Source organism: Patella vulgata, chromosome 6, assembly GCF_932274485.2.
Source record: "Patella vulgata chromosome 6, xgPatVulg1.2, whole genome shotgun sequence".
Classification (NCBI taxonomy): Eukaryota; Metazoa; Mollusca; class Gastropoda; family Patellidae; genus Patella; species Patella vulgata.
The window spans coordinates 15829661-15973839 of NC_065884.2; the positions used below are offsets into that span (position 1 = coordinate 15829661).

The 144179-nt window shown below is 37.7% G+C and overlaps 4 protein-coding genes and 2 long non-coding RNA genes across 7 annotated transcripts; 3 read left to right on the plus strand and 3 right to left on the minus strand.

Moving 5' to 3' along the window:
• The first annotated feature begins 6555 nt into the window (after positions 1–6555).
• Positions 6556–10207, plus strand: LOC126824463 (uncharacterized). The gene is made up of 2 exons (XM_050553693.2): positions 6556–7868; positions 9541–10207. The coding sequence occupies exons 1-2, from the start codon at positions 7021–7023 to the stop codon at positions 10112–10114; spliced, it is 1422 nt and encodes a 473-aa protein (XP_050409650.1). The 5' UTR covers positions 6556–7020; the 3' UTR covers positions 10115–10207.
• LOC126824276 (NACHT domain- and WD repeat-containing protein 1) lies at positions 10069–34313 on the minus strand. The gene is made up of 28 exons (XM_050553474.1): positions 34237–34313; positions 33248–33363; positions 32474–32676; positions 31705–31820; positions 30718–30929; positions 30044–30172; positions 28745–28873; positions 28035–28246; positions 27215–27357; positions 26435–26540; positions 24612–24824; positions 23676–24012; positions 23135–23287; positions 22266–22415; positions 21270–21483; positions 20670–20826; positions 20111–20279; positions 19129–19467; positions 18599–18811; positions 17364–17643; positions 16782–16902; positions 16457–16619; positions 15901–16013; positions 15188–15425; positions 13594–13728; positions 12910–13067; positions 12125–12284; positions 10069–10290 (listed from the first exon to the last, which is right to left on the minus strand). The coding sequence occupies exons 1-28, from the start codon at positions 34311–34313 to the stop codon at positions 10220–10222; spliced, it is 4827 nt and encodes a 1608-aa protein (XP_050409431.1). The 3' UTR covers positions 10069–10219.
• A 3005-nt stretch (positions 34314–37318) lies between these two features.
• LOC126824504 (leukocyte receptor cluster member 1) lies at positions 37319–45601 on the minus strand. The gene is made up of 7 exons (XM_050553737.2): positions 45487–45601; positions 44823–44922; positions 43176–43343; positions 41353–41470; positions 40381–40477; positions 39532–39640; positions 37319–38325 (listed from the first exon to the last, which is right to left on the minus strand). The coding sequence occupies exons 1-7, from the start codon at positions 45507–45509 to the stop codon at positions 38032–38034; spliced, it is 909 nt and encodes a 302-aa protein (XP_050409694.1). The 5' UTR covers positions 45510–45601; the 3' UTR covers positions 37319–38031.
• A 16301-nt stretch (positions 45602–61902) lies between these two features.
• Positions 61903–64385, plus strand: LOC126823823 (uncharacterized). Its single transcript, XR_007681329.2, has 3 exons — positions 61903–62035; positions 62773–62937; positions 63699–64385. It is a non-coding gene; the product is annotated as an uncharacterized LOC126823823 (long non-coding RNA).
• Positions 64386–70551: 6166 nt separating this feature from the next.
• On the plus strand, positions 70552–80635 carry LOC126823824 (uncharacterized). The gene is made up of 8 exons (XR_007681330.2): positions 70552–70733; positions 71724–71826; positions 72355–72402; positions 72693–72740; positions 74864–75151; positions 75912–75968; positions 76731–76760; positions 80350–80635. It is a non-coding gene; the product is annotated as an uncharacterized LOC126823824 (long non-coding RNA).
• Positions 80636–81653: 1018 nt separating this feature from the next.
• Positions 81654–92163, minus strand: LOC126823825 (nucleoside hydrolase). Of its 2 annotated transcripts, none has more exons than XM_050552844.1 (6): positions 92103–92163; positions 91089–91328; positions 88401–88581; positions 86032–86148; positions 84462–84598; positions 81654–82395 (listed from the first exon to the last, which is right to left on the minus strand). In XM_050552844.1, the coding sequence occupies exons 2-6, from the start codon at positions 91266–91268 to the stop codon at positions 82063–82065; spliced, it is 948 nt and encodes a 315-aa protein (XP_050408801.1). In that variant the 5' UTR covers positions 91269–91328; positions 92103–92163; the 3' UTR covers positions 81654–82062. The 2 variants fall into 2 exon arrangements, with proteins under 2 accessions (XP_050408801.1, XP_050408800.1); XM_050552843.2 differs by lacking the exon at positions 92103–92163 and adding an exon at positions 91803–92090.
• Between the last annotated feature and the right edge of the window lie 52016 nt (positions 92164–144179).

Consider the following 144179-nt stretch of genomic DNA (forward strand, 5'->3'; position numbering starts at 1 on the left):
TAATGATGGCGATTCTATAGAAAAATTCTGCTGCGATAGCTATTCAGACAAAAAAATTAGTCTGGTGTAGTGGCTATTCTGCCGAATATTTCTACTGTGATTGATAATCTCACGAAATTCCTGATATAATGGATATTCTAAAGAAAAATGGTGCTGTTGGAACCAATCTATAGAAAATCCTACTGTGTGAACCAAGCTGAAAAGCCATTCTGTTGTAATTGCTATTGTGACGAAAAATTCTGATGCGCCGAACATTCATAGCCTACATAGGGCCTAAGATAAATTACTTTTCAAGGCCAATCCTGTTTTATTTGTCTCTTATCGCCGGGACTCTTTTAGTTTTTAACTGCCTGTTTTATGAAATAATCTTCCATTTACTATAAAATAGTGTACATCTTTATATTCTTTTAAAAAAACAACTTAACACGTTTATTTAAACAGGATTTAACTGACATAGTATGCGACTGATAATATGTCCATAATTTTGCTTGTTGGTTTGTTTTGTTTTGTTTTTTTTTTATATATGGTTACATTGCCAGTTTGTAAAGTGCCACTGGACACGGTATATGAAAGGGTCCACTATAAATATGCTGTAATAGTAATAAATATGCTGTAATAGTAATAAATATGCTGTAGAAGTAATAAATAATAGTAATAAATATGCTGTTATATTAATAAATATGCTGTAATAGTAATAAATATGCTGTGATAGTAATCTATAGAAAATATTACTGTTGGGACCAACCTATAGAACATCCTGCTGTGAAGGCCAATCTGAACTAATATAAATGAGTACAGAAAAATCCCGCTGGAGATTAATCTGAGCAAAATCCCTGCCGTGAGGGATAACCTAAAAAAAATCCTGTGGTTGGGACCAATGAAGAAATTCCTGCTGTGACACGAATCTAAATACAAAATCGTGTCTTGGGGCCAATCGAAATTTTAAAAAAATCCTGCTGCTGTGAGAGCCAATCTCCGATATAAATACGGTGTTTGTGGGTGGTGGGTGGGGGGTGTATAGAATATTTATTTCTTTCGTCACTTTTTTGTGTATATTGGGGGCGGGATTAATGGCGTTATGGGTGACAGATTGTCAAAGTTAGCGATATAAATAAGGCTATATTTGTTTATTTTTCTACTTTAAACTCCTGGCCTGGAATAGCAGGTAAACGGGTTTTAACATTTATGTAGTAGTCAATGTGGTCTGCCCCCAATTGTTCAAATTAGTTCCCTTGATATTTCGAAGGTGAAGGCTGGCAGCGGACAATCATTCTGGTCTAGTGGCTATGATGCCTGTCACTTTGTATTGGCTACGAAAGAGTGTTAACCAAAATAATCGCCATCATTACTAGACTCTATCACACAGACATTTTTGTTAACGGGAATTGCGCGTATTCAAATGTGACCTGGAAGGCAGAGACTACAACAACTTCCTAGGCGAAAAGTAGAAAAGTCGAAAGTCGAAAACTCGAAAAGTCCACAGTACGACAGATCATAGGTCGCTAATAGCGCAGTGTGTTAATTTCCTAATTTCTACTTTTCGAGTTGCATTTTGGCTTGTATAGCGTGTTGGCGCCTTCTTACTGACATCAATAAATACAAAAATATGACTAAGTCAAAAGTCGCAAGACGGTATACAAGCCAAAATGCAAGTCGAAAAGTAGAAATTAAGAAAAAACGAGGGGCGCTATTATCGCGGTGTGTTATTTCTTAATTTCCTATTTTCGAGTTGATTTTGGCTTGTATACCGTCTTGTCGCCTCACATTTTGTTGTAACTTCGACTTTTCGACTTTCGTGTTCTGAAGGGCGAAAAGTAGAAATTATGAATGGTAGTTATAGGCTTCCATAGTACTATATGCAGCCTGTGCATGCTTCAGCTTAGAATGTTTAATTTTAGTACTGCACGCTTAGGTGCCCATAGAACACCCCCTCATCCACCCTTCTCCAGGGTTGCGCCCTATGCGTTTGGATATATCTATTGAAATTTGTGCACCAAGCGTATATCAGCTCACTATGACAGTTCCCACTGGCGTACACTTTTGCTGGGATGATGGGATCCCACACAAAACATTATTAATTAGTTTAAAAGCTACTTAAAATACACTGAAGCTGCTTTCCCCAGAGATATTCAAAGTTTCAAGTCTCCCCAACATGCCTTATTCCAATTAAACATACATTATGCAAGAGCTACATCTGCCTATTGCAGGTCTTTCTTTGGGCCTGAAATGTTATATAAACTATTAATTAGACATTTTATTAACATGAAAAGACCTTAATCAACTCTCGATGCCATGTTATGTGTCGGATTTGAATCCGATTTGCTGCTCAACGCTCATTGATGATTTAATAAAAAAATTGATAATCGAGACTATGTTTTTTATCGTACCGATTTTAGTAATGATGATCGAGGCAAGGCCTAAAATACAATCGCTAATATCTCGGTTCAGAGTGGAGCAATATAACTGAAATTTTCAGCATATTCCATTTACATTATCTAGTTTTGAACTATTATAGTGAGAACTGCCAGCTCTTTTTCTAATCTTCCATAATGTCCCTTTAAATAATTCCTTTCTATGAGTATTCCTCAAGCTTAGCTATAAATGCAATCAATAAAAGGTTATTGTGCAATTGAGATTTGAAGTGTTTTCAACAATCTGCCAACTTAACCAATCAGGTGTTATATATACAATAATGCACGGTTTATTAAATTATTAATCTCTCGATGTCCTCTCACGTATATAATATGGTATATACTATCTATTATGTTATGTGTAAAATTTATTACATGTATATAGTGTTATAAATCTGTTGATTTCTCTCTTGCAGTCTTAGTACATATATCACACTTACATTCTCACTATACACCGATAAACGCAACTGTTTAATAAAACAAAATGAAATCGGGTTTAAGTTACTTTAACGTCCTACTCTTTGCACTAATTAGGCTAATGGAGGGAATGCTATGAGAGACATTTTGTCGAGGCAGTGGCGTGTCTATCTAAGATTGTTTTTAACTGGAGTAATTTAAAGGCAAAAAGAACCAAAAACTGGAATTTTATATTTAAGAATCATTTAAAGAAACTAGATATCAATATAGATATGAATAGTCATGTAAATACCCGAAAACTTGTTTGTGATGTTTTCGAAAGAAACTCCCATTTGTCTTTAGAAAAATGGTTCAATGATGTAACCCATGTTAGTGCTAAAGCCGGCCAAGGTCATAATAAGCTCCGGTCTTATCGTTTGTTTAAGTTTGTGTATGGACCTGAGAAATATGTAACGGACAATATTATTCCCTCCCATCGCAGTGCTCTGGCGAAATTTAGATGTGGAGTAGCTCCGCTCCGTCTAGAAACTGGGCGATATGAAGGAATCCCTGTTGAGAGCCGTCTTTGTTTTTATTGTACAGATAAAGTCGAAAATGAAGAACATTGTCTTTTAGAATGCGAATTATATAGCGATTTTAGGAATGTTTTATTCACTTTTATACAGGATGTGTGTCCACACTTTGCGTCTTTTAATAGCTCTGATAAAATGTCTTTTATTCTGTCCAGTGACGAAGTAGTTAAGTTGAGTGCCAAAACCTGCTGCGATATTTTAAAAAGACGGAGGCAAACTTTATACCCATGTTCGTGATTGGGTTCCTATTTTTAGCCTATAAGTGTAGATGTAAATTTTAAAATTCACATTGTATGTGTGTTTTTCTGTTATTTGTATTTTACTATGCTTATTTATTTGTCTATATAATGTACATCTCGTCTCTCATAATTCTTAATGAATGGCAGTTTCTTTTTATTCTTAGTATATTATAATTTTTGAATGTGATGTATTTATAACTGGTGAGACGTTAATAAACAACTTCTACTACTATCTACTCTTAATCAAATTGTTCTGTATCGCTACCCTGCTCTTCCTGCACCACTGACCATGGGTATATCCCGGGGAACTTTCTAGAGCCACCGCGACGCTGTATTTAATTATACAGTTTTAGTACCAGTGTTTTTATCGTCGTGCTTTTTAACTATACACTGATAAACTTAACTGTTCAATTACACGTCTTGATATGAGAGAGAGAGAGAGAGAGAGAGAGCGAGAGGGAAAGAGAGAGAGAGAGAAAGAGAGAGAGAGGGGGGCTTAACGTCCACTCAACACAAACTAGGTCATTTCGGGACTAAGAAAACGGTTCAATAAAATTCCAATAATGCGCTTGCGCGTAGGGGTCTTTAGCAGTGGGAGGAAACAGGAGGACCCGGAGAAAACCCACGAGGTTGGAAGGCGACCCTACACCTTGTCGCGTACAACCGGGGAATCGAAACCTTATGATACAATGCACACGCGCTCACCATTCGGCCATACCCCCCCCCCCACACACACACACACACACCGCGATATGTATGGAAACCACAGTGAAACACAACAGAACAGTACGGGGTTTATCGTCTCCTCAACAGATTTGGGGGGTCATTTTGAGACAATTGTGTTGTAATTTTCACTTCAATGTGCAATGCGATGGAGTTTGAGAATCTGTTTAATCTTTATGCAATGCCTAAAACTGTCAAAGGGGCACATATACGACCGGGCCTCGTTTTCTCGTCCCATCAAAACGCTATTTTTTGTGATCTGCAGCGTTGATATTCAGGTCGAGAGTCCAGTGCCCTACCGCTCGATCAACATGTTCTCCGGCGACTCTACTCGTGACAATTACCCCGAGTGTACCGTCAACCAAGCAGTGACGGATGCAATGTACGGGACATGGTTTATTCAGACCAACTATTTCTGGAACATCCGATAACACTTTTCATTCATCTAGTGGGTTTAATCTTTTATTCTGTTTCCATGAAACGTGTAAATTTGCGCTTATTGTTGTGATGTAGCTGATGAAATTGATATTATGTTCGTTGGGGTGATGTAGCTGATGAAATTGAATATTATGTTCACCGAGGTGATGTAGCTGATGAAATTGAATATCATGTTCGTTTGGGGTGATGTAGCTGAGGAAATATAATATTATGTTCGTTGGGGTGATTCAGCTGATGAAATTGAATATCATGTTCATTGTGGTGATTCAGCTGATGAAATAGAATATTATGTTCTTTGGGTGATGCAGCAGATGACATAAAATATTATGTTCTTTTGTGGTGATGCAGCTGATGAAATTGAACATTATGTTCGTTGGGGTAATGTAGCTGATAAAATTGAATATAATGTTCATTGGGGCGATGCAGCTGGTGAAATTGAATATTATGTTCGTTTGGGTTGGTGTAGCTAATGAAATTGAATATTATGTTCGTTTGGGTTGGTGTAGCTAATGAAATTAAATATTATGTTCGTTGTGATGCAGCTGATGAAATTGAACATTATGTACGTTGTTATGATGTAGCTGATAAAATTGAATATTATGTTCGTTGGGGCGATGCAGCTGGTGAAATTGAATGTTATGTTCGGGTACAAATATGCGTTCACAGCCCGATTTTGAAAATTTTCTCGGAGGCGACACCCCCACCCCCCTACCTTCTTACTGTTTCAATCACATTTATTTTAATTTTTACAGTGTATACGCTACCCACTTCAGATTATACTGTGATCAATAGCAGTAAATCTAACTATAATGTCTGTACCTATATACATATACACACGGTGTATATCAAACCAATATATAACAGTAGATTCTCTTTTCAATAAGATTATATATTATAATATACAGCTTATTATAAACATGAGAGTAGATATAACGGGGGGATATATAGCCATATATTCTCATAATATTTTATTCCTCCCTCGACGATATTCATAAGCTGGATTTTTTTTTAAACTGAAGTAGAGAGAACAGTTTCTCTATATTTTACGCATAAGTAATTATAAAATTCTTTGGCACAGTATATTGAAATCAAGTGACGCATAAATTGTGAATTCATAACTATTTATAAATATTTTGGCTCTTGTTGACGGGGATTAATCACACCCATGGAATAATTTGTCGGTGATAATCCATAGATAAAGCATGCGTTTATCTAAACACAACACCGATGTATAGAAAGCAAAAAAAGGTGTGTGTGATTTGTACTCGGTTTACTGGACATTATGGTCATTGGATATTCATTAATACATGTTCTACAGATTGGCTTCATTAACTGTCAATATGTTTCATTGATCATTTGATATTAATTGTTGAAAGACACTCGACTGGAAAATCTATAAGTGTATTCAAAAACACTGACAACATTTATTCGGAATTTCTCTCTCTCTCTCGAGTATCCAGTGCTGTTTTTGTTCTATATTTTTACTGGGAAATCGTAAATGTTGTATAATAAATATGGAAACAGGCATAATTCAGTTCTGCACGTATTTGATCGATTTTCGTTCAACTTGAACAATGACGCGATTGATGGAAGTCTACAATTAGGACATGTTTACGCAGTTATAGTCAGTAATAGCATTTACTGCCTGAGGGTATTTGTTTTCTTTAGATTAAGCAAAGAATACACAGTTATAAAATCATACAGAAAATACAGTATTTACGTAATAATTTTGAGTTTTTATAAACGGTTACTGCGCAATATTCCTTGGCGTCATATCTGCAAAGTGTTTAATTGGATTGGATTAAAGAAGAAACGTTTGGAGTAATAAAAAAAATCATTCAGAAAATACGGTATTTAAATAATAATTTTGAGTTTTTATAAGTGTTTAGTTTTAAATGATTGTTAGTGCACAATATTCCATGACGTCATATCTGAAAAGTGTTTAATTGGATTGGATTAAAGAAGAGACCTTTGGAGTTTATAAGAAACAAACACGGAATTTGTATGCGTGTAACTGTGACGTTTTAATGGATCTGTCCATTGACCTTTAACCCGAGGATTTCAAGGGTATGTTCTTTCAATATTATTTAACAGCTATATTATGACTCGTAATTACGAAGAACAGTTAGAAATGTGTTGTGAAGACCTTTAATACAAGTTCCGCGAATCAGCCCTGCTAAATCATTTGGGGTTTTCAAGCCAGTTCTCCCGACCAAATAAATGGCGCCAGAACGACGAACGTCACAGGAATCTGGAGATCAAAGAACTGAACAAACGCGATCATCCACCGAGAATGGTGAAAACATAACACAAAAACCTGTCTCGATAGACGGTCAAAAAGACAAGAAATGTTTTATAAAAATTGTTCTTCCCTCGCAAGACGACGAATTCCATTCGAATACAGAAGGAGGATCTACCAAGATAGGCAAAGTTAATACATCTATATCCAGAAATTCAGAAACATCAGAACATTCCCCACAAATTTTGGCTGATAAGAATACACAGTTTGGATATGAACACGATCGCATGACTTGTAATTCTTCTGACACGGGAGGCGATTCGGTTAGAGACGATGTTTTTGACGATAACAAAATAGACCACCATCATGACCTAGAAACAACAATTTTAAATCTATACGCTTCAAAAATTGGGAAACAACCGTTAGAGGAAAAAGAAGATAATTCATTATCGGTTGGGTCACTAAAAGATGCATGTCGAATAAATAATAAGCCAAAGTTAGTCAAACGCACCGAAAAACAGAAACATGGCACGGCGATTGATCGTGTTCGTGCCAGCAACCTGTCTGGAAGTTTTGTGGATATTGGCGGCTGGCAAAATGAGTTACAAAAATCCCCGAGATTTGACCCCCTTTTACAGAAGAGGACAAAAACATTTCCATCTTTAGGTAAAAAGTATAAGCCTGGTATTGGAGAACTGCCTTTCCGGTTTGAACATCACGAGGATTTAAATCGGTACATTAGAGATTATCGTTACACTCATACCTTGGGAGGGGTTGGCCGCAAACAGTACTTGGATGGAGCTTTACAAAATAACATTTACCCCAACAGGTATGTCAATAAATCAATTATTCCCTTAATCTTGTAATCCGATTATTTCATTAAGAGAATAACACGTTCTGTCTACCCTTTGACCAGAATGAAAGACGCATTGAGAGAGAGAGAGAGAGAGGGTTTAACGTCCAATCGACACAAACTAGGTCATTTCGGGACTAACATATGGTTTAATTTTATTTCAATTATTCGCTTGCGCATAGGGGCCTTTAGCAGTGGGAGGAAACCAGAGGACCCGGAGAAAATCCACGAGGTTGGACAGGCGACCCTACGCCTTGTCACGTACAACCGGGGATTCAAAACCACGCCAGTCGACTCAATGACAGACTTTATGATACAACTCGCTCACGCTAAACAGTCAGCCATCCCCCCCCCCCCCCGACGCATTAATAAGAAACAACTTGAACTTATGTCGAGTAATATACGTCATAATTCTATAAAATACAATTACTGCTTATTACTGAGCGATGGTTCGACTGTATCAAGCAACTTAGGTCGCTAGAACATTCACTTATCACTTATATTTCAATGGCATTTGGCTAAAATGTTGTAATAAGTCACAAACATTACAGGGCCTTCGCGCCGAAGAGAGGGATATTGAAAATTGCCCCGGCCGTCCTTCTGTTCCGTTTTTTTCCGGATAATATCTGACGAACCATTCAAGATATCTTTATGAAACTTTGTACAAACACGAACCCATTATAGTAGTTGTGCATTTTGTTAATTCGAAAATTATCGGATTTAAAAATTTGATTTAGTATCGTGTCATAATTAAGGGCGAAGGATGTTGAGGACTGAATTTTATTGTGTTTTTTGTGTATGGCATATAGAATATATTCAATTGTGGAAAATTAGAAATCCATGCTTTATGACGTACGCAACCTGTTACTCGCTTTATAACTGCCGAATTAAGAAGAGACGCAGACGGATTAGACAAACCATGGTTTGCAATAAGAAAGACGAATATCGGGTTTCGTCGACAATAAGTCATGGTTATCATATCTAGGAGCACTGCAAGGATCCGTACATAGGTCAGATCTTTTGCTTGTGTGCATATATCACCTCTGGGGACTGTGGTCTATATGTAAAAATTATGGACTTCGAGGCTCGCGTTTTGTGGAGTGTGAAATACCGTTTGTATCATCGAATACTTAATTCGCAGGTACTGGAAGGGATTAAATGTTTTTACATTACCTTGGGTCTAATGTATTACAGTAGGTACAAGTTATATCACACTCAGTGAAGACGTTTCGCCCTCGAACACTACTCACCCCATGTAAAGCTTGTTGTTGTTCTTAGTGTTTAACGTCCGCTTCCACCGAAGGTGATATCGCAGACAAGTCTTATTATTATTTCTTTTATTATCTTAGCGCACGCGCAGGGGTCTTTCCTGAGGGAGGAAAACAGAGTACCCGCAGTAAACCCACGAGGTTGAGAAGGCGCCCCTATCTCCAAGCCACATACGCTCACACCAGCGATCGAAACAGCCGCAAGCCAGAGGTGAGCGGCCAGCTAGAGGTCGAAACGCGGCACTCTAGACCACTAGGCCACACCAACCCCCAGTAAAAAGCTTCATATTAATCCCTTTAAATGTCGGTGACCCCATTGGATAATCCTTACTTACTACGTTCAGTTTATATTTATTAGCTTTTATTTATTCTGTTTGCAGTCTTACTGGAGGTCAATGGTCGTTGAGGAGCCCGAACTTTCGTATAAAAACTACCGACCCGACGTCAAGAACATTTCTACCACAAACTCAACGAAGTATCGGCAATCTCCATCCGGGATGCATCCTTTGTGAAAAAGAAAAGTTTAGATTAAGAAACAGTTTTCCAAAACGAGTGTACTTAAGTTGGAACCAATATATGGCTTTATGCAAGTCAAATACCGCCTTGATGTCCCAGGCTACTAATTACTCTATCGACACAACATCAAGCCAAGCCACGCCACGAGCAGTGACGTCATATTCCCCAACACGCCCGGAATTTCTGATGAACCAACGCGAGAAATCTTACGACATTGGATGTAAATATGGAAAAGAATCCAACGGTGCAAAGACTGGATCAAATGAACGAAAAAAGATTGACCCGAGTTCCCTAGCTATGGACAAAACGTTACTTGTTTATCGTCTGAGGGGGAAAATGAAGAATTCAGTTAATGGCGGGAAACACGACTCGAATGAAACATCCAACTTTGACACGAATAATTCACTGACCTTAAAAAACACCCCAAATCCACTTTAAATTTATCAAGACCTCTATGCAATATTTAAAAGAATGTTTTTAAAAGAAAACAAATACGACGATTTTGTAAATATAAATTTATTAAATGTCTATTAATTGGTGCTATTATGTTTCCTGTTTGAAATAATACTTAGTAGCATCTTGATCTTCTAATATTGTAATGTCTTTATCTTCATCTGCAGAAAAAAAATGATCAACGTAAATACACAATGGCAATCTCGTGCCGGATTAAGCTTGCATGGGACCCCTGGCTGAAAATGTCACTGAGGTCCTTACATCAACAGTAAAAAGCAAGGACATTCTGGCAATTGTACTTCACACTCACACAAATTGATGGTAGATATATAGATGTCTTTGGAACAAACATATACAACATAATAAATTATAAATGAAATGAAATGGGGTTTAACGTTCTACTGTTCTGCTTCTAAACTGGGCTAATGAAGACGAGCATACGCCATACAGTGTGCTATAAGGGAAATTTTGCCCGGGCAGCGGCGCTACGGCCTACTCTTATATCGAATTCCAACTGCCAAGGGATCTTTTACGTGCATGCTAATGTATACACGGGACCTCGGTTTTTTGTTCGATCCGAACGACTAGACAGCTGTCCTTGTCAGATCCTCCGTCATGCACAACTGACAAGGGGAAACCACGACGAAAAATCCTTATGAACTTTTTCGGCCAATGCAGGGATCGAACACCCGACCTCCAGGCTAGTGAGCCAGCGTCTTACCAACTTAGCCACGTGATCCCCCTAATAAATTTACTTTACATTATATAAAATAAAAACTTAGAACTAATTTAAGGCCTTTTTAATATTGCGGACCCTGACTGCAGTCTAGTCAGCACTCTCTCCACCCACGCCCCGTTAATCCGACCATGTGTTAATCTCGAACGTTATGAACTTATACAGAACTGCACACGCGTCATAATTTATAGGAGTGCACTTGGATGTTTGCTAGTTGTGTCACATTAAATGTTATCTAAGAATAGCTTGTTTATTTTCGATCATAAATATTTCAGACAACGTATTCGGTTCTAAGCAACACTTACAAGTATTATTTGCTCATTAACCCTTGCTAAACTTATTATGGATAAAACGGTGTTCTGATTAACAGATGTCGACTTTTTCGGTATTGATTACCGTAATTACTACCATCTTGACATAAACAGGAATTTGACAATTTGAAATTTGGTTTAACTTCTACTGTTCTACACCGACTGGGATAATGAATACGTGCATACGCCATGCATTGTGCTATGACGGAAATTTTGCCCGGACAGCGGTACTACAGTATTCTCTTATTTCGAATTCTAACTGTAAAGGATTCTTTTACATTCACTCCGTTGTGTACACAGGATCCCGAAAGACTTGACACGGGGAACTTTATTCTTGGCCCAAACCGAAAGCGAAACCGAGATCTCGTGGTTAGCGAGCCAGCGCCTTACTCACTGAGCCACCGTAACATGGTTACAAGAACTAACAGTCCATTAAATTTACTATGGTGTACTGCTAGTCATTTGTCTCATTAAATCAAGGGTGGGGGATGGGGGGCGAATGATTAGCGCATGCGCGTTGTATCACAAGGTCTGTCATTGAGTCAATTGGCGTGGTTTCGATTCCCCGGTTGTACGTGGGTTTTTTAATCAGGGTCCTCCTACGGGCAAGCGAATTATTAAATTGAACCATATGTTAGTCCCGAAATGACCTAGTATCTCTCTCTCTCTCTCTCTCTCTCTCTCTCTCTCTCATTAAGTCATATAAATGTCAGTTTAACAAGATGTGGAAAACAATATAGTTTTGAATAGCTCAACCTAAAATGGTTCTAGCGTAGTGATAATGCCAATCTCATTAAAACCCTGATTCTACTTGCAGGGGCCACCAGAAGCTTAAAAAACAAAGGAAACGAAATATACGGCTGTATATAAACGAGATTGCTAATACTGACTTCTATTCTCTATAATTTCTTTTAACGTTGTAAAATATATTTTAAATACAATACTAACCTGAATGGGAGTATAATTCTTTGTAATCTTGAAGTTGTTTATAGTTAAAATATTCCGGTATTTGTTTACCACCTTTAAGTTGAAAGATTATAGGATCACCTGTTTCTTGTGTTGTAAGTAGTATATGATGACCATCAGTTGTACACCGGGCAGTTCGTAACTACAATACATAATAATAGATAAATCATCTTTAGGCCATTAATCGGGAAATTGCCTTTGAATATGCCCCACTAACCAAGAACAGATTTCAATACTACTGGAATAGAAGATTCTCCAGTTAGAACTGCTATTAATACTTTTGGGGACCCTTGTCAGAATTGATGCCAATACTACTGGGGTAGTGGAGACCCTAGTCAGAATTGATGCCAATACTACTGGGGTGGTGGAGACCCTAGTCAGAATTGATGCCAATACTACTGGGGTGGTGGAGACCCTAGTCAGAATTGATGTCAATACTACTGGGGTGGTGGAAACCTTAGTCAGAATTTTTGTCAATCTACTGGGGTGGTGGAGACCTTAGTCAGAATTGATGTCAATACTACTAGGGTGATGGATACCTTAGTCAGAATTGATGTCAATACTACTGAGGTAGTGGAGACCCTAGTCAGAATTGATTTCAATCTACTGGAGTGGAGACCCTAGTCAGAATGGATGTTAATACTACAGTGTCGTTGCTAAGTGGATGCGACAGGTTTAGGGGTTTAAATCCGAACATTCGGTTGTAATGTTATCTAGTAACTAATATACGTGAACTTTAAAGTACTAGATTACATGTAGTTAGTTACCTCGGCGTCCATGTAGAAAGAAGCTAAACTAGTAAGCTTTTGCCGGTCCCAAACATTCACAGCGTTATCTCCCTTTAATCTACCATAGGTTAGAAAGTACGGACCATTATCTGGCACGGAAACCTGATTACAGTCATCTTTCTCCATTAGTAACGAATCTGTCATAAATAAAAACATAATTTATAAAGTGGATTAAACGTTGTACATAAAAGTATGCCATGCAATATGGAAATAAAATAAAACCAAGTACGAACAATCCAAACCATTAGACAAAATTCGAAGTCCTAAAAAAAAAACGGTATAGGCAAAATAGTGTAATAATGGTAAGCCAGACCTGGGGTTTAACGTCTTACTGTTTTACATCCCTGGTAAAAAGAAGTGGGACATGCGCCGTGCAGTTTACTGAAAGAGAAATTTTGCATGCACGGACAACTGCCCTATGTTCTATCCTATTTCGAATTTCTTGGCCAAGACCACAGTCCTACTCCTGCACCAAGGACAAGAGGGAACCAGGATGGAAATCCCTAAGGACCTTTCTCGGGCAAAAAAAGCGAACTTGTAGCTTCCTTATTTTTGAGCCAACGCTATGCTCACCAAGCCAACCATCGTGGCTCCTTCGAAATCCAGACTTGCATTTGAACAATATATTTCATCAGAATGACAAGGATGAAAGTTAAATTTTACCATTTATAAAGTCATAAACTTTCATGAAGCAATCTTGTTGGTGAATTAGTACAGTACTTGAAGTAAGAAGTTGATAGTTGACAGGGGTTCTGCCGGAAACAGCCGATCTTGCCAACAATCTTTGACTTAGTGTTCCTTTAATACAAAAAGATCATCACAGGCTACTTAAAGAGCACACTAAATGAGCAAACTAAATTTTATGTACTTATAGCCAGTGGTTACTATATACACTTTACGGCAAGTTCACACCAATCTGATTAAAATTAATTGAGCCATCTTCACCCAAAGTCGCAAATATAGACCTTCTGAAAAACGCTCTTAATTCTCTCAGACGGCAGTGACGTTACAGTGACCGAATGCATATTATTAGGAATGTTTATTTCTTAATTACCTGTACACACCAAGATATGTACTCATTAACACCTGACTAATTCCGCAATCCCCTAATTAAATAAAACAATCAACTACACAATAATTTGCTTTGCAATATATTTTCATTTTAGATTCTATTTAGGCAGTCGCTGTAGCCATATTCCCCGTGCCCATTTGATCAGAATAAATTGGAGTACGCCAACGGTAAACCTGTACAATAATGGGTTTCCGACGAAAACAAGATGGATGTTAGATTATTATCAACGGCGCTACGAACATCTATGAAGTCAATAATAATAAAAACACACGTTTATAGTTCTCCATGGGAGACATGGGCAGAAGTGTTACAAATAAATATCGGCATTTAATTCTTTCACCCCACAACAACCCACACGTATATAACCATGGACAGTTATAAACATACAGAAAGGGACCTGCATGGAACCATTAATCCACAAAATATGCGATCTAATTCAGTATTTCGACAGAGTGTTTCCTTATGACCCCGTCGAACCGGGGTGGTGTCCGTACTGCGCTGCTGTGACAGTACGGCGACTAGAAAATGCACATGGTCGCCGTCAAACGTGAAAATGTCCCAAAAAAATTACAAACTTGAAAAAAACCCCGCGTTCTCACAGCTTTACTGGTTAGATCGCAGGACCTTGGCGTTTGTTTTTAACATGCTGAAAGCAAACGCCATGACTCGGCGATCATTGGCGACCATGGAGACCACAGCACATCTGGCGTTTCCACCACGCTTTTACCACGCTTATGGCGATCTTGACGCGCTCTGAGACCCTTATATCCTTCGCCGTAGCAGTGCTGTAAGGACGCCACCCCATCTGACGGGGTATTACGAATCATAAACAGTGCGTGTAAAGTTCAAAATAAAATCTGTTAGGCGCAAGTGACGGCAATAAACGTCCACATTTAAAAATGGTAGAAATAAAAAAAACTATGACCAACAACAGGCCTCCCAGTCTTCGAATAGGTAAATAGTAGCAGAACAGAAGGAGACACATGTAATTCTGTGATTAATTCGAAAAATACTGAATTTCGACAGGGTTTTTCCGTTTGAAACAATGAACCATACCGGCAAGTTTGAAAACAAAAATGATCAAAAACTCTGTTCCCAATAATCCGTGGACAGTTACGGACAGCAGACATAAATAATCTAGTCTTCAAACGTCTATATATATAGAACCAGGAGAAATATACTTACCAGTAAACAAATCACAAACAATAATTTCAATCTTGTCTAATTCTCGATATTTAAACAATATTTTGGATCCTTCAGGAGTTATTATAAAGTCTTTGGCATCAATACCAACTGTGTTTAAACCTAATGTATCAGATGATATAGATTGTTTATAGGTGTAGGTTTGTATATCAAATATATAAAATATAACATCCTCTTCACATTCACCCTCGGTAACTAAAATATTCTCATCTTTATTTACCTGAAATATATCAAATATAGAACAACTGATAACACTTCTTAATATATAGTTATCTGGTAAGTTCCATAACTAACTTTGCCTGTCCCACCTCATGGGTTTTCTCCGGGTCCTCTGGTTTCCTCCAACTGCTAAAGACCCTACGCGAAAGCGAATTATTGAAATAAAATTGAAGCATGTGTTAGTCCCGAAATGACCTAGTTTGTGTCGAGTGGACGTTAAACCCCATTTCTCTCTCTCTCTCGCTCTAACAATTTTGATAGACTGGATAACCTGCTGTATTATGTTCGTCTCACTCCTATGTGACTCCTTTACTGTCTTGTATAATGGACCGTGTTAGTCTCAAAAATCCCTGATTGTGCTGAATGAACGCTAAACCTCATTTCTCCCGGCATTAGCACCATCACATGTTGTTGCCTTGTAATCGTCTTTGCAGTTTTATTTTATTACGATAATGCCCGTAGGTTGCTTCACTTACCGTGAATGATTCTAATTTGTGTTTTTGATTTGCTGATAAGATTTTACTACATTTACCAGTCTGAACATCATAAACTTTTATACTCATTTGTCCTTCACTCCAAGTTATAAATTCTGAAATAAAGAGAATTAATAAGAGAGTCTTATTATATGTTCTAAAGATTCAGAAACTATGTCTAAATAGTAAACTTATTGTCTATTTGATAAGAAATGAAATTTGTGAAAGATACAAGTGCCCTAACTGAATAAGCATAGAAAACAAAAATGAAAAGAAATGACATTTTTTACATTCTAATTTTGACTTTGTCTTTCATTAGAAGAAAATATACCTGACAGCTGTGTCTAAATGGACAAACTGGATGGGTTGATGCTTGGAAATTTCAACTTATCTGTGTCTCAAGGTTGTTTAATATTATGAGTAGCTCGTAAAGGCCCAAGGGATTGGGTGAAATTAATTTCCAATTTTAAGTTTTTGAATTACACAATAGTACAGTCACTACAGCGCACTATGTCATTAATTGATGGTGGTTTAAGATATAAACTTGAGTTTATATTACCTTTACCGTTCTTGATAACTCGTATTTCGTTACCCTGGGATGTGTAAATCTGACCTTCATAGGCCACTTTAAATTCCATGGTAGATAAATCTAGTAGTTTTATTTTAGTATTTCCACATATTAGCACATGTTGGTCATCGATAAATATCTCAAAATTAGGACCCTAAAATGACAAATGAAAGGTTAAATAACATTACAATAATCATAACAGTTCTATAAGACCCTCTCGGAGTGATAACTACAAGAGAATCATTCTAGAAATGTAATTAAAATTCTGTAATTGTCTCTCATGGATTATTTTAATGTGTTCAGTTATTAAACTTACAAATTTGGTCGACTTCTTGATAGGTTTTTGTAAGAAGAGATCATAGAGTTGCCAAGACCAATAAAAACCTCTCTTTATTTTAAAGATGGCGTAACGTGGATTGTTGAACAAAACCGTAGACCTGAAATAATTTCATAAAGGAACAACAGTTTATTAAGGGTTTCAAATTTGGTTGAAGTGTACTGATCTATCCAACAAGTTGTTGTCTAATACAATACCACATCTGACCTATAACAGGTAATTTGAGAATTTAACATATTACATGTAGAACATACAAAACGATGTCCATACTGATGACAACAGTACACATAATTTAAATGTGTGTATGTACCACTAACATTACAGCAATAAAAGTTACATTGGCTCGGCCATAATGCTTCCGGTGCAAAGTCGCGATCCTTGTACAACAGTAGCTAACGACAGAGAATCGTGGGGCAGATCATGAGCTTTATTCATGAAAACGTACACTAAACTATTTCATTGACTAAGAACTAGAATTTGTACTAAGATTCAAACTTCCAGCCAATGAAAAGGTTAAAACCTTCGTGAATTAGGTCCCAGGATGATAACATTCTTACTTACATGACTTTAGCACCTTTGTTTCCATTTCTATCCTGATCACCATCGTCATTATGTTTTCTATTTAAATCCCAGATTCTGACAGCTCTATCTTCAGCTGTGGTAACAACTATACGAGAATCTATTGTCACTATATCTGTTATTTGAGTTGGATGATCAATGAGAACAGACTGACTCTCCTCCACAACATCCCAAATATATACATCAGAATAATAATAAAAATAAACATAGCGACCATCTTGTGTTATCTTTAAAGGCCCCTGAGCAAATATATTTTCTTTTCCTGTAATGTAACAAAACATATAATTGAAAAAAATACGATAATTAAGAAATAGCAACTTTGTGCAAATAAAGGGCCACGGTTCGCATCTCGGTGGGGGCCAAAATGGTTCAGTGAGTATGACACTGACTGACCACTCGGCAAACCTCGGCATATTCCGGTACCCTACATCTAACCTCGGCTGTATGATAGTAATTGATATGTACCTACGCCCATACATTTGCGATGCGGCTACCGGTTTACTTTAACAGGAAAACGTGCCGCTTTTACAAAAAAAGTCCCCAAATGGCGTCTTTTGTCGAGTGTATATAACTAAACGAGCAGCGATATTGTCTCAAGGCTGCTGGTTTGATATAATTCCCTGGTAATTCCCCAAACCCAATGCCAAACTTGACGTTTGTTGATATAATACATCATCCGAGACCTTTAAAATAGTTCCAATATGGCGGAATTCGTCATACAGCCGAGATTAGATGCGTAGAATCTGTCGAGGTTTGCCGAATGACTGACTGACATCCAGGGGGTCCTGGGGTCGATCATCATGTTGGGCGATAAAGTTTGTGGAAATTAAGGGCCACGGTTCGCATCTCAGTGGGAGTCAAAAATGGCTCAGGGAGTATGACAATGTGACAATGGATGACATCCAGAGTGGGGGGTGGGGGCGGGGGGGGGGGGCTGGGTTCGATCTAGATGTTGGGGTTGGGCGATAGAGTTCCTCGGGATTTTCCAGAGTGGTTTCCCTTTGTCAGTGGTCCAGGATAGATGGCTTGAATCGGATTTGATGTTTGTTAAACGGAATTTACACACATACTCGTTGGACGTAAAAGAACCATTGACAAACACCACTGTCTGAGCAAAATTACGTATGGGAATAAAGCCTATTGTAGAAGTCCGTGGTGTCAGTTATCTGAGGCGAGTCTTAAATGTGCAAACAAACATTAGTTAATGAGTATCCCACCTTCAATTGATTTACAGGATGTAAGATCCTGCGTGTCATACACATATAATGCTGGTTTAAACTTGTGACTGGTGTACAATCTGGTAGAATCTGGTGAAAACACGAACACCTCACAAAAACCTTCTATAATACCAGTAAAACTTCTAGTTAAAACATCAAATATAACTAGATCTTTTTTCTGGTTACATGTTGATGCTACATATTTCTCACATCCTGAAACACATTATAAAATAATTATTATACTTTCAGTTAGTTTGGAATAATTTGATCTACGGATAGAGGATTTCTGGGGTCCTAATTAACCGAAAATAGGTTTGTGGACAGCTACTGTTTACATGCAGTTATTTTTGTTGCAGCTTCTGGTGTTTAACATTTGCTTTTTAGCACTATTCTACAGTCCGAAGATTGCAAACTCGACAGTCTCGACTGGTAATGCACGTCTCAACGATGGTAAATGATAAATGTTTAACGTTTTACTCAGGAAGATGGTACGAGACAATATAAATGAAGTTTCAAGAGTATATACTTACCAGTACTCTGCGACTTATTATCAAGCGTAGCTACAGAACACGTCACTTGTTTAACTAATTTTCCATTGTTCGAGTTATATAGAGATATACCGTTATTATCAACAATACATAGATATTCCTTATTATTACCACATAAACAAAACGTCACTCCATTTGTTATTCTATAAATCTCTATACCGGTATCAATATTATATCCTATAAAACCCACAGAACACTTAAACACCACCACGTGATCTGAACACAGTCTCAACATCTCCATCTTGTCGCCTACTTCATCGAACATCTTGAGTAATCTCCCTTGTTTAACGTCCCACGCGTTTATTGTTTTATCATGGGAACCTGGAAACGACATAATTACATGATAATTTTTTTTTCTTACGAATATAACAAACACCAATTTTGACAGTGGCTATTTATAACAAAAGGTGTTAGGCGTCAAATAGTAATTTCTTCCCGTCTTCATTAGCCCAGGTTAGGAGCAGAACAGTAGGACGTTAAACTTCATTTCATTTCAGTAATTTCTTCGTTTATTCAACATTGTTGGGGGGGGGGGGGCGAATGGTTAGCACGTGCGCGCAGTATCATAAGGCCTGTCATTGAGTCAACTGGCGTTGTTTCGAATCCCCGGTTGTACGCGACAAGGAATTATTGAAATAAAATTAAACCATGTGTTAGTCCCGAAATGGCCTGGTTTGTGTCGAGTGGACGTTAAAGTCTATCTCTCTCTCTCTCTCTCTCTCTCTCTCTCTCTCTCTCTCTCAATCATTGTTAAATTTAGATTCAAAATAGTAAGGGTCTATACAATTCAAAGTCTAAAGATGAAATGAAATTGGATTGGGTATCTTATATCATTAAGGATATAAACACTTCTGTTATTGTTCATTTGGTACCGCTTAAATCGTTAGAAGCCGAGATCTCTCGGTTTCTGTCCCGTTTCTGGTTACAATTAATATTATAGACGTCTTAAAAATAAGTCACCTACATGTAACAGCTATTTGTCCATCACTGGTCATATCAACACTGGTTGGTTTATCACTATGTTGAGCTAAACAATGTACTAGACTCCCTCCTGGTTTTATTAATACACTCTGATTAGGTTCCAGATAATACGATGAACTTTTCTTACAATCTTCTAATAACTGATTCAACGCCTGAAATAATTTAATATAGCGAAATTCCGAAGATAGGCAATACTAGACTATGAAATGGGGTTAGCAGTTTTATGTAAGTAATCTTTGGGATGCAGACCACCAAACTTTCTCTCATTGACTTTAATGTTATTTCTTGCCTCTACATTTTTATGTACATAATCTTAATTAAAAGCAATACCCCTATACACAAAATTCAGTCTCGGGACAGCCCTGGTTTAGCCACCAACCCTGAAAAAACGGACACACAACAGTCACAAATATTAGTATAGATAATAATAAACGACGACGTTAAGCAAGTAATTAGTGGTCTGCCTGCTAAATGGTTAAATGCCCCCAACAACGAAATACAATGTGATCGCAATAGTACCAAACGTACGTGAAAAGACATACCTTTGTTGGCTCAATTCGTCCTAATAACTGTGATGGTAGTTCATTATTATTGTACTGAAGAACATTCTGGGAAAGTTGTAAGGCGTCTTCAACACATTTTATGTCCTCGTCATCTGGATACTGATTCCTAGCTTGGATATAATCTTCCAGTAGCTGTCTATAAAATATTCAAAATACTGTAATATCGTCATTTAAAGATACAATCTCAAATCGTCATGGGGTTAAACATCACCGAGGAAGGCACAAAACGTGGGTCTAATCTTTGGCGTCCCAAATTGGTGTACAATTATTTGTACAGTTATAAAGAGGTAAGCATGACGAAACGGGTTGGGAACCACTGGTTTAGTCGTCCCGTAACCATAGAAATAAAAATAATAATATTAACTCTATTCCTTTTATTTTCACACTTTCGGGGAAAACTTATAGCTGTAATGAAGCAGAACGGAGAAACAAGAAACCCATAGAACCAATATTAGTATAATCTATCCAAACATTATCAGAATTCCAGTTCAAATAAGATATTCTGAAATTCCTCGACGTTTAGTATAACTTAACACAGTTAACATACGACAACAAATTAATGATAGTAAACTATATTACCTTAGTCCCTGAGATTTGAGTTTAGCCAAGATAAACTGAAAACAACACAAACATTCTGATTTGAGTAGTTCAAGTTGATCAGCTTGTAGTCTATGATAAGCTAGATTGTTGATCTTTCTGTAGTTGAACGTTTCGCCAAACATTAATGGTTGAGAAGCAACATGGCGGTCAGCAGATGACGTCTGGTTTGTATTGGTAAATGGTTTAGATCTGCCTGTAAAAGAATGAAAACTAGTAAAGCCATCTATATTGTCGTATGTTCGTTCATTGTAGTGGATTAATGACTAGCTGGAGAAAAAAAAAAGTCTCCACAGAGGTTCATCCAAGCGGGGATCGAGAAGAGCATTTGTATTTGTTCAGACCGGATCTTCACCTATCTGGTGTGACACCTGCGGGGCTAACAAGAAAGTATGTCTATATAGTCTTCAGGATGGGACGGAAAACCGGGGGCCACCAGTGTAAACATTGGCGTACACGTAAAAAAAACCCTTGCCAGTTAAAAATCCCCAAGAAAGTATAGGCGAAAACGCCGATGTCAGGTCATAATTATTTACACACATTGCACAAACAACCATAGAAATTAAAATTATGTGGGATGTTTGTTTCGAAATGAACAAAGAATTTTGTGTTGATGAGACATTATTTCATTCCAATCAACTTAAAATACACCGATCAGCGGCATCGTGTTCTGCATATGTTACAATAGTTTACTAACTTTTGTTGTCCTTCAATTAAAGAAGATATTTTACAAGTTTTACAATATTAATAATTATATATAAGCCAGTGTCGTAGCGTGGCTTGGTAGTACACAGGAAAAGGCGTGTATTACGCCCCTATGAATGCCCCCATCATGTTGAAAGGCTGTGATGCATGGAAGATTTTATGTGTCAGAGGGCGCTATTGTTCCAAATTATTATTACTATTTTATTTCCTTTTGAAATTGTGCGCTCAATGAGAATTGTGCGCCCATACAGCTACACCAGATTATTTCATTACCATGTGCCCAGACACCAGAGAAGTAATCAGCTAATCTCGAGTTCATAGTTTTAGTAATATTAAAATCCATCAGATATCTATCTTTAGCAGCTTCTACAAACTGACGATGATACCAATAAGTTACACGTGAACCATCTGCTCCTCGTACAACTGAAAATAAACAAAATGTTTAACTTCATTCAAATCAACTATTGCTGCTCTTTTTCAGGGTCTATAATATACATTGACCACCGTCAAGACCGGTCGAATTTAGTCTTACTTGTAAATCATTTTTTTTCCTCATTTTAAGTCAAGTCTGTATGTCTGTATTATTACAGGCCCGGGACGGCAAAGCGAATTGAGCGCTTAGGGCTAGCCCAAGGATCCATTTCTTGCAATTTCTATGTAGTCTGCCTCTTGTCCGCAGGTTTGTCTTACCGGTTTTGTTTTGCAATTTGTATCTTGGATCGAAACTAAATCATGTCATGTTTCAGATTATCACTGGATAAATATCCACTCATTGTGTCTAATATAATATTGGATAACAATTCCTTCTGTCCATTCGGGTTTAGAAAATCAATGCGTATTCTCATTATTATCAATATTATGTTTTAGAACGATATTGGATACCACATCCTGCTATTAATTCATGTTTACGAATATCATTGGATAACATATTTTTGTATCAATTCATTTTAACAATTTCATTGGATAGCAGGATATCCTCCTACCATTCACGTTTGACAATTTCATTGGACAATATATTATTTCATTAATGCATATTTTACAATCTCATTGGATAACATAACCATCTTTCAATAACAAATTCTTTTATCAATTATGTTTCAGAATCGCATTGGTTTACATAACTGTCGTTCAAAGAGACTTACCAAAATACTGTTCCAATTCATATCTCATTCTAACTAATATGAGTGGTGGTAGACGACGTATGGGTGGAGTCCAATACATGTATACGTCATTTAATACGTCATCATCACAAGACAAGATGTCTTCCAGTTCGGCTTCAGTGAGTCCACTTTTACCTGAAACGATTGAACTAGATTTAATATGAATACTGAAAACGTTATGGAATGATGCCAAGAGTCTCTTCCAAACGACATTGGGGGACGGTTTGTGCAACATTTCGACCACCAACGCTTCGGTCATAGAGGTTTAAACCACACAAGTTAAGGCCACAGATAGTTCGGTCACAGAGGTTAAAAGAGTGCTAAATGGTGCTAATAAATAAGAGCTAACTAGATAGGGTCAGGGTTAAAAACCTACTTGTCTAAAACATCGATGACCGACACGGGGTTGATATTTTGACATCCTTTTCAATACCGGATACCGATTGCGTCTGGTGTGGGAATATACAAAATCCTTGTTATATGGGAAATATATTGAAATTCACAACATAAAAAACCTACTTACTCAGTGTGAGATATCCTAGTGCACGTGATACGAGCATCTTTCCATGTAAAGCTTCGACTCGACTGAACAAATGATTGACAATACCACGAACAGTGGTCTCCAATTCAGTCGAGTCCCGATTACTATATGATGTCCACTGACAGGCCTCGTCAAACGATAGTTTTAGGAACAGTGGTAACGGACACTTTTTAAAGGCATCCAGTAAAACCGTCATTTGATGGGGTTGAAGTTTCCTTTTTCGTAATTCAAACCATTTACTCAAAATGCCCTTTGCATCTTTTTCTGGTAGGTTAGGAACTTCGATAAACTGTCTGTTGGATTTGGCAGGGAACATTGCCTGTAAATAAGATGATTATACATTGAGTATAAAAACTTGATACGAAATGGGGTTTAACGGGTTAATAAAGACTGGGTAAAAATATGAAAGGTCAATATATATATAAACACATGCTCTAATTTAAAATATAATTCTGTAATCTCGCATTTTTTAAAGCCGACTCCCACTCAGATGGCTGACATCTATGGCGTGTGTAAACAGAAGACCGCGGGGTTTGGGATCTCATCTAATAAACCAGGTAGGAGCAATCTGACACACGACATTTTTATTCCACCCAAATCCAGGCTACAAAAGGGCTCGGGCGAATCTCGCTTTAAGATAGCAACAGGTCACATGATCAACATATATCAGGCGATCGTGAGCACATATAAGGAGACATTCTCCACACGTTCAGATGGGACAAAGGAAAAATAAGTCCCGCCTTGCTGAAATTAAAAAACAAAGTCTTGACAATTGGAATTGAATGACGAGTAGCTAGTATACCGGTGTCCGGGCTAAATTCTCCTTTTAATTATTACACACATGATCACAAAACGGAAATAATAACGGAAGTATTGCGAGACGTTAAACCCCATGCTTCCTTCTGGAACACGACTAACCTGAAGTTTAGGAAAACATTCGTACTGAGGTTCCGGAAGTGTTGATAGAACCACTTTAACATTCTGGGGAAGTTTCCTTGGTAACCAGAACATTTGTTTGGCATTTCCTCCAGGATCCAACTGGTCCAATGAATCCAAGAAAATAATCAATTGGTTCTGTTTAGATGCTGAACCGAGTGATTTTAAAAAGTCGTCTGTTATATCTCGTAAATTCTGAAATTAAAATGTTATGAGGAAAATTCCTTCCGGTTCTAGTTTATAAATACAAACATTACCTGTGCTGTTAAAGAACAACCAGACGATTTTTATTAAGCAAAACATTCTGTCATGCGCTTTAAATAGTAGGGGGGTTGGATGGCCGAATGGTTGGCACATGCGCGCTATATCATAAGGTTTGTCATTGATTTAACTGGCGTGGTTTCGATTCCCCGTTTGTACGTGACAAGGAATAGGGTCCCCTGTTCAACCTTGTGGATTTTCTCCAGGTCCCCCGGTTTCCTCCCACTGCTAAAGACCCCTACGCGGAAGCGAATTATTGAAATAAAATTGAACCATGTGTTAGACCCGAAATGACCTAGTTTGTGTCGAGTGGACGTTAAACCCCATTTCTCTCTCTCTCTTTCTCTCTTTAGATATAGTAATGTCTGGTAATGAGAGCACCCTGCACGTTTCAAGTCAGTAGCTTGAAGCGTATATATGGTATTAGTGTCAGTGGCTTGTGGCACGAAGTAACAGTATATTGTCGCATACATAATATATTATGTCAACGCTTGGGCGACATAATATATTGTGTTGACGCTCCAAGCGTGTTAGCATATTAGACCTGTAGACTCAGTGGAATGTACGCGTCATCAGAGCGGATCCAGGGGTTGGACCATAGGGACCGGTCCATCCCCTTAACAATAGAAAGTGTCCCTGTAAATAAAAGAGGGCATCATTATCAGAAAAAGGGCACCTGTGATGTCAGAATTTCAAAAAAGGGCACTTTTCTTTCGGATTAGGGTTAGGGTTAGGGTTAGGGTTAGGACACAGAAAAGAGAGAAAAAACAGAAAAGAAAAAAACAATCGAAACTTACCGATTCCATGATGGAAAATACCGCCAAAATATGTCTCCGAAGCATTCATTGGTTATCAAAGCGCCAATTAAATCTATCGTTGCAAGTTCATGCCTAGTCACCTCCATCCTAGTTCCAAGCGTTGACATAATATATTATATCGCCCAAGCGTTGACATAATATATTATGTATGCGACAATATACTGTTACTTCGTGCCACAGGCCACTGACACTAATACCATATATACGCTTCAAGCTACTGACTTGAAACGTATCGCCTGATGAGAGTGGATTGGTCCTGATACGAAACATTATTTTATATGTTCTTAGAGTCAAATTGCCAATACCAATAAGTCGATATTCTAATGGAGACGGGAGTGGGGACCTCTCGGTGATGAAGGCGCTGACTCGCTAGCTTGGAGGTCCCGGGTTCGAACCCGGTGTTGGCCACCTAGGAATTTACCGGCGTAGTATTTCCTTGTCAGTGGTGCATGACGAATGATCTGGCAAGGAACAGAGTCTAGTCGTTCGGATGGGGCGAAAACCGAGGGTCCGTGTAGACGTCGGGGTGCACCTACAAAGAACGCAGCGCCTCTTGCCGGGGAAAATGTACCTCATAAACCACTGCATGGGTTGCAACCTTCATTAGCCCAGATGGAGCATATGAGTGGAATGTTAAACCCCATTTCAACTCATTTCTATTGCGATCGAGTAATATAGTGGGTTTCAACGTATGTTTCCGTTTTTAAACATTAAATTAATATATACCGTGTAAGATTTTGCACTAGTTCCGCCATAAATCATATTAATCTGATTGGTTAAACTCAGTAGTAAAGATCCAATTGCAGAACTTTTCGGCGTCGTTCCAATAAATCTGGAAATATAAATTATGATACGGGTTTTATATTAAGTTACAATTCAACAGATGAACTAGTACTAGCAGCAATAAGCTCTGAAAATGGAGTAGTCCATGCGGTGTCAAGCCGGAGAAATCTTTAACTAGAGCACTCCAAGCGGTGTCAAGCAAGGACAGTCGTCAACTAGTCCACGGGTTTTCAAGCGGCCCTATGTGTCATGGGTGCAGAATCTCTTTCTTTAATTTATACTTCTTATTCACAAAATTGAATAAACTGTAAGGGCTTTCGTTTCGTAGCAATTTTAATTTACTTATTGTCAAGGGGCAAACGCCAAACCCCACGAGAGGGTGCGCAGCCGGTGCGCCGCCCCAGGACCCATAAGAGTGTATGTGGCCTATGAATATCAAAGTTCAAAATTGAAATGGGTAATTATGCATGAGTTTTATATTGTGATTCATCTAGATATGACTAGTGTTGGAAAGGAAAGGGGGGGGGGGGCAAAAAGGTCTCGCCCCAGCACACATTTTTTCATCTCATGGCCCTAGGCAGTCTCCTTTGTCATGGACAACGTTTATTTAGTTACCCTTACGTCATTTAAAATATGCTCATTTTCTAGGCACACCTCGCCTTCGTTTTGTTATTTTTCAAAAAATATTTTTAAACAAATGTTTCAGTTATAATTTGCAGTTACCTTAAAAGAGTAATACATTTATTTCCAAGCCAAACTCGACAGTTGTTAGCTGCCATAGCAACTACAGATGTCTTTCCACAACCAGATGTACCATAAACAATACAAGGTTCTCGAGAATCACTCGTCAGGTAGTTTCGTATAGCCTACATTTAAAATAACAGCAAATAAATAGTTTGCAGTTTGCGCAAATGTTAACTTTTGGCGCTAAATGTAAGTCCAGTCGATAAATCAGTCGATACGTTAGGACCATTACCGACGTGTCATCATTATTTGGTAAATTATATCTATTGGCTCAGTGCTTGAGAAGCTCATTCATCACGAACCAGTAGGTCCGGGTTCGATCCCGGTATTGGCCTTAAAACACCTTTGTATTTTTCAACGGGGGTGATCATTAGGTAGTGACCGCTATAATATTTTACCACCTACTTGAATAAAGTGATTCATTGGCACTCCACACTCTCAAGAATGTGTATGCTAATTCTTGAGGACAACATTTTGCCAATATTTACAAAATAGTCAAAATACATCAAACAGAACAATGTCAGGTAGCTTTGAAAGACAATAATCAAAAAAACATTTGCTGTTTACTCGTGTGTAGATATGACCTTTAGAGCACTGCCAAGAATACCAAAGTCCAGATGCTGATATGTCAGAAACGGAAGTGACACTATGACAAGTTACAAAAGACAAATTGGAACGTGTGAGTGGGACTTGAGCACCCTGCACCCCTCGGCCTCTACCCCTGACAATGGAATACCATCCTTTGTGTCTAAATAATCCCTAATAAAGTTAAATACATACATTAAACAGAAGATCCTACCGATAGAGTATTTTGACGACCATGAAAGGCTTGACATTTTTCCTGGCAGAAGGCAGCATGTTGAACGACCTCCTGATATAGCTCACTACTGATCAAAGATTTCTGTTTATTTTCTATAGCTCTCTGTATCATCTCCTTCATATCACTCTCAAAATCTTCACATAGTTTATTTATATACTGTTGATGACTTGATACACCGTTAGGATCTATTCCTAAAACACATAGACAAGCAAACATTTAAAGATACAGTCCCTCGTGTATAATTAGGTTATTTATTCAACCCATTAATTCATATCTTTATGAAATATAATATTTCTAATGGACAAGAAAATAAAATTGTAGACTCAAACATCCAGTACATTAAATGACTAATTAAACTGTTGACCAATGTTTCTGCCATTGATATATGAGCACATGGGTGGCTCAATGTTGTTTGGGAATCGGTAGATATGTTGTGCTATAGGAACCAAGATGGCTGTAGGAGTATGGTACTGGGCCATTAACTAGGGTTTTCCCTTCTAAGTGGTGAGTGTATACCATTGGCACAGCATATTAATGAGGACCCCATCCCACCCACAACCCAACCCCAACAGTTAGAGCAAAAGTAGACTAGTGCCACAGTCCGAGCATAATTCCCTGTACGGTGTATTCCGTTCTCGATAGCCCGTTGGTTCAGAAACGTAGGATGATTTCACGATTATGTTACTTACCCTTTTCTGTCCATGGTATATTGTATGTTTTATAATGATCGTGAGGTAGAGCGGGTTTTAATCTCATCTCTCGTAACTTCTGTAACATTTCCTGAGCTTGAACAACATGATCTTTATTTCCAACACATTCTACAATCAAAGACATCCATAGTTTAACCAAGAGGTATCGGTGGCCATAAGTTAAACTTTACATCGTATAAATGTAATGGGGTTTAAAGTGTCTTCCACGTTACTGTTCGGTTATTTTGAAATTAACATGTAGTAAGTTTTGCTTCTATGGCTTCGTGGCAATGCGAAGGACAGGAGAATTATGCCAAGGCAGTAGCGTTTTCGTTACTCCAAAGCTTCTTTGTCCACACATGTGGACATCACTTTTTGGTCTCACCCGAACGATAAGACCCAGCCTATGACAGGTTAGAGCCAGGCTCGAAAAATCCCGAATATTCTTCTCAGACCATGCCGGGATTAGAACCTAGGATATTTTATCCGAGAGAACAGTGTCCGACTAGCTTTTCTTTTACAGCATGAGTGTTCTCGTCAGATAGGAAAAGTATATTTTGCGAAAAACTGCAATTAGCTCCACCCTTTTACCAATCTGGTTAAAACACAGATCCTGATTAGCTCCACCCCTATTACCTTTATATCTACTGATGAGCTCCACCACTATTACCTTTATATCTACGGATGGGCCCCCCCAATTTACCTTTATATCTACTTATTAGCTCCACCTCTATTACCTATATATCTACTGAATAGCCCCACCCTATTACCTTTATATCTACTGATTAGCTCCACACTATTACCTTTATATCTACTGATTAGCTTCATCCCTATTATCTTTATATCTACTGATTAGCTCCACCCCTATTATCTTTATATCTACTGATTAGCTTCACCCCTATTACCTTTATATCTACCGATGGGCTCTACCCTTTTACCTTTATATCTACTGATTAGCCCTAACCCGATTACTTTTATCTACTGATTGGCTCTACCCTTTAACCATTATATCTACTGAATAGCCCCCTACCCCTATTACATTTATATCTACTGAATAGCCCCACTCCTATTACATTTATATCTATGTATTACCTCCACCCCTATTACCTTTATACCTACTGAATAGCCCCACCCCTATTATATCTACGTATTACCTCCACCGCTATTACCTTTATAGCTACTGAATAGCTCCGCCCCTAGTACCTTTATATCTACTGAATAGCCCCACCCCTATTATATCTACGTATTACCTCCACCCCTATTACCTTTATAGCTACTGAATAGCCCCACCCCTATTACCTTTATATCTACTGAGTAAGTAACTGGAAGGTTGATCATCTATATCATCTATAACACGATGAAACCAGAAACTACGCTCGCCATCTTGTTTAGAATTTAGTATACCACGTCGTATTTCAACTTCAGTAACTGTAACAAATAAAAGAAACAGCTTTAGGCATTGTAATAAATAAAAGGTACAACTGCAGTAAATGTAAAATATAATAAAGGTACAACTTCAGTACAACTTCAGTACAGCAACATAGCGCGTCTTATTTCAACTTTAGTAACTGTAACAAATAAAGGTGCAGATAAAGCTTTTTATTTAAATGAGAAGTGTTACGATTTCGAACACATGATATAATTTATTTTCTGGCGGGGGGGTGGGGGTGGCTCAATAGCAGAATTACCCCCTTTCCCCCATAAGCACTAACTGGTCTAATTTTTTGCATACACCCAACAGGAGTCATTCCAAATATTCTTAAATCTAAAATGGAAGCCCGTCAATTGGAGAACAACCCGCCAAGTTTTGTATGGGTCGTATAGGAATCTGTTGGGGCGGGGGGGGGGGGGGGTATTTTTTTTCTTAAAAACCGCCACTCTGAATAAAAGAATAACAAGAAAAACACTGTGAATGGAACAAGTTCCTGTTTTCAAAATAAGAATGTTCGACTAGTTTATTTAGGACAAAATACCTGACATCAAATATCGTTCAACTTGGTTTTCATCCAGACAGATTTCAGCAGTTGAAATAATAGATTCTTGTAACTTCTCGCTTTCCTCATACCACTTGGTTCGAGCCTTTTTCTTATCGTCTGTATTATGTGAAAGGAATGACGGGATATGTGAACTGATTGGTTGTAATATGTAAATAGGTGGCACGGAATTTTCATCTTTCTTAAACCATCTGGAAATAAAACATTGTCAAGTAAAATTCGTGTAGATATTAAACAAAGAAATCGAGTAAAGTTTTACGACTCGGCAATACTTAAGATTATCATACGGTTTTCCCTACTATTGCGCGTGAAATTCTAGAGAGGAGAATAATAGCTTCAAAAGTGAAATTTACGTCCACTCTTAATCGAATTTCAACTGACACGGGTTCATATACCTGCACACCAAAAGGAAAACATGAGGACTAGACCGCACTGGACGTATCGGCCTCACGGGCGTTCAGTGTCGGATTTAGATGAAGAGAGGCTCCTAGGCTATTCCACGTATGAGGTTCCTCCGCACCCCCCATCTTAGAGGATGATAGAAGTGTTAAACCACAATTGAGCAATGCTTTGATGTGTGACGGATGTTTAAAACTACAGTTTGTGTAACAAAGACTAATGACCTTTTAAAATATCATACACCTAGACCGGATGCCCATAGATCTCGAGGTCCTAGGCTTCAGTATGTCAAGTCGATAGTTAAATCCGGCACTGCAGGCGCTATATAATACATGGAACCGGACCTCAAGTCCTGTGCATTCTAGTCTAAAATTCGGTGTCCCGACGACACACCTGCCACGATCTCCAGATGATAAACACTACGACAGATGATAAACACTATGACAGATGATAAACACTAGATAGATGTACGACAGATGATAAACACTATGACAGATGATAAACACTAGACATATGATAAACACCGCGACAGATGATAAATGTTATTTTTATGCTTACATTACTCACCTGTCCAAGAGTTGTTTCGATTCTTCTGATTTCATGTTATCTTTGATAATCTCAAGCTCACCAGCATCGATTTGCCTTGGAAAATATCGGTAGCCATATTTATGAGACAAGAACGTCTAAAAATTTATAAAAATATTTATGAGATTATTTTTCTTATACTAAATTGATGGGGTGGTAGTCGCGTTTATCAGATAGATTAGTCTCTCGTAAATAATAATATTAAATAATTACAGAATGGCCCCAAATGGATTTCGCCTACTATTCTTCAAATTCCAACTACCAAGGGTTCTTTTACATGCACGCGGAGCTTCAGTGTTTCGTTCCATCCGAATGACTAGACGGTGTTCTTTGCTACGTTCTGCACCACTGACAAATAGCCAACACATTTTGGTGTTTGATTAACAAATGGGGACGGGGGGTGGGGGTGGATGGCGGGCAATGGTCTGTCACCGAGTCAAGTTGTGTGGTTTCGATTCCCCGCTTGTACGTGACAACAAGGATTAGGATCGGCTGTCCAGTCTTGTGGGTTTTCTCCGAGTCCCTCAGTTTCCCCCAACTGCTGAGAACCCCTAACCGCAATTGTATTATTGAAATAAAATTGAACCATATGTTAGTCCCGAAATGACCTAGTTTGTTTCGAGTGGACGTTAAACCCCATAACACCTCTCTCTCTCTCTCTCTCTCTCTCTCTCTCTCTCTCTCAGAATACGATATTTGTCCTTTTAAGCAACGGCGAAAATTCATTTGTGTACCGAAATACAGTACTTACCACAAAAGATGGGCCCGTTGACAATTTCTTACATAAATCAACTTCTCTTAGACAAAGTTCAGAGGTCATATGATCATCTGTGGCCTCATCCCTGACACCCCATCTCATATCAACAACCTGGAACTCATAACCACGTGACTGACAAAATTCTTTTAATTTGGGATAAACTCTTTCTATCAGCGAATTTCTTTCATATAGAGTATCTGAATGAAATGTTAAAATATTTACACACATCAAGTCGCTAATCATTAGAGGGTTGTTATAAAACTCCCGTGAACGTTATCGTCGAACCCGAAGTCGTCTTTTAAACTCACGACACTATGGATGTTTTAGGCCATTGAATTTGGGCCCCGGGTGAATTTCTCCCCGGCCAATTTGGGCCTCTGGCGAACTGCGTCCCGAGCGAAGCCGGGTATTCTGCTAGTTAATACATATATGTAGACATGATCTGTATCTTTATAGGCCGGAAAGTAGATAGTCAAAGCTCCGAAACTTTCATATATATTCCTTTATCCGTGGACCACAGTTATAATTATATATGGATCTGTGCTTGGTATAATTATGGATTGTATGATTAAATCTAAATTCACAATTAATTGTAGAATGGATAAACATACATGAGTTGCGTCAGTTGAATGATTTGTTGGTTCCAAGAGTCTGATTTGAGATTCCTCCAAATTTAAACTTGAGAAATAATAAAGAGCCAGATTTGAGATTCGTGTATGAAACATATTCAAACTAGACTTGTATGAAACATGATAAAATTAGACTTACCAGTAAAGGTACTACTTGTAAATATTCTAACTATTTTAGCTGTAGATGGACATTCAGTTGATAAATCACCACGTAAAATATCTTCTACTTTACTTTTATCTTCCAGATTTCCATTGCTATTATACACATGTTTATAATGGTACACTCGTAATTAATATTAATAGTACATTAAGATGGGAAAAATGATTCAATGTACCTCAGAAAAGGTATAATCTTCTTTCTGATACACAATGCATAGTATACTATTAAGGGCAGGAAGACCACACCACACACAAAACACCCCGACAAGACAAACCTGCTGACAAGGCAAACTACATAGACATTGCAAGAAATAACCAACAAATATATCAAAACAAGTGAATGGTTCGGGGGTGGGGTAGGGCAGCCGTCTGCGCCCACTATGCTGTACAATCATGAAAAAGATATTATGACGTACCAGAAATAATGCAACTGTGTTCGTGTCTTGAACGTCACACAATTTTAATAATAAGAGTGATAATCTGGATAGAATCTCGGGAGAAAATAAAGTACATTCTGCACAGAGCCCGAAATATCCCAAGAGAGACCGGGGGACCAGGGGAATACCCTCGAAGTTGAAGGTTCGACCCTACTTTTTATTTGGCCGGTTACCCTACTGCCTGCCACGTGCAATCTTGGAATCAAAGTTACGTCACTTGACTCAATAACAAACCTTATGATATAAAGCAAACGCGTTAGACCATTCAGACATCTAAACCCCTAACAATAACATGGGCAAAAAAAAAAAAAAATCAAAATCACTGTTAGACAGACTAAAAGACACTGTCAGGCGGGTTCCAAGACATTGTAAAATAGATGGGCTAAAAGCATCCTCGGTATCCTCAGTGGTCTCATTCCGTTCTACTCCACTAGGGATGGGCTAAAAGACACTGTTATAGACTTTGCATTTTGAAACTGTGGCTGATAAAAAGATCAAGATGTTTTCCGATTTGTTAAATTTGTCAACTTACTTGTTATCAGGGTAAGATTGTTCCAGGGGTTGGTTTTCAAGTAGAGAGTAAACAGGTATAGATCCTCCACATCCCATCTTTATCTACCTAGTTTGAAAAGTAAATATAAATAAAGTGCTGTATTCGCCTGCAATACCCTGGGTTCTACAGAAAAAAACCCCATCTGTTCAAGGGTACCGCATGTGGGTCCAACTGAGGAATGTTCATCAGGTGTTACCAACATGCAGGTTGAAATATATAGAATGATACCACCGGCAAAAGAGTCCAAAACTGAGATATGAGAAGACATGTAGAAGTAATTGAGTGTGTACAGTTAAATCGTGTTTCGTTGTTCGGGAATAACATTTTGAATAACGAATAACGAGACAGAACGCGTTTTGTTATTCGGGATTGAAATAAAATTATTATTTTTTTCTTAAGAATTTAACGTCCTGAACCGACCATGAACCGACAATGCTAATGAACACGAGCATGTGCTAGGCAATGTGCTATATGAAGCAAAGCAATTTCTGAAGTTTCAAAACTATCCCTACTTTAAACTTTGTTGCTCCGTTGATGCTTCTGTAACCCGAGGTGGCTTTGTCCGCCCCCCGCTGCCTGTGTAATATTCTCTTCGACTATTGGAACTAATTTCGGATTGACTGTTTAAATCATTAAAGGCTACAGTTTTCATGTTTTCAGACGCAGAAAGGAAGTCCCGACCAACTCCTACAGCGTCGCCAACCGTTTCCAGACGTAATTTCCTGGGATCTCTTGAAAACCGAACTATTAAACCATGTAATAGCTTTGTTACGAGAGTCTATATAATAAATTTTAACACTATAGTTTTGGTTTTTAATTTTATACACCCCCCTCCAATTTTAATTTTGTAATTGTCGTACCTTTCGTCTACATTCGTTTTTGGCACAATGATGCTATCCTAATTAAAAGGAATACGCCATGATCGAGCCAGCGTCTCACAGTGCCACCATGGCGTCTAATTGACTTAGGGGAAGGAAGTCTCGGCAATTAATCATTTTGCTTATGCTAGGTTTCCATTATCACGATTCGCGCTACGATTGAAATCGTGGTTTTAATCGTGGAGTAATCGTGGTGATCCTATCAGGTCTTATAATATACTGTGGTCAGTCGTAGCAATTGTGGTGATCGTATCAAAACGTATTCGAACGTTTCTGCACGTACCAGATCGTGAACTCAGTAGGGACTATCCTATCGTAACGCATCGCACGAGAGATGAAACTAGCATTATCGAGCTCGAATAACGAGTCGGGCGTGTTTCGTTATTCGAGATTCAAATAAAATTATTTTTTCTTGGAAATCTTATATCATTATTGTCCGTTTGAAAGGGGTTATCAGAAATTCAATTGACATATTCGTCGCACAAATGTAAACATCATACACATTTTAAAAACGATCGGGTTATAATTGTAGCCTCCAGAGGGTTCACAAGTAGAACACCACAGATGTACGGACATGTGCGTCAACAAGATCTGAAATATGTTATGAGGGACATTTTGCCCGGATTGCGGCGCTGCTACGGCCTATTTTTATTTCGAATTCCATCTGTCAGTGTTCCTTTACGTGTACAAGGGATCTAGTTTTTTTTAAATACTATCCGAATGACTAGACATAGTCCTTGCAAGCCCCTCTGTCCTGCACTACTGACAGGAGGGGTGGGGGCAAAGGATCGTACATTTCAATGCACTGGGGTTATAAAAAGCCAACTCATATGTAATGAATGGAGTTTGTCATTAACTATAACAGTAGAAAAAATTTGAACACTTATATGGATGTACTACTTCAGAATTTTATTATCATGCTACGTTTCAACACTCATACAGGTATCGTTATCAAGCATATTATCTTGATAACGATACCTGTGTGAGTGTTGAAACGTAGCATGATAATAAAATTCAGAAGTAGTATATCCATATAAGTGTGTCAATTTTAGTGAAATCGATTTCGTTGTCTTATATAACAGTATACTAATTACAGTTAATTATTAATACCAGGTTAAGTAATTAATAATATTCATGAATGCACATACCTTGAGGTAATGGTTTACATCAACATCACGTGTTTATATCCGACATTATATCCCAAAATATATACATACACCTCTATTTACACTATGAATGAATAGTCTCGATCAGTTTATATCACAGCTGATAGATTTTATAAAGATACGATGGACTTGTAATATGAGACTACAGTATTAATACCAGTGACGGGTAAACAAATCGATTGATCCATAGTTACCAATACAATTCACTATACGAGTTTCATAAATACCATTGAATTTAGGTCATAAATTTAATTGTTCAGTTGGACAAAATATTTGTATCGTCCGTCAAGTGCAGGCTTACTGTTCTATTAAATTTTCGTATGAGCAGTGCTGAATTAACCATTAAGCCACATAATGTCGGTTTGGGTAAGCGTTATGGCAAGATCTTGGGATAGCCTACGGTTAACGCTAACCTTGTTTACAATTGAGTGCTTAGGGCCTCTGTGGGTCTTTATCCGGTCCGTATACATCTTGACGTTCACGTAAAAGAATCTCTGACAGCTGGATTTCAAGTGCTGACCAGGAGAATTTTCTCCCATAACACAATGCATATTGGCGCCTGCCCAGTTCTAATAGAATAGCAGGACATAAAACCCCATTTCCTTTATTCAATAAGGACGAAACTATTTAATATATATGTCGAAAAATCTAACCAGAATATCCCGGTTTCGATGCACAGATAATGGCCGAGAAAGTGCATTGAGATTTTCTAGCCTGGTTTCACACAGTAAAATACGGCCTCTGGTCAACTGAAATTGAAATAAAAATAGGATCCCTTTTCCTCTCTCTTAGAGAGCTGATTCTGGGACTTTAGGACTTCGTATATTTTCAACAACATTGGACATAAAGGGGATAATGATGTTCTTTAGAGTTTAATAATATGGATGAATTTAAAATCATAAATGCTATTACTGTAAAATGATAATTACTATACTATTTAATGTATTAACAGGCTACATAGATCTTTTTTCAACCACAATCCACAAAAACTTGTAATTATAAATCCCAAATATGAAGAAGTATTAAATTTTTTTATTTACAATTACATTCTATACTGTCAGTTTATTATGAACAAAAAGTTAATAAATATCAATTCCTCAAGTCAACTAGACCACATAATATACATTCCAATATTTAAAGGAGCTAAGTCGCTAATATTTGGGACCTAGAAATTGACACAAATGGGTCGCAACACATGCAATAATGTAATATGAATGTATATAAATTGATTTACATTCAATCGTTTCTGTTTTTACTGAAATTTCTAATCAGTTAGGTTCAGCGACATATGCCAGTATTCTCAATCGAATTTCAATCTCTAGCTTCTGGTTATTCCAGTCTACGCCAATAGTATTTATTGGGCATGCTCTCAAGATAAGAATATAGCGTCACCGTTTGACATGACTTGTGGAATATGCCTAGCCTCGTTTTCCGAGTCCCTTATTACACATAGCGCTGAAACGCATTATGGTACATGATTCGTGTACCAATTGTAAAATGTTTATTTTGTCTTAAATATTGGATATCAGAAGGGCACCTTTTCCCGGTAAGATCACAACATCAGTATTGATTTAAACTGACAAATATTCATGTTTTCAATGTTGAAGATTTTGGGTGATATTGAGTTAGAGACTTAGCTACTTTAAATTGGAAGCAATAAATCAATTCAATATCAGATCCATCAGATATTCTTAAAAAGTAAAACCTTAAAATTCATTAAAACAGTATTATCAGCTGAAATCATCATACGAACGCTTTTTATATTTTCTAGATAATTCTGGGTTATATTGGGAGTTATATTTGCGCGATCTTTCACGTGAAATGTCATCTTCGTCTTCAGAATCTGATTTTTTGGAGTTATCTCCCGTTAACTTTGAAAACAATTCACTGGTTCTGTATTTCTCTTTATTTTCACGTTTTAACCTTTCAGCTCTCAGCTGTTCTATAGTTTTACTTGTGCTGGGTCTAGGTAGATGTTTATCTTGTTTACTTTCTGTATGTTTTTGTTTACCGTGTTTATTTTTCTGTAAATAAAAAAAGAACTTGTTTAGACTAACATACAGTTTAATTTTATTAATTAGCAGTAACGGGTAATTAGCAGTGGGAGGAAACTGGAGGACCCAGAAAAAACCCCACAAGGTTGGACAGGCTCCCTGTCACATACAAGAGGGGAATCAAAGCCACACCACTTGACTCAATGGCAGACCTTATGATCCCCCCCCCACCACAAAAAAAAAAAATTGTTTGTTTTAATTTGGACTTATTTCGTTAGATGAAATGAGGTTTAATCCCATACAGTTCTGCACCATGATAATGTACTGGGCTATAAAGATGGTCATATGACCATGCTGGGTAATATGTGGGAAACAGACAGTGGATTTCCATGATTCCATCTACCCTTCATCTAATTCAAACTACAATAGTTTTATTACAAGGGCATAGGCTGTTGTTTTCTTCCCATCCGCACGACCAGATGATGTTCCTTGCCAGATTATCTCTCCTGCACTACTCACATGGGGAAACCAATCTGGAAAATTTGGATGAACTTTCTTGGCAAACACCAGGATTGAAATCAGGACCTCCAGGTTAGTGAGCCAGCACCTTACTCGCTCTGCCACTCCACTGAGCTATTTTGTAATCCTTTACTAAGATAATGTTGATATAAGCATAATGCAGGGGTTCGTAACCTCTATTGTTGGAAATATCAAAATACTGTTTTTAACATTATTATTTATTATCTCATTTGTTATCTTCTCAACTTGAGATTTCTTTTTGGAAACATTATCAAAAAAAAATATCAAAAAGTCCAGAATCAACTATTTCCCAGCCTTAAAGGGGCATTATGTAAGATTAGATAAAGAGTTGAAAGTTGTTGCTATAATAGTTAAAAAATAGATAATGAAAACAGAATATGCTGAAAATTTCAATCAAATTGATTCACTCTGAATCGAGATATTAGCGATACAATTTTAGGCTAGCCTTCATCGTAACAAAGTCTCGATTATCCATTTTTATGGTTATTTCAACAATTACAAACATATTCAAATCCACTAAAATATATCACAGGCTAAGATACCATCGAAGGTTGATTTTGGTCTTGATAAGTTAATTAATGTCTAATTAATAATTTATATAACATTTAAGGCCTAAAGAAAGACCTGTAATAGGCAGATTTAGCTTTAGCATAAGGCATGTTAAATAAGATTGTCAAAGTAAATTTAATTAAAAACCTTCTCTTTATGATCTTTGTGTTTTTTCTTCTTTTTCTTTTTATCAATATATTCTTTCATCTGATTCAATGGATCTAAATCAGCTTTCTTTCTGTCTTCTTTGTCAAATCTAAAACAAATGAAAGAAAGAATTACTATACTGCTACATCTGTTGCTATAAGGGAAAAAAAACCAACCCTAATAAGAACTCTAAGCTTACTAAAAAATGAACAGTGGTATCAGGTGTTCAAGAAAGAGTAAATGTGATACCACACAGCATTATTGCAATGTTCACACAATGTTGTATTCATGATTCATTGGCATATTTCGTTAACAATTTTAGAAAATTTCCTGGGGCAGACCTCTTTGCCTTATGTAAAATATTTGGATCAGGGAGTGTAGTTTCTTGAAACAATGACCCTACTCCCTGTCACGTAAAAGTGGGGAACCGAAACCATGCCACTTGACTAAATGACAGACCTTATGATCTAAAGCACACGCCTTAGAGCACTCGGCGTCCAAATACCCTAATCTTGTAAGAGGTGAAATATTGTTATATGCTACTGGTAATCGTTAACTGTGTAACTTTATATTATATGGTAATGTGTTTAACTTTATTATAAGAGGTGAAATATAGTTATATGCTATTTGTAACCAGTTACTGTTTTACTTTATTATATTTACTATGGTAACCACTTACTGTGTAACTTTATTATATTTACTATGGTAACCACTTACTGTGTAACTTTATTATATTTACTATGGTAACCACTTACTGTGTAACTTTATTATATTTACTATGGTAACCACTTACTGTGTAACTTTATTATATTTACTATGGTAACCACTTTTACTATGGTAACTACTTACTGTGTAACTTTATTATATTTACTTCTTTCTTCATCCTCATCATCTTCTTCATGTTTTCTCTTTCTACTTTTACCTGTTATATACCATGGTGTCTCATCTGAAAAAAACAAAACAATACTGATTAAATAGAAATCTATTTTTTTTAAAGCAATTTCTAAGACCGAATAAAAAAATACCTGTGTTTATGCTAATTGGTCACAAAAATTAGGGTTGGTTGGTCGGAAGATCTTTTTTTTTTTTTGGTATTGGTTTTTTTTTTTTGTTGTTGTGAGGTTTGGGGGTATTTCAGCTTTAAATCAGCTATATCGATACTTGCTTTCTACAGCCTTTGTGGCATTAGCAATATACCGTAAATTGTTTATTATTTATTCCCAGAATTTCTAGATGAATTGCCATAAAACAAAGCCGATTCCGATGGTTGTAAATGCCGAAATTCAAATTTCCGGAGAAGACGATGCCAAAAATGACGTATTATAGGTCCTGGACTCCTGGGAAATAAGGAAAATAAGCTTAGGGTTTATGATTTGGGCTAAAAAAAATATAAGTTCGGTCCTAATGTTCTGCTCCGACTAGGCTAATGAAGACGGACATACAGTGTGCTATGACGAAAATTTTGCCCGCACAGCTGCCTACTATTATATCAAATTCCAACTGCCAAGGAATATTTTATGTACACGCCAATGTGTACACGGAACCTCTGTCCTGCACCACTAACAAGGGGGAACCACGCCAGAAAATCGCAGGGACTGAGCACTGGACCTCCAGGTTAGTGGGCCAACGTCTTACTCACTTAGCCAACATGGCTCCAAAATGCTTTAAAGCACATGAGAGATATTGATTGCCTTGGAAACAACATTATTGTAAACATCAACTCTCTTAAACTCTAAGGGATCTCTTTAACTTTAAGGGATATCAACGTCCAACTCTCTTAAATTTACAAGGAATTGAAAGTAAATTTTAAAGACTACCTACTCTGTTCTTCGATGTTACTTTTTCCTAAGTAGGTCAATAAACCAATACTCTTCTCCCATTTTTCTTTTTCGGCTTTCTTTTCTTTAGCATGTTCTTCATTGATACCTTGTTTACGTAACTAAATATAGACAGAAAAAATCCACAAGTCAAGTAATATTGTCAGATTTTAAAGTTTTCTACTTACTGCTTTGTTAGGCTTTTCTGAGTTTTCTTTCATCACTAATGATACTACAGAAGCCAGGCTTGATATAAGCTGACAAACTTAAGTGTAGTATTGAATGATTGTGTCATTTGTCATACTAATAAGTAATTGATATCAATAGATATAAATAAATTTCTGCCTGCAATACAGTTAACCTCATTTATATATTATTAGCAGTTGACCAGATTGCATAGATTGAAAGTAGTATAACTCCGAAACCGGAAGTGGTAGGCCAACGCCACCAGGACTGTTTTAATCCTTGGTTGAGCTACCTTTCTACACCAAATTTCAGCCTAGGGACAGCCCTGAACGGACAAACAAACAAACGACAGTCACAAATATTAGTATATAAATACATGTACAGTTATAGCAGTAGACCAATGTTTCGACCACAGGCACTTCAACTACAGGGATTATATAGGTGCCAACTGGTGCTGATAGTAGTGATAGGAGCTACGGTAACTGTCTCGGGTAAAAAACCTCTCTGGTCAAATATCGGTGTTATCACCACAACTCGGGTATCGTGTAGTTGGGCTATTTTAATGGGAGTTTCTGTGTTTAGTTTCAAAACATTGTTTTTAAATTGTTAAAATTTGTTGAGAATTATTGAACATTATTAGATCCCTACTGTTGTGTAGTTTAAAATAGTACATCTAGATTAGATAATGAATGTTGGGTTTCTACTCAGGGGCGGATCCAGAGGGGGGGCTTGGGGGGTAGACCCCCCCACCCCTGCTCAGCCACATAAATTTTTTTGAAAATCAACACTTTTTATGAGAAAGGTTTCTCGGCCGTGTGCTTTATCCTTTATCGTCAGATTTGGGACAGGATGGGCACTCAAAGCACGAGAAAATGATATGGAGATTATGTGATATCACAATTAATGCTTTGCATCCATGAAATTGAATCACAATGTCATTGTATTCATTCATAATAAAAATTGACGTCAAACGAGGTGTTGAATTTCTCTGTTTAAAAAGCTCAATGTGTATGTATATACGCCAAAATGACGATAGAGACCATGCGGGAGGGGGGGGGGAAATACATTGTCTTAGGAACATGACCCCCCCCCCCTGCAAAAATTCCTGGATCCGCCCCTGCTACTGTTTACTTTCCCAAGTGGTGTTGAATAATTAAAGGAGCTAAATCTCTATTCTTTGGCACCTAGACATGAACACAAATGGGTCGCAACTTTGGATGATACTTAGCTAGAGACTTAGCTACTTTAATAAACTTATTCAGACAATAATCAACTCTTGATGCCATCGCTAGCCTGCGATATTTAGTGGATTGTAATCCATTTTGTGAAGGATAATCAAATGTAAAAATGGATAAACGAGACTTTGTTTTTTATCGTACTGACTTTAGAAATGATGAAGGAGGCTAGCCTAAAATTCAAAAGCTAATATATTGGCTCAGAGTGGAGCAATTTGACGAAACTTTCAGCATATTCTATTTACGTTATCTATTTATTTTTTTAACTATTACTAAAGTTAACTCTTTATCTAATCTTCCATAATGCCCCTTTAACAGACTGCTTGAAAATAAACATAAAATACAGAGAATCCCACTAAAACAGCACAACTACTTGATACCAGTGGTGCTGATTCATTTTACCTACCCCATCTTCTATTTCCTTGAAGAAATTTATATTGCCTGATTTTTCTATTTCACTAGGAACGATCTGTGAAGATGAACCACTTGTAATTTGATTTGTTTCACCATCAGTAGTAAATTGTATTTTATCTTTAGCTCGACTACGTAATATATCAGTTCTAGCCTCTTGTTCCTGTAATAACATAAAACACAGGTCAGTTGCACCACAAAATACACATAAAATGATGGATTTTTTGAGGGGGAATTGGAAATTATAATACAGGAGTGGGAAACACCTGACTAAACTTTCATGGTCGAGAAAGTTCATCAGGATTTTCAGGCATGGTTTCTCCTTGTCAGTGGTGCTGGAAGGGCCTGACAAGGACAGCTGTCTAGTTGTTCTGATGAGATGAAAAAGCGATGTCCCGTGTACACATTGGCATGTACATTAATGATCCCTTGGCAGATGGAATTCGATATGAGAGTAGGCCATAGCGCCGCTGTCCGGCAATATTTCCCTCATAGCACATATTGGCGTGCACGTAAAAGATCCCTTGGCAGTTGGAATTCGATATTAGAGTAGGCCGTAGCGCGGCTGCCCGGGCAAAATTTCCCTCATATCCTACTGTATGGCATATGCCCGTCTTCATTAGCCCAGTAGAAGCAGAACAGTAGGATGTTAAACTCTATTTCATTTCATTTCTAAACTTTCCTACCATGATAACACACTGAAAATATTAATCTAAAATTTAAACAATAATTGTTGGCAAAATTTCAGAATAAATTCAACTGATCCCCAAAACAAGTTTGACCTTTTTTTTTTTTAAAAAATGGACCAATTTACTCTATAGCATTGATCAACAGGGATATTTTGTGTCACTCAAACTACATCATTATGTTCGGTCTACCACCACAATAATACTTGTATTACAAGATTATATTCCCATGTATTATATGCAGTTTAATGGTCCAGTGCGGGACATTAAGTAATATATTGATATTATTGCACGAGGGCTATATCTATATATTACGCAATTAAACAACTTAAAATACAGCCACTATCCAGTACATGCATTTCAATAAAATATGTCACGGGGGTCCAATATTTCAAATAGTATAAATAATGCATGCTTGGCACATTGCCCGTACCATTCAGTGAAATAATGGTACACCAACATAAAAGGATGACATCACATCTGTATTTCAAACACAACAAATTTATCTTACATCAGAGTTGTCATTTAATATCAATAACCTACAGACATAGGCGTACGGGCTGGGATTTTGGGCACCAAATACTGGGAAAATTTGGGCACAAAATTGTACTTTGTAAAAGTTGTATATAAAAAATATTGTGTTCATAAATGTGTCCAATTTAACAGTGAATTTATTATTATTATGTAACATACTAAGAACCTAACTACATTTTTTGGGCACCAACCACCACCGCCCCCCCAGTGAAAAATTTCCCCGTACACCTATGCCTACAGATAGCTTCTATTCCTGGCGAGATGATCGAAAACATGGCTCAACTAACTGGCCTTTGTACATACCATAGGCCTTTATATTCTCTATTTCATATGATGTAGCTTGTTGGTTGATCGAGTTGTCGTTGAGTTGTCGTTGAAATGATTGCTGCAAGTCTGAGTAAAAACAAATATATGAAACTTACAGCTAGTGCTATTTTTCGTTCTTTTTCTTTTTCCGCTTCTGCAGCTTTTTCTTCATCTTTTCTCACTCTCTCTATATTCTTCTTAGTTCGGACATGCCAACTAAATTAAATATTTAACAATTGTTTAGTGTTAAGTTTATACTATTTGTCTCACTCCCCATTGTATTAGGGAGTCACAGTGGCTCAGTGAGCTGTCCATGAAAGTTCCCTGGGATTTTCCAGCTTTGTTTCTCCTGTATCAGTGGCACAGGACAAGGCCTGTCAAGGAAAGCAGCTAGTTCCTGTGTACATGGTGGCATGTATGTAAAAGAAACCTTGAAAGTTGGAATTCATTCATTCCAGGGTAGTAATAAGTAATAGGCCTAGTACTAGTAGTAGTATAGGTAAAACAAAGGGTCATACATGTGTATGTATATATATATAATCATTAATTTGCTTTCTTCCATATTTTCTGTATCTCATAAAATAATTCTATTTTATCTGGAACATAGCGACACCAGAATATAGAATCATAGAATGCAAAACAGAAACTTTGATTGTTGCTGACTGAATTATGTGAATATAAACAACAAACATTGAACATACAAAATTTCGTCTTGATGGCCACGTGCGGGGTCAGTAGTTTTATTAACTTGAGTTTATCTAACTAAAACTTTACACTGACCTTTTGTGGTGCAAAATATTCATCCTGATTATGCACCAGGCGATTAATTTGAACTGCTTTTTGTAAACGTTTTACTATCGAAATCTACTTTCACTTTGTTTCTCTATAAGGCTACTTCCGTTTTTGTTATATGGAGTTGTTTCCCTTTGACTTGCGGCTGGCAATCAGGATAAGCGCATTTAGCCAATGAGGAACACATCAAACAGACCGCATTTTTTTAAAATGGAATATCAATCACTGGTTTTATTGTAATACTAGCACGACGTTTCGGCAAGTATCCTAATATCGCTATCAAGCACAAATGATTGTTCATCACAATAAGTTAATCTTTCAGACCCGAAAAAACATCGGTACAGATTTCACTTAAAGCACAGTTAAAGGAGCTAAATCGCCAATATTTGGGACCTAGAAATTGACCCAAATGGGTCGAAACGCATATAATAATGTAATCTGATTGTATATAAACTGATTTACATTCAATGGTTTCCTTTTTTACTCTAATTTCAAATCAGTTATGTCCAGCGAAATACAGCATGTGTCTCAACCCTATAGCAACTTCTAGCGTCTGGTTATTCCAGTCTATTAAGCAGGCTTTCCAGTTGAATATGTCTAGCCTCGTTCTTTCTGGTCACTTGTTGCAAATGACGCTAAAACGCACTATGGTACACGATTCGTGTACCAATGGTAAAATGTTTTATTTTGTCTTAAATATTGGATATCAGAAGCCTGCCTTTTCCTGGTAAGATCACAACATCAATGTTGATTTGAATTGACAAATAATTCGTATTTTCAACGTGTAAGACTTTGGATGATATTGAGTTAGAGACTTAGCTACTGTAATATATCTAGTACAATCTGATTAAAACACAGATCCTATTTCGTTTCGTTTTTATAGTTAGCACGTGCGCGCTATATCACAAGGCCTGTCACTGAGTCAACTGGCGTGGTTTCGAATCCCCGGTTGTACCATCTTCAATAGAAGGCTTGATCTCGCATATACGTACATCTTATCCGTTAGATGTTGTAAAACTCGCGATCGTTGCTTCAGGAACATGCGGTTGTACGTGACAAGGAGTAGGGTCGCCTGTCCAACCTCGTGGGTTTTTTCCGAGTCCTCCGATTTCCTCCCACTGCTAAAGACCCCAACGCGAAAGCGAATTCGTTTTACTTTGTCTTTACTGCACTAGGATCTGGAAGACGTGTTCTGAATGATATGAGCTATTAGCCAATGAGACGGTATGTTACGACGAGCTTTAGGCGTGTTTTGCACGGAACTGTGGGTAATCCACTAGTAACACCAATAAATGCTGATTGGTTAATCAAATGTCTGACGTTATAGGATCAAAAGCCGCTCGTATGACCTCTGACGCGACCTATCGCTACAACCGGTCAGATCTTCATATAGTGTAGGCCATCGAAAGTATAAAAAAAAACGAAACGAAATATTGAACTGTATTTTAATCAGAATGTATCTAGACTTACGTGTAAATCATGCTACTCTTCGGGATCCTGTTGATGATTTGTTTTGTACGTGTTCAATTTCTATTATTTTTATTATTACTATGTTATCCCAAAACGTAGGATATATTGTATTTTCATCGTTCGTAATTTGTTTTAGTTGAGGCGTGGGTTCGTTAATTTATTCATATATGTCGTTTCATATAAGTACGCAACTCACTTTCTTGTAGCTGGATGTAATTATACAGGACTTCGTATACCGTAGAAATGACCTAGTCTATCCATACGTCATATCTCTTGACATAAATGACTATTTCATATTTTGGAAGATGTTTGTAAGTTTTGAAGGCATTCTCTTTTGGTTATATTTTTTATATGAGATTATAATTATTTGATACGTCTTTGTGCCCTGTTGATATTTTGAAGGGAATTAATGCGAATTATTATAGAAATGTGGCTAAGTGGGTAAGACGCAGGCTCGCTAGCCTGGAGGTCGGGTGTTCGATTCCTGCATTGGCCGAAAATGTTCACCCAGATTTACTGGCGTGGTCCCCCCTTGTCAGTGGTGCAGGACGGCGGGCCTGGCAAGGACAGTTGTCTAGTCATTCGGATGAGACGAAAAACCGAGGTGCCGCGTACACATTGCCAAACGGCGCGAGGGCCAGGGTACCAAAAGATAGGGGGGGGGGGGTCTGGGGGTCTTCCCCCGGCCACTAGAAAATTCTGAAATTTGTCAATTCCGAGAACGCTGTTTAGAGCGCCTCTAGCATTCCAAACTCCAACATAAAACCCTTTAAAATACATGACAATGAAAGAGACAAAAGCCTGATTATTCACAATTTTCGTATCATGAGCAATTCATCTTATAACAAATTCTTTTTAATTTGACATTCAATACACCAATCGTCATCAAGAAAATATAATAAGCTTTTTGAACGAGACAGTAGATTAAGAGACACGATTATTGCAAGAGCTCATATTCAGGATACAGACACGAGACACTATAATGAGACAATAATCGACCGAAATAATTGATGCGCTGATCAGATTTCAAAATGAATTCAGATAATATTTTCACAATGTCTATTTCGTCCATTCTTAACTTGTGAATTTTGGCAAATAGACGATTGTTCAGAGAATTCTGAGACATTGTGCACCTAGTCCAGGTTTTCAGATGTCGCATCTGGCCAAGGCATGCACTCATAGCTGATAATGAGAGTGCGAGAGCCGGTTCGCGACCGACCAGAGAGCCATTACATATCTATCATTTAGTAAAAAGGTTGAAAACTTTCATCATTAGGGCATGGGTATACATGTATACCCCAGAAAAAGGCAGGGTACCATTTGTATACCCTGGTACCCGGGTTCCGGCGCCCCTGGGATTAACATAGGATCAAAGGATGATTTGACTTCTTTATTTTCACAATGAAGGAACATACATTAAAAGTCATTACAACTATAATTCTAACAAACCAATACAGCACATAGAAATACAACATATCGCAACAGATAGTAGTCTTTACGGTTATCGTAATTAACGTCTGCCTCCATATCGAGCCCTTTTCCATGTCTTCTAAGCTACTACCGGAATTATTCTGCCATGGTCTAAAACATCCGACCCATTTGTACTAAAGTAACTTTCATAAAAATTAATTATAGTTGTACAATCATTAGTAGCACTAAATAAAGGAATATGTAAACGTGTGATAACTGACCAGCTGAACATATATTATATTACTAGCAGGATACCCGGCTTCGCTCGGGGGTCATAACTCCGAAACCGGAAGTGGTAGACTAACACCACCTGGCCTATGTTACTCCCCGGTCCGAGCTACCCCTATACCCCAAATTTCAGACTCGGGGCAGATGTAGCCGCCAACCCCGAACAGACTTCGCTCGGGGGTCATAACTCCGAAACCGGAAGTGGTAGACTAACTCCACCTGGCCTATGTTACTCCCCAGTCGGAGCTACACCTATACCCCAAATTTCAGACTTGGGGGCAGACCTAGTGTAGCCGCCAACCCCGAACAGACAGACTTCGCTCGGGGGTCATAACTCCGAAACAGGAAGTGGTAGACTAACGCCACCTGGCCTATGTTACTCCCCGGTCCGAGCTATTCCTATACCTCAAATTTTCAGAGTCGGGGCAGACCTTGTGTAGCCGCCAACCCCGAACAGACCGGCTTCGCTCGGGGGGTCATAACTCCGAAACTGGAAGTGGTAGACTAACGCCACCTGGCCTATGTTACTTCCCGGTCCGAGCTACCCCTATACCCCAAATTTCAGACTCGGGGCAGATGTAGCCGCCAACCCCGAACAGACAGACTTCGCTCGGGGGTCATAACTCCGAAACCGGAAGTGGTAGACTAACGCTACCTGATCTATGTTACTCTCCGGTCCGAGCTACCCCTATACCGCAAATTTCAGACTCGGGGAAGACCTAGTGTAGCCGCCAACCCCGAACAGACAGACAGACAGACAGAAAGACAGACAGACAAACAACAGTCACAAATATATATATAGATAGATTATCTGTTATTAAAACGAGCAATCATGTGGTGATTTACTAACTAAATTAATTAATACATGTGTGAACACCTGCCCATAACATTGATTAATATTTACTTCCCCACTAAATCTGTGAAACAGACAAAATAATTATAAATTAATCTAATCATCATTTCCTTACTTATTATTATCCATCATTAAAACGGGCAATCATGCGCAGTCTCTCACAATGGACAATGCCCAGAAGTCTGATTAAAATACAATCTGATTAAAATACAGATCTATATTTCGTTTCGTTTTTTTATACTTTCGATGTCCGACAGTGTAGTAAAGACAAGTAAAACGAAATTTTGAACTATAAAAACGAAACGAAATAAGATCCGTGTTTTAACCAGATTGCAGAAAATATTGTTTTGTGGACAATTTTAGTGCTAGAGATGCAGTCATCATAGAAGGCCTGTAATATAAGCATTCATATGGAGTCAAGTACATGATAAAAAGCGAGTAACCCATCTCAAGTTTTCTTCTATAAATTGGCTTTTCGATTATAATTAGTTTTCATTGTGGGCAAGACTAATAGGTGCCTCCGTGCTCCGCTGCAGGTAAGATCTCTCTCTGACTGATCCGCAAGTCACCAAAAAGTAGACTCGATCAGGAAAGTTCACCATAATTTGGTTGCTAGTGACTATTTTAAATGATTGAAATGAAATGGAGTTTAACATCCCACTTTTCTACACCGACTCGGTACATGGAGACGGGTGTACGCAATGCAGTATGTCATAAGGGAAATTTTGCCCGGGCAGCGACATTCTGGCCTAATCTTATTTCCAATTTCAAATGTCAAGGGTTTTTTTTACGTGCACATCTATGTGTACACGGGACCTCGGGTTTTCGTCCCATTCGAAGGACTAGGCACTGTTCCTTCACAGGCATCCCCGTTGAGAAGACGTCCATATCTCAAAGCCACATACGCTCACATCGGGGATCGAAACCACAACCGCAAGCCAGAGGTGACCAGTCAGTTAAGAGTTCAAAGCGCTACGTTCTAGACCACTAGGCCATCCCAACTCCCCGAAACGGGCATATAAATTGACAAATTAGTCCGAGTCGCCGACACCCATTCTGCTCTGAAAATTTCCTGTATAAACAACCAATTATGGCCTTATTCACAAGAACTTTCACTAAAATATTTTCAGAATATTAATGGTACATTGGCTGGGCACTAAAACCATTGCCCAAGTTTTAGCTCATGGCCAATTCTAAAAATATTTGGGTTTATGTTTTCTTGAATGAGGTACCAGTACAGAAACCGTCAATAAAGCAGTAGGAGGGCGCAATGTCGCGATTTTAGCGCACTGATGATATAAATATTGGGTTAAAGATACCCCCATCCCCACCTTTACATTGTGTTCCACAGGCTCTATGAGACTATGCGACATTGTGATATATTGGATTTAAATAACTACAACAAGATTTAGGCAAAATGATAACACTTTTATTTTTGGCTATATATAAATATATAAATACTTGTATTTAGGATTAAATATGCTGCTTTTATACTTTTTCATAACGCCTTGTTGACGTCACTTCACCTGACGTCATATCCTGAAAAATATAATATTCATAAAGAGTAAATTCCCAGTATACCAGAAGGCCAATTATATTTAATTATGTATTTTCTTATTAAATATAACCAAAATGGGGGTCAAAAAGTAATTAGATAGTAATTCAGAAATATTAAAATCAGGTTAGATGCAATGTTGAACGGCGTGTATGTATGTTAGGGGGGAGGGGGGTGTTCTGAAGTTTGCGCTTTAAATAGATCATAAGGTCTGTCATGAGTCAAGTGGCGTTATTTCTATTAAAAGCTTGTACATGACAATGAGTAGGATCGCCTATCAAGCGTCGTGAGCTTACTCCGGGGAGGTATTCGTCACTTAATCTGGAATAATGTTCCTTAATTGCCTTCATAAAGTGGAATTCCCTTCGAAATTGAATGGAATTGAATGACGCTACTTGGCCTCAGTGTCCAAACGTTTCACTACCGCGGTCCTTTCTATTAAATCCTTCAAGTACGCAGTGATATCATTATAAATTAAACTTATATGTATATGGGGTACCTAGTGGCGCTGCTGTGCTGTGCGGGCAGATTTCACAAGCCCAAAATACTAAACAGCCACAGCTTTGATTGAATTCTCACCACGGGACAAAATGTGTGTAACAATCCCCCTTCGTCCAGTATGTATAATCCAACGGAGTTCCGAATGTCGATGCTGTGCTGATGGATGGTGGGGTCTAAATATATAAGGCCACCTGCAGATTTCGTCCAGATTGCGCTAACCCTAGCCCTAATCCTAACCCTAACCCACAATCATCGGTAATAATCACGTGCCAGCTAGCCCTGTTTACATCGTGACCTTGAAGAAATCTGCAGGTGGCCTTAATATTATGACCTGATCCTGATGGATACCTACCATGATCATTGAATCACCTTCTAATCGTCTTACCACCACTGCATCAAAAGGTCCACTAATTGTTTCTATTATTTGATCGTCTTTTATAGAATATACAGCCTGAAATAACGAAAAGATGTTTTATCAAATCCCGGTTTTCACCAGGTATCCTACAACTACAGCACTTTTTAAAACGGATGTTGGACATACTCCTCGCAGTGTTTTGTTTAATTAAAGCTAATCCCGGGCCATTGCTTCGGGGATATGGGTGGGCGTTGGATGGGTAGAGATACCCCTATTGGTTATGTAGTATAAACAAATACAGTAGACATACATGTAGTTATATTTACTTGATAGACAAAAGGGAAATCCTCACCTATCTAATTCTGGCCCGTTCTGCACACATAGACGTAACTACTTCGAGAATAGATCTCTGCTCTGAATAACCACCATCTCTCAACATTAGTATACGATTTTGTAATGCGCTTCTAATCCGTTTCACATCTTTCATATATACAAAGACTAAATGAACCTTTTCTTTTTTATTAAATGGAAGCGAAAGACATGCTTCTCAAAATTTGCAAAGTATACTTAGTGTTTTCGACCAAATTCGTCCATTTAGTAATAAAAAATGTCGGTCAACTAGCTTAGTGTTTGTTCTCAAACGGAGCTAGTTGTAAGTTTAGTATGGCCCTGGCCATGGTAATCATTCCCAATAGTAGCCCAAAGAGCACGATCGGGTGTCCCCTCATCCCCGATAGAAATGACAACGCAATGACAATGGAGTTCTATAAAGTGAAAGCATATCATGTCTAATGTACGACACAGCTTGTAGTTACGACCCGATTGTATGAAGGCACAGTTAGTTTTAATAAGGTTGTAAATTTGAAAGCAGTTAAAGCTAACAAAGATTTCCAGTACCTTTGTTTCTCTACCATCTAAAGCTCTCGTTTCCATCTCTGTATCTAGAACTGCTTTAACCTCAGGGGAGGCAACTGGTGTGTTGGTTTTTATTCGTATATTTTCTCCATTGACCTCGATTTCTTGTGAGATATTATTCTCTGGTGTTAAAAGTTTCAATGCACGAGGAACATTCTGTGACGAAACTCCTGTTGGACATAATAATAACACAACATTTAAAAGTAGAAAAATGTCATTTTAATGGCATTCGCTTTCTTTAAATGCAACTTCTCTGCATTAAAAACACCCAATTCACCTTGCACTATCTAACTACTATACAATATATATTTGTGCGAATTATTCTACTACATACGAATCGGCGCAGCGAAGGGTGGGGGTTCGTTATTTAGTATGCTATGAGGGGAATTTTGACCGAACCCCGGTGCTACTCTTATTTCGATTTCAAACTGCCAGGGTGTATTCAGTCTACTCTCACTGACACACATACAAGACTTCGGGGTTTTGTCCGTATTGTAGATTAGACACGTTTCCTTGTCAGACTCCGCACTCTGACAAGGAAAACCAGGAACTTATCCCACAAACATCAGAATCGAACCTGTATCCTCCCAATTAGTGGACAAGTGTCATACTCACCGAGTCATAGTTGCGTCAACTTCCGAGATAAAACTGCACAAATACAAATATCTTATCATAAACCACTATACCACGTCAGCTCTAAAATAAAATATATTTTTAAATACTGAACCTAATCTTACCAATAATCTCCAGATAAGCTGCAAAATTATCAACACTGACCAATTTCCAAGTTCCGTTTAAACACGCCATTTTATTCAATCGTAATTTAATAATTTTTATAACGGTGAGGTACAAACTGTGTCGTAGTGGGAGATTCTATATCACAGAAACGGGGGGAAATATATTTCCGTAATGAACAAACCTTGCGAAATTATCAACAAAGTTTCCAGAACCTATAAGAAAACACCCCGCAAGGAAAATCAACGTGTGTTATGCCGATATGAATCTACAAGGCACAAATAATACTGTTCATCGTTTGATTATACAAATGAAATACTACCCTCTACTGAAATGGGCATGTCCTATCTGGAATTGTCATTTTATCGAAGTTTGAACTAATTGGTGATATCTCTGACCGTTATCGTTATATTGTTATAAATGTAGATATCGCAGATAACAATCTTTCTGTCTGATTATCCAGACCTCTTACAGCCAAACCTATCATATAAAAGTTATGCTGTCTGCGAAACTGATTGACCGATAAATCGACGATTTTAACCGAAATCGCTTTTAAATATTTCGAGAATTTTGAATGTATTTATTCTGCTTCCGGTTAAAAAAATTGAAACTGTTTATGTAGTTTTTTGTGTGAATGATATTCAGATATAGTTCTCTGTTTGCAGAATGACAAACAGATCAAACGAAATGAACTGAAATGGGGTTCAATGTCCTACTGTTTTGTAGCGACTGGGCTAATAATGACGAGTATATGCCATATAGTGTGCTATGCGGGACATTTTTGCCCAATCAGCGGCCCGACGGCCCACTCTTATATCGAATGCCAACTATCAAGGGTTCTTTACGTGTATGCCCTTCATCCTGGACCACCGCCACTGACTAGGACGAACATCGCCGGAAATTCCCAGTGAACTTTCTCGGTCAATACAGGGATCGAACTAACATTTCGGGGCTAACATATGGTTCAATTTTATTTCAATAATTCGCTTGCGCGTAGGGGTCTTTAGCAGTGGGAGGAAACCGGAGAAAACCCACGAGGCTGGACAGGCGACCCTACTGCTTGCTATGTAGAATCGGGGAATCGAAACCACGCCAGTTGACTCAATGACAGACCTCATGATACAGCGCACGCTAACCATTGTCGCCATCCCCTCCCCCCTCCCCTGCGGTAGTAAGAGGCAAGTATGTTGATTATTCCTATTTGAAAAAATTAATATATCATCTATTTTACTTTCCAAAGGAGGCCTGGTATATATCACATATCTTATTTAAAGGGGCGTTATGGGAGATTATATAAAGAGTTGATTATTCTCGCTATAATAGTTAAAAACTAGATAACGTAAATAGAATATGCTGAAAATTTCAGTCAAATTGCTGCATTTTGAACCGCGATATTAGCTTTTGAATTTTAGGCTAGCCTCGATCATCATTACTAAACTCGGTGCGATAACCCCACCCCCCACCCCCAAAGTCTTGATTATCCATATATCGATTTAATTATTTTTCAAAAATAGTATTCCAATCCGCTAAATATCGCAGTTGAATATGGTCTGGATAAGTTTTAAATTAATATCTAATTAATAATTTATATAACATTTCAGGCCTAAAGAAAGACCTGCAATAGGCAGATTTAGCTCCTGGATAATGTATGTTTAAGTTCGAGAGAAAAACTAATTGGGTATTGCTCATTTTGCTATGACGGGTTACCTTCGCATAATTATTAATAATGATTAATATGGTATTCGAGATAAGGAACTAATCACATTGGTCGATACAAGACAATTGTACTTCCTTATCACATATATTAGGTGTGTTTAATGTTTGACCTACCTCTTCTTTTGTCAGTGTCTGACATGTAATATTTAATAGACGAGTGTTTATGACGAATTTTATTGATGTTTTTTTTTATTATACGTCCACATTCATAATGTGAACGTATTATGCCGTCGCCCCTGTCTGTGTGTGTGTGTGTGTGTATGTATGTATGTGTGTGTGTGTGTGTGTGTGTGTGTGTGTGTGTGTGTGTCTGTGGTTCGCCTACAGGGCGCAATTCTTCATGGATTTTCTTCAAACTTGGTATACTTATTCCTTATACCCCAAGGAAGATCCCTATTGTTTTTGGTGCATGCCCGACCCCCCGGGGCAGAGCCACGCCCATTTCTAGTATTTGTTTGTTTGTCGTCTACAGGCCACATTTCTTAACTAATAATCTTGAAACTTTGCATACACATTCTTTGTACCCTAAGGAACATCCCTATCGTTTGGGGTGCATGCCCAACCCCCAGGGGCAGAGCCACGCCCATTTTCTTTTCGTGTGTCTTTGTGTCGCCTACAGGGCGCAATTCTTACTGGATTTTCTTCAAACTTGGTATACTTATTCCTTATACCCCAAGGAAGATCCCTATTGTTTTTGGTGCATGCCCGACCCCCAGGGGCAGAGCCACGCCCATTTCTAGTATTTGTTTGTTTGTCGTCTACAGGCCACATTTCTTAACTTATAATCTTGCATACACATTCTTTGTACCCTAAGGAACATCCCTATCGTTTGGGGTACATGCCCAACCCCCAGGGGCAGAGCCACGCCCATTTCCCATTTTCTTTTCGTGTGTCTTTGTGTCGCCTACAGGGCGCAATTCTTACTGGATTTTCTTCAAACTTGGTATACTTATTCCTTATACCCCAAGGAAGATCCCTATTGTTTTTGGTGCATGCCCGACCCCCAGGGGCAGAGCCACGCCCATTTCTAGTATTTGTTTGTTTGTCGTCTACAGGCCACATTTCTTAACTTATAATCTTGCATACACATTCTTTGTACCCTAAGGAACATCCCTATCGTTTGGGGTACATGCCCAACCCCCAGGGGCAGAGCCACACTTTATATACTTATTCTTTGTACCCTAAGGAACATTCCTATCATTTGGAACATCCTTATCATTTGGAGTAGGCCCTACATGCCCAACCCCCAGGGGCAGAGCCATGCCAATTTTCTTTTTGTGTGTCGCCTACAGGCCACAATTCTAAATCGATCATCTTGAAACTTAAAATACATATTCCTTATACCCTGAGGTTGGTCCCTTTTCTTTTGGGTGCATGCCCGATTTTGGGGAGATAACTCCATTTAACAATGTCAAACTCCATTTAACAATGTCAAACTGACGTGATATGCTTTAAATAGTTGTCACCCATGTAACATTCGGGTTTTTGTGAGTGGTTTCTGAGAGCCTTTGTTCAACTTATTTTTCAGAACGCTTTGTAAGTGTTAGAAGTATTTATACCGGTTATTTGTTGACGTTTCAAACCACCGTTTTCTCCCCCTTTCCTCCCACTGCTAAAGACCTTTTGGTACTGCAATGACAATGTCTCTCTCTCTCTCTCTCTCTCTCTCACACTAAATAAATTATAAATTCATGTAACTGCAAGTACATGTGCGTTTTCAGGATGTACATTTTTAAAAAGTCTTATGTTTGGGTGTCATTCGTTATTATAATTTAGTACCAAATTTATTATTAATAATTTGTCTTTTAAGAATATTAAGTACTTTTGTCAAAAGCCTAGCCTTCTTGACAAAGTACCTTGTCAATCAAAGCAGAATTGGAATGTGGACGTATATTGTAGCGTTAGCGTTATGTTTAGATAAACGATTAGAAATGACAGAGTAGTAATGATGATGTTCGATAAAAATTTCCTGGATAAGTTCAAATGGGCAATGGCTGTCCTAATAATAGATGTTGACCGATTTCTTGGGAGTTAAAAAGTTAATAAAACAATTACTTCACGATCTCTTCCGTCGACAATAAATCCTGTCGCCATTAAAGTACTCACTATCAATCAACATGTGGGTACTTTTATCATTGGATCATTCACTCGATCTGATGTTTGTTGTTTGCTGCTTGAAATGGCTGTGTAGTTTGTGTTTTGTCAGTCGGGTTATCTTACGAGTTTCGTTTGTGTGTAGTGTGGTCCTCCTACATTAACTATTACAATCAATGTCCGTTTGTGACATGCCCTATCCTTGGGTTTATACAGAATGAATTTTATGGATTCCGAAACAAGCTCTAAAGCTTTATATTTTCCAAATGATACTAAATTTTGTACTGAATTGCACCTGGCTTTAAAACTTGTAAGTCATCGCGTCATCATCATCATCGTATCATTATCACGACTATCGCCACCATCTTCTTCGGCATCATCATCATCATCATCATCATCAGCAGCAGCAGCAACAGCAATTCAAATCTTTGTTATCACCATCACCTTCGCCATCGTCACCACCCTATACTCACAGTTGTTCATAGGGAGCTATCGAAATTCAGAACTATATAAAAGTTCTACGGGTAATGTCATAGAAGTCTTGAAGAAACTTTACGGGGTGTTGGTAATTTTTTTAAAAAATGGTGTGATCGTTCAACTGGTAATATAGCAATCACCAAAGCAATTCTTAATTAAACGTCATAATTCTTATAAATTCATTCATTTATCACCTTCCCTCTTGGACATTATTATAACCCATCAGATCCTTCTATCCTGCACCACTGTCAAGCCCAGGATCGAACCAGGCCCGTAACTGGGGGGGGGGGGGCGCAAAAAATTGACGACCATAAAAACAATAGATATACATTGTCCGTCAATTTTACAGCACCCCCTGAGAACACTTCCCACTCCACACCCCTCGTTGCTCTGAGCTAGTTACGTCCCTGGATCGAACCCGTGAGTTCCTGTCTAGTCACCCACTCACTCGTCGATCCAGCGTGACTCCCCTGGAATGCCACATGTTGTGGTTTCTGATGGTCGCAGTATAAAGTATGGTATGTACATGAATCCATTATCCAAAACAAAATCTAAATACTAAAATCTCAGACCTTACTATCTTCGGCATTTAGGCCTGCTATTATTTAAATTCCCGCGGTCAATGGTTCTATTGTAGACAATGTGTGCACACATGATCATCCCGTTTACGTCATCTCAGTAGCAACACTTTTTATGCCGGCAATACAGATCCCTGAAACGTGATACCTATTCGTCTCTGATTCGACAAGCTGATTAAGGGCCCAGTACCTATCCGCTCGACTGTCTACGAGTACCCTAACTGTTTGTATTCACAGCGAAATAAAATGACGCTGCTTGATACAAAAGTTTTTACCGTATTCAATCTTCAAATTTAAGAAAAAAAAACAACTATAAAAATCCTTTTTTGATATTATTTAAGTAGTCATTTTTTTGTAAATTGTTTTTAAAATGCAAACTTGTAATCCAACTCCGCCCAATCTTTACTTTTTTATTTAGTTAATTGCAATCAACCAATTTATCAGAGAGAGCAAGAGAAAGAGAGATAAGAGAAAGAGGGGATTTAACGTCCACTCGACACAAACTAAGTCATTTCGAGACTAACATGGTTCAATTTTATAATATAAATAATTTGTTTCTGGTGCAGCAGTGGAATGAAATTGGAGGACCGGAGAAATCCAACGAGGCTTGATATGTGATACTACCCCTTATCACGTACACGTTAGGAATCAAAACCATGCCACTGGACTCAGTGATAGACCTTATGATCTAAAGCGCACGCGTTAGACCGTTCGGCAACCGAACCCCCTAATGAGATAAGGATAAGTATAAAATCGTGTCACCACCCTTCTACAGTAAATTAGACTAAATAACACCAGTCCTCACCCTAACCCTTAGTAAATAAAATCAACTAGTGATAAGAATCCTTAGCCCTAACCCCGGGATAGTGAAAAAAAAACCCCTCATTTTTAGAAAATCAAATCCTTAGTAGGAAACACACTAATATGGCTCTCACCAGAGGGCCTCAAATTTATTCTTCTTTCTTCAGAAACCAAAATACCAGAATACACCAAAGCGACATCAAAGGAAGACCAGCGCCACCAACACTAAAAACAGCGAAACACACTATGTATATAAATCTAATGTATTGCATTTATGTTTACTAACACTAGAAAATATCACGAAATGAAATGAAATGAAATGGGGTTTAACGTCCTACTGTTCTGCTCCTAAACTGGGCCATGAGGGAAATTTTGCCCGGGCAGCGGTGCTGCGGCCAACTCTTATATCGAATTCCGACTGCCAAGGGATCTTTTACGTGCAGGCCAATATGTACACGGGACCTCGGTTTTTCGTCCGATCCGAACGATTAGACAGCTGTCTTTGTCAGGCCCTCCGTCCTGCATCACTGACAAGGGGAAACCACGCCGGAAAATCTGGATGAACCTTCTCGGTCAATGCAGGGATCGAACACCCGACCTCCAGGCTAGCGAGTCAGCGTCTTACCCACTTAGCCACGTGATCCCCCGAAATATCACGAACCAAATATTCATATAATATTCATCATCCTAGGTTAGTGCTTTTGTGGAGACTTAACCTCTGCCCCCACCCCCCAATTCTTAAACCTAACCCAAATATTACCTTTAAAATGTTGTTTCAATGACATTTAACATTGAACGGGGAATATAAATGTGTTACACAGGTCACAATTCTAGGGAACACAATTACTCTTTATTATCATTGCCTTCTTAGGACATAAGAAGTCTGGGCGAAACGTCGCTCGGTAATAAAAGTAGTTGTATTCAAATTCAATCTGGTTAAAACAGATCCTATTTCGTTTCGTTATTTATAATTCAACATTTCGTTTTACTTGTCTTTACTACACTAGGATCTGGAAGAGTTGTTATATAACCCGCTTTCTGGATGATGTGAAAGATAAGTCAATGAAACGGCCTGTTGCGGCGAGTTCTTGGCGTAAGGTGCACAGAACTGTGGGTATTCCACTAGAAACATCAGCGCTGATTGATTAATCAAATGTCTGACGTCATAGGATCATAGGGTATGAACCCCGACGCGATATCCCATTACAACCGGTCAGATCCTTATGTAAAGGTGGCCATCGAATGTATAAAAAACGAAACGAAATATAGATCTATTTTAATCAGATTGATTCAAATTGTGTCCCGTGAATAGCCCCCGAAACATATCACTAAAGACATGTTAAAAATAATACAATTAATGCCCTGATAAATTAACGTCGCGAATCCAAATGTTGCATTTCACCACTTGATCGATGATAGAATTGATTATTGCACTCAAATTGATTACTGTACTAGTGGGTGGTTATGAGAGGCGAATGGTTTAAAGCGTGCGCGTTTGCCATTGAGTCAAGTGGCGTGAATTCGATTCCCCGCGATTGTGCGTGACAAGGAGTAGGTTCACTTGTCCAGATAAAGATCCCTACGGGCAAGCGGATTAATGAAATATTATATCCGAAATGACCAAATTTGTGTCGAGTGGACATTACTCCCAACCATCTCTCTATCTCTCTTCCTCTCTCTCTCTCTCTCTCTCTTATTGTACTTAAATTGATTATTTGACATTTAATCATAATATAATAATATAAAACAAACCAACCAGAATATCAAATGAAGATAAGAGGTCAGTCAAAAGATTTTACTAAACACGTACAGGTGGCGCAGGCTTGTTTATTTCATGTGTGGCTTTAAAAGTTGCATTTCGATTTGCAATGAAATCATACTTTTCCGTACCAACCTGTAATGCATTGTGTTATGAGGGAATTAATACAAAACACCAAACTAGTTAGTCCAATTCTATTGGGAAATCGCTACTTCTTGATTCAACCTTAGATATTACCGAGAAACACAGCAAAAGCTATTCCCACTAACTACCCTATTCTATGTAGTAACGCCCCCGCCAATACCGTAAACCTAGGAATTTTAAACAATGTGTTCTGTTGCTACTTACTTTCTGTTTTAATTAAATAACATAGTCAGGGCAAACCATATATTCGCTGAAGTCTAAAATGAAATGAAATGAAATGGGGTTTAACCTCCTACTGTTCTGCCCCGAACTGGGCTAAGGCTGAAGTCTAAATTCAAAAGATCGCACCTCGCCATTACTGCCGAACATAAAATTAAACCAAAACAAAAGAATAGTCTTAATACACAAATGGATATTGTTCAGGTTTGCTGCAAGGATAAGCGTTATGTCATTCATTATTAAACTTAACTTTAAATGATATTTTATACATCAACTATATTCTATTACATTTTTAATGTGATCAAAGAGATAATTTATGTTTGAACAACCCATTAAAACTTATCCTAAATAATTTAATAAAATAAGAAAAAGAGACAAAACAATTATATTGTTTTTAAGAAGTCACATTACCTGGTATAATCTAAATACTATTAATTTTAATATGTGTTTTATCATATACGAACATAAAAATATATATAAAACATTCACAATACAACTAAAGTATTATGCAGTTTTCTATTTGTATGCAATTGCCTTAGGATATATACAATCAATATGAGTGATTATGTGAAGGGAAAATGGGGTCTTTGATATTTTATGGCTCGATTTTATAATAACAGTTGGTTATTTTAGATATTTCGACAGTCGAACATTGTTCGATAGTGAGGTAAGTTTGTTTTATTTTTTTGCATTTTACAAACTCTATAAGGGTGTATATTATTGATGTCTATGTTATATACAAACTACTTTTCCATATCGATTTAAGTCTTCAACACGAAAACAAGAACAATTATATGAAACAGCAGTCGATGTTTTTATACACAGCCACGACGTGTCGATAAGTATCCTCTTATCATAAAAAAAAAATAAATTCAAAACAGATATTCATCAGTCACTGGTTTATTTTACGCTGACATGATGTCTCGTTGAGTATCCTCTTATTGTAATAAAAAAATGGTTTTAATTAAAAAAAAAAAAAAACAAACAAGAGAAAAATAGTCACTGGTTTACACAGGCACGACTTTTAGTTTTATAACGACACGAGGATACTTATTGAAACGCCGTGTTGGTGTATTATAAACCAGTGATTGTTTGAATACCATATGATTGTTCTCGTTTTATTATATTTCTAGTCTCTAAATGCCACTAAAGGATTATAAAATTAAAATGATATTAATTTTATGTGCACATATTTTTTATTTTATATAATGCAAAATTTAATTTTATGTGCACATATTTTTTATTTTTTATAATGCAAAATTAAAAAAAAAATATATTAAATTTATTGCCATAGACAAATTTAGAAATACGAGAGGAAAAAATATTTTTATAAATTGCAATCTTTCTTATCCGTTGAAATGTTATTATATGCATTATTGGTTATAATGAATTATATCATTGTAGTTGCTTGACGTAGAGGTAGCATAATGCGGGTGTGTGTGGTACTGTTGGTATTGTCGGTGCTGATCGCCGTAGTTTTATCTCAACACGGCCACGATCATGGTTCCCATGGATCACATGGATCACATGGCTCTAGTGGTTCCTTAATTAGGGGCGGAGGACGTCGTGGTAAGTTTTTCAAAAAATTTTAATTCCGAAAGTCCCGAAAGATTTCAGTCTACAAGTTTGTATTTGGTAAGAGAGGCACATACCGAACCGAAAAATAGATAGGAGGCATGTAAATTTCATTTCTCTCGGTCAACGGGAGAGCATTTACGTATTTTCCTGTAAACATCTGATACCTTATTGTACAAGGAGCCAGATAGTTCACATCTATGTCAAAAAGTCAGGCAATTCCCATATATGTAAAAACTTGTGTTTCAGTTAATGTAAAGACTGCTGTCATTATGCAATTTTAATTAGGCACATTCGAGTATAAAGAATATTGATATAAATTGTATTCTATTTTAAGACATTCGGCGTTCGTGAAAAAATATCCCGCAGCCGGGCAAAGTTAACCATTAGCTTGTTCGCACAGAAAACCATAATAATACAAAATTACCTTAAGTTGGCGTCAAAATGACCGAGAGATTAAACCATACTGCACACATTCTCTGTTATAGCGTGAATCTAAATGTATATTCTTTTCGGTATGTCTTACATTTTTAATAAAAAAATTTGTCCATTAATTCCCAAGCTTCATCGATTCTGCGAATTCAAAATGGCAGACAGCGTTTCCGGTTAAAGTAAATCAGGATCTGAAATTGCATTGCATTGTCTTGAGCCTGGAAAGAGAATTTCAATTCGGAATATTGGGAGGTACATTACTTTCAAATGGCAATTGAATTGAAATATATTTAAAATAATGTAATGTCCATATTGTTTTGCAGGTGGTCGTCGAGGTATTAGCGGGGGTTCTCGCAGACTTGGGGGATCCATTCGTCTTGGCGGACGCCGTGGTCGAAATGGAAGACTAAGAAATAGAGGCTTGTACGGTACTGGATCTGGTCTTTTATTAATTGGAGGTCATGATAATTACGGCTACGGTTATAGATCAGGTGTTGGACTTTTAGAGAGAAGAAGACTACGGGCGAGAGAGAGGAGGTTAAACAGGAGATTAAGGAGACTAATTAGAAATAATGCATATGATACTTATGATAACTACAACCACATACACTACTAAATAACATATTTGTACTGCAATGTCTATTAAACATACATTATGCAAGAGCTAAATCTGCCTATTGCAAGTCTTTATTTAGGCTTCAGATGTTACAGAAATTATTAATTAGATCTTTATTTACACAACGAGCTTAAAATCAACCCTGTAGACCCACGGATGGCTTGGGTATAGTTTGAATTAAAACAGCCTCGTCCATTTAAAATTAAATCAATAAATGGCGGACAAGCTAACGTTTACCGTTACTCGCTGATGTCACAACCGGAAACTGGCGATGAAAAGCCTGCCAAGCGAGGCTACTGACTGTACTGCAATGTCTTGTAACTTGATAAATATCAATAAAATCCATTCTGGCTGTATAACAGTATTTAGTAATGTAATAAATATATGAAAAGTTCATATTTGTTTGGTTATGCCGCTGTAACATCCAGGTTTGGCTGTGCTGCACTGTTTTCTGCAATGTTTAATTGATTGTATACTTTGGTTTCATCGACATTTGATTGGTTGTATTGCTGTATTATCCATATCTGATTGATTGTACTGCTGTAGCATCCATATTTGATTGACTGTACTGCTGTAGCATCCATATTTGATTGACCGTACTGCTGTATCATCCATATTTGATTGACTATACTGCTGTATCATCCATATTTGATTGACTGTACTGCTGTATCATCCATATTATTTGGTTAGCTGTACTGCTGTATCATCCATATTTGATTGACTGTACTGCTGTATCATCCATATTATTTGGTTGGCTGTACTGCTGTATCATCCATATTTGATTGAATGTAATGCTGTATCATCTATATTTGATTGGTTGTAATGCTGTATCAACCATAACTGATAACCTATAATACACTGTCTACTGCAATGTAACTTATAAAGCTGTAACAATCGCATTTGTACGAAAGCCCAGAAGGCTCATTCCAAATTCCAGATCCAGATTCCAGATTCCAGATTCCACATTCCTAATTCCAAATTCCAAATTTGCTGCTGTTGCAAAAAAAAGAAGAAAAAAATGTGGGTCCTAGGATACCGAGTAGCAGAGTAGTTCACTGCAGAGGAACTTTGCCCCAAACTGTTCACATCTGCCGAAGCAAACCCGAACTGGAATATTTTTATTATACTCTAACTGATTAGTCAAAAGCAAAAACCTGATCCGATTGGTCGGATCAGATTTGGAATTTGGAATCTGGAATTTGGAATCTGGAATCTGGAATTTGGAATCTGGAATTTGGAATTTAGAATCTAGTAATTTGGAACGGGTATTTATCCGGCCCAGATAGGTAAACTAGAAGTAATTAGTTGTGTAAAATTACAATCTATATAAATTCTAATTTGTTTAATTGAGGGGGGGGGGGGGGGGCTGCCAATTTGCTATTTTATCGGTAAGACATGAATTTGGAATTTGGAATTTCGTCTAGGGGTCGTTTTGCTGTGTTTTATACTACTGGGGGATACATGGCATCCATCATTCTAGGCATGGCTAGCTGCATATTGGAATCCCGAATATAAAGTTGAATAACGAATAACAAACAGCTCGTTATTCGCTGCTTGAATAACACTGTGGACTGTTTTTCGTTTAGGGGTCGTTTTGCTGTGTTTTATACTATTGTGGGATACTTGGCACCCATCATTCTAGGCATGGGCTAGATGCATATGGGAATCCCGAATATAAAGTTGAATAACGAATAACGAGGTAGCTTGTACCTAGTTATTCGCCAATAACGAGGCAAGTCGCCTCGTTATTCGTTATTCACCGCTTGAATAACAATATAGTTTATTTACCGACTATACGTCATTTAATGCGTTTTTTACTGCTAGGGGATACTTTGCAATCCATTATTATGTCTTGTCTAGTGATCTTTTAGAATTAAATCCTGAAATGTCCTCATTAAAGATACATGAACACCTTCAGATGTGAATCCAGAATAACCAGGTGAATAACGAATAATGAGGTAGCTTGTACCTCGTTATTCGCCAATAACGAGGTAAGTCATCTCGATATTCGTTATTGGTGAATAACGAATCACGAATAACCAAAAACGATTCAACTTCACACTGCCGTTATTATACTCTAACTGATTAGTCAAAAGCAAAAACCTGATCCGATTGGTCGGATCAGATTTGGAATTTGGAATTTGGAATTTCGCATTTGGAATTTGGAATTTGAAATCTGGAATTTGGAATCTGGAATTTGGAATTTGGAATCTGGAATTTGGAATTTGGAATCTAGTAATTAGGAACGGGTATTTATCCGGCCCAGATAGGTAAACTAGAAGTAATTAGTTGTGTAAAATTACAATTTATATAAATGCTGCCAATTTGCTATTTTATCGGTAAGACATGAATTTGGAATTTGAAATTTGAAATTTGGAATGAGCCTTCTGGGCTTTCGTACATTTGTAACTGAACTGCAATATACAGGACACATATTTATAGAATACACTTATTGTTTATTACGGAACAACACCGAATCTCTTTTAGTAAAAAGCATGACAATGGCAGTTCGGAATTGGACTAATATACATAATGTACTTGATAACGACAAGAGAATCATTGTTGAAACATTGCTGTTATTATATCCGATATTTGTCTTCCATATATAAAAACGAAATTACACCGTGGCGGGCGTGTATAGCCTATGCCTAAATATATGAAACAATTAGCCGGATGTTGACGTATTCCCGAAAGTTTATGTTCTGATGGCCCAGGGCACATGTCGGTTGTCCATTAACCAGGGTTAGATCTATTTGATAAGACCAACTTCACGTTTGGTCAAAGGTCACGAGATGTAAACAGGACTACCGCTAATCCCAACCCTAACCCTGGACCTAGCCCTAATGCTTACCCTAAGCCTAACGTACAATCTCGCCAACAATCATGTTCCCTAACTTTACTTTTTTTTACATCTCAGCGGCATTGACGAAAATTGAGCTGCCCTTAACAAATACATTTAGCCATTTTTTTTATCCCGGTGTTGGCCGAGAAAGTTCTCCAGACTCAGGATTTTTTTTATCCCAATTAGTCCCCTAGTAAGTGATGCAGGACTGGTGATCTGACAAGCCTTTGGTATTTAAGAGAAAGTTATCAGTAATGCTCGACCATCTACTCATATCTTTCAAAACATTTTCATTTTTGAATACCAATCCCATACTTTACCTCAGCCTACCGAGCCATTCTTATAGTTTCAATGACTTTGCACGACACCTGCAGGGGCGGATCCAGTAATTTTTTCAGGAGGGGGTTTGCCAGGTTCCTGAGACAATGTATCTCCCCCCCCCCGCATTGTCTCTATCGTCATTATGGCGTATATATACACACACATTGTGCTTTTTAAACAGAAAAATTCAACATCTCGTTTGACGTCAATTTTTATTATGAATTAATACAATGACATCGTGATTCATTTTCATGGATGAAAAGCATCAGTTGTGATATCACATAATGTTTATATCATTATCCCGCGCTTTGAGTGCCCATCCTGTCCCACATCTAACGATAAAGGATAAAACAAACGATAGAGAAACTTTTCTCATAAAAAGTTTTGATTTACAAAAAAAATAATTATGTAGCTGAGTAGGGGAGGGGGGGGACCCACCAAACTCCCCTCCCCCCTTGGATGCGCCCCTGACCTGACGTCAGGGTTTTCGACCGATATCTACTATAGATAATAAAATTTACTCTGGTTTCTATTTCCGTATTCTGTTATCTACCATAGCAATGACCAGTACCACACAGAGCTCTGTACTCATACTTATAAATGGAGCAACATCACCCACTGGCTGCCTGGACAACAGTCTCTAATTCAATCATTTCAGTGCGATAGGGATACTTTACGTGATAATTAAACGCTTTTAATTTCTTTTACTTTAATCTATCGAATTTGTACTTAATTGATTTCCATATGTTTTAGCCAGTTTTAGGCATCTATCATCTAAATTTCTATAAATTAACTAATAGATTAAAATCGGTGTAATATAGACTAGGTTCATTCTGCAAAATGTCCAGCATCATCATCATCATCATTATTTGTTTCACCAATATTTCGGAAATTGAAATCTCAGGATATAACAAGTTTCTATGAATTGACTAAAAAAATCAAACAGTCAGTATGTCTGTGTGAAATGATATTATTCGGGCATTATACTGGTAGAACTAGATACATGGGTGTATTTAATAATATAGAAAAATAAAGACACGTCTAGAATAGTACAAAGTTTACATATTTATATATCATGTTCAGGTTGCTTCATCGTATAATCACAACGAATTATCACTAAAATCTGATGCCAATCTATCCCATACCATTCTACTCTCGGTCACTCATTTGTTTCTGAATTTAGGCCATCTCAGTCTGCATCACCATTACACATGCTCTCGGTGTCTCTCACTTTTTCTGAATTTTTCTCGGATCCGTATTAAAAGGTGCCTTCGTCGGATGACCGTTTTGTGAGATGAGAGTAACATATCATCACGGTCATAACATAAGTGCTCAACTCATATTTTTAGGTTTTGATATAAGCGAAAAAAAACTTTCCTGTATGTGCTAGAGGACACCGAGGATACAGTTTTCGTGCTCAAATTAAATCATTCATAATATAAGTCTTATTTATTCCAACAGGGCCGGTTTACTGCAGGGTCAACACAAGCAGAGAAAAATTACTGTTTTCTAAATAGTTTGAGTGAGCACTGACTTAAGCAAGTAAACTTAGTCATTTCTGACTTGAGCAGCAGAATAATTACTCGTTTACTTCCGATTAATCTCTTATCACCTATGAAATATGGGAAGCAGTTAGCGTGGTTTTTTTTGGTTTTTTTTTGGGGGGGGGGGGGGTAGTCACTCGTAGACAAGACAGTGGTATTGATAATGATCTCAGACGTGGATTAGGGTGCAGAGGTGCGCCCCCCCACCCTTACTATTAGATTTTTGTTTTATTGAATATTCCTTTACTAAAGTGGAGACGTCTCTTGTAATGTAACACTGCTTATGATATTATTCTGTAATATCCATATTCTTCAGTTATTTTATCTTTTTTACGGTTCTCGGTTCTCGTAATACTATGACTTGCCCAAATTTTCTGGACAGTCGGAACAACAGTGTTTTTTTTTCTCTTCGGGTTTTAGAGTTTTTAAATACGGCTCAAAAAAGGCTCAAGGTATGGGCCGATCATATAGGGTATTAAAGTCTTACTATTATTTTAAGAAAATTGGTTTGCATCGCTCCGCTCGGCAGGTCGTTTATACATATAAACATACAAGCATGATATGCCCAGATTTTGCAAGAGATGAGCTGAGAACAAGCTAAAAAAAGCGATTTTTCGCACAATCAGGGGCCTTAATCCAGGGGTGTTAGGGTTCGACATTGGAAAAATCAAAAGGGGGGTCGGGATCCGTGGAATGTAATCAGGGGCAAGTATCAAAAGGAACCCAGATCTTAGGATGAAAAAAATACTTTTTAGGTTTCATCAAAATCAGATAAAAAAATTGTGACATCTACATGTAAAGAGTCTGCAAGCTAACAAATGTGATTTTTCGTACAATTAGGGACCATAATCCAGGAAGATACGGTCCGAGAAGCGTGAATATCGCAAAAAAGCAATCAGTGGCCATAATCCATGAAGTTCGGGTCCAATAAGCGTGAATATCGAACGGAACGGAGATCCTTGGCATATAAACATATATTTTAAGTTTCATCAGAATTGGAAACAAAATTATGACCTCTAGAGGATCTGATTTTCACGAAATTCGAACTCAACCATCATTATTGTGGTCGGTTCGGAACTTTATTTCTTCTCTTCTGGGAGTTGGATGGCCGAATGGTTCGCGTGTGTGCGTTGTATCATAAGGTCTGTCATTAAGTCAACTAGCGTAGTTTCGATTCTCCGGTTTTACGTGACAAGGAGTAGGGTCGCCTGTCCAACCTCGTGGGTTTTCTACGGGTCCTCCGATTTGATCCCACTGCTAAAGACCCCAACCCGCAAGCGAATTATTGAAAACAAATTGAACCATATGACCTGGACTGTGTCGAGTGGACGTTAAACCCCACCCCCTCTCTCAAATTTCAAAACCACATATATAAGGCTGTTGGAAAAGTTTCTAGTTGCTGTACGCACAGACAGCAATGGCAGGAAAACGCATTTTCAAATTTCCTGGGGGAGGACTTGATACCGCACGGCTTCGCCGGCCGCAACAAGCGTTTTTTCGGACAAATCATTTCTGCCCCCCTCTCTATCAAAAGCTTATGCTTATTGATGTTTTTGTAAGCAATATACACAGTGCACGTGTTTGACAAGACGGTGACCCAACCTCGCATAATGGTTGTCATGTCTTATATAACAACCCCCCAATGGTGTCAATGTTACGTTTAGGATCTCTCTGTTAAATGACGTATGTATGTTGATTTCTCATTGGTCAAAATATAATTGTTGTGGGATATCTATTACCGCCATTTTCATAATACAGCCTAAAGGCCATGACGCAAACGACCAATTGACATTATTCTTACCTTTTACTTACAAGTTATGATCATTGTATTCTTCGATGTTTTATGAGCTTGTCACAAATGATGCATTGTCGATCTACTACGTCTGACTCTGAATGACTAAATTAAGAAAATACGAGACAATCCATCAAAATTGGGATTATTTGCCACGGTCAACTTCGTTTGTTTATAAAACTAAGCACGCCAGCCGTGCACCTCAGTCGGGTAAATTACTCTCTTCAACTGCATACCCTAAAGGTAAGTTTCATATTTGCATGTCTTGAACCAATTATTTTCAATAACAATTGATAGGACAGAGGATAGTCTTTAAATTTTAAATTAAAATATTAAATAGCTCCTTTTTATTCATGACATGACATCCAGAAGGGTTTTAATTATTCAATTGTAGAGTTATATTGGTCTACGGCAAGTTTAATAACCGCTTCCGCGTTTGTTTAGTACATTAAATTACTTTATTCTTAGCGATGTTATGGCTATTTGAAGATGTAGTGTAGATTGTTTATTTTCCTAGTAAGTGTCGAGTATCCCTTTCATACTTAAATTTTTAAATCATGTTGTAATTTAATTGGAGCGAATTTTGGGCAGAAATGAAATGAATAAAATGGGGTACTATGCCAACCCGAAAAATATGATACGCTGTATCTGCTTAAAACGCAGATCCTATTCCGTTTCGTTTTTTATAGTTCAAAATTTCGTTTTACTTGTCTTTACTACACTAGGATCTCGAATAGTTGTTATATAACCCGCATTCCGGTTGATGTGAGGGAATAGCCAATGAAACGGTCTGTTGCAGCGAGGTTTTGGCGGGCGATGCACAGAACTGTGGGTATTCCACTAGAAACATCAACGCCGATTGGTTAATCAGATGACCCCTGACGCGACCTCCTACTACAACTGGTCAGATCTTCATGTAGTAGAGGCCATCGAAAGTATAAAAAAAACGAAACGAAATATAGATCAGTGTGCTATGAGTAAAATATTGGTCAATAATGCCTTCACGTAGACGCCGAAGTGTAGGCCTACATAAGAGCGTTGTTTTTTGTCCTATCCGTACAGCTAGACAGTTATTTGCCCGGCCCTCCATCTTGAAACCACGACTTTTCGAGCAGGATGAAGATGTTGCACATCTCCAGTAAAACAGAATTCGGTCCGGCCTATTTAGGAAGTTAGAAATACTTATCAATTTAATTTGAATGACGTAATCACTAGATATTGTATCCATTCCAGATGCTGTCTCTACTTGTGATCGGTTCCTTGGTCTGTTTGGCTAGTTCTCTTCATGTTGGTGGTGGCCATTCTCCAATACTAGGATCCGGACAACATGTTGCTGGTAGGTGACTCCATTTACTTGTCCAATACGTTTCACAATATTTCTTTTGACAACTTTACAGTCTATACACAAGCCATATTTAGAACTCTAATTTATTCCGATTCGATTGACAAGAGCTTCAAAAGACTGGACTTTGACTTACACTCAGCCATTTTCCATTATTTTATAAAATATTCTTATTTACGAAACTATTAATTATTAGCTTGATACCCGGCTTCGCTCGGGCCCACTATCTGCTTACTCTCTATATTTCCTACTTGCACGCTTTCCCGCTAGCTTACATCATCCGTTACCATTATTAAACTTAATTACCATAATAAACATTTATCGCTAATTAACCGTTAATTGCAGTAAAACAGTTCAGTGTCAGACACAATCCAACATTAAATGTTCTTGACCTTCATAAATCATGACCCAAAGTATGAACGGTGCCATGCTGTTTAATTTGACCTCACAAGCGTGATGGGCGAACATACATACACACATCTTGATTTTATTTATATAAATATTTTTCTAACTTTATTTCAGGTTTATCTCGACATGGCGATCATATAGATGCTCATGTCAAAACAAATGGTAAATATTTCAATATTTAATCTTATGCCAGTCGGAAACTCAAATAAGGATTCCTTTATGTTTGTTATTCAGGGGCCTGTTTCACGAAATTTTAACTAAGATAAAATCCAAATTTTAGCAATTTGATTGGATAATATTAGATTGATTTTAGTGCTTAGCCAATCAAAATTGAAGTATCTACTTAAATTGGATTTTATTTTTAGTTAAAATTTCGAGAAACAGGGCCCAGTATTTGTTCTAGGTAGATCTAAGCGACGTTGCCAATAACATTGTTGCCTTTTCCATTTCAGTTGTTGGTCCCGGTGGTAATGTGCACACAATTCATGAACATGTACCAAGTAAGTTTCATATTAAATCTTACTAATCAAAGCCAGTCGTCGCCATTTGCAGCTTTGAGATTATATTTGATTTCGCAGCTTAATCCGCTATAAAATCTACACCTATTGATTTTGCAACATTTGATTAAGGAAAGAAAACCAAAATTTTATCAGATAATCTCCCGGATGGAACCATATTGGATGTACCCACTGCTACAGGTTCCTACGCAAACGTGAATTAATGAAAAATATTTAAACATATGTTTGTCCCGAAATAACCTAGTTTGTGTCGAGTGGACATTAAACCCCATTTGTCTCCCTGTCCCACTTTGTAAATTAATGAACGGAATTTAAACCTTTTCTGGACCAAAAATTAAATTCAGCTTTCACAATACTATAGTTTGCAATTACAGTCAACAGACGGCTGTCCTTCGAGACAGTCTACATTTCCCATTTGCTTCATTGTATTCATTTTTGTTTTTGTGACGGATGGAACATGTACCATATATATATATATATGTATTGAATACTGAAATGTTTCTTGATTGAATTTAGAGTTTAGACTATTTTTTATACATTTCACCGATGTGGTTACTTGTATAGTTGAATTTTACTACATATGCTTGCATTCGCATTTCGTGTGGCATATAGCAGATCATTACTGATGCTGGCATTGCACAATGGGTTCTTTGAGTTGTATTCCTGATTGTTTTCAAATTTGAGTGAAGTCTGTGTCACTACAGACCCGGGACTGTACAGCGCAGTGGACGCTTACGGCTAGCCCCGATCCATTCACTTTTTTTTTGAATTGTCTGTATGTTTGTGTTTTCCTGAGTATGCTGTCCTGTCCGTGTATTTGTTTATGTGTAAATTTTGTGTGGTGCAGTCCCCCTGCACTGACTATAAAGAGTGAACAGTGACTTTAATAATCTTGCGGGTCTTACCCTTCCTACGACAAATCAATATTGATATCATTTGGAATTCAGGGAACAGACACGTAGGGTATTAAACCCCATTATGTTTTGTTGGTCAAACTGGTGACCTAATTATTCTTATGGGAACCAAATGAAATGAAATAGGGTTTAACGCCCTACTGTTCTGCTCCGAACTGGGCTAATGAAGACGGGCATACACCATACAGTGTGCTATAGGGAAATTTTGCCCGGACAGCGGCACTACGGCCTACTCTTATATCGATTCCAACTGTCAAGGGATCTTTTACGTGCACGCCAATGTATACACAGAACCTCGGTGTTTCGTCCCATCCGAACGACTAGACAGCTCTCCTTGTCAGGCCCTCCGTTCTGCATCACTGACAAGGGGGAACCACGCCGGAAAATCTGGATGAACTTTCTCGGCCAACGCAGGGATCGAACACCCGACCTCCATGCTAGCGATCCAGCGTCTTACCCACTTAGCCATCGTGATCCCCTCATGGTAACCAACCTATAAACATTTTCTACTATTACTGAATTAAATGGGGTATTTTTCTACAACAACTGGGTCAATGAAGGTGTGAAGTACTGTTCCAAAAAATTATCAAGTACCATTTTCAAGCTCTGTAATCTCAGAGTTCGTAGCATTCGACTGGATTATTGTGTCTTACTATCTGAGTTGATGTTTCGGAGTATATTCAACGTCCGCTTCCACAGATGATGATATCTCAGACACATACTCTTATTGGAAGGAATAAGAGAGAGGGGGAGAAATGGGGTTTAACGTCCACTCGACACAAACTAGGTCATTTCAGGACTAACATATGGTTTAATTTTATTTCAATAATTCGCTTGCGCGTACGGGTCTTTAGCGGTGGGAGGAAACCGGAGGACCCGGAGAAAACCCACGAGGTTGGACAGGCGCCCCTACCCCCTGTCACGTACAACCGGGGATTCGAAACACGCCAGTTGACTCAATGACAGACCTTATGTTACAGCACGCACGTGCTAACCATTCGACCATCCAACCCCCCTGGAAGGAATAAGATTTCCCTGGATATAAAAGGACCGCAAGATCTCGGAGCGTGATATTCCATACCCCCACCCCTCGAGTTACATCGACGTCAGGGGATTTTCTAAGTGGTGTGTTTATATAGTTATAATCTTCTTTGTGGAAACCATATTATACTATAGTCATTTCTATTTCAGTACCGTCAACTATTCAAAATCCAGTGTACGGCGGTGGACGCTTAGGTCGTTTTGGGGGAAGAAGATTTGGTTTGTTTAACAACGGTTTGAATAATTATAATAATTATAACAACGGTTTCCATAATTATAACAACGGTTTCCATAATTATAACAACGGTTTCCATAATTATAATAACGGTTTCAATAATTATAATAATTATAACAACGGTTTCAACAACTTCAGACAACCATATGTCACCACTAACTTCAATAATGGAATTGGATTCAACCACGCCGGCCACATTCACAGTAAGTTGATATTTACGGTCAACTAAATGTTCCTCACGGTGAAATGATAGCTGCTACGTCCTACTTTTGTGCACCTACTGAGCTAATGAAAAGTTATTTATTCTAGTGCACAGATATTTGGTGATGCTCCGAGAAAAACCTTTGATTGTATGCCCCCAAGACTATATCTTCAATAGAAGGCTCGATCTCGCTTTAACTCCGTACATCTTATCAAACCCTTTACTTAATACCTCACATATTTCGGCACTAATTTTGATTGGGTACTGACCCAGCATGAGAGCCAACCGGATTCCTCGATCACCACAAATATCAAGTTTCGTGCTTTCCAGCTAAAATATCTTCCTGTGATATTTCATTTTCAATTTCCAAAAGAGTTTTCATTCTTTATTAGATGCCCCACCCCCACACCGCCCGTCCCCGAAGAAGATGCACCCTCCTCCCCCTTTTCGTTTAATACCAGAATTATTGCAAGTTCACAGGGCTCTACAAAATGCGATGGCTGTGTGATATATGACATAAGTCTGTCTGTCTAAACAACTATTCTCGTGTATTAACAAATTACTCTCTTGAAGAATAAATCATTTCCTACCATGGACATCAAGGTCAGGATGGTATCTTACCTCGGCGTATTGCTCTAATCATTTAAATTACTATCCAAATAATACTTTTTTTTGTAGAAACATAAATAACAGAAACGTTTCTTTTTGTTTACTCGTGCTCTTTGGCGTTATTATTATTCCAACTCCTTTTCAAATTTCAGGGAAAAAAAGGGCCGCTCTTTTACCAGTTGCCAGATATCCAACGAATCATATCAATAGTAAGTAAAATTAGTTTGAGGGGTGATATTTAACTTGAAATAGTTTTAACACCAAGCCACACGTATTACCTGAGTTGAATAGAAATTAACATCCGTTCAACTGCACATCAAGTGTTTTTTGTTTTTTTTTTGTTTTTTTTTTTGGGGGGGGGGGGTGTGCTCTCGACAACCCAGTTCATTCTAAATATATAGCCATCAGGTACAATTTCAATCCAACAATATTTAATGGGAAATATAAAACCGAATATATGGATGACTAAGATTGGTTATGGATCAAGCTCCGTTCATAGAAGTACATTAAATATGGCGTTTAAAAGTCAAAGAAGCGAAGCTATAATTCAACAGGGATTATCATTACAATATTTTGTTTGTTAGGGTAATCATACCTAAATTTAATTTTTTTGTTAGTGTAAACATATGTCAACGTATCTAAATTTACTGTTTTGTTAGTGTTAACATATCTAAATTTACTGTTTCGTTAGTGTAAACATATCTAAATCTACTGTTTTGTTAGTGTTTACATATCTGAATTTACTGTTTTGTTAGTGTAGACATATCTAAATTTACTGTTTTGTTAGTGTAGACATATCTAAATTTACTTTTTAATTGGTGTAGACATATCTAAATTAACTTTTTTTTATTAGTGTTAACATATTTACATTTACTTTTTAAACTCGCTGTCTAGTCTATAATCGATTCATGTGATAAAATCTAAAGATATGTTTTGTTTGGGGGTTGTAAGATGTATGCTGTATATTTCAGATTAAGTGACGTTCATAACATGTATAACAGGTAATAATTATAATCACATACAGCGCACCTGCACCGTGTGTTGAACGGGAAACTAAAGTTAACAGATTACTTTGAGGCACTATTTCTATTAATGGAATTACACGTTCGTTAAAGTTCCACATACAGTTTTATGTGTAATATGTTACACACGTGATTGGTGTTAACAGATTACTTTGAAATGTTATCTATATTAAAATACATTATGCAAGAGGTAAATCTGCCTATTGCAGGCCTGAAATGTTATCTAATTTATTAATTAGACATTAATTAACTTATCCAGAAAATAATCAACTCTCGATGTCATCGCTAGCCTGCGATGTTTATTGGATTAGGTTCCCATTTGCTGTTCAACTTCCATTCATAATTTAATCATGAAGTGGATAATCGAGTAATCGAGACTATGTTTTTTTTTATCGTACCGACGTTAGTAATGATGATCGATGCTAGGTCGAAAATTCAATCGCTAAAATCTCGGTTCAGAGTGGATCAATTTGACTGAAATTTTCAGCAAATTCCCTTTACATTATCTAATTTTTAACTATTATAGTGAGAACTGCCAGCTCTTTATCTAATCTCCCATAATGTATCTTTAATAGAGTTATAAATTCATTAAAGTTCCACCTACAGTTTTAGGTGCAATATGTGACACACGTGATTGATTTGAACAGATTACTTTGAGATGTTATTTATATTAATGGACTTACAAATTCATTAAAGTCCCATATACAATTTTATATGTAATATGTGACACATGTGATTAATTTGAACACAGAGGTGTTGATAGAAATGGTACGGGTCGCATTCTTAATCTTATGTCATCCAGGTTGCGCATCGTATGGCTTTGTCACTATTTAATATATTACGAAATCAAGATTCGTCTCATGACGAACAATAACTAGCGTCACGCTGTCCTCGCATCTAAATCAAAATAAATATGTCTGATTTTTTTTCAATCGGTTTTTTATTTAAAACATAATAGTTTCATAAGATTATTATAACTGGAGAAGAACGTTGACCTTTAATGAATATCGGCCTCTTGCGTGGTCCACTGTATTTACTTTAGTTTCCCATACACCATGTTTGATTTGCTAAACGTTTTGGGACATGGACATATCATTTCTTTTACACCAGTTGCAGCCGACGACACCAATTCGGCCATTACATCAACAAGTAAGGACTCTACACTAACAGTGACTGGACACCCAGATTCTTTGAATAGCATTTATACTAAAGATGTAAATGAACTGTCAGAACCAAACAACAGCATTGCATCGACTGATCCCAAAATAAACAAGTTGAAGGTTGTCCGCACTGTCACTATCCAACCTGCCGAGTTCACTGTTGGTCAGCCGGCCGATTCTGTTACACCCTTAGCTTCACCCACAGATTTGTACTCAGCCTTTCGAACTGGGCAATCTGCCGATAACGCCTTTCTTAGTGCTGTAGATATGCAAATAAGCGGCGGCAATATACAAATGACAGGCGGCAATATGCGAATGACAGGTGGTAATATGCAAATGAGAGGTGACAATATGCAAATGGGAGGTGGAACTATGCAAATGAGAGGTGGTAATACGCAAATGAGAGGTGGGGAAATGCACGTGAACGGTGGAAGTATGCAAATGACAGGTGGAGATATGCAAATGAGAGATCGGAATATGAAAATGAGGGATCGGAATGTGCAAATGAGAGGACGAGATATGCAAATTACTGGAGGGACTAGGCCAATGAGGACAGGAAGCAGACGGATGGTCGACAGAAGCAGAAACGTCGATGGTGGTAACAGAAGATTTAATGTTGGACGTGGACGATTTGGGGATGTAAACATAATTAACGATGGAACCAGACGATTTAGAAACAGACCAATCTTTAATACAAGAAGGCAATACAACAGGAATACTGACTCCAGAACATCCAGTACACAACAGTTTAACCAGCGAAGACGCCCAGGCTTGGTAAACAATTATGATTCAACTATGAATGCCCGATCCAGGGAGTGTGGTTCCTGCATGAAAAAGAATTCCTTCGTGGGTTTGCCTAGCGAGCACGTCTGTCGCTGCGAACCATTTTAGCTATACTTTCAGAGAGCAACTAAACCCAACTGAAACATAGCACTTTGGAAAATTCAGTTTACATAAGTTAACCAGTTACCTATCCCTCATTTGGAAGGACAGAGTCGACAATAAAAAAAAGACACTAACTGCTGACTGATTACATATTATTGTAGACCGAATTGGATCACTCACAGACCGAATAACGGACACCTCCCTACTCATTTATCAAAGATAATTATATACATTACGTCTAGAACAATAGATCATTTATTGTACATGACAACGACAAGTGTTTTCAATCATCCTACATCATCACGATCCATCCCTGCCTTTCATTGTGCTCGCTAGGCTTGGTCTCAATAAAACTTTCAAGTAGTATAACTAATGGTCTATGCATACCTTCCTACGGTAAAGGTACAGATAAATCAATATTTTTACTATGTAGATTGTCGCTTGATCTTAGAAAAAAAAACTTCAATCTGATTTAAAAACACAGGTCCTATTTCGTTTCGCTTTTTATAGTTCAAAATATCGTTTACTTGTCGAAAGTATAAAAAAAACGAAACGAAATAAGATCTGTATTTTAATCAGATTAATGTTTGCAGCTCCAAGTATGTTGAACCGTTTTTTTACTAATCCGTTCTTTCTAATTAGACTATTTAAAACTAATATTAATCAATAGTTTACTGGCTTTTGATACAATTTTAGATGTCTTTCATTTTAGTTGCTTACTTACATTATAATATTTGTAACATTGTCTGTTTTAAGTTACATTGCTTTGCTTATTTTTGTATATATAGTTTCCTATTCTTTAATCAGTTATTTATATCTGGTTACATTGTAATCATATTTAAATTTAAATACAAGGGTGGCCAATGGATTCAAAACAATTAAATTTAAACATACATTATGCAAGAGCTAAATCTGCCTATTGCAAGTCTTTATTTAGGCTTCAGACGTTATAGAAATTATTAATTAGACCTTTATTTACACGACAAGCTCAATATCAATCCTGTGGAACCACGGATGGTTTGGATACAGTTTGGATTTAAACAGTCGTCCATTTAAAATTAAATCAATAAATGGCCGACCAAGCTAACGTTTACCGTTAGTCGCTGATGTCACTACCGGAAACTGGTGATAAAAAGTCTGCCAACCGAGGCTACCATAGCCATTGAGCATGTTACTTGATAATCGAGAATATGTGGGTGGAATTATCGTCTGTCAATCAAACGATCGTCAATTCTCATAGACGGTGCAGACACAATTGATGCCTATTTCTAGTCCAAACTTTCGGCAGAACAAAGTAATTTGACTGAAATTTTCAACATTTTCTTTTTTTATCATCTATTTTTGAATTATTATATCACGAATGGCCAACTCTTTATAAAACTCTTAACTAATGTATCTTTAAATTTCGAAATTTGAATATTTGGTCTATGCTTCGTCCGTACGCCAGAGATAAATGAGGAGTTTGTGACACGCCAGTATATGTTTTTTTTCAATTAATTGTTGTTTTTTTTTTGTCTTTTCAGATGCCATTGAATAGATGTGTAACAGCTTCCTGCTATCTTCAAAGACTTCGAAATCGTAACGTGCCTTCACTGTCACAATTTTTCTACCCACCGTACTATAATTACAATCGGATGTTCTTATTTTAAACCAAGACGGTCTCGTTTTGTATTGTCGTCTACATAGAGCTCACTCTCTCCCTACTGGGCCAGTCTATGTAGTATTTTGGTAGGGTAATGAACTATTTTCTACGTTAGATTATTTCACTAGGTTTTGTTATACGTCATTCATTCATGTTGTGTTAAATGTACCAAGACGGTGTTCTAAATATATAAAAAATATATATGAAACAATGTCATTTACAGGGGTTTTTTTTCAAATAGAAGAAGGTATTAAGCAAGCAAGGACCACGGTGGCTCAGTGAGTAAGACGTTTGCTCGCGCAGAGGCCCCGTGTTGACTGGGAAAGTTTATCGTGAGTTTCCAGAGTGGTTCCCCCTTGTCGGTGGTGCAGGATAGAGGGTCTGGGTGGGACGAAAAAGCGAGGCCTCGTGTACATATAAACATGCAGATAAAAGATCCCTTGGCAGTTGGAATTCGATATAAGGGTCATTCGCAGAGTCGCTGTCCGGGCAAAATTTCCCTCATAGCACACTGTCTGACGTAGACTCTATGCCCGTCTTCATTAATCCAATCGGAGCAGAACAGTAGGACGTTAAACCCCATTTCAATTAAGCAAGCAAAGGCAAACCGATGATGAGGCGGGGTTACCGTCAGGTTCCGGTCGCAAAAATTATACGAATTTGACTATCTGTCTAATTGCAGCTACTTGGTTGAGCAACTATATGTTTACAAGCCGTCAATCTTATAGTCTTCTCCATATAACCCGTGTTCTGGTTGATGCGAGGGATTAGCCAATGAAACGATCTGTTGCAGCGAGTTCTTGGCGTGCGATGCACGGAAGTGTGTGTATCCCAGTATAAACAGCAACGCTGATTGTAGCACTACGTAATTCAGTATCCAATTCAAATATGTAGTGATATCCCGTGCTATAAGTCGCTGGCTAGATGTGGAAAGTATAAAGCATCAAAACCTCTCTACATTCAACGTGCTACATATATTATTAGCCTTGTGATCGTCTAGTATCGTCTCTGGTTATATTTGTAATACTTCACTTAGGACTCCATTCAGAGGCGGATCCAGGAAATTTGCAGGAGGGGGTTTGCCAGGTTCCTGAAAAAATGTATCCCCCCCCCCCCGCCCTCCCGCATGGTCTCTATCGTCATTTTGCGTATATACATACACAGAGAAACAGAGAAATTCAACACCTCGTTTGACGTCAATTTTTATTATGAATCAAAACAATGACATTGTGATTCAATTTCATGGATGCAACGCATTAATTGTGATATCATATAATGTCTATATCATTATCTCGTGCTTTGAGCGCTCATCCTGTCCTACATCTGACGATAAAGGATAAAGCACACGGCCGAGAAACGTTTCTCATAAAAAGTGTTGATTTACAAAAAAAATTTTTGTAGCTGAGCAGGGGGGTGGGGCAACGTGTGATTTTATTGAAAAATGAGAATACATCGTGATAATGTAAAGGACTAATAGTTGACTGACCCTAGTATTAACGTCATTTAATTTATATAAGTCATGGAGGATGGGAATACAATGAATCCATGCATAGAACCAGTCAATAACAGATCATATTATTACAGGTCTTGACAACTATTTCAATAAATCAATTATATACTGTTTAATTTTATCAATGTCCAGTTTCATTGCAATTCTGACATTAGGCTTCTCCGACCACCTCCCAAGCCAATCAACGACCATTTGTCCACGAGTCCATCTTCCTTGTAGCTCAACACAAGCATTGACTTCCTTAAACTCCACGCACACCGATTCGTCGAACAAAACCAATATGGCGAACAGATCACAGGAACGAAATCCCCAGTTCATTTTCTTCTGCATCCTTTCCAAACCTCGCTCGGTGGTCATAATCTTCTTAAAGAATTCGGCTCTAGTTGACTTAAATGTCATAATCTCGTGAACAAATTCCTGTTTTGAAAATATACAAAAAGTATGAAATAATGTAATAATATGGATGATGAGATTTGTACAAAGCAACACATATTATGTGTAATACTAGTAACTCACATTTTTTTTATTTTGAGAAAACAAAGGAAAACGTAATGAATGAAAATTAAACGCCTGCTCATCCATTGATTTGACTATTGAGTTACTAGGTTTTGCTGTGTTATACTAGGCAAATGAAGGAAGTTGCTAGGTTGTGTCATGGGTGTAACTGCTTACAAAATCAAAAGATTGGAATATCTAGTACAACAACAGGAGGCACATACCCTAGTAACTACAAATTTGGTCCTAACTCAATTTTGATAAAAAAAAAGTGGGTTACTAGGTTTTGCCTTTTGACGGGAGTATTGTGGCCTTGACTACTTATTCTTTACAGATTCATAGACAAGCAAAACAGCACGTGAAACAACGGAAATCTGTGATATGATACATGAATTGGACTAAGGTTAATAAACACATTTGTCATATGCCATTTTCATGGTCAGGAATGGAGTGTGTTTGTTGACCAAATTTGGCCTGGGTGACATGGGTGACTAATCACATAATTGATTTTAGAAATCTTGAAATAGAAAACGCCAGATCTATGCGGCGACATTTCAGACATCATGTAGATTTCTAGAGAAGAGATGTAAATTCGTTGGGAGATTCCGTTGAAATTCAAGAGACACCATCTTGATTCAGAATGCCCGGTTAAGTCGTTATAGAGCCATATAAGGTAGTGAGTTCCGTCGGTAAACTCGTTCTACTAAATGGTGGGGTTGAGAGAGTAGAGAATGGCTTTATTTTAATCTATGCTTGTAACCTATGTATCCAGTGCTTGACATAAAATGTAGAAACGAACTGTTAGATTCTTATTTCTGTGTGGAACCATAATTTGAGTAAGTTGTAAATTTACAACTTTTAAAGTGGACTCCTAAGTGAAGAATTACAAATGATCACAAGGCCATTAAAATATGTAGCAGAGAAGAGAGTATGTGTCACACGTTGGATGTGGGGAGTTTTGGCATCTGTACTTTCCACATCTGACCAGCGACGCACAGCACTGCATAGTGCTACATTAATCATGATCATGGAATCTGGAAATTGAGGTTGTGTCGACTTTTAAAGTGAAACATAACCTAACTTCACAGGCCTGCTCAGTGTACACAATTTAGTGTCCAGCCTTATTGTACACTGTACAGAGCATGGCCCTTAAATACACATTTTATAGTCGGACCTTAAAGATACCTCCCCGCGTATAAACTGTGTGATTTTATGATACATTTGGACAAAAAACATATTCAAACTAATTAATCTATCAAAAATTTGCTTCAAATACCTCTCAACTTTGTATTCGCGAGGAGATAACTCAAGCTATAAAAACCTATTTTTTGAAGCCATGTCTGTCACCTAATTTTATTTGTCAATACTTACTATCTATTTACTATATTGAGTATATTCTAGAATTATTTTTCTGCCAACTTCTTTTTCCGCCGTTTAATTGTAGAGTCTGTTATACGTCTACACCCCTCTACACCCAAAACCGCCAAACCCATTCGATCAAAAAATGACAAACCGTCGCGTTGCCAGTTAGTGATACCCTGACATTTTTACCCTGACATTTTTGCCCAGTGCTTGCCCCATGGGTGTTTTTCGGGTAATCCAGTATTTTTCTAGTAAGATTGGGTGTCTATACTTTCCATATATACCATACTTTTATTGGCAATAACCACCCATACATAGAACAGAATCTGACATTCGTGTACACTGTTTGCTCTATAAAGTACACATTTTAAAGTTTGACCGTGAACCCTGTGCATAGGCCTTTTTATAGATAACCTATGGTCTGGCCTTTGTATACACCTAACTTTGTTTCTAAGATCAATTTGCTGTTTAGAGTCTGATCCTTGTGTACTCAGTTCAGTTTACTTATTTTTTTTTTTTTTGCTTTCTGTCGATTTTTTGTTGATGTTTCAGATTTTGTGCCCAAATAATCCTAAAACTAATTTAGATAATGAAACGTCTGTAATATTAAGATATACGATACATACCCACGGCAACGACGAGTGTATACACGTTTCCCAGCTTACTAAGGTAACCGGACATTTGACATTCTGTAATACCATTTCAGCAGCTTCCGGATCCACATGGAAATTGAATTCTGCAGATAAACTGACGTTTCCTTTTCCTATTAGAAAATTACATTGGCTAATTATACACTTATGGCTATTGACAAATACCGTACTCAAGTCATTAGAGATAATTTTTGATTTTTGATTATTGTGTTTGCCGATTAGGACCCATTATATTTCTTATGTTTATATATAATCATATATTTATAACATGATAAGATTGCTATAGATTTATTTTATATAACATCATATAGTATTTTCAATGTTTATTATAATTATATAGATCTATTGTATATAACACCATAACATAAGTATTTTCAATGTTTATTATAGAGAGAGAGAAAAAAAAATGTGGTTTAACGTCGACTCGACACAAACTAGGTCATTTCGGGACTAACACATGGTTTAATTTTATTTCAATAATTCGCTTGAGCGTAGGGGTCTTTAGCAGTGGGAGGAAACCGGAGGACCCGGAGAAAACCCGCGAGGTTGGACAGGCGACCCTACTCCTGGTCACGTACAACCGGGGATTCGAAACCACGCCAGTTGACTCAATGACAGGCCTTATGATACAGCACGTGCGTGCTAACCATTCGGCCATCCAACCCTATCAACATGATAAGATTGCTATAGATTTATTTTATATAACATCATATAGTATTTTCAATGTTTATTATAATTATATAGATCTATCATATATAACACCATAACATTAGTTTTTGTCCTCTTTTTTTCATAATTTTAAGGTCGATTTTATAACGAAATGAAATGTGGTTCACACGGGGATAAAAGGGAGACTACCCGAACGACAATACGTTGTCCCTAGCCAGGCCCCATGTCCTGCACCACTGACAAGGGGAGACCACGCCGGAAAATCCACACGAACTTTCTCCGTCAACACTGGAATCGAACACGAGAGAGGTTTGCAAGCCAACGTCTTATCCGCTGTGCGACCGTGACTCCCTATCATATCGTCTATGTTTTTTTTTTATAATTAAGGAATTTTATAACATAATAAATGTTTCCAAATATCGCTGACTTAGTTAAATATTGTATGCACCCATAGGCTGCCATTTTAGTGAAATGAAATAATATGGGGTTTAACGTCCTACTTTTCTGCACCGACAGGGCTTAGCTAACGAAGACTTCCATATTAGCCATACAGTGTACTATGGGAGACATTTTGGTTTAACAGCGGCACTCCGGCCTACTCTATGGAGTTCCAAGTGTCAAAGGTTATTTTACGTGCACGCCAATGTGTACACGGTACCTTTATTTTTCGTCCCATCCGAATGACTATACGTTATCCATTGCCAGGTCTTTCGCCCTCATTGACAATACCACCGGGATCTAACACTGGACCGCCAGGTTAGCAAACAAACGTCTTACTCATGGAGCTACCACCACTCTCCCACCATTTTAGACATCATTTTAGATAATTTAATATTAGATTGGCATGTACACGGTCTGTGATATTCAAAGAATTTACCTTCAATATTTCCACCCATTATCAACATCTCTTTCAAATTCTCACCAAACTTTTCATCTAGTTGTAAAGCTAGAGCTACATTAGTGAGTGGAGCTAAGGCCACCAGAGTTATCTCGCCTGGAAAACAGATACAGATCAAAATATGGACTTTTCCCAATCAATATAAACAAAACCAGTTTTAATTAAAAGCAAAGGCGGATATGTGTTGGGGGAGCAAAGATGTGTATCTCTCCATTTTTTATAGGCATTTTGTTGGGAGATGGGATGGAGGGGGGTCAATATCCAATCTGATTAAGACACAGATCCTATTTCGTTTCCTTTTTTATAGTTCAAAATTCCGTTTTACTTGTCTTTACTACACTAGGGTCTGGAAGAGTTGTTATATTACCGGCGTTTTGGTTGCAATTAGGGATAAGCCAATGAAACGATCTGTCACGGCGATTTCTTGGTGTGCCATTCACGGAATTGTGGGTAAACCACTAGAAACGTCAACGCTGATTGATAAATCAATGTTTGACGTCATAGGGTCAAAAGCCGCTCGTACCACCCCTGACACGACCTTCGAGGCCATCGAAAGTATAAAAAAAACGAAACGAAATATAGATCTGCATTTTAATTAGATTGGGTCAGTATATATCTTCACTACAAGAGAACCGCCTATCGGGATTGACACGGTTATAAACTATTATTATATTGTCCTGTCAATAAATTTCTCAATTATACACTTGCAATGTCATGCCTGTCGGAACACCTGGATTTGTGGCTTTTCTTCGGGTTTGGGGATTTTAATTTAGACCCCAAAATAGACTCGGGTCTTGAGTCATCATTTATAATTATTATTTTAAGGGAGAAAGGGAGAAATGGGGTTTAACGTCCACTCGACACAAACTAGGTCATCTCGGGACTAACACATTTATTTAAATAATTCGCTTGCGCGTAGGGGTCTTTAGCAGTGGGGGGAAACCGGAGGACCCGGAGAAAACCCACGAGGTTGGACAGGCGACCCTACACCTTGCCACGTACAACCGGGGATTCGAAACCACGCCAGTTGACTCAATGACAGACTTTATGGTACAGCGCGCACGTGCTAACCATTCAGCCACCCAACCCCCCTATTATTTTAGTTTTGTTCAACCTACTAGGACACAAATTAAAGTAACTAAGTATATAACTCAGTATTATCCAAAGTCTTCGAAATTGAAAACACGAATTATTTGTCAATTTAAACCAACATTGATGTTGTGGTCTTAACTGAAAAAGATGGGCTTCTGATATCCAATATTTAAGACAAAATAAACATTTTACCATTGGTACTCAAATCGTGTACCATAATGCGTTTCAGCGCCATTTGTAACAAGGGGCTCGAAGAACGGGGCTAGACATATCACACAAGTCATGTCAAAAGGTGACATCATATTCTTATCTGGAGAGCATACGCGATACATTCTATCGGTGTAGACTTGAATAACCTGACGCTAAAGATTGCCATTGGATTGAGACTTCTGGCGTATTTTGCCGAACATAACTGATTTGAAATTAGAGTAAGAACGGAAACGATTAAATGTTAATCAGTTTATATACATTCATATTACATTATTATATGCGTTGCAACCCACTTGGTCAATTTCTAGGTCCCAAATGTTAGCGATTTAGCTCCTTTATTAACTTATAACATATAACATATTTTAGCTTGAACTCCACCGTATTCGCCGTATTACAAAATATATACAAATAGCTTTACATTTCCCCCATTGTTGACCTCACCACTCGGTCATGATGACGTGACACAGTGGACGTGTGGTAGAATTCATTATGTGGTTACTCTTAATTACCATAACTGTACTATCTATCAGGTTGGGATACAGAAATAAAATGAAATGGGGTCAAATGCCTTACTTTTCTGTTCCCACTGGTCAAATGAAGATGGGCATACTCTATGCAGTGTGCTATGAGGGAATTGTTGCCGGAAAAGCAGCGCTACGGTCTAATCTTATAGCGATTGTCCTTGTCAAGGCCTCCATCCTGCGCCACTGACAAGGGAAAACCGCGACGGAAAAGCGGGAAAACACCCAGGAACTTTCTTTGACAACACCGACCGGGAGCCATGGAGGTGTATATATTGACACCTCTATGCCGGGAGCGAACCAGCGTTGATCACACTTACATGTATATAGCAAATTTGTTTTTCCCCCAAGGGAAAATTACGACTGAAAATCCCGAGGAACTTTCTCAGACAACACTGACCCGGCGAGAAACAACTTCTAGTGAACAGGTGCTTTCAGCAGTGAGGCAGCGTAATTTCCCTTAAAACACGCATGCGCATACTAAAAGAAGAATGCCTCCAAATAAAACAAAGAAAGAACCTTTACCTGGACTTTGGTTAACCAATCTGATTAGAGCTTGAACGGCATGTTCTTGTTGTATTAAACTAGTGTCTATTTCACCTTCCCATGTCACGTCACCGAGTCCATCCTTACCATGAAAATGGCGAGCGTGTTCTGTTTTTGAAGTTGGAAGGAATGGTTTATATGCGCCTTTATATACGGGTATCTATAATAAACGATGCCGGAGAACTGCACAACAAAATACAGACAAAACAAATAATTCAACAATCGCTGGGGGGCACAAGACCTTTTAAATATCTATGATATTTGACACGTGCTGCCAGGCATTAGATTCTCTATAAATGAAATAAAATGGGGTCCTACTTTTCAGCAGCATCCTGCAATATACAAGAACAATTGTATTTCCCACACACCCTTCATAGATCTTTTTAATGGGTTCTTTTACGTGCAAGTAAACAATAGCACAGTTTTTCGTCCAATCCGAACGGGGGGGGGGGGTCACGGTGGCTAAGTGGGTAAGGCGCTGGCTCGCTAGCCTGGAGGTCAGGTGTTCGATTCCTGCATTGGCCGAGAAAGTTCATCCAGATTTTCCGGCGTGGTCCCCCTTGTCAGGGATGCAGGAAGGAGGGCCTGACAAGGACAGCTATCTAGTCGTTCGGATGGGACGGAAAAACGAGGTCCCGTGTACACATTAGCGTGCACGTAAAAGATCCCTTGACAGTTGGAATTGGATATAAGAGTAGGCCATAGTGCCGCTGTCCGGGCAAAATTTTCCTTATAGCACACTGTATGGCGTATGCCCGTCTTCATTAGCTCAGTTCGGAGCAGAAAAGTTGGACGTTAAACCCCATTTCATTTCATTTCCAATCCGAACGACTAGGCAGTAGCGCCACTGTGCGTGCAAAAGTTCACCCATAGTACACTTCATGGCGTATGCGGTCTATTTTCACAAAAAAACGTTCAAATAACGGTAAAGACAAATTTCAAAAAGTAATTATGAATTTTTAAGGAAATTTTCACTGTATTCTTTAGGTTTATAACTCAAGAGGAAGTATATGCAAAAGCCAAACAGCCCTCTTAAAATTAACAAAAATTTAACAAAATCAAATTTGTAAGAATGCCTTTTCAGTTATTACCATGTAAAAGATCATGTAAACAGTAAAGACATAACAGAAAAGACAAAAATTCAAAGTCATTAATTTGACTCCAGTTGTCCTAATAAATGTTTGAACACCATTAGAAAGAATAAAAAAGCGATAACGGATTAGAATTTTAACAAAATAACTTTTGTTTTGTCTATCTCAATGCAAGAAGTCTTTTCCGTTATCATTATTTATAAGAGAAAATACATGCTTTGACTGTCTGAATTCATTCTATTCACAATGCTTAAACATGCATGATATTGAAGGAGCTAAATCGCTAACATTTGGGACCTAGAAATTGACAAAAGTGGGTCGCAACGCATATAATACTGTAATATGAATGTATATAAATTGGTTTACATTCAATGGTTTCCGTTTTTTACTCCAATTTCAAATCAGTTATGTTCGGCGAAATAAGACAGCAGTCTCAAGCGAGTGCAAATTTTTAGCGTCTGGTTATTCCAGTCTACATAAGCCGTTTGATTTGGTACAAGTTGTCTAGCCTCGCCCCTCGAGTCTCTTGATACAACTGGGGCTAAAGCGCATTATGGTACACGATTCGTGTACCAATGGTAAAATGTTTATTTTGTCTTAAATATTGAATATCAAAAGCCCATCTTTTTCCGGTAAGATCACAACATCAATGTTGATTTAATTTGACAAATAAATCGTGTTTTCAATGTTGAAGATTTTGGATGATATTCAGTTAGAGACTTTAACAGAGTATTTTGACAACCTTGTTCCCAGGTTTTCTGAGTGAAAACCTCTCCATGATCAGTCAGTGTTTAATGTCTTGGAACAGATCAACAGAAAAGACATACAATTTGTGCGACAACCATGTGCGAACAACTTAATGGTTTGAATTTTCCTTTCTATAAACTGTTTCTTTCTATTATGCGGGGTTTTCCTGCTTGACCATAACCCTGTCTTTGATTTAATAGTGAGACCTAGTAACATACTTGATAATGGGGCATATAGCCCATGTGACAGACCTCAGATTTTGGAGTATTATTACCAATTTGATGAATAAATTTTACCATGATTTTCAGTTAATATGGTTAACTCGCTAACAAAGCATTAACGAAAAGGACAAATTGTTCTCAAAAACTTGACAGAAATAATATTTGATATAGCTGATTTCTATTTCTTCTTTAAATAGCTAATAGGACATTTTATTCAGCTCTATTGGATGGCCAATTGAAGGGCACTGTAATTTTTACTGACCTTTCAATTTTAAAAGCAGATTTTCAAGTTCAAAGTTGAGAATGGGAAATTTAACCACCTAACGGAATGAATGGACATTTTGACAACATAATGTGATATACTGATTTTATTTTGAATAATAACCTTGTCAAAATATTTTCCGAAAGAAGGGACTTCCATGCTGATTTACTGTTGCGAAAATTTTATATCATATATTGCGTAAACCGTTTTTGTTTTTCGTTATTTGTACGTTTTTCTGTATAGCCCATGCCTGTTTTCATTAATTCGCTTTGTGCAGAACAGTAGGACGTTAAACCCCATTTCATCTCTATAAAAATATTTATCAACAGGGCTGTGATGCACTCACCTCCAACCTATCAAACGTTTTTAAAACTCTCAGCGTATTTCTACAAACGTTTGTTATATCTACGTTACCATTAACACATGTTATAGCCACAATGTCAAACACCTCTTGTTTGGACAGAGCAAACATGATGGCCACAGCATCATCGACACCCGTATCCACATCTATTATAATCTTCTTCATCTTCGTATTCCTCTTACTGTAACTGTTAATTGCTTTACTATGGCTGTGTCGTTTACTGATCTACAAAAGAATATGATAACCTTTTAGGAGAGAGAGAGAAATGGGGTTTAACGTCCAATCGACACAAACTAGGTCATTTCGGGACTAACATTTGGTTTAATTTTATTTACATAATTCGCTTGCGCGTAGGGGTCTTTAGCAGTGGGAGGAAACCGGAGCACCCGGAGAAACCCACGAGGTTGGACAGGCGACCCTACTCCTTGCCACGTACAACCGGGGATTCGAAACCACGCCAGTCGACTCAATGACAGACTTTATGATACAGCGCGCGCACGCTAACCATTCAGCCATCCAACCCCCCGATAACCTTTTAGGAAAAGACTGTATAAAAAATAAGATTGGGTAGCTCCTGGATAAATCATATTCTTATCATCAAATGCTATCACTCCGCGACACGTTGTGATGTCAACAATTATATGAAAAAAATATGAAAATATTCTTGAATATTCTAAGTAAATAACTGAAATAAGTTACTTGGATTCTGGCTGTTCTCAAAATACTTGTAAATCCACCTTGCGCTCTGCACAATAAAGTTATCATTACACTGAACGACACACTCCGCTCTCCACAAAATGAAATGTCTCATAAAACAAGACTACAATAGCTTCCGCGTTGACACAAACTGCAAGCATGGCATAGATTGTATACAGCAAGCCATCTTACAAGTGCGTGTCAAAGTAACCCCCTAATGTTACAACTAGTTTTGGCGCAGTGGTATATACACGTATTATGATAATCACGTCAGTTGATTGAAATTATAACTCTGTGACCTACTGTCTTACTACTAGCCCAAAGCTAATCGGTATCTTTTTACCCTCGATTATCCAGGCTGGCGTATGACTGCACCCCAAAACACCACAGCCTCGCATGGAGATTAAACATTGGGTTGTTTTGGTATAATATAATATGATAACAGGGTGATGATCATTTTGGGTTGAGTACGGCTGAGTTATTGTTACGCAAAAATACAACTCGATTCCGGCGCAAAAATCACCCTTACATTGGACATGCACACTTCCTTTCGGATCAAAAAAATTGATATTAGAAAGTTAAATTGAAAACGAAAAATATGGAAAATGTGAATGATTGTTTCATTAAACGTCAGTGTTCAAACACTTAAGTTACATTTGCCAAAGTGGCCCTCGTCCCCAATACCAAAAATTATGAATATTTTCTTTTTTTATTTCTCGCACAAAAGTAATAGTAAGAGTGGCACAAATGTCCATGTGGCAGTGACACACGAGTATTGCTACTCATGTATGATATGATATGATCGCCAAAAATAAACTTGGATTCCATATAATTGTGTCATGTGTTATACTTATAATAATACTATGATACATTATTATATTAAAATTCTGACAAGGACAGCTGTCTAATCGTTAGGATGGTACGTAAAACCGAGGCCTCGTGTACATATTGGCGTGCACGTAAAAGATCCCTTGACAGTTGGAATTCGATATAAGAGTAGGCCGTAGTGCCGCTGTCCGGGCAAAAATTCCCTCATAGCACACTGTATGGCTTATGCCTGTCTTCATTAGCCCAGTTCGGAGCAGAACAGTAGGACGTTAAACCCCAGTTCATTACATTTCATTTCATTTATAATAATACTAGAATACATTATTATATTAAAATTCTTACAAGAACAGCTGTCTAGTCGTTAGAATGGTATAAAAACCGAAGTCCCGTGTACACATTGGCGTGCACGTAAAAGATCCCTTGACAGTTGGAATTCGATATAAGAGTAGGCCGTAGTGCCGCTATCCGGGCAAAATTTCCCTCATAGCACACTGTATGGTGTATGCCCGTCTTCATTAGCCCAGTAGGAGCAGGACAGTAGGACGTTAAACCCCATTTCATTTCATTTCATTTTTATATTAAAAATGTCTTACATACACGGGACCTCGACAGACAGAGCTGCTGACAAGACAAACTGCATAGACATTGCAAGAAATAAACAGCAAATGAATGCGGGGACCAGCCGTAAGAGTCCTCTGCGCTGTACAGTCCCGGGCCTGTAATCATACAAGCTTTTTTAAAAAAAGGGTTTATAAATGTAATGAAATGAAATGGGGTTTAACGTCCTACTGTTCTGCTCCTAAACATACGCCATACAGTGTGCTATGAGGGAAATTTTGCCCGGGCAGCGGCGCTACGGCCTACTCTTATATCGAATTCCAACTGCCAAGGGACCTTTTACGTGCACGTCAATATGTACACGGGACCTCGGTTTTTCGTCCCATCCGAACGACTAGACAGCCGTCGTTCGGATGGGAAAAGAAAGACGACATAGAAATAATGCGACCGGTCTTCACGTGTGGGCGTCTCCTGAATGACGATAGTTTGCCAGTTGTTATCGCATAGAAAAAAGACTATAATTCTCAGTAGTGAGCCGAGAAGACACTTCCAGGGGTATTTCCATTCATTCAATTGTAATTAAACATTTAACAATAAATTATATTTATAACGTGGCAAAACCTGCTGGTTGATGAAACGTAAACAAGAATATTGAAATCCGAAGTGAAGTCTAAACAATAGTTCAACGACCTGCCGCAATAATAGGAGCAGTAATCGTAACGTGACCTGTGTCCTGTAAATAGTCTCTTTTCTATCTTCAATATGTCATTATATTTTTAAAACTATAATTGTTTTTAGACATGGAAACATGTTGCTCTTTGTACGTTTAACGTCCACTCGACACAAAAAAAGGTAATTTCGGGACTAACATATTTATTTCAATAATTCGCCTGCGCGTAGGAGTCTTTAGCAGTGGGAGGAAATTGGAGGACCCGATAATAGTTATAAACTAATCACCCCTTGTCAGTGATGCAGGACGGAGGGTCTGACAAGGGCAGCTGTCTAGTCGTTTGGATGAGACGAAGAACCGAGGTCCCGTGTACAAATTGGCGTGCACGTAAAAGAAATGAAATGGGGTTTAACGTCCTACTGTTTTGCTCCGAACTGGGCTAATGAAGACGGGCATAGAGTGTACGATGAGGGATATTTTTCCCGGACAGCGACACTACGGCCTACTCTTATATCGAATTCCAAACGTCAAGGGATCTTTTACGTGCACACCAATGTGTACACAGGCCCTCCGTTCTGCATCACTGACAAGGGGGAACCACGCAGGAAAATCTGGATGAACTTTCTCGGCCAATGCAGGGATCGGCCGTAGTGCCGCTTTCCGGGCAAAATTTCTCTCATAGCACACTGTATGGTATATGCCCGTCTTCATTAGCCCAGTTCGGAGCAGAACAGTAGGACGTTAAACCCCATTTCATTTCATTTCATTTATAAACTAATCAATGATGTAATCATATTTATTAATAATCTCCAGAACCACGGATCACAATTTCGAGAGGATAATCACTCGTTGTCAACAAAACCACGACACTTGTCCTCCATCCATTATAGACCACCGTGGGACGATTATCGTCTGCTAACGGATCGAATCGATACAGTTGATTAAAGGGGGAGGAGACCATACATAAAAACCGATTGCTTTCTCATAAGAAAAATCATTTTGAATGACTCTTGGGAGTGCAGTTAATGGTTCTGTAAACGGCTATGTTTATGTTTTTACATTACTGTCACAGTGGCTTTGAATTCTAGGACTTAACTTTCTGGTTATACCATTATGCCCAACAGATCTGGTAATCGTGGATAATTGTAATTATCTAATTAAGTGTGACACATTAACACATGTGATCAAACCAAAACATAGAAATTAAGTACATAACTGACACAAAACATAAATATGTCGGTATTAAGACATGTTTTTTTGTTACTGATATTTTGTGGATATTGTAGTAGTTTGACGGAGCTTCGGATCGGTGTATTATTGATAGCAGAGACTCATTCGCCGTATACAATGGAACGTGTAGGACCAGCGGTTGATCTAGCCTTTGATAAAGTAAATACAGATATATTTAATTCAAGTTACAGAATGGTGCCAGTTAAAGTGGCCTATGATAATATCTGTAATGCCAGATACGCCACAGGTAAGGTCTAAATTTTCTTAAAGATACATTGTGTAAGATTTAGATAAAGAGCTAGTCATTCTTGCTATAATAATTCGAAACTAGATAATGTAAAATTTCAAAATTTCATTCAAATTACTTTACTGCGAGCGAAGATATTAACCTTTGAAGGTTTGACAAGACGTGTGCAATAATTTCAACCACCGTACTGGTTGTTCGAAGCTAAGTCTCGCTCCTTCATTTTAGCTTAAATATGGCTGAACTATTCTAGTCTATTAAATATCGGAGAAAACCGATGCCATCGAAAGTTGATTATGGCCTGGATAAGTTAATTAATGTCTAATTAATAATTTACAAAACATTCCAGGCCAAAAGAAAGATCAGCAATTGGCAGATTTAGCTCTTGCATAATGTATGTTTAAGTTATGCGTGTGCACAAAATGCTTGACGCAATTGTTATATTTTTTTCACTCGTTGATAAAACAAGCGTGAGTCAACCGTAATTCAACGAATTCCAGTTAAAAGTAAGATCTATATATGCAGTTACATTCTGCACGTGTACAAACGCTAGACCCGGTTGTTAATTTTTTTTTTCACTTATTCATATACAACTACCGGGATACTGGTTTCAGAATTAGAAGCTGTCATACAAAACCTGGGTCCGTATTCAAAGTTTTTCTTTAAGTGGCGTAAAATACTTAAACATGCTAGGGTTAGGGCTAAATCTCCCTATCGCAGGTCTTTCTTTAGGCCTGAAATCTTATCTAAATTATTAATTAGACATTTATTAACTTATCGAGACCATAATCAAATCTCGATGTCAAGGCTAGCCTTCGATATCGACTGGATTAGAATCCTATATGCAAACGCTCATTGATAATTTAATCAAAACAATGGGTAATTGAGACTATGCTTTTAATGTACTAACTTTAGTAATGATGAACGAGGCTAGGCGGAAATTTACAAAGCTGATATCTCGGTTCATAGTGGACCAATTTGACTGAAATTTTCAACAATTTACCTTTACATTATCCTGTTTTTAACTATTATAGCCTTAACTGTAAGCTCTTTATCTAATCTCCCATAACGTATCTTTAATTTTTCCACTTAACTAAATGTGTTACCTTAAATTGGTATTCAAAGGCTCTATTTTACATATACTTGGCTATGTTAAAACAGTTAACTGTACACTTAAATTATGGAATACACGCAAGTATTTATAACATAGAACACAAGTTATATCCCCAGAAAAACACCACTGTATTCATACTAAACGTACACTATCCGTCTACAATTAGCTCTGCTTGAGAACAGACACTAAGATAGTTAACCGACATTTTAATTCCTAAATCGACCATTTTAGTATACTCTGAGTATACTTTGATAATTTTGAGAAATATTTATTTCGCTTCAATTTAATAACATTAATATTTAGTCTTTTATGTGTTTTTGTATGGTAGGGAGTAGAACCACAAAACAGAATAGCATTCTAATTTTTGGATATGGCGGCCATATAGGGCAAAGATCTATTCTCGAAGTAGATAGTTGTCTGTGTGCAGAATGCACTCTATACTCTATTAAAACCTCAGTTGTCATTACTAGAAAATATCATATTGTAACGCATACAAATAGTATGACAATAAATTATGATAGTGCGCATCCTTTGTAGGAACAGTTGTTTTCGTAGATCTTTTAAATAATTCAATTTCAATAAATTTCAAGTGGAGTTATCAAATCCTGCTTGGTAGTTTGATGACAGATATTGGCGTTGATGGTACAAGGCGTGTACGAAAGATGCATGTGCGTTATTTTCTACCAGAATAAATGCTACCGATTAAAACGCAATAAGTAATACAGAAAATCCATTGTAAAACATTGGTGGCACAACTGCCAATCCGCAGCTAACTTCAAATATGTACATATGGGAATGAGTGTTTAAAAATAAATCATACCTTGCCTCTCACGGTAATATAAATGTTTATTGAAATCTACAATCGAATGTTATCACAATGTACAATTATACCAACGAATGTAACGCACTAAACTTTATTATATGACAGTCGAGGAAAACATGAATTGAAGCAATACGAACAGGATAAAAATGATGGGAAAAAATATAAATTATATCCTTGACCATTTTACACTGGTAGTAACTTTTATACACTATTATGGCGCTACACCATCAAAGCTGAGGATGAATAAAACAAGTTTGAGGCCAGCTACGCTCGGCGACATTGTCTGTTTAATTAAAACCCCTATACTTTTAATATCGACATTACGGGCCTGCTAGTACATTTTGTACTCCGGTTAATACAAGTAATAGGACACTTAAACTAAGTGGATTTTTCTCACTTACACTGGACTTTGAATTGAATACCACTAAAGTACGAAACACGTATTTAACTTTAATTTAAGGGGAAGTTTGATGCTTAACACACCACATACCTTTAACTTACAGGAAGTTATGCATATTTAAAGATACATTATGAGAGAGTAGATAAAGAGCCGACAGTTCTCAATATAGTAGTTAAAAACTAGATAATGTAAATCTTGCATAATGTATGTGTAAGTGAAATCTAGTTGTAAAGTGACTAACTTAAACTTAAAATTTCCAATGAATAGGGACCTTGTTGTTGACGACTGGGACTATTGCGAGCCACAGAACTATATGTTTTCCCAATTCAAGTCGTATGATCTATATGTCCGTTCCTGGGACCCAATATTTACTCTTTCATAAACATAGCGGCTATTGGTAAGGAAAACCCTATGTTAATTGTATACGTTGGTAAACCGAGGAAGTATGCTTGACGGGATTTTTATAAAAATAGAAATAGAAATGTCACAATATCGATATATAGTTACTTTTAGACATAGCAACAATAGAAAATCAAGGTAAGTTTGTATTCGTAATGTCATATGATATTTACCACGAATGTTTTAGGATAATAATACATAGCAACAATATACATTCAAGTCATATAATACTCTCTTCCAAACCAAACATATGAATTATTAATTTGTTCCACTAAACCGTTTGAAAAGATACGCGTAGATATATATCATGAACTTGAATGAAAGATTTAAGTTACAGTTAAATGGCTGCCAAATCATCATCCATGTACATTAATCATTTATCGCAAAAATTAAATCATGCCGAAGGTAGTGAAACGTATTGAGATTTTATCGCATCAAGCTAAATGTTGTGAAATTTTTGAGATTTTATAATAACTGAGTATGAAAGATGTTATGCTGGTTAAAGATGCATTATTTAAGAAATGAAATGAAATGGGGTTTAACTCCTACCTTTCTGCTCCTTACTGAGTTAATGAAGACGGGCATACGCCATACAGTGTGCTATGAGGGAAATTTTTCCCGGACAGCGGCACTACGGCCTACTCGTATACCGAATTCCAACTGTCAAGAGATCTTTTACGTGCCAATGTGTACACGGGACCTCGGGTTTTCGTCCAATCCGAACGACTAAACAGCTGTCCTTGTCAGGCCCTCCGTCTTGCATCACTGACAAGGGGGGTGGGGGCACGCTGGAAAATCTGGATGGACTTTCTCGGCCAATGCAGGGATCGAACACCTCACCGCATTATTTAAGAGCTAACTTTGCCTATTGTAGATCTTTCGTTTAGCATCAGGTGTTATGTAAATCATTAATTAGACATTTATTAACATGCCAAGCCCATAATCAACTCTTTAAAACTTCGAATGGTTTTGATTTTTAACAGATTTATGATATAATTTTAAAATGACAATCGAGACTGTACTGCTCTGTAAACAACGATAACTCCTACCAGAATGAAGTAATTTGACTGAAATTTTTAACACATTCCCTTTTCATTATCTATTTTTAACTATTATTGCAAGTACTTTCGAGGGTTGATTATGGTCTATATTAATATTTTATATAACACTTTTAAAAGGTCTAAAGAAAAACTCAAAATAGGCATATTTAGCTCTTGCATAATGCCTGTTTAAGTAATGCGTCTTTAAATGGCCCTGATTATTCACCAGGGTCATGCTATCTTAATAATACAAGATACCTTTACACCATCATCTGTTATGCATCAATAGATATATTTGAATTTTAATCATTTAGTTTCTTTGATTATGGTGACGGTCGTGGTGTTGTCGGTTGTGGCCTTGGTGTTGTCGTTGGCGTCCGTGGTGCCGTCGGTTGTGACTTTGATGCTGTCGGTTTCGCTGGTGGTAGTGGTTGTAGTTGTAGTGGAAGAGGGTGTTGGGTGTCAATGTCATTACGTAAATTATATTCGTTGATTTTTATCTGGTGGCGGGCAGTATTTTCCAGTTCTTATGTTAATTACATTAAAACATATATCAATTAGAGTTAAAGGTTAAAGAAATAAAATGGAATGAAATGGGGTTTAACGTCCTAATCTTCTGCTCCGACTGGGATAATGAAGATGGGCATACGCCATACATTGTGCTACGATGAAAATTTTGTCTGGACAGCGGCGCTACTGCCTACTCTTATATCGAATTCCAACTGCCAAGGGATCATTTGTACCATCCGAACGACTAGACAGCTGTCTTGGTCAGGCCCCCCGTTGTGCACAATTGAAAAGTTGGAAACTACGCCGGAAATTCCCGATAGACTATCGAACCAGCGTCTTACTCACTGAGCCACTGTGGCTCCCGAAATGAAATGGGGTTTAACGTCCGATGAAACAGGCATACGCCATATGGTGCCTTATGAGGGAACGTGTGCCCTGGCAGCGTCGCTACGGCCTACTCTTATAGGACTCTTTTGCTTCCCATCCGAACGAGTATGCGTTGTCCAAGCCCCCCCCCCCTCGTCCGGCACCACTGACAAGGGGGAAACTTTCTCGGTCATTGAAGTATCGAACGCGCGTATAGTTTCCCGGAAGGGAGAAAAGTGTGACGTTATAAACCATTAACGTCACCGATATTCGCTTCTGGGGGAATGCATGGCATTTGGCAGGATAAATTGTCACGTCGATAAATACCAGACACCAGGTGGATTTCAGAGGATTTTCAGTATGATGTACAGGGAAAGGTCATCTACAAATTGGTACCAAAATACATTCTAAAGGAACATGGGGTGGGTCTTTCAATATTTTGACTAGACTATACAGAAAAGTAGGACGTTAAACCCCATTTCATTTCTTATTGTATAATATTTTAGGATTACACGGATTGTTAAACTTACTCTTAAGATAGGCTATTGCGCCCCGTTGATCATAAGATCAGGCAAAAAGCGAACGTTATTTATAACTTTATGAATGATTGATCTTTTATGACATGATGAATTCAAATTAGCCTTTGATGTTGGTTCTGTATTTTTTTTACGGCTGTCCTGGAATTCCTCCGTTGCCTATAAAACGACTATAACTTTCTCAGTAAAACAGTAACATAAGTACACCATATACAGGGCCATAGATGACGTGAAGCACTGATTTAAAAAGTCTAAGACTAACTGACTGTTTTATACATAGCGGGAGTCGAGGTGGCTCAGTGAGTAAGACACTCACTCGCTAAACTTGGGGTCTCCCGTTCGATCCCTGCGTTGGACGAGAAAGTTCTTCGGGATTGTCCGACGTGGTACCTCCTTGTCAATGTCAGTGGTGCAGGACTGAGGACCTGGCAATGGACAATGTATAGTCGTTTGGATGGTCCCGTGTACACATTGGCGTGCACGTAAAAGAACCCTTTGAGTTGTAATTAGATATAAGAGTAGACCATAGCGCCACTTTCGGGGCAAAATTCCTAATAGCACACTGTAAGGCGCATGTCCATCTTCATTAGCCCAGTAAGAGCAGAATAGTAGGACGTTAAAACTCATTCATTTCATTTTATTTATACATTGCGTAAAATAAAGGGGTAGCTTTCAAAAGTATCGCCATGTGTTGCCACATACGTGGTCGAATCAACGCTCGGGTTCCCTTCTTCTTTCTTTTTCTTGTAGATAGTTCATCAGTCATCGGAGTCATCCGTTCATGACCGTAACTTGAGAAAACTCGCTGAAAACCAAGGGATTGTTCCATACTAAACATAGGCTGCCTGTCTACAGTTAACTCCACTTGAGAACAGACACTAAGCTAGATGACCGATATTTTAAGTCATAAACACTAACACTAAGGTATATTTTAAGTCAAAAACACTAAGGTATACTTCGAGAATTTTTTTAAGTATTCATTCTACTTCCAATTATTTAGCGTGTGTATGACAGATGTGAAACGGAGTAGAACCGCACTACATAACAGCATACTAATTTTTGGATATGGCGACCATTTAGGACAGAGACCTATTCTCGAAGTATGAGTAGATGGATTTGTATATGCAGAATAGGGATTGTTCTAGACATAATCGAACTTATTTTTCATCAGCCAACTTCGTCAATCTTCTTTTGTGCACATGTTTGAGTACTATTTCTCGTAAATGGTTGCATGTATTACACAATTTTAAAAAGTGTGTTGACAAGATAATAAACTTAGTTAGTTATATTAAACATACATTATGCAAGAGCTAAATCTGCCTATTGCAGGTCTTTCGTTGGGCCTGAAATGTTATATAAACTATTAATTAGACATTAATTAACTTATCTAAACCATAATCAACTCTCGATATCATCTTATGTGTCTGTTTTTCACTGGATTTGAATCCGATCTGCTGCTCAACGCTCATTGATGATTAAATCCAAAATTGGATAATCGAGACTAGTAATGATGACCGAGGCTAGACTTAAAATTCAAAATCTAATATTTCGGTTCAGAGTGGAGCAATTTGACTGAAATTTTCAACATATTCTATTTACGTTATCTATTTTTTAACTAATATAATAAAAACTGTCAACTCTTTATATAATCTCCCATAATGTATCTTTAAAATACAGCATCAATATCGATTGAACTAAAACTGGGTTAGCTAGTTGAAAACATTCAGTATAATATTTGAATATGGGTCGAGACTAAAGCCACTGTGTATTACGATATGATAACCTAAGGCGGAAATCTGTATAGTAAATAAAAACTGAGATGAAAATAACACGATCTTAAAAATAATCAATGGACTTTACACGTGTATTTAATAGTCTGTGTGCGCCATTTGTATATTTCGGAAAATCTAACATTTTCCACGGGAGAGAGAGAGAGTGAGAGAGAGAGAGAGAGAGAGAGAGAGAGAGAGATGAGGTTTAAAAAACTAGGCCATTTCGAGACTAACGTATGGTTCAATTTATTTTATTTCTTTAGCAGTGGGAGAAAACCGTGGGAGCCGGAGAAAACGCACGAGGTTGGACAGGCGACCATACTCCTTGGCTGACTTGTGATACAGCGCGCGCACTAACCATTGGGCCATCCAACCACCCAATTTTCTACGGCATAATCATTATAGCTTAAATGTACTCAAGCTTATCATTTAAAGATACATTATGCAAGATTTAGATAAAGAGCTGGTCGTTCTTGCTATTAAGACGATAACGGGAAATGAATATATTGAAAATTTCATTCAAATTACATTATTCTGAGCGAAGTTATGATTGTCTACTTTTATCATGTTTCAATTAAAATTCGTATGTGAGATGTGAGAGACCTTTGGTCAGGACAAAGTCTTATGGGGTTTTTTACGTGCCCGCCAACAAAAAGTCGGGAAGACCCCGGTTTTTCATCCCAATCAGACGCCTTTCCTTGCCAGTCGCCGCCTCCAAAGAAAAAACCCGATTGGAAAATCCCATGGAATTTTCTGTTGATAACATGAAATAATAATCAGAAATATCGTTAGATTGAACGTAATAAAAGTAACTGTTTAGGTATACATACTTATTTCTTTGAGAAATGTGATTGATAATTCGTGCCATTCAGTATACAATTTTCTAACTGTAACCATTACTACCATAACGAAATAAACTCAATATATTTATTTTCGGATTAATTAAATTTAGGAACACAATGGGTTCGGATGGTTGATTGAAAACTGCAAACTGCAATAATATGAAGGTTAAATCTTTAAAACCATCCAAAAATTGTTCAATTCCGATCAGTATTTGACATATGATGAATTTAAATTTTGGCGACATTCGACATCCTCAAAAGCCTGTAAGTGTTGGGTAAAGTAATTTGATGAGCATCTATTTAATCTGGATATTATTTACCGTTTACATTTACAATTCATTTCCTTAATTAAAAGTTAAATGGTCAATTTAAGTAGTACGTCGGCTAATAAGGAACATGAAAAATAATATAATTTTTTTTTTTAATATTCACCCAAGTCAATTTTAATATCATTTGTTTTTTTTTATAATTTTCACCCAAGTCAATTTTAATATAATTTGTTTTTAATAATTTTCACCAAAGTCAATTTTAATTTTCAACCAAGTCATTGTAATTTAATTTGTTTTTTTATAATTTTCACCTAAGTCAATTTTCATTTTCACCCAAGTCATTTTTACTATAATTATAATTCTGTTGAATTTCCACCCAGCGCGTGATGTCATCTCAATTAGCCTCGTTTCCAAAACGCTATTTTTCGCCCGCAATTGGCATTAGGGAAGGGATAATGACAAAAATGTTTAAACCCAAAGTAATTTCAATTCTGTTGAATTTCCACCCAGCGCGTGATGTCATCTCAATTAGCCTCGTTTCCAAAACGCTATTTTTCGCCCGCAATTGGCATTAGGGAAGGGATAATGACAAAAATGTTTAAACCCAAAGTAGTTTCCGAGGCGAAATAAGCCGAAAAAACGAATGGAGCCAAAATGGACTTTTCACTTGGTGCCGGCCATTTTGAAAAATGTCCGCCAAAATTTGACGAAAAATGAGTTTTTCGACAGAATAATTGAGTATCACGTAATATATGGCTTCCAATATGTCAATTATATAGTTTGTCGGGTCGCTGAATTCTATTATGGCAGAAAAATTTAATTTTGAAAATCGAAGATGGCGGAAATTCAAAATGGCCACCAAAAATTATCCAAAATGGCCGATTTTTCAGATAATCGTCAATTTTTTCTTATATATAGTTTCTAATATATCATTCCTATGGTTTTCGGTGTCACTGAACATAAAAAAATAACCACTAAACTTAATTTTGAAAATGCAAGATGGCTGAAATTCAAGATGGCGACCAAAAATTCCCAAGAATGGCCGATTTTTTTGATATTTGTCATTTTTTCCTTAGATATGGCTTGTAATATGCCAGTTCTAGGGTTTTCGATGTCACCCTAAAATAATAATAGCAGAATGCTCACTCCAACGGTTACAGTCGTTTTGAAGAGGCGGCGGCCATCTTGAATTGTGGACCAATCAGCGATTTGTTGCAGACTGGACGCCAGACAAAATCTGACCGGACACGCGCACAGGGCGGGTGTCCGGTTAGATTTTGTCTGGCATCCAGTCTGCATTGTCGAACTGTCTAGTGAATTTCTAAAGAATTACGATGCTCTAATGGAATTTTTAAAAGAATTTGTTGATATTAATTGCCAGAACTAGAAAAACTGAGAAATGGCTTCGCAAGTACTCCCACGTCAAGAAGGTAAATTGAAATGCTTTTACGACTAGTAATCACGAAAGTCATATAGCACTGTTCCCTCTTTCGCTTTATGTAGTCATCGGATTAGGTAGTCATCGGATTAAATTTCTTAGTCATGATTATTGTCGCTACTGAGGTCTTTGTTTGTTTATTCTAGTGCTTTGGGTGGTGTCCACTGCTGATGAACAACAGTATTTGCGATTGCAACAGTAATTCCAATGAGGTCGTTGGTACCAGACAACGCATTAGAGATTCATTCATTGTTCTGTGACCATTTTGATTGATGGAAAATTGGTGGACAGATCAGCATCAAGGTCAGATCCATTCACAGTTGGACTACACCTGCTCTTCTTAGGCGGGATAATTTCTTCTGAAGATAACGGTTCTTGTTCCATATGTTCGTGTTCCATATGATCTCGTTCCATCTCTGTCGACCGTTTCTTCTGTTATGCATAGTCTATTTCTTCATTTCGTTTTTGTTGTTTTGCCCAATTTCGTGGTATGGTTTTTGTACAAGAGGCAACCTTATCTCCGTGGAAGTTAACCGTATAAAATGCCTCGTCATGTGATGGCATACGGATACAGTAATGAGAGGCCGTATTCATGAAACATGGTTCTCAAAAGCAGAATGACTAAACGGGCAAAAAAAAACAACAAACGGCTTTCTAAAAAGCCTTGGTCATAATTGTCCGTATGGCGTCTGATAACGTTGCATTTTATCAGGATAACTGCAAAGGAGACTATATTGCCACTTGCTAGATGCTTACAGAGCCTGGTAGATTATAAAGTCACAACCAACGACTTTATTGGAATTACTATGGTAATCGCGAATACCATTTGTCACCAGCATTGGACACGAACCAAAGTACAAGAAGAAACAGAAGAAGCCATATCCAACAGAAAAAATGACGATTAATTGAAAATCCGCCATTTGGGAGACAATTTTTGGCCGCCATTTAGAAGTTCCGCCATCTTGGATTGTCGAAATTCATTTTTGAGACCAGAATTGAATTCAGCCACCTCGAAAACCATATAAAAGTTACATTAGAAGACATATCTTACGAGATACTGATTAGTTATATGAGAAAATGTCATTTTTCAAAATAAATTTGGCGGCCATTTTTCAAAATGGTCGGCACCATGTGAAAAGTCAGTGATTGTGTTTAAAATGAACTGGTTGCGATTCATACCTTGATTGAAACTGAAAACTTATCTTCTAATATAAAAAAGAAAATGTTCAATATTTATGTTTCATATAACTTGTGTTACTAGCCAAGAATATACCACAGAATGCACTAAATCGAATCTAGTTTCAAAATATTCTAGTGGGGGATTAGCGCCCATCCCCATTGGCTTGCCGTGGAAGGCGAAACTGATTGCTTAACAAGTTTTCTTTTGTTCTCCTTTGTATTGAACAAGTTTCCAAGTGAAATTTTATGTAAAGTATATTATTAGTCTGTCGTGCTGTAAAGTTAATAACGAGCTCGGAACTGCTTGTCTCCTAGTCAATCTCATCACAGTTTGTTAAAAGCCACTTAACGACACAGGAGACAGATGATTAACTGTCTTCCTGGTTCCGAGTTCGTTCTCGTATTATGTGCGCCACGATGGACAGATTACAAACCGGAAACTTAATTTGTTATTCCCCCCACCCCCCAAACACACACACACACACACACGCACGCCTAATAATAATAAGAAACATATAAAACACTACAAAAGTAAAAAAAAAAAAAGCATAATACAAAAATCAAGCAACAATATTTTCTGTGTTAGAAAAGAGGTATGGTATCAAACACCTAACCATGTACAAATAGCCACATGCCAAACTGTATCATGAGTCAAGCACGGGGGGGTCTCGTCGTCTATACCCCCAACCCCGGTGTTACCCGAAGTTAAATATTAGTTAAAATCATTGTTATTCCATAAAAGTGTGTTATTTGATTGATTAAAGAACTAAGCATTAAGAATACTGAATAAAGAGCTGTTTGGTATTCCATAGTAAATAGCGTTCGTGAAAAATTTGGTGCTTTTGTTTACACCAACTTGCTAAGTTGTCAAACTATAGATATTGTTTGCAATTCTATTGTTTACTCAATTGGTTTTCCCTAATATCAATTTGTAACACCCAGTTGATTTCTAGATCAATAGAGATAGTGTGAAAATGGTCGGTCTATGACGTGTGTTTGGTCCTAACTGATAACGTTGTTCAGACTACAACAATTATTTGGCGGCATTTCTAATCATAAAATTAGAGACAAAAAATTAAATAAAAACCGATATGCTTTTCTCATATCTAACACTAAGATCAGCAAATGTAATTATAGATTTTGCTATGATATTTTGTTTGGAATGGAGTGGAATGTGGTTTAAAGTTGCAATTTCATATGTTTAAGTTATATTTTTAAAATTTATTAAAATAAAGCCTTAAAATAGATGGTATCTATAAACAGTCCTACCTTGTTAAAAAATAATCCTATTAATCCTAAAATTCACTATTGCCAGTTGAGAAATTGGAAAAAATATCATTTTCATCGACAAATTCAAACGTTTGAAGTTAGCTACTCCATGGTGGAGAATAGAAAACAAGGGAGGTAATTGGGAGGTAATTGTGTTATTATTTCCGGTGTAAATGAGTTTTAAGTGTGAGAATGACACCTATGATCGTATATTAGTGAGTTGACAACCTATTAAGCAAAAGACATAGAAATAATTATGTTTTGACTTTCTTAGAAAATAAGAAATTGTAACTTTAACATCTGGTCAACGTAATATTTCGGTCATACGGCCTTTGCCATTTCAATGGTTACTGTGCAATGCACCTACTCTTAATCGAATTCCAAATGATTTGGGTTCTCGTGAAATGAAAATGAAATGAAATGGGGTTTAACGTCCTACTGTTCTGCTCTGGCTGGGCTAATGAAGACGGGCATATACTGTGTGTGCTATGAGGGAAAATTTGCTCGGAATGAGGCACTGCGGCCTACTCTTATAACGAATTCCAACTGCCAAAGGATCTTTTACGTGGACCTCGGTTTTTCGTCCCATTCGAACGACTATACGTTGTCGTCCCATGTCAGGACCTCTGCCCTGTACCACTGATAAAAGGGAAGTATTCTCGTACCGGCACACCAAATAATACACGGGTGGATCTCCGAACTACTAGGGAATCTTCCTTTTCAGCCCTAAAACAGTCCACAGGAATCTGACCTTCTATCCGTATATATATGCATACACCATGTCCATCCAGACAATATAATTATAATAAAAAAGAACAGGAATGCAATGCCTGTTGAAGATTCGATTTTACCTGCTCTCGCTTCGGCTCGTTTTTTTTCAACAATGTCAGGCAATCAAACCTCTGTCGATTCACTCAGATATGTTTTTTCTTCAATCTAGTCGTTTTGATTTGCATAAATACTACCACAAAACGATATCATAGCCACTTGTTTCCAATATTTACATTATTTTCGTCCATTTCCATTTTGTCACTGCCGCCATGCGCTGACGTCACACAAAATCAATCCGCAGTGACTAGACCATTGAAACAAGTGCCAAAGATATTTTTAGTTTTTCTATCCCTTCCCATTTTACCCCTTTTTGCATGGCGATTTTTGTTGACTTTTGGGTGTAGAATCGAAGAAGAGGGTTTGCATATACATTTTCTGCCAGGTTTTGGTGAATATTCATCATTTTGAGGCGGAAGTACACAAGACTTCAGAGGTTGGTTAGGTTTTTGTGTGACGTTTTTGTGAGAGTATTTATGGAAATCAAAACGACTAGATTGAAGAAAAAACATATCTGAGTGAATCGACAGAGGTTTGATTGCCTGACATTATGAATTGTTGTAAAAAAACGAGCCGAAGCGAGAGCAGGTAAAATCGAGTTTTCAACAGGCATTGCATTCCTGTTCTTTTTTTATTATATATTGTCTGGTTGGACATGGTGTATGCATATATATACGGATAGAAGGTCAGACTCCTGTGAACAGTAACTCTTCCTGAAAACCAGACTTGAAATATCTTGTCACCCCACGCCGGGATCGTAACCCAGGACATCCTCATCAAGGGAAAGTGACCTACCGCGCGTAACCTCCGCGGCCCTATGGGCTTTTGAAACCGTAAATCTTGGCACTGGCTAAATAACCAGCACGCCAGGCGTTAGACCCCGGTATATTGAAGCTTGGAAATCTTGGACATAATTTGAACTCCATTAAAACTATCGCATTAAATACCTTGTACATGGGAAACCTAGACACTCTCTTCGAGAGACCATTGGCCTAGCTACTGCTTCACCACCACGACCCCTATGCTTTTTGAAACAATAATGTAAAAACTATCTAGGAAATCTAGAAAATGATTTGAACTCCATTAAAACTACTGCACTCGTTGTCTTGTATATTTGTATTATTCATCTGGATGATGTGAACTGAAACGGAGTTTAATCTTGCCTGTACCAACAAGGTTCATACAATGAGGTTTAATTACGTGTTCCGTCTTCATTAGCCCAGTCGGAGTAGAACAGTAGAACGCGTTAAATCCCATTCCATTTCATTTTAATTAAGTCTTATGTTTCTGCACCAACCAGGCTAATGAAGATCGGCATATGCCATCGAGTTCCAACTTTAAACGGTTCTTTGAACGGGACCTCGGATTTTTATCCCATCCGTACGAGTAGACACAGATTTTTGGCTGCATCACTGACAACTGGAACCCCATTGGAAAATCACAAGGAACTTTCTCGGACAAACCTCGATCGAACCCGGGTCGTTGATTAATTATGTTCTCTTCAAATATCTATGTATTATTTTTAATTTTATATTTTTGTTGCAGGAGTAGCATCTAAGATGTATTATGAGGACAAGATAATGGCCCTAGTTGGACCAGCGTGTGCTTATGCTTTAGATGGTGTTGCTAGATTGGCAGCTTTCTGGAACATTCCGATTGTTACGGGTAATTGAATCTTATACCTTACTTGATCTTGATAATAATTCACCAAAACAAAATATATTTTTTAGCAATTAATTGGGTTAAATGCAGAGGGACTTGTCACATGCTTAAGACATATACAATGATTAGACAAGGCGGGAAATATGATAAAATGAAATGGGGTTTAACGTCCTACATTTCTGCACCAACAGAGATAATGAGGACGTGCATACGCCAAGCAGTGTGTGTGGCACTATGGGGTACTTACTTGGACTTCACATTGTGGGATCAATTATTTCAATCATCAATTAACTGACTCTGGAACACCGTTTATGTAGGTAAAGATTTCTATATTACACAGAACATCGTTCTTAGAACTAAAATGTGTTATATGTGCTATTACTGAAATTTTGCCCGGACAGCTGCGCTACCGCCTCTCTTATTTTGAATTCCATATACCAAGAGTTCTTTACGTACATTACCAAATTGTACACGGGACTTCAATTTTCTTTTTCATTCGAACGACTATGCACCGTTTTTTTGCCATGTGCTAACTCTCTAACCATGACCATGAGCTCCAAGTCCTGATCGTTTACCATTTTTAGTGTTGCATGACGGAGGACCGGGTAAGAAACGCTTCTAGCGGTTCGCTTGGTAGAACAATTGGGGTTCTGTATATCCCAACGACAGCATATTAAAGTCCGACTGACAGTTGCCAATCAAAATAAGAATAAGCCGTCTCGCCGCTGAAAGGACAAATTTTGTTCTGATAGCAAACTGCATGGTCGTATGCCTGTCTTCATTAGTACGATTCGTGCAGGAAAGTAAGCCGTTACGCCTCAGTTCATTCATGAATTCTTAAAACTTCCGATTTAATCAATTGTAATGGGTTGAAGCAATATATCACATGAAGCGACAAGAGTTTTTTTTTTACTGAATTCTAAAGTTAATCAGCTGTCAACACGACAGCAATGGTCAGTGTCAACCATGCACATCCGCATTAAAGGAGCTAAATCGCTAATATTTTGGACCTAGAAATTGGCACAAATGGGTCGCAACATAATAATGTAATATGAATTTATATAAACTGTTTTACATTCAATCGTGTCCGTTTTACTGTGAATTGTCATCAGTTATTTTCGTCGAAATACGCCAGAAGTCCCAACCGCAAGTCAATTTCTAGCGTCTGGTTATTCCAGTCAACACCGATATTATTTATTGCGCATGCTCTCCAAATAAGAACATGATATCACCGTTTGACATGACTTGTGGAATATGTCTAGTCCCATTCTTTGAGCACCTTGTTACAAATGGCGCTGAAACGAATAATGGTACACGATTCGTGTACCAATGGTAAAATGTTTATTTTGTTTTAAATATTGGATATCAGAAGCCCATCTTTTCTAAGTAAGATCACAACACCAATGCTGATTTTAATTGCAAAAAAATTCGTGTTTTCAATGTCGAAGATTTTGGATGATATTGAGTTACGGACTTAGCTACTTTAAAGATGGAGACAAATTTTGTTTTTCTTCGTGTATTTGATGTTGATGAAATAATATACCAGGTGGAGAAATCAGGGATTATAGTGAACTGTTAGATGCTATTAGTAACTGATTGTATTAATGATTTATTACTAGTAATATAAAACCAACAGTTCCTGATTACTAACACTTTGTTGGTCATGCATAATTAATAAAACGACCTTTTTTTCACGATAGCTGTTTGGTAAATTGAAACGTCATTATAAAATAACATAATTTAGCGATGTTATCTTTATACAAAAACTAGTATTGTTACTACTGCTATTATTATTTCATGAAATAAAATGAGTTTTAACGTTCCACTTCTCATACACCATGTGGTGTGCTATAAAGACATTTTGTCCGGACATTGGCGTTTCTGCCTACTTTCGTCAAATTCCAACTTCCATTGGTTCTTTTACGTGCACGCCAAAGTTTTTTCTGTTCTACCCGAACGACTAGACACTGTTCCTTGCTAGGTCCCCTTCCTACACTTTCTCAGGCAACATCGGACTCGATCCCTGGGACCCCTCTCTAGTGAGCCAGCGTCTTACTCACTTAAACATATATTATGCAAGAGCTCAATCTGCCTATTGCAGGTCTTTCTTTAGGCCTTAAATGTTATATAAACTATTAAAGATAGGTTCCCAGAAAAGTATTTATCGGGTGCATATTTCCAATAAAAGTATAGCAATTTTGGTATATATGGAAAGGAGAGATATCCAATCTTACTAGAAAAATACTGGATTCCCTGAAAAACACTCATGGAGCGTACAGGACAACAATGCAAGGGTTCCCCTAATCGACAGCCCGACGATTAGGAATATTTGCACGCGTGACGTCAAATGTTGCACGCGGAGATTGAGCGCTTGATGTACATGTTGATAAACTTTATGAAGAGTTAGACGTACATCACTTTCTGAAACAAAAATTACGGAAAAAGACCCGGGCAGTGGATAATCCGAGAATTTAATTAGGATTCGATATTTGTAATAAATAGTTAGAGATTAAAGACAACATCGTCTTGTGTATGCAATGAATTCTCCTCCGACTTCGCACCCGTAAGTCACGTGACAGAAACATGACCTCTTTTGATCTACGAGTATAGCAAGGGTATTCCTTGACAATTACAATGTTTTAAGAAGGAATTGAAGCAAATTTATGATAAATTAATTAGTTTGAATACGTTTTTAGGCCAAATATATCATCAAATCACCCAGTTTGTATGCGGGAATGTATCTTTAATTAGACATTAATTTACTTATCCAAACCATAATCAACTCTCGATGTCATCTTATGTGCCGGATTTTCACTTGATTTGAATCCAATCTGCTGCTCAACGCGCATTGGTGATTAAATCCAAAAATGGATAATTGAGACTATGTTTTGTATCCTACCGACTTTAGTAATGATGATCGAGTCTAGGCTTAGAATTCAAAAGCTAATATCTCGGTTCAGAGTGGAGCAATTTGTTGATATTTTTAACATATTCTATTTACGTTATCTATTATTTAACTAATATAGCGATAACAGACCACTCTTTATCTAATCTCCCACAATGTATCTTTAATTGGAAATTTCAAAATGGATATTACAAATATTGCTGTAGATATTCGCATGCATGGTTTCAGTTCAGTCATATTATATGGCACTAAGTACCTGCTCCGACATACTTTGTGACCGAACAAATCAATATCTAAATACAAAATAACAATAAGACATTAAAATTTCTCATTAACTGAAGCACTGGGTAGTACCAGAACAAACCCGGGAACGTAAAGAAAAAAAAAGCAAATTGTAATATTTTAATTCTAAAAAAAAAAATTTGAGCCAAATTTCGACGTGTTGAAATTCAATATGACACGCTGGAAATGAACTAAAATGAAATGGGGTTTAACATCCCGCTTTTCTGTCAATGGTATACACGGGACCTCGATATTGTCACACTGATCCGCAGTGAATATTTGCTTGGCCGCGACAATCACTGATAAGGATGACATTGATGCGGCTTAATGAGCTAGAAATATTAACTTTTTTCCTGCGACAAATTAAATTCTAAAACATTTTTTGTATATATTGGAAAAATAAATAAAGGCGTATGACGTATGGCAGTCATCTATGACAGAGATATTATACGAGACTCGTAATTCTCTGTGAAACAGATTGCGATATTGTCGTCCCATTCTACACTACTCACAAGGAGAAATCGTACAGGAAACTTCCGGGTTAAAGACCCCCCCCCCCCGCGTTAGTGAAACAGCATTACCATTACCCACCACACCCAACGTGTGGCTCCATAACACATTGGAGTATAGTAACGTCATATTATACATGCCGTTGAACAATTTCCGGGATCGAATCTGTGCCCCATCGTTAGTGAGCCAGTGCCATACTCTATGCCATGCTGGAATGATCATCTGTGGTATATTAATGTTCAATATACAGAACAATATGAAAGTCACATTTATATTTAATTAAATTAATTTGTTTATCCGTAAGTTTTATAAATATATATGTTTATACATGATTGATTATAGCTACTGTTCATTCTACAATAGCGGCGCTTTCATGACAGACTACAAATAGATAAGTAAAAGCTATAACGAATGGCATTGTACTAATTGTGGCTATCAGTGTATTTATGAGACGTAACCATTTCCTGACAGTATACTATATTATATTGCAGCAGTGCAAATCTTCGATAATAACTAAAGACTGGAACTATCCTTAAGACTGTTTATTACCGGAAAACATTTAACATCATATACGGAGAACAGCACGTCTGACAAGCAAAGTAACTGTCCTAGAAACGGGATGAAACCTAGAATGCTATATAAATGTACAAATCGGTATTTATAATAAAATAGTATCTAAGGAATTAACAATATACACCAACTATACTAATAACAATTAAAGAGGAAAGATTAAAATATAAAAGACATTGCAATAAAATAAAACAAAAAGGTAGTAATTAAACTCATTAATGTGTCAGCTGTCAACCGTCTGTCAATATATTAGTGGCTTAACGTCTAATTAAAATGAGGGATTAACAGAAATGTAAGAATAATAGAAACGTTTAATTGAATGAATGAAAAATGAACGAAGGAATTATTGAAAGAATAAAATAGAAACAGTTCATAAATTTATCACACCATTATAATACTACCACGTCGGTCATTTTGTGTTTACTTTAAATGGTGAGATATGTAATGACTGAGACACAGGCCACCATTATTTCCTTTCATTTTTGATAGCCACCATTGTAGTTCCTTCCATTTATAGCTTTTATTCTCCCCCTCCCCTTTTGTAAGACCATTTTCGTTGACGTTAGGTTTAGCATCAAAGAAAATAGTTGGAATTAGGATATAAACACCTCCTGTTTCGACTTTAGAGGGGTTAATTGTCCATTTAACCATGCTTGAATAATTAAAACACGAGACTCGGTAGAAAATGTCTGATTTGTGCTACAATCTGCATTATTTCTGACAGGTTTTAGTAGATTTTCATGATTTTGAGGCGGACATGTGTTAGAGTTGAGAAATTTGTTGCGTTGAAATTTTGGTGGATTTTTAAATGTTTACTAGCATAATATGCTACTTCCGGTCTGTGTGTCTTTAGTTATCCTTGTTGAACCCTATACATGTTCTTAATCTTAAGCAAGACTTTCCATCTGGGGAAGGAATCCACAACCAAAGAAGATTATGGATAAACCGGTCAAAGTCATTTGGGAAATCTACGAGGCTTTGTTTTGTAGAGAGAGAGAGAGAGAGAGAGTAAGAGAGAGAGAGAGATTTAACGTCCAGTCGACCCAGACTAGGTCATTTTGGGACTAACATATTAATTTTATTTCAATAATTCACTTGCGCGCGTTGGGGTCTGTAAAAGGGATGGGAAACCGGAGGACCCGAAAAAAACAGTCGAGGATGGATAGGCGACTCTACTCCTTGCCACGTTCAAGCTGTGAATTGAAACCACGTTACTCGACTCAATGACAGACCTTGTGTTTTCATGCGCTCGCGTTAAAACACTAGAACCCCCCCCCCCCCAACACACACACCATCACACACACACACACCGAACCATGTACATGTAAAAGTGGCTTTGGTAGATCTTGGTTAAAAGCATTTCTAGTTAATATAGAACAATCTCTACTCAAACACGTCTTTGATGGAAAAAGTAAAAATCAGAAAAATAAACGAAAGCAAATTGTAATCGAAATATAAATTGGAATTGTAGTCCTTTAGTGGCATTAACGGAGTTCTAGGTGGGAGTTAGCAAAGGTTGTCTATTTGTGAATAATTGGATTTCTGTTATGAAAACATGATATGACTAATAATTGTTACTTGAAAAGTAAATCAAGAATTTTTGAACAATGTTGTTAAAACACAAACCTGTTTATCTACAAACAAATCGACATATTTATAACAACATACGTTGTGTTGATACTACCATTATATATTATCTTGGGACATACAAGATCGAGACTTAAGTGTTTGTCTTGGTTGTTCAGGTTACGAATTTGTTATTTGATGTAGTATATATAATCAAAGTTCATCGCGAACCAGACTATACTCATTACAAATTATTCGATGATAATGATTATAACTCCACAGTTTTCTCTTAATTAATACGGAGACCAAGATCATCATTTGTCTGTATTAATTACTTGTTTATTATAAACATCGATAATAGGTAGATAGATATGGTATATTTTCCATTCACCCTCTTAAAATTTCTGCAAGCATACCTATTAAGCTCAAGGAGGTTTTCCATTAATTACTCCATATTTTTGCTGTTAATTATAAACTGGTAAGGCATATACAGACAAATGATAAACAAGAGCTAACTATTGTTTACGGAACATCCCCAGGCTTCAGTGTTATTCTGTATTTCTAGACAAGTGACCTTGAATATGTAAATGAAGTTCGAAAGGAGCTGCAGCAATATTGCTAGAATTTTTGCTCGTATAATTAATGGTGGCATTATTTAGGAGATAAACACTTCCTGTTTCGCATTTAGAGGGATGCTATTGTCCAATAGACATGTCCTGAGATCATTAGGACCCAAGACGCGTTAAAGTCGGGGGTTCTAATGTAAAATCTCAGGACATGTCAATTGGACAATAACACCCCTCAAAATGCGAAACAAGAAGTGTTTATCGACATTGTAACACGCTATTTTGGCATTTTAAAAGAAATTACTAATTAACCAATCAAAACGCAAGATTAACCCTTAAATATGCTACAAATTTCATTAATTAATGTCTTAGGTTGACACAAAAAAGAGTTATAAAACCAAAACATAGCTGGTTCTATGTGTCAACAAAATTATATGTGATTGGGAATTTACTATTGCATTATTTGGTTTAAGGGACCAATCATATCAGTAATTGCACAGGTTCAGGGTCATGAATAGACTAGTTTGTGCGTAATGTTCATCTTGCTAGTGGTTAAGAATGACTTTAGTATTGTAATCTATACTTTGCTTGTATCCATGTATCCGAATATGATATATAAAATGTAAAAACGAACTGAACAACATGCGCGTTGTCCCGAATATTGGGGCAGGATTCTCGATAAGGACAGCCAGTCACGGTCCCCCGTGTTGACCGTATTACCCTCCACGCCCTGCAGTAAACTGGTCAAATGTATCTGCAATAGTCCAGAAGGATGTGATGATAGGTGGTTATACAGAAAGGCCAAACGGAAATGAATTGAACTCTGCTGTTGTCACAGTCGGAAGTAATGGAAGCATAAAGTGTGCATATGCATTGTTGCACGCTATCCTGTTTTAAGGGACTGTAGTTCATTAAGAGCACAACGAAGTGTCGTTTAATAAAACCAATTGTCAAATCTCAGGGTTGCATATCTGGGAAAAGGTTGACGCTTTTATGGTGGGCGTCCAATTTAAGTTAATAAGCTGCTAGACTAAAAAGGTTAAGTCTTTATTTACTATTTGGTTACATAAATAAAAATCACTCAATGGCTGGTATCAATTGTGATTTTTATTATGAAAAGTGTTCTACATATAAAAGGACATTAAACGCTTGAAAAGATTCCCGATAAATTATAACTGTTATATATATATTAGTCAATAACAAAGATGATAAAGTACATTAAATAGGTTAATAGTATCAAAACATTGATGGTAGTTCGTATTTATGTCAAGGTTCCTAACCTGCAAGGTCGATCCCGGGGCTGATCGAGAAAGTTCTTCGGAATTTTCCAGCATGGTTTCTCCGTTAGCGGTGCGGGACGGAGGACCTGGCAAGGAACCTTATCTTGTCGTTCGGATGGAAGGAAAAACCCAGCCCCGTGTACACATTAGCGTACACATACAAGAATCTTTGGCAGTTGGAATTCGAATAATTCTTCAATAACCCCAATAACGCAGAACATGAGACCATGAACATCATTTTATTACATGTACATACTAATACTCGCACACATCAAGAGTAGATAGAATAGGACAATCTCCAATGGTTTCACCCAGTGCACAATTAATAGATATGATTTTTATACGCCCACATTTTCACGTGGACGTATATTGTCGTCACCCCTGTCCGTCCACCCGTCCACAATTTGTTTGTGGACAATCTACAGGTCACAATTTTTATTCGATTTTGACGAAAATGAAATATTTTCAGATGTAGGAGTTGGAATATACATGTACTGTAGTTCCCCAATTACATTTGATTAAAATTATATATTTGTGTTAGTGTTGATGAAGATTCGGTTTAACATTTGTTTTCTTCTTGTGTTTTAGCCAGATCATTAGCCACATATCAAGCTTCTTTGTTCGTTCTTTATTATGCCCACGTGGATAAGATCCACCTTCCAGCATTTACAACAGAAATGAATTTATAAAATGATATCTGCAAATCTATTATTTGTGCATAGAAAATTATTGATCATACAAAATTTGTATAAACTCCAATAAATTAATAAAACAGTTTATATAATAAAGGAATCCTAAGACCGATCAATTTGGGTCATGATTAGTTCTTGTCTACAATGTCAGACGTTAAAATCTACAAATATAAATATCTATTTTATTGATTATAAACTTTAGAAGGAAATGTCAGGCTGTTATAAAATATACTTTTAATGTCCCGTGTTTATTATCGATATAGTTGACTTTTTTACCCGCAAAAGATAAAAAATATTTAAAGCTACGTTCCCAGAAAAGTATTTATCGGGTGATTATTTCCAATAAAAGTATGGCAATTTTGGTATATATGGAAAGTAGAACTGTCGAATCTTACTAGAAAAATAATGGATTCCCTGAAAAACACTCATGGAGCACATACAGGACAAAAATGTACGGGTTTCCCTAATCGACAGCGCGACGATTAGGAGTGTCTGCACGCGTGACGTCGAAAGTTGCCCGCGGAGATTGAGCGCTTCATGTACATGTTGATAAACTTTATGAAGAGTTAGACGTACAACACTTTCTGAGATAAAAATCACGGAAAAAGACGCGGGCAGTGGATAATACGAGAATTTAATTAGGCTTCGATATTTGTAATAAATAGTCAGCGATAAAGGCAACATCGTCTTGTGTATGTTACAAATTCTCCTCCGACCTCGCACCCGTTGTGTCACATGACACAAACATGACCTCTTTTGGTCGATTTTTTATAGTCGGCTATTCCCTGACATTGGCTGAATGGCGCGTGCATTGTTTACATAAGACGTTACTGCTTCGGGCAAAATGCTGCCTTTTAGTCATTTTAATACCCATTTACACTAAATAGGAAATCATTTTTACCTACAAATACTTCAAACGTCTTTATTTATTTTTCTAATACATAAAAAAAAATTGTTTTAGAATTTAATTTGTCGGTGGAAAAAAGTTAGGTCTAATATTTGAGAATCATTAAGTCGCATTGATGACATCCTTATCAGTGATGGTAGCGGCCTAGCGAATATTCACTGCCGATCAGTGTGACATCTAACCTCGACTGTATGACAAATTCTGCCATAAGAACGACTTTCAAGTTCCCGGATTAAAAATGGCAGCGCACATGAAGACGCCATCCCAAACTAAGGCTGCCTGTCTACAGTTAGCTCCGCCTGAGAACAGGCCCTAACCTAATTAACCGACATATTAATTCCTACATCGACGATTTTAGTCGAAAATACTGAGTATGCGTTTAGAAATTTTTAGAAGTATTTATTTCTCTTCTATTTTCATATTGAATGAAATTTAATATGTTTATTTAGCCGTTGTGTGTATGAAAGATGTCAAACGGATTAGAACCAAAGCGGCGCCCATGAAAGATAAGTTCACAGAAGCGGCTATGTTTGCGATACAAATTTAGGAGTATCTAACCTTGTTTTGAAAGATAAACTGATTGAAACTCTAAAGGCAGTTTACAATGATAAAGTCTGTATTGCAATATCACCCACTGACACATATTATATATCGCTTTTACCGGAGTAGCAGAAGTCGAAATTTTGCTAACTTGACATTATTTGTTTACATAAACCACGTGCTGGGTATAAATAGCAGTATATATACGTCATTGACTGTACAAGTCGATAAGTCCCGCCTCAAAATGATCACATGAGCGTTTTAAATGGACGACATTTAGCGCAGTGATGTATTCTCGAGGTATGTATAGGATATTAACCTACCCGAGGTTGATATGGTAGAGAACGCGCGGGCGAAGCCCAAGCCTTCTCTACCATATCAATCCGAGGGAGAGTAGGTTTATATCCGACATATACAACGCCATTTCACCCTTAAATTTAATGGGCTCTTCCATTAAAAGGCAACAACGATTGGATAATTGCTCGATAGTTTCCGCCAAATAGCGAAAATTACCGAAGTAATCACGTGCAATTACGTGCATGTTTTTGTTTATACGTCGCCATTTTGGACTATTGAATTGAAAGCAAAAACAAAATGGATAGTAATACGAAGTCAGACGAATATTCAATCCTTTTTAGCCAACATATTGACGATGGAATATATGTGAATGCAAATATCGACGAGGATCTATCCAAAGCCTGCAGAAAATTGGACCAAAAGGCATTCTTTTCCAAGAATTCTTATAGTGAACCATGATTGAAGGTTTTCGGTATGTTCAGAGAAGGATTTGACCGACTGTTTTAAAATACTTTATAAAGGAACTCTTGAGCGATAAATAAGTTCAAGTCTAGGAGTGTGTGGACGGAAAGAAAATTCTGAAAGATATCTTAGACATGGAGTATGGATAATCGATTTAAATATGCCGATAAGTACGCCGTCTATTTCGGCCCGGAATGTTACAAACTGTACCATAACATTTTTTAATTGTCAAAAGAATAAAAATTTATTTCTGTGTTTTTTGTTTTATTTCGATCATCTATGTCATCAGCGGTTGATATGAGCTGAATATATCGATCTGAGATGACGTCATTAGCGGTTGATATGAAATATCAACCTGTCATGACGTCATCAGCGGTTGATATGAACGAATATATCAACCTGTGATGACGTCATGACAGGTTGTTATGAGATATAACTGCTATGGACATCAAAGAAAAAACTACCGCCAGTTGTATATGAAGTAGATGCATCGCTGTGTGCAGTATGTGAAGACGCCTGTGAAGAGTGTTTTTTCTCAAGAAACTGTATGCATCATACAAAGCCTTCAATGTCTGAAGCTGCCTAAATTTCTTTCAAATTTATCCGATTTTCTTTAAACAAAGGACAACTTTGCAATGGAAACTTCTTTACAAAAGCGATAAGTTTACCTAATAAGTAAACCAGTAGCCGTATCACAATGGTATGGGTGTAGCTACATAATTTAATATCACTTGCCGTCATACAGCCGAGGTCTGACGAAGTTTGCCGAATATCTAATACGGCTGTCATTTTGTTTTTGAGCGATAGTTTCGTATGGGGAGTAGTCTTTGATAATTTACGTCTATAAATGAAATAAATGTTGAGATATAACTGATTGTGTGTTCTTAATTTTATAGAGTTTGTCCCAGTACTAATTGAAATTACACATCACGTCAACTCAATTCAATATTTAATCTTGAACTAAATCAATGTGTAACAATGGTTACAGGCTGATCAATGACGTTAATTAAGTTTGGTGCATCAGGTGAGAGGAGATAAAATGAAATTGGGTTTAACGTCCTACTGTTCTGCACCAACTGGGCTAAAGAAGACGGGCATACATCATACAGTGTACTATGTTTTGACTGGACAGCGGGATTATTTCTAATTCGAACTGTCAACAGTTCTTTTACGTGCCCGCCCAATCTGAGTAAATTTTTATAGTTCAAAATTTCGATTTTACTTGTCTTTAATACACTTGGATCTGGAAGCGTTGTTATTTAACTCGTGTTCTGCTTGAAATGAGTGGTCAGCCAATCAAATGGTCTGTCGAATCGAGCGTTTGAACTTTTTTGCGCGGAACTGTGGGTAGACATTAGCGGCAATATTTTTTAATTTCGATATCTAATAGATCGGGTTTTATTTATTAAAGACATGGTCGAGTTTCTTATAACACCCTCTTGTTTTCAGATCACGTTGATATATATTTTTATAGTCTGCATTTTTTAAATCTATAAGTAAGTCATTATAGCAAAATGATTCGTTTATTATTTATGCAAGTTTTCTCTGCATGGTTACATCACACAAATAAATATCCAACTTAACAATACTTTAATTGTTCATGAACGATGATTTTAATGGTAAATTAAAAAGATAATGAAAAAGGAATATACTAACAATTTCGGTCAAATTACATTATTCTGAGTATTGAGTATTTGAAGTTTGACAAAATGTAGCGTAGATTGTTTATTAACTTAGCAGCGATACTTAAGTCTGATTATCTATTTAATCGTTAAACTCTTAAATGAAATGAAATGAAATGGGGTTTAACGTCCTACTGTTCTGTTCCGAACTGGGCTAGTGAAGACGGGCAGACGCCATACAGTGTGCTATGAAGGAAATTTTGCCCGGACAGCGAGCGGCACTATGGCCTATTCTTATATCGAATTCCAGCTGTCAAGGGATTGTTTTACGTGCACGCCAATGTGTACACGGGATCTCGGTTTTTCGAACGACTAGACAGCTGTCCTTGTCAGGAAACTCTTAAATGGCTGTGGTGTTCTAATAAATGTTTATATAATAATCTACAGAACACTTGAAGCCAAATAAAGATCTGCGATAGGCAGATGTGGTTCTTACATTCCATATCTCCCGGTGACAACGCAACAACTAAATGTCTGGGTTTCACTGTAATCTGTGACACAACGTTGTAGTTATATAGATGAATTAACTCTGACTTCCACGTTGTATATATGATTAATTAACTCTGAAACACTGTGTTTATATATGAAATACAATTAGAAACTACAACATCTATGATAGTACATTATGAGTTATTGTAATATCTACAGTCTGAGTTTAATAAGCCTGGAACTCAGACCTAGCGACTGAAACACTACATGTTTTCTCTATCTCGGCCTCTAAGCCGTGCAGAGGCTGTGAGACCGTCCTTCTAAGAACCCTGTATGATGTCGGTATTCCGGCTTCTAAGCCGAAGCGGCTATACCTCCCTCTAGGAACGCCCTATGATGTCTCTCTGCGAACTCTAAATGATGTCTGAAAATACCTTAGAGTCCTAAAGGTGGCAAGAGCCAGCCACACACTTCTTGATAGTTCTACATGACGTTCTCGCCCAGCGTGTGAGCCGAGGTGGCTAACGGTATGTCTCTCTAGGAAGCCAACATGACGTCTAAAAGGAAATTTAACCCTGCTCTTTCTAATATAGAAAGTATAGATGCGTCAGCTATTAGGACGGGACAATTACCATTTTTGGGTAACTGTTCGTATGGGCACCGTTTTACATCATAATTCTATTTAATTTGACTAATCTGTGCACGAGATGACTGGACGATAGTACCCTACTTTCAGCAATTGATGGTGGCAGAAACTGTCTGTGAGTTAGTTGAATCTTGCAAATACCTACTTAGCCCATTTCTCGTTGTCACCCATTTGTTTAACCACTTCAATACATTAAACAGAGCACCTTTCATAGAACTAAAATAACCCCTATAGTATTACAAATCATCGTAAAACTTATTTATATTTAAGATCACTTAATGAACAAAATTATACTGTAACTTAATAGCTTAACCCCTGTGGGTGCACGTTATGAGAATCACATAGTACATAGTAGAAATGGTTCCACTACTGATGTCTTCCGCCTTACTCCAGCCACAGTAGTGGCTCGTCCTGCAGAGTTCCTTTGCACAAGTTTTTTAGTCAAATCACTACAAAAAGGTTACTGGCCTGTAGCTTCCTTAATTTACACATAAACTGACCCAAAACAGTACTGCACCTAGCTTAACATATAATAAATCAATTCCTATTGAAATAAAGGTAATGCCTTACCGCATAATTATATGATTTGATGAAACCCAACTGCTACGCGAAATTTCAACTGGCTGGTGTATAGGCTACGTAATACGTCATTACAAGAAACGTCGCTATGCATATGTTGAACGCTTAACCACAAAGAAAAATACAAACTTTAATGATATGTGGTGACAATTGTGCGTTTGAACCTATTTGAATTTGCGTAAGGATTCTTAGACTGTATCAATTGTAACGTTAAACACACAGTTTAATGTTACAAGTATAGTAACTAAGTACATAGAAGGTATCATTGGGTCCATATGGACCCCAGTTACAATTCAAAGTCTTTACGTACAGATATATTTGAATTAAAAGGCAGCGGCTTGGTTTTTATTTGCATTCATATTTTACAACTGAAAAACAACTAAATTATTATCCAAAACCATTTTAGTGGCATATGAAAAAGATTTAAACATTCTCACAAAATTGCTATTTTGTGTGCTATGTGATAAAGAGGTTAAAGGGAAATTCACGCTTGATACAAAAACCATTGAATATTTGGAATTCATCATTTAATTTTTGGTATTTGTAACATGCATATGCTAAAAGAGAGAATACTCTGGCATACGCAATATGGTATCAGGCAGCAAACACATTAGCAAAATCCGTACTGTGAGTTATCCGTTAGGGGTCCATGTTCCCTTCAAGCGTTGGGCCTGATTTTCATGTAAAATAACGCTGCATGTGGGAAGCAGATGAATACCGATCTCTTCGCGACGTGTAAAACTTTATAGGAGACAAAGTCAATAAATGTCAGAAAGCAGTGCCCAGTAGTTATTATACAAAACACTATAAAACATGTGCATGGGATCCACGGAAGCCCCACGTGCACCGACAAGGGTTAAACCCAATTATACCCCAACATCATATCTTATTATAATGATTAAAGAGGATTAGAATACACTAACATAAAGATACATTATGGGAGATTCGGTAACGAGTTGGCAGTTCTCACTATAATAGTTAAAAACTATATAAGGTAGAAGGCAATTTGGTGAAAATTTCATTCAAATTGATCCACTATGAACCGAGAACTAAGCGACTGAAATTCCCATAAGCCTCGGTCATCATTACTAAAGTCAGTACGATAAACAGCATAGTCCCGATTATCCACTTAATTGTTTAATGAGAAGGAAAGTTATGCAGTAAATCGGCTTACCACCCACTAAAGATCGCAGGCTAGCGCAACCATCTAGAGTTAATTATGGCCTGGATAGGATAATTAATGTCTAATTAATAATTTAGATAACATTTCAGGCCTAAAAAAGACCTGAAATAGGCAGATTTAGCTCTTGCATAATGCATGCTTAAGTAAGCTGGATAATCAGCTGTTTCAAACAGTGTAGAAGTTTATTACAAATAGTCTTTTTTTCTATTTACAGCTGAGCTCTGCATCATTATCACATGCCATGTAATAGTATTAATAATAACGTCACTGACATTTACATAGTTTTATTTTCTAATCAATGTACATGTATTACAGCTGAGCTTAACATCATTAACCCCGCCAGAAACGGTGACTTAAAGGTAACACGGTTAATTGATTTGTCGTACGTGATTTTTAATACGTGGACAAAAGCTGGTGTTGAACTCTAATCAGTAATCATTATGAGTGACAGCTGGCAGCACTTGCTCAGACACTGAGACTATTACAAGGGCAGTCGGTGTCACGTGTCATCCTAATTTTACCCCATCACCGAATTCTCACATATAGTAAGGAGTCACACCATAAGACCCACTTATTTCCATGTACGAAAAAAAGCGCGCGAAAAAAAAAAAAAAGTTGCTCCAAGAGTGTATACTTTCTGGCGTATACACATAGGTTCTCTTCCACTAAGTCAATCAACCGCTCTTGTTGCTGCAAATTCATGTTGCAAGTGGCAGAACTTTTGGACATAGTGTTATAACAAGGCGGCGACTGAACGTTAACAATGTTAAGGTGTCCCATGAGCCAACTTTTCGCTACTGAAAGTTGAACACGACAAGGCGAATGTGCACGCTTCAGAGGCTTGTCTCGAAGTAATTTTTGGCTAGTCACGCGGTGCGATTACATTCAGCACAAGAGTCTACGAGTCTATAAATAGCCATCACACGTGAAATTCTCTACACATCCATCAACTTTTAGCGCAGTAAAAATCTATTGTTGACGATTCTGAATAGCAGTAATATTTAGCTTTTTGGTTATTACAGCAACTTTAGAAATTACGTTCGTTTTCTTTTTTAAATTGCTTTATCATCAAGTATACCGTTAGGAGCGGCATATTTTGGTTTAGTACAAATAATATCTCTGAAACACTCGGGTTAGGCAAGAACATGATACTAGCAGTAGTTTCATTTTATTTTTACAAGGTTCTTAAATCAGTTGTTGAGTTGCCTAACGTGCGTGTTTCTAAATTCAATTTCTTGTTCCAACTTTCTGTTGTGTTTCGTAAAAAAGCAGTCTTGATTACCCTGGCCTGTCAATCAGACGGAGAATGGTCGGTAGACTGGTTAAGCGAGCCTAATTTCAAAACAAGGGCACATAACCTATTTTTTCCTCAAAAATGCCTGGATGTTATGACCGACACTCGTAACAATATTTCAGTCTATTATTTATTGATGTTTAAACGGTCATAGCTTATTAAGTACAATATGACCGTTCATTTAGTGACTATAAATGTGCGAATCTGATTTAAGGCTTGGTATACATATATAAAAATTGTGGTGTAATTGTCGAGATATTTGTGGATATTTATTTATGGTGGGACACCCTATGTTGGGCTTCATGCTGTACAGAGAAATCCTCACGTATGACGTCATTTACGTGGGATTCCCTAAACTTTTCAGCGATTTTTCTGTACTCATAGAAAGACAAAAAATCGCGCTCGGAAACGCTGCGTTTTTTCGCAGGCGAAAATATGTACATGGAAAGCAGGCCTAAGCGTTAAGTTGACTTATATTTCGAACATTAGAAACGAAACGAAAGATAATGAATATTAATAATTAAGCCAATAATTATTCCACGAATATCATCATCATCATCATCATCATAATGATCATCATCATCATAACCGCCGTCGTCAGCAGCAGCAGGCACAGTAGCCAGCGCCGTCACCAGCAGCAGCATGTGGTAATATAATGATATAAATTTTATTTTTCAGGTCTAGGAGATGGTGGCTTGTTTAAAAACAAAACCGACTTTCCGACATTAACGAGATTTTCTTACTGTCAGTGTCGAATGAGAAAGGTGTTCGGTAGTGTATTTAAACGGTTTAACTGGACAGATATTGTCGTCATCTATGACGTCAATGATGGACATACAGATATATTGGGTCAAACTTTAAAAGCGGGATTACAGAAAGGAGGAATATATCCGTACATGATTCCTTATTACGGGAATGAAAATAACAACGCCAGTGAAATATTGCAAAGGGCGTCCGAGAATGCACGAAGTTAGTATTTTTAGTAATGATTCGAAAATAGAAGACTAAATATGTTTTACTAATGATTTGAAAATAGAAGACTAATTAGGTTTTACTAATGATTTGAAAATAGAAATGAAATGAAATGGAATGGGGTTTAACGTCCTACTGTTCTGCTCTTATACTGGGCTAATGAAGACGGGCATACGCCATACAGTGTGCTATGAGGGAAATTTTGCCCGGGAAGCGGCACTATCGCCTACTCTTATATCGAATTCCAACTGCCCAGGGATCTTTTACCTGCATTCCAATGTATACACGGGACCTCGGTTTTTCGTCTCATCCGAAGGACTAGACAGCTGTCCATGTCAGGCCCTCCGTCCTGCATCACTGACAAGGGGAAACCACGCCGCAAAATCTGGATGAACTTTCTCTGCCAATGCAGAGATCGAACACCCGACCTCCAGGCTAGCGAGCCAGCGTCTTACCCACTTAGCCACGTGATCCCCGATTTGAAAATAGAAGACTAAATAAATTTATTTAGGAGAAGCATCAAATGTATAGCATTTAATGCTTTTTTGAGGGAAAAATGTTCACTATTTGCTATTGTAACATCCTTTATGAAAGTCAAGAAAGTATTACTTAAATGGGTTCCATCCGTCTGTCATTCAGGAGTATGTGTCATAAAATGTTTAAGATACCTCTGTACATGCATCAGCCTATAATAATAATTGCACCATTTTTGAATATGAAATTCCATTTCTTATGAACAGTTATTCCGGAATACATCTTTGATATCCGTCTGAAATTTTGTGAATTATAGTATTCGTGCATCTTCCAAAACATGTCTAAGAGCGCGGTATGTTAATGCCACAACGACCTATTGTTATTTATTATTAGGTCCCTTTTCTGGGCTTAGTTTCTGAGGCGCTATTTGCATAATGGTAAATCCGATACTAGAAGAATTTCTGTGGTGCCAACGTTCCGTTGCTGTTCTAACCACGTGCTTGTTTTTTTCAATTATTCTTATTGCCACTGCGCAGGTTCTACGAAATATAATGAAGGTAATGCCCAGACATTAACCAATATGGAATGACTTGACTCTTCGATGAAGACACCCGATCAGTTTATTTTTATATATTAATAGTTTAATAGTTCTGAGTATGTTTGTCTAAAGTAACAACCCCATCACTTTATTTTTACACCATAATATTTTTAATAGTTCCTGGTGTGTCCTTTGTATATGGACTAAGTTTGTTTTTATAAAGCAACAACCGGCACCCCTTTATTTTTTATAAGTAATAGTTCTGAGATTTCCCTGTGGGTCAAAGAAGTTTACGTATATGGACCGTGTTTGTTTTTAAAAAGTACATTAACAAACCTGCCATCACTTTATTTTTATACAGTAATAGTTCTCATAGTTCCTGGTGAGTCCCTTCGTGTTTTCATGTTGGCTGCTTTTGATCTTGGTTATACGGATGGAGACTACGTGTTTATGGATGTCGAGCTGTTTACCTTCCCCGGAAATTATTGGGGCGATCATGGATGGAGGAGAAATGATTCTCGAGACCCTGATGCTAAAACAGCCTTCGAAGCTTTGCTGAAAGTCTCTTGGCAGGAACCAAGTGGGAAGGATTGGGTCAACTTTACTTGTGCCGTCGTGGACAGAGCTTCGACTGTTTATAATTACAGTTTTGGTGATGAAAAGGTATTCTTCTAAAATAGTTCATAGGTTAAACAATCAACAATGGAAATGAGATTTAACGTCCTACTCTTCTGTACCAACCGGGATATTGAAGACTGGCATATGGCATGCAGTGCGCTATGGGATATATTTTGTCCGGATAGATTACTCAAACTTTTTATTGATTTTTATGTACACGTGGAAATACAAATATTCGCTCGCGGAAACGCGTAAATGGAAAGCGGGGTTAACACATACGCTTTTATTCTGCTCCTCCCTCTAGTTGGGAACACGATCTTGTATCATATTTAATAACAGAAGAATTTAAGATCATGCTTTGTATTCGTGTGTTTCTCTTGGATTCTATATTCCTCACATGAATTTTGAAATTCTACCTAAGCAACGTATTCTTGTACTTTTATGCTAGCATTCACGAACTCCGATATGTTTTCAGGTAAATTTCTTTATTGGTGCCTTTCATGATGCTGTGGTGCGACTTGGATTAGCTATTAATGACACTATAAATATAGGAGGTGATTTAACTGATGGATACAACTTAACACGAAGAATGTGGAGTAAAACTTTACCAGGTATATATTTATCTTTATTACAAAAATACACTAATTTAACATTTCACGGGTATATCGTTATAACAAAATTACATTTTAAACACTACACGGATATATCTTTATAAAAAAATCACACTAGTTAAACATACACAGATATCTTTATAACAAAAATACACTAATTAAATATACACAGATATCTTTATAGCAAAATTACTCTAATTAAACATATATCTTTATAACAAATTTACACTAAGTATTACACATATCTTTATAGCACAATTACTCTAATTAAACATTACACATACATCGTTATAGCAAATTTACACTAAACATTACACAGATATCTCTATAGAAAATATTACACTAATTAAACAATAAACAGATATATTTATAGCAACATTACACGATTTAAAAGGCGTAAAGCACCGAATCATTATTATCCAGGGTCTTCGACATTGTAACACGTGTTTTGGTCAATTCCAATCAATGGTGTTATCTTACCGTTAAAATATGGGCTCTCAATATGAAATATGGAAGACACAGCGAACAATTTCAAAATCAGTACACGCCGGCAAGTAATCCGTATGGACCCCCGATATCAAATATTAAAGACACTGAATAATTTTAAAATCAGTACACACCGGTGTGTACTCTATGCTCTCGAGCGCGGTTTGTAATTACGCGCCTTGGTGAACTATATAGATTAAACATTTAAGTGACAAGTGAAATGTCAAACCGTACTTCCTATGTAGATTGGACTGCTCACGTATTTCGACGAACAAAACTGAATAGAAATCAGTTTATATACACTTATATTTCTAGGTTCCAAAGAATAGAGATGTGGCATTTACACGAATTATACATATTACACAAATATCGTGATACCAAAATTACACTAAATTAAACATTATACAGCTATACTAATACTTGTGATTGTCGTCTGTTTGTCTGTATGTTCACAGACTAGGGCTGTCCCGAGGCTGAAATTTGGTTTATACGAGTAACTCGAACCGGGGAGTAACATAGCCCTGGTGGCGATGAAATTCCGCTTTCAGACTTATGTTACTTCCGGTTCATGACTATACCCGTGCTACGCCGGGTCAACCGCTAGTAGTATATATTTTCATTCAACAAATATATTTATAACAACATGACACTAATTACACATCCCACAGATATCCGGTCAGGTACATGCTCTCTCAGTCATTGTATCAAGATGAACTTTATAAATACGACATTAAAGGGAGCTTTATAAATTCCAGAAAGTCGCCCACCCTCACCTGCGAACTGGCCGCTCTTCATGCAGTCTTTCTGCATTCTCTTGACATATTTTGACAATGTTACTACAAATATATACTATTTTCTTTTTAGGTGTAACGGGTGACGTAATTATAGATGACAATGGTGATAGGGATACTGATTTCGCCATTTTGGATATGGATCCGATAGATGGGGAATTTAAGGTAAAGCTATATAACAAGAAAACCACAGAATACAATTCTATAGAATACAATCACTGGTCTCTCTAGTGAGCGACGTCTATCAAGTATTGTGGCTGATTGGTATCATTTCGTGATGTCGCCGATAACCCAACATGACGACGTTTTAACCCGACATGACGACAACCCGACATCACGACATTTTAACCCAACAACCCGACATTTTCACCCGACACCACGACATTAAAAATGTTGTAATGTCGCGTAAAAATGTCGGGTTGTCGTGGTGTCGTGATGTCGGGTTGTAGTGGTGTCGGGTTATCGGTCATATTCCTCTCAATATTATGATAATGTACACTGATCCTGGTGTTGGTCAAGAAAGTTCCCCGGGATTTTGCAGCGTGGTTTCTTCTCCCTGCCAGTAGTCCTGGACAAAGGGCTAGGCAAGGTACAGTGTCTTGTTGTGTAGATGGGACAAAACAATAAGCTCCTGTGTACACATTGGCGTGCACATAAAAGGATCTTATAATGTTGAATTTCGATGAAGAAATGCCACGGTCCATTGAAAATTTCCGTCATAGCACTCTGCATATGCCTTGTATCTTCAATAGCTAGCTCGCTAGCCTGGAGGTCGGGTGTTCGATCCCTGCATTGGCCGAGAAAGTTCATCCAGATTTTCCGGCGTGGTTCTCCCTTGTCAGTGATGCAGGACGGAGGGGCTGACAAGGAAAGTTGTCTAGTCGTTCGGATGGGACGAAAACCCGAGGTCCCGTGTACACATTGGCGTGCACGTAAAAGATCCCTTGGCAGTTGGAATTCGATATAAGAGTAGGCCGTAGTGCCGCTGTCCGGGCAAAATTTCCCTCATAGCACACTGTATGGCGTATGCCCGTCTTCATTAGCCCAGGTTATGAGCAGAACAGTAGGACGTTAAACCCCATTTCATTTCATTTCATTTTTGTATCTTCAATAGTCCGATTGGTGCAGAAAAGTAGGAAAATTGAATGAAATGAAATTGTCTTTAACGTCCTACTGTTCTGCTCTGACTGGCCCAATGAAGACGTGCATACGCTATACAATGTATTTTGATGGAAACTTTGCCAGGATAGCGACTCTACGGCCTACTCTTATATTGAATTCCAACTGTCAAGGGGACTTTTACGCGCCGTAGCGCCGCTATCCGGGCACAGTTTCCCTCATAGTACACTGTATAGCGTATGTTCGTCTTCTTTAGCCCAGTCGGAGCAGACCGAAATGAAATGAAATGTGGTTAAACGTCCTACTGTTATGCTCCGACTGGGCTAATGAAGACCGGCTTGCGCCATACTGTGCCCGGACAGCGGCGCTACGGCATACTCTTATATTGAATTCCAACTGCCAATTAAGGATCTTTTACGTTAACGCCAATGTATACACAGAACCTCGGTGTTTCGTCCCGACCGAACGACTAGACAGTCGTCCTTATCAGGCCCTTCGTCCTGCATCACTGACAAGGCAGAAGCACGCCGGAAAATGAAGACGGGCATACGCCATACAGTGTGCTATGAGGGATATTTTGCCCGGACAGCGGCACTACGGTTTACTCTTATATCGATCGAATTCCAACTGTCAAGGGATCTTTTACGTGCATGCCAATGTGTACACGGGACCTTGGTTTTTCGTCTCATCCGAATGACTAGACAGCTGTCCTTGTCAAGCCCTCCGTCCTGCATCACTGACAAGGCCGAAGCACGCCGAAAAATCTGGATGAACTTTCTCGGTCAATGCAGGGATCGAACACCGGACCTCCAGGCTAGCGAGCCAGCGTCTTACCCACTTAGCCACCGCGGCCCCCCTTACATTGTCAGAAGAAACCCAAACTAAATTTAAAAGCAATCTACCAAGGTAAACATGCATTTCAAATATCCGGGGAAATACAAAGAGTTTTCATTCCGCCTCTAGCATGACTAGGATTTAAAGTAAGTACGTATATCTACTCTCTCCATTATGGTATATCCGTAATGCTGTTACCGTAAACACTCTCATCATTATAGTATTTCCGTATTGCTATTAGAGAAAGCCCGCCTATCTACTCTCTTCATTTTGTTGTTAAAATGAAATGAAATGAAATGGGGTTTAACGTCCTACTGTTCTGCTCCGAACTGGGCTAATGAAAACGGACATACGCCATACAGTGTGCTATTAGGGAAATATTGCCCGGACAGCGGCACTATGGCCTACTCTTATATCGAATTCCAACTGTCGAGGGATCTTTTACAGGACCTCGTTTTTTTTGTCCCATCCGAACGACTAGACAGTTCTTCTTGTCAGGCTCTCCGTTCTGCATCACTGACAAGGGGGAACCACGCCGGAAAATCGGGATAAATTTTATCGGCCATTGTTAAAATAAGTGATTCTACTCTCTCCGTTATGGTATATCCACATTGTTAAACATCGATTTTTTTGTTAACTCTCTCCGTTATGATATGTCCACAATGCTATTAAAGGCTCAATACCACTCTTGTTGTAACTGAATAATATGTCCCAATAGTCAACAAATTGCACTATTTTACAATATTCCAATTAATTGATGATACAAATTTCATCTTAACACACCTAATTTAAAAAATTGGAAAAGTTCAACTAAATGGTTTGAAAAGCTAGACGTAAAGGTGACTTGGATTTAAAAATATTTTTGAACCCTCTGGACAAGTAAAATAGGATTTAATGGATAATTTACACAACAGGTAGGACACTAACACATCTAGCATTAAGAATAAGGCTATAAAGTAAATAACATACCCGTAATGCCATTAAAGAAAGTTCCCCTATCTACTCTCTCTATTTTGTTGTCCGCTCTTTCCGATATGGTATATCCGCAATGCTGTTAAAGTAAGTACGTGGTATTAAAGTAAGTACGTCCGTAATACTAATGAAATGAAATTTCGTCTATCTGCTCTCTCAATGTTCCTGCACTTCTGACAAGTGGAAAACATGCCAAATAGTTCGATGAACTTCTCGGCCAACACCGGGAGCGAACCCGCGACCTCCAGACTAACAATCCAGCATTTTACTCACATAGCCACTGTGGCTCCCGGAGCGGAACTGTTCGGCGTTAAATCCCATTCCATTTCAGTTCATTTGCCTACTTTTCTGCACCAATCGGACTATATTGGAGATTGGCATACGCTATGCAGAGTGATATGACGGAAGTTTTCAATGGACCGTGGCATTTCTTCATCGAATTTCAACTGTGAAGGATTCTTTGATGTGCACGCTATGGTATACACAGGGGCTTGTTGTTTTGTTTTTTTTTGTCCCATCTCCAATACTAGACACTGTTCTTTGCCATGCCTTTTGTCCAGCACTACCGACATGGAGAAACCACGCTGCAAAATCCCGGGAAACTTTCTTGATCAGCACCAGGATCAGTACATATTCAAAGTATTGAGAGAAATATGACAGATAACCCGACATCCCGATATCACAACACCACGACAACCCGATAACCCGACATCACGACATCACGATGCCACGACTCCACGACATTTTATCCTGACAATACGACATTTTTACGCGACATTACATTTTTACGCGACATTACATTTACGCGACATTACATTTTTACGCGACATTACATTTTTAATGTCACTGCAGATTAATGTCGACGTAAATGTTTTGCCCCAACAAACTAACAGCTGAACTAAGTACAATGAGTGCATTGATTATAGGTTCAAATTTTCATCGGAACTTCTAGTATCTCATAAATATCATAATAATATCAGATAATTCATCAGGTAAAATCCCATATTATACTGATAAAGTAGCAATATTATTATTAATTCATAAAATCTCATATATAGAAATTAACAAGATAAAAAGCCTTATTAAAGATGCATTATGCAAGAGCTAAATCTGCCGATTGTAGGTCTTTTTTAAATTTTAGGCCTTAAATTGTATATATATTATTAATTAGAAATTTATTAACCTGGAGAGTTTTCATTGCAATGTTGTCCTTTGTTTAAAGAAAATCGGATAAAATTGAAAGAAAAACGGCTTCACCCATTGAAAGCTTGAAAGTAGTTCCAATGGCGAAATTCGACATACAGCCGAGGTTAGATGTAGGGTACCGGAATCTGCCGAGATTAGCCGAATGTATTATGGCCATCTACAAACTTATTGACGTTTACATAAATTGTAGCACCATGGGCCTTTCGTCAGACGTAGAGAGTGGACCGTCAAATCCGGTCGCCACATCCTACGTTCGACCCATGCATCTTTTCTTACTACATGTACATATCTTAGTAGCCTTGTGATCGTCTAGAATTGATCTCTAGCTGTCGTTGCTTCCACTTCACGTTGTGTATTTATTTCTTCTTATCTATCTCAGTTAGTTAAGACGTTTCCCTTCCCAGGAATAACAATGCAACAGTTCGTTTTTACATTTTATATATCATAGCCGGATACATGGATACAAGCATAGTATAGATTACTAAAGTCATTCTCAAACACTAGCCAGCCAGACTCGATGGGCGAGTCTACTGATAGAAATTGCTACATCTTTTCAGTTCCAGAATCTGTCTGCTGTCTAGGAACTCAGATGGGAATCTCTCCGGAACCTAATGAAATCTGGCTTAAAAGTTTGCCATGATTTCTTTTATAGGACCTATGGACATCACGCACAGACTAGTCTATTCATGACCCTCAACCTGTGCAATTACTGATATGATTGGTCCCTTAAACCAAATGATGCAATAGGTAAATTTCCAATCACATGTAATACATGATATTCTCATTCCCACAGAACCAGCTAATGTTTAACATGCCTTGTATCTTTAATAGTCCGATTGGTGCAGAAAAGTAGGAAAATTGAATGAAATGAAATTGTTCTTAACGTCCTACTGTTCTGCTCTGATTGGCCCAATGAAGACGTGCATGCGCTATACAATGTATTTTGAAGGAAACTTTGCCAGGATAGCGGCTCTACGGCCTACTCTTATATTGAATTCCAACTGTCAAGGGGTCTTTTACGTGCCGTAGCGCCGCTATCAGGGCACAGTTTCCCTCATAGTACCCTGTATAGCGTATGTCCGTCTTCGTTTTCCCAGTCGGAGCAGACCGAAATAAAATGAAATGAGGTTAAACGTCCTACTGTTATGCTCCGACTGGGCTAATGAAGACCGGCTTGCGCCATACTGTGCCCGGACAGCGGCGCTACGGCATACTCTTATATTGAATTCCAACTGCCAATTAAGGATCTTTTACGTTAACGCCAATGTATACACGGAACCTCGGTGTTTCGTCCCATCCGAACGACTAGACAGTCGTCCTTGTCAGGCCCTCCGTCCTGCATCACTGACAAGGCAGAAGCACGCCGGAAAATCTGGATGAACTTTCTTGGTCAATGCAGGGATCGAACACCGGACCTCCAGGCTAGCGAGCCAGCGTCTTACCCACTTAGCCACCGCGGCCCCCCTTACATTGTCAGAAGAAACCCAAACTAAATTTAAAAGCAATCTACCAAGGTAAACATGCATTTCAAATATCAGGAAAAATACAAAGAGTTTTCATTCCGCCTCTAGCATGACTAGGATTTAAAGTAAGTACGTATATCTACTCTCTCCATTATGGTATGTCCGTAATGCTGTTACCGTAAACACTCTCATCATTATAGTATTTCCGTATTGCTATTAGAGAAAGCCCGCCTATCTACTCTCTTCATTTTGTTGTTAAAATGAAATGAAATGAAATGGGGTTTAACGTCCTACTGTTCTGCTCCGAACTGGGCTAATGAAAACGGACATACGCCATACAGTGTGCTATTAGGGAAATATTGCCCGGACAGCGGCACTATGGCCTACTCTTATATCGAATTCCAACTGTCGAGGGATCTTTTACAGGACCTCGTTTTTTGTCCCATCCGAACGACTAGACAGTTCTTCTTGTCAGGCTCTCCGTCCTGCATCACTGTCAAGGTGGAACCACGCCGGAAAATCGGGATAAATTTTATCGGCCATTGCAGCATTTTGTTGTTAAAATAAGTGATTCTACTCTCTCCGTTATGGTATATCCACATTGTTAAACATCGATTTTTTTGTTAACTCTCTCCGTTATGATATGTCCACAATGCTATTAAAGGCTCAATACCACTCTTGTTGTAACTGAATAATATGTCCCAATCTTTATTCTAGTCAACAAATTGCACTATTTTACAATATTCCAATTAATTGATGATACAAATTTCATCTTAACACACCTAATTTAAAAAATTGGAAAAGTTCAACTAAATGGTTTGAAAAGCCTGACGTAAAGCTTTTCAAATGTGACTTGGATTTAAAAATATTTTTGAACCCTCTGGACAAGTAAAATAGGATTTAATGGATAATTTACACTAACACATCTAGCACTTAGAATAAGGCTATTTTTTATTTTCTGGAGCTGTCAAGCCAGCAAGAGTGTTATTGTCCCTTTAAAGTAAATACATATATCTACGCTCTCATTTTTCTTGATAAAGCAAATATTTCTACCTTCTCCGTTATGGTATATACGCGATGTTATTAAAGTAAATAACATACCCGTAATGCCATTAAAGAAAGTTCCCCTATCTGCTCTCTCTATTTTGTTGTCCACTCTTTCCGATATGGTATATCCGCAATGCTGTTAAAGTAAGTACGTGGTATTAAAGTAAGTACGTCTATCTACTCCCTCCATTATGCTATATCCGTAATACTAATGAAATGAAATTTCGTCTATCTGCTCTCTCAATGTTCCTGCACTTCTGACAAGTGGAAAACATGCCAAATAGTTCGATGAACTTCTCGGCCAACACCGGGAGCGAACCCGCGACCTCCAGACTAACAATCCAGCATTTTACTCACATAGCCACTGTGGCTCCCGGAGCGGAACTGTTCGGCGTTAAATCCCATTCCATTTCAGTTCATTTTCCTACTTTTCTGCACCAATCGGACTATATTGGAGATTGGCATACGCTATGCAGAGTGATATGACGGAAGTTTTCAATGGACCGTGGCATTTCTTCATCGAATTTCAACTGTGATGGATTCTTTGATGTGCACGCTATGGTATACACAGGGGCTTGTTGTTTTGTTTTTTTGTCCCATCTCCAATACTAGACACTGTTCTTTGCCATGCCTTTTGTCCAGCACTACCGACATGGAGAAACCACGCTGCAAAATCCCGGGAAACTTTCTTGATCAGCACCAGGATCAGTACATATTCATAGGATTGAGAGAAATATGACAGATAACCCGACAACCCGATATCACAACACCACGACAACCCGATAACCCGACATCACGACATCACGATGCCACTTCACGACATCACGACATTTTATCCTGACAATACGACATTTTTACGCGACATTACATTTTTACGCGACATTACATTTTTAATGTCACTGCAGATTAATGTCGACGTAAATGTTTTGCCCCAACAAACTAACAGCTGAACTAAGTACAATGAGTGCATTGATTATAGGTTCAAAATTTCATCGGAACTTCTAGTATCTCATAAATATCATAATAATATCAGATAATTCATCAGGTAAAATCCCATATTATACTGATAAAGTAGCAATATTATTATTAATTCATAAAATCTCATATATAGAAATTAACAAGATAAAAAGCCTTATTAAAGATGCATTATGCAAGAGCTAAATCTGCCGATTGTAGGTCTTTTTTTAATTTTAGGCCTTAAATTGTATATATATTATTAATTAGAAATTTATTAACCTGGAGAGTTTTCATTGCAATGTTGTCCTTTGTTAAAGAAAATCGAATAAACTTGAAAGAAAAACGGCTTCACCCATTGAAAGCTTGAAAGTAGTTCCAATGGCGAAATTCGACATACAGCCGAGGTTAGATGTAGGGTACCGGAATCTGCCGAGATTTGCCGAATGTATTATGGCCATCTACAAACTTATTGACGTTTACATAAATTGTAGCACCATGGGCCTTTCGTCAGACGTAGAGAGTGGACCGTCAAATCCGGTCGCCACATCCTACGTTCGACCCATGCATCTTTTCTTACTACATGTACATATCTTAGTAGCCTTGTGATCGTCTAGAATTGATCTCTAGCTGTCGTTGCTTCCACTTCACGTTGTGTATTTATTTCTTCTTATCTATCTCAGTTAGTTAAGACGTTTGCCTTCCCAGGAATAACAATGCAACAGTTCGTTTTTACATTTTATATATCATAGCCGGATACATGGATACAAGCATAGTATAGATTACTAAAGTCATTCTCAAACACTAGCCAGCCAGACTCGATGGGCGAGTCTGCTGATAGAAATTGCTACATCTTTCCAGTTCCAGAATCTGTCTGCTGTCTAGGAACTCAGATGGTAATCTCTCCGGAACCTAATGAAATCTGGCTTAAAAGTTTGCCATGATTTCTTTTATAGGACCTATGGACATCACGCACAGACTAGTCTATTCATGACCCTGAACCTGTGCAATTACTGATATGATTGGTCCCTTAAACCAAATGATGCAATAGGTAAATTTCCAATCACATGTAATACATGATATTCTTATTCCCACAGAACCAGCTAATGTTTAACAAATTATAACTCTGGTTTTTTTTTATGTAACAATCTGTCACTCATTCGCTAATTTAAGTACAAATATGTGAATCTACTAACTTGCCATATATATTAATTAATACAATATAATGCCGTCATTAATTATAAGAGCAAAAATTATAGCAAAAGTTTTACAAAATACAGCCGTCAGACCGGGGTGGCGTCCTTACTGCGCTGCTACGGTTACGGAAAATGGTGTCAGAGCGCGCCAGATGGTCGCCAATGATCGCCGACGTTTGTTTTGAGAATGTTAAAAACAAACGTCAAGATTCTGCGATCTGACCTGGAAAGCTGTAAGAACGCGACTTTTTTCAAGTTTGTAATTTTTGTGGACATTTTCTCGCGTTGTGTTCACGTTTACCGGCGAACTTGTGCATTTTCAGCTCGCAGTACGGTCGTAGCAGCGCAGTAGGGACACCACCCCAGTCTGACGGGGGCATAAGTGACGTCATAAAGACATATACCAATGGACATTGTTGAATAATTAGTATAATTATAAGCTGGTTAATGGTGACAAATTATTCTGACTTGCATAAACTTACTTCCCCTTTAAAAGAAAGTCCAGAAAATATCAGATTATGTACAAACTGATCACTTAAAAATAAGGATTTAAAAAATATTAATAATACAAATGAATCTTCTATCATTGTTGAACCCACTTGTTATTGATGACCTCGTGCACGCGATCATAAAACGTGATTAATGACATTGCGTTGTGTATTTGCAGTGTACCGTTGTATGACCGGTGCGACTTCCATGGATCCCGCTCTTTCTCTGTCACCGCATCCACTCTCTGGAACGATCTGCCACCTAGCATCCCTACAATAGACACTTTTAACCAGTCCCCTACAAATTTTACTTTTTAAAGAATAGTATTCCTCAAATTTTTAACCTTGAAGTATTTTATAGCTTTTTAGTTTTTCTATATTTTGTGTCAATTCTGTAAAGAACGTCGATATGTACATGTGACTGATTGTAAACAATACATTATCTATAATTATTATTATCATTATCATTCTGGGATTTTCTGGAAAAAATGTGCAATGCTCAATAAGTCGTGTTTACCTTGGTTGATTGCTTTTAAATTTTGGTTTGGGTTACTTTTGACAATAGGAAAATCAATTTGGCTGAATAAGTTATCAGAGTAAATCGATTTGAAGTCGACAAGTAAAAAATGACAACCTATGTAATAACTTGTGAATTTTGCTATTGCAACGGGTCAAGTTGACGAGTGTTTTACTAGCGAAGAAGTACAAGGTGTTCCGTAACGAGTATTTCCTGTGCATGGTCTGTCGTCCCATCCGAAAGACGTGAGTCATTCAGCTTAGAAAGTCGACGTTGAATGTGCAAGCCCTAGCGTAACGGCGGTCGTATGGAATATACACGTTTCAACTTTGACTTCGGCTAGGTGTCTGAATGATTTAACGCGTGCGCGTTAGATCTTAAGATCTGTCATTAAACAAAGTGCTGTGATTTCGATTCCCCGTGTGTACTTGACAAGGCATAGGGTCGCCTGTCCAACCTCGTGTGTTTCTCCGTATCCTTTGGTTTCCTGCCACAGCTAAATACCCTTACGCGCAAGCTAATTATTAAAATAAAATTGAACCATATGTTAGTCCCGAAATGACCTAATTTGTGTCGAGCAAGTGGACGTTCAACCCAATTTTTCTCTAATTCGTCTTCATTAATTATCTATACACCATTTTGTCACATTAATTTCCTGAATGACATATAAACAATGTTCTTTGTTATAAGATGCACTCTAAGCATCTGTTTTGGGTGATTATTAATTGTCTTGCTTGGTTTATTTTTCATTGTAGACTGTTGCTAATTATTGGGGTGCCAGTCCAGGTTACAATGCTGTTATCAGACAGAATATTCACTGGCCAGGTGGTCGACTGTATCCGCCGCCGAATACACCTTACTGTGGTTTTACTGGCAAGAACCCAGTCTGTCAGCCACCAGGTAATGTATTATTAAGTCATGAATAGGATTTATAAAATGTTTGTAAAGACACGTGTGATATAAATATAAACACATAGGAATGGAATGAAATGGCCCTGAATTTTGAGACCCCGTGTGCTATGCGATAGGAGCGATTTTCAACTGTCAATGTTTCTTTTAAGTTGACGTCACCCAGACATCACTTTCCGCTTCGGGAATGGTTAGCACGTGCGCGCTGTATCATAAGGTCTGTCATTGAGTCTACTGGTGGGGTTTCGATTCCTTGGTTGTACGTGACAAGGAGTAGGGTCGCCTGTCCAACCTCGTGGGTTTTCTCCGCGTTCTCCGGTTTCCTCCCACTGCTGAAGACCTCTACGCGCAAGCGAATTCTTGAAATATAATTGAACAATGTGTTAGTCCCGAAATGACCTAATTTGTGTCGAGTGCACGTTACCCCCCCCACCCCCCCCACACACACTAAGTTACAGATAACTGTTCGGTATGTCATATCAAAACTTGTGTGTGCGTGGTGGTTAAATGGTAATCTCTATTATGTAATATTTATATTTGGTCAATAGAGTTTATCATCTCTTAATTAAATACAGATATCCAGCTTCTAGTCTGAATGATATTTAGGGATTGTAATAATGTATAGAGATTCTGATTACATTACGGCGTAGTGATACATCATTTTTTGACAGCTATTCAACCATTGCAAAGTCTTTTATATTGATCCAGTGTTTCCATCAAGGTAAATTAAATAAAAATAGTTCATTTTTGATAAAAAAAGAAGTTACTTTCAATAAAAAATGAACTTTTCTTTGAAAATAAAAGGAAGTAGTTCCTTTTAACTGACCAATCAAATTCATGTAAAGCGATATCTCCTTAGGAGATTATGCACACAAGCGATATCTAGGTAAGGTTTTCGTCGTTTACTCGCGTCACTCGAGTCGACTCCATTGCCGAGTTTACCCGGGTGAAACATCCCGAACGGTCCGAGTAGTCACATGACATCAAAACAGTTACGACGTCAGTATGTGATCGAGAGACAGGCTTTTTTGCGTATAGGACGCCATTTTGTCACGTGACAAACCCTTTTACTCTCCGCTCAATGGGGAGTAAACGGGTTAGTCACGTGATGCGACTCGAGTTAGTCATGTGACCAACTCGATTCAAAACGCGAACGGTCTGGTGTCGACTCGAGGAACTCGGGTGAACAACGAAAACCTTACCTTTCTGTAGAATGTATTATTGGGTGATATATGTTGCTTTAGTACACGTGATCTTAAATATTATGTTCATATTTTGGTTCTTCTAATATCGATGCCACTATTGATTACCATTATTTATTTACCATATCTTACCGAAAACTTTGTTTTAATCATTGAATTTCTTTATTTTTTTCGAAAAACACGTTTGAATATTTGTTTTTGTTGGTTAGTTTGTAAACAGTAACTGGACAATCGAAGCTATAATATATCGTTCTGTTATACAACACTGGACAATCAATGACACACATTTGGAACATAATTGGCATATCACGCAAAGAGCTTATTGGTCAATTCTTCGATCTCCGATAATCTCGCTTAAAGTAATCATATTAACGACATCTAAGATCGAGTGATAAGTTCGTGATCAATATTGATTGACAAGTTTGTTATCAATATTAAGTGACTAGTTCGTGATCAAGTAGTGTAAAACTGGCCTTGGGAAAAATACCAATCATGATCATTAAAATTATACGAAATTACCACAAAAAATGGATTTTTCACTTAAGAAAATACCACCATGAGACATAAAATTAGGTTTATTACATCTTAATCTTTTGTCCAGAAAGACGACAAAGCGTTATTAATTTGATATCTATTCCAGATGGTGCGGGGGATGAATGGTTAACGCATGCGCGTTGGATCAGAACGTCTGTCATTGAGTCAAGTGTCGTGGTTTGAATTTCCCGCTTGTACGTGAAAAGGAGTAGTGTCGGCTGTCCAACCTCTTGGGTTTTCCCCGGGTTCTCCGGTTGCCTCTTGCTGCTAAAGACCCCTACGCGCAAGCAAATTATTGAAATAAAATTGAACCATGTGTCAGTCCCAAAATGACATAGATTGTGTCGAGTGGACGTTAAACCCCATTTCTCTCCCCCTCTCTCTCTATTTCAGATGAAGTTTCTACATATGTCTGGACAATCGTTGCTGTATTCTCGGTTATCATCATATGTCTCCTGGCAGCATTTTTTATTTATAGGTACCTTTAATCATATCAAATTTCTCCCCTGTTTATTCGATGTTTTCCATATAGAGTAAAATATAGATCAATAATATTTCTGAAGCTAAGTGGATCTACCTAGCTACACATTTACCTTTGATTGAGTATTTCGAGGTGACAGTCACAAGGAAGCTAAGGCGACTGATAGAGTAAGGTCCTGGCCCAGTAGCTAATTGTTTAAAAGCGGTAATGCGAAAGCCTTCTTTAATTCTGTAGACGATAGCTGGCCTTTAAGTTCACGAACATTATAGGTCTACGTGTGACGCCACACCCTACAGCTATAGTTACCATAGCACAAACTTATCCCGGCACAATTGATGCCTTTTACTTAGGCCTCGATAGCACGTGCGCTGTTTACATCTGCATATGACGTAGTAACGCAAACTGATCCGGGCACAATTGATGCCTTTTACTCATTTTACGCCTTTTCGTACCATTTAATCTACACATTTACACTAGGTTCAGTAGGTCCCTGCAGGTTAGACCCTGGTGTAGGCCAAGGACGTTCCTCGGGATGTTTCAGCGTGCATTCCTCTTGTCAGTGCCCGATAACGAGCAGCGTCGAGACGTTCGGCGTTCTTAT

Coding starts and splice junctions, on each gene's coding strand:
- LOC126824463 (XM_050553693.2), top strand. CDS start 7,021: ATGGCGCCAGAACGACGAACGTCACAGGAATCTGGAGATCAAAGAACT. Junction 7,869..9,540: donor AATAACATTTACCCCAACAG/GTATGTCAATAA, acceptor TTCTGTTTGCAG/TCTTACTGGAGGTCAATGGT.
- LOC126824276 (XM_050553474.1), bottom strand. CDS start 34,313: ATGGGATGTGGAGGATCTATACCTGTTTACTCTCTACTTGAAAACCAA. Junction 27,358..28,034: donor GTCGTCAAAATACTCTATCG/GTAGGATCTTCT, acceptor TTTTAAATGTAG/GCTATACGAAACTACCTGAC. Junction 24,825..26,434: donor CTAGTGCAAAATCTTACACG/GTATATATTAAT, acceptor TTTTAATTTCAG/AATTTACGAGATATAACAGA.
- LOC126824504 (XM_050553737.2), bottom strand. CDS start 45,509: ATGAATATTTTGCACCACAAAAG. Junction 44,923..45,486: donor AATATTTTGCACCACAAAAG/GTCAGTGTAAAG, acceptor TATTTAATTTAG/TTGGCATGTCCGAACTAAGA. Junction 40,478..41,352: donor AAGTAACATCGAAGAACAGA/GTAGGTAGTCTT, acceptor TGTTTTTTTCAG/ATGAGACACCATGGTATATA.
- LOC126823825 (XM_050552843.2), bottom strand. CDS start 91,868: ATGATAACTTTATTGTGCAGAGCGCAAGGTGGATTTACAAGTATTTTG. Junction 86,149..88,400: donor ATTGGTTAACCAAAGTCCAG/GTAAAGGTTCTT, acceptor TCTGTTTTCCAG/GCGAGATAACTCTGGTGGCC. Junction 84,599..86,031: donor AATGGGTGGAAATATTGAAG/GTAAATTCTTTG, acceptor ATTTTCTAATAG/GAAAAGGAAACGTCAGTTTA.